This window comes from Panulirus ornatus, chromosome 53 (assembly GCF_036320965.1).
Source record: "Panulirus ornatus isolate Po-2019 chromosome 53, ASM3632096v1, whole genome shotgun sequence".
NCBI lineage: Eukaryota > Metazoa > Arthropoda > Malacostraca > Decapoda > Palinuridae > Panulirus > Panulirus ornatus.
In genome coordinates this window covers 8,007,675-8,125,088 of record NC_092276.1, presented here as the reverse complement: position 1 = coordinate 8,125,088, position 117,414 = coordinate 8,007,675, and the positions used below count along the sequence as shown (strand labels likewise).

The following is a 117,414-nucleotide window of genomic DNA, read 5'->3' as shown; positions in this document are numbered from 1 at the left end:
GACACCTTTTCGCTACTAGGATGGACACGTTTAACACTGGCCCCTTCTCGCTTGCTAGGATGGACGACACGTTTAACGCTAACCCCTTTTCGTTGCTAGGATGGACACGTTTAACACTGGCCCCTTTCGCTTGCTAGGATGGACGACACGTTTAAAACTGGCCCCTTAGGAGTTTTGACATCACCAAGTGGAGGTAACAGACAAGGATAGGGCAGCGTTTTAGTATGGCTAAAGATGACGGCGGTCCCAAAGTCATGCTGTTTGGGGCGTGCTATGCATCTGTTACCTTTTGAGCCTCTGATGAAGCCGATCCTAGAGGGGCTCCACTGGAACGGTACCCTCGACGACAGCGGGTGGAGTGGCTTGCGAAAGTCATCAGCAGGTTCTGTGAAGCTCAGCCTCAGGGTGTGCAGTCTGTTTTGCGAGGAGGGAAAGTTCCCTTAGCCAAGTTGTCGAGCGGCGTCTAATTCTTGGAAGATAAAAGCTGTCGTGCTCTGCTGACTAGCCCGTGCCAACCAGAGTTAAGGAGCTGAGCACTTTTCTGCAATAAGTGCTGCAGATTCATGAAGCAACTTGGACCAGCACTGCACTACCTGGCGCAGAAGTTCAGGCGTGTTGAGGTGCTTTCCAGCGACTGAAGAACGCGCCCTGATGCATGCCCCAGTACTAATTATATTCTTGTACCGAAGCTTAGCCAAACATCCAGGATGCAAATGACAGTGAGTCGTGCTCTCACAGAAGCAGGGTCGCCATCAGCAGGTTGTCGTCAGCTTCAGCCACAGTCTGAGCTGGGTGGAAACACAGATGGTGTTGGCCACCACTACCTCTGTGGGGTAAAGTTCACCATCTACAATAACCACATGGCACTGTGTTGGCTAAGGAGACTAGATAACCTACCATGACAGCTGGCGCTTTGGACTGACACGTCGAACCCGTATGCATATGAAGTCATGCAATACAAAGGAAGATTATATGGAAATGCAGAGCAACTATAGACTAAAAAACCCCAAACCTGATGTAGGATGGAGGAACATGCGAGTTTGTGGAGAGGTTGCAAGCGGAGGTACACCAACGAGAATTTTGAGTTTCTGTGGGAGATTATGAAGAGGTTGTACCAACTTAAATCTTCTAAAAGCATTGCTGCCATAGGATAAGGTTTGGCTCCACAGCCCTTGAAGGAAGAGTGACCTGTCAAAGAAGCAGTAAGCGAGTGGGAGGGTCTCAACCACATTTAGGAGGACCTGTCCGATGTGGTTGGTTGGTTGGGCTTCAAGCCTAACAACTGCTAGGGTATCGAAGGCCACCATCTACGTAAAACTACATTCAGCCACCGAAAAATCTTGAACTCCTTCTTCAGGTGTAGATATGAATTCTAAAACCACATAGCCTCTCATCAAAGATAGTATATGGAGACGGGCCTATGTCAATTTTTGTGAGCAAGGGCCAGATGAATTGTCATCTAGTGAGGACTTCCCCAAACCATCCTTAGCTAACTTCCTTAATCATTTCCATCAACCGCCGAATGACAAGATGGATGTTGATCACCAAGACGTCCCAAGACTAACAACTCCAGGTGACAGATATGTCATGCTCTGCACAGGTGGCCATCCACAGACCAACACACGAATTCGCACAGATTTACATGTTTAAAAAAAAAATCACTGAGATGGTACTGTTCATGCTGTCCTTCATTAAACACTTGATTCTACTCGTTAACTATGATATATCCTTTGTACATATTTGTAATAATGCCATAAAAAGTGCTAAAATTACATATACTCAATGGGGCAATTACAGATGTGATCAACTGAAAAATTTAACATCCATCACGGTCATACATATTTGTGTACACTTAACATGTCATCTTCGGTAAAAACAGTTACATATGTTCTCTTTAATGTATTTTATCAACATAAACTCACTGACACAATAATATCCTCTCTTCATACATGCCTACGTGTTTTTGAACGATTTTAAATGTCTTGTGATGGCCTATCCATTTAATTTTCCAACTGAACTTTGAAAATGAGGGAAAACGATTTCAGAAATGGTCTCAGGATGGAAATTAAACAATTTGGTAAATAAGCAGCTTAGGACAGCCTACAAATAAAAAAGTAGAAAGAAAAAAACTCATATCAACGGATCTTTGCTTACAGCAGAAGTGAATTAGTATGGCACAGTGATGTAAGGACATAAAGGAAATTGAAATAAGGCGTTAGTGGGGAGGGCTATGAAGATCTGGGAAAATGCTTGGCTAATCGTCCTAAAAGTGGAAACTACTAGAAATTAACACATCTCAAAGGAGAGAAAAAAAGGTTACTTAACTTCCTCTAGCAGCCGAGATTTATCCTATGGCATCAGCGCCATTCCTATTTATTGATCAAAATCAAAGGCTCCCAATAAGCTTATTATTAAGGTCTTTGGTGACAATCGGTCTCCCTGAAGTGGTTCGTTTGCAGAGACGCTGTAATGTCCACTCAGCGAACAAATTGATCAGCAACTGTAAAATAAATAACAGACCTACAATTTTCTTAAGTCAGTTTACATTAAAATCATGATACATTTGGGCTACTTAGGGAAACAGTGAAATTATCACAGGATATGTTCATTTCTAAAAGAGGTCACTTAAGTTACAGCATATTTTTCCTGAGCTTCATAACCTTTCCTTTTTTTTTTTTTTTTATCAAACGGTTTTAATTCTTTCAAATCTCATCAATGCCCTTCCAGAACAGCTGGACTGCCTTTATGCCACAAATTTATCTTTAGTATTATAATTGAAAGTAATTTTCAAGGGTGGCTTTGTCGTTCTATATCTATTGAATAGTCCAAATACTACATATCTTAAACCATCAACCAAACCAAACCTATGGTGTAAAAGGATGTGATATGGCTATTTTCATTTTTATCAGTTTGTGCTGCCTTTTTTTTTTCAATATTGAAAATTGGTAGTGCAAGAAAAGCTTCCAGCATGGTTCATAGATAACAGCCTTCAGGTGTCTAAATTGGGTGTTTGATAGAGACAGAACAGTTCTAAAGAGATGCAGCACCAGAGTAAAAAGAAACCATTACAAAAAGCTGGGTAAAAAGCTAGTTACATAGGATGTCAAGAAGTACATGTTTACTGTTAAGGTGGAAGATGATGGGAATAAACTAATGAAACAGTAAAGGCAGTCAGTTTGCAGAGGTTTAAAAGGCTACTAAATGGCATAAAAAGGTCAGGAGATGGTGCTCCACAAATGTAGAACTCTTTCCATGTACTGTACAAATTGGTAATGAATGTATTGGTTGACCTTTTCAGTGGTGTACTTATTGTATTTGTCATTCATGCTTCACAGTATAGTGCTGAAAGGTGATACATGAAAAGAAAACACCAGGTCACTTGATCTTTGGGAGCACCTTTAGTACCTACCTTAACTGTAACCCTTTCAGTGATATGTGCATTAGTTGACACATATGTAGTAGGGTTCTGTTTGTTTCCATCTACATAATACCCTACCAGAAGTTGAACTCCGTGCACAAGCATAGGTTCTCTTCACTAATGACCCTGCACTTCTAAAAGGTGATATATGCTTATGTGGTGAAATTAGTTGCTGGGTGGTTTTGGTTTCCTATTTTCATGTTTCTAATTTCTTGTATTTTATCAGCTTGCTAGCAGTCAAGTGTCCCCTGTGTATGGGAAAGTTTGATTCCCTGTTCTTCTGTAATCTCACAGGGCCTGTACTTTGCATGGTATGCTAGAATAGACAGACCCTTCAGCTCTTATCTAAACAGGTATTTACATGAACTATACAGCTTTTCTGTGAGTAAATTAAGGCATCAACTTGCATGCTTCTATTTCAGGGCCACCCAGCAAGCTTGGTTGATTACCTAAGTAGCATTGTGCATTAATTTCTCTCCTCCATCCAGCCATGTCAGTGACAACACATTGTCATAAGATTTCCAAGAAGAAAACCAGTAGTTTTTAACTAGATTTAGAGGACCAAACAGAAGAGGATCCTGAATTACTTAATAATAAATATCTGGTTTCGGATGTGTGAAATAGTTTTGTGGACATTAGCTCTTCTAGCACTGAATATTGACCAAGATGTGGCAGTGACAAAGTGGAAGTAATATTGGAAGTGCCCATCTGATCTTAACAGCATTATTTCTTGCTGGTTCAGCCGGTAATTTTATAAATATTTATATAGTTTTATAAATAATTTATCAAGGAATCGTTCTGATTAAAATATAAAAATATTTATTATATAAGATGGTTATATAAGATGGAACATAAAGATAATAATTTTTTTTGGTATAAGTAAAATCAACAATAAGGCATGGAAAATGGCAACTCACATGACACTAAGGTCTTACTCGCACACTTTTTAGTGAATTCTGAAACACTCAACAGAATTTCTACATGTCAGCAGAGTGAAAAAGGTGGACAAAATATACTTCTGAAGTGATTTTCTTTTTTCATTGTTATATGAATATCTTTCAAATAGTAATGTTACATACATTTTTTTTAAACGAACTTGAAATTCACAGGGTTGGAAAAAACCCAATTGAGGAAGTGCTGGGTTTAGATAAACTGGCTGCTACTGTCAGTAACATTAATGCTTCACTCTGCAAGGTTGATACTTTTTGTTTTGTACTTTACTCTTTGAAACTCAATCACACTTCCTTGACATACACTCAAATAAAATATAGACTGCTCATTGATTCACATGCCTCAGTTTGATAGTTTATGGCACAGTTCAGTGTTACTCATCCTCAGCTGATATTTTTTTGTCACCAGACCCTATCACACTTTACAAATCCACTTTCCCAAAACACCAAACTGGTGATAAGTCCCTCAGGCCTATTTGAGTGCCTCCATTCATCATCATTTGAGAGAGATTCTAGAAAACAGATTAACCATTTCTATTAAATGTATCAGTGTATCAGCAGTACTCAGTAGCTGACATGTCCTGATGGCATGCAGGTGGAAGCTGTGTACCACATGGAATCAGCATTGCTACCCCGTTTTGGTGAGGTAGCACCAGGAAAACAAGACAAAAAAGCCACATTTGTTCACACACACAATCATTAGCTGTCATGAGTAATGCACCAAAAACACAGCTCACTATCCACATCCAGATGTTTCAGTCCATTGACAGCATGTCATCCCCAGTATACCACATTGTTCCAATTCACTCTATTCCTTGTACTTCTCACCCTCCTGTATGTTTGGGCCCCTGATCGCTCAAAATCTTTTTCACCCCACCTGTCCATCTCCAATTTGGTCTCCTGCTTCTCTTTGTTCCCTCTACCTCATACATATATCCTCTTTGTCAATCTTTCCTCACTCATTTTGCTCCATTTGTCCAAACCATTTCAACACACCCTCTTCTGCTCTCAACCACACTCTTTTTATTTCCATACATCTCTCTTACCCTTTCATTACTTACTCGATCAAACCACCTCACACCACACACTGTCCTCAAACTTTTTTTTTCCAACACATACACCCTCCAACCCTATCTATAGCCCGTGCCTTGCAACCATATAATATTGGTGTAACCACTATTCCTTCAAACATACCCATTTTTGCTCTCCGAGATAATGTTCTCTCCTTCCACACATTCATCACTCCTAGAATCTTTGCTCCCTCCCCCACCCTGTGACTCACTTCTGCTTTTATAGTTCCATTCCCTATTAAGTCCACACCTAAATATCTAAAATACTTCACTTCCTCCAGTTCTTCGCCATTCAAACTTACATCCCAATTTACTTGTCCCTCAACCCTATTGAACCTATTAACCTTACTCTTATTCACATATACTCTCAACTTTATCCTTTCACACACTTTTCCAAACTCAGTCACCAACTTCTACAGTTTCTCACCTGAATCAGCCACCAGAGCTGTATCACTGGCAAACTACAGCTGACTCACTTCCCAAACCCTCTCATCCCTAACAGTCAGCATACTCACCCTTCTCTCCAAAACTCTTGCATTTATCTCCCTAACTACCCCATTCATAAGCAAATTAAACAACCATTGGGACATCACACACTCCTGCCGTAGACTGACCTTTACTGGGAACCAATCACTCTCCTCTTTTTCTACTCGTACAGAGGCCTTACATCCTTGGTAAAAACTCTTCACTGCTTCTAGCAGCTCACCTCTCACACCATATACTCTTAAGATATTCCACAAAGCATCTTTATCAATCCTATCATATGCTACCTCCCTGAAGCAGAGGGAAGCGATGCTGTTTCCTGTGGGTCGAGGTAGCGCCAGGAATGGACAAAGGCAAGCAAGTATGAATATGTACATGCGTATATATGTACATGTCTGTGTATGTATATGTATGTATATGTGCGTGTATGGGCGTTTATGTATATATATGTGTATATGAGTGGATGGGCCATTCTTTGTCCGTTTCCTGCCGCTTCCTCACTGACATGGGAAACAGCAATTAAGTATATTAAAATAATAATATATATATAATCTGAGGAGTAAAGTCAAAAGAGAAGAGAAGACAAAAGCTAAGGAGAACCCCTACTCATAAAGTTGGAGCTATACATTAAGGTTTGAAAATATTTAAAGTTTCACTATATCAAGTTTTATTTCATATCAAACACATTTCACTGACTAATTATATAATTCCAATTAAATAATCTATAATAATACAACCAAATACCACAATTAAAACAATATATCAAAATTAAAAGCTTTCGTTCCCTTTCAACAAAAGCTTGTATAATAATATCACATACCGCACAGTCTGGCTCCATAATAATGGGAAAGTTATAGGCTTATCTCAGTAATCCCTTCACAATCTGGTTTCATAATAATGAGCAAGTTACAAGTTGATCACAGTAATCTAACTGGAAAGGTTATCAAAATAAATTCTGTTATACGATAAACAATTATGTACTGGAGAGTGCTTGGCATCATAGAAAGACTAGTAAATATAATGGATCCTAAGAGACTTTAACACAATCAACCTTGCTTTCCTGAGAGTGGAGAAATGTAACAAAATATCACAAAGACTAGCTTTTTACCCTTCAAGGATATCTTACACATTGAAAATGATATGTAGTGCACAACCCTATCTTGTCTCTGCATGTCGCTGTCTCCTAAATCTGTTCAAGAGAGGACCAGAAAACAAAGTTTCTATATCCTCTAAGGATACACCTCTAGTTTCAGGCAATAGGAAGAAGAACAACAAAAAGCCCAGTCCTGCCAGGATCATGTAGAAGTAGAACACACCTGAAAAGAAAAGCACATCAGACCATGTCACAGTGTAAAACATTCATATGTTTATTTGGCTGCTGACCCAATTCACTAAATTCAATGTCTCATTTATAGTATTTTTTTCAACTAATGGTACTCTTTCAAACTTTTCTATTAAAAAAATCATATATCAAACGTTTAATCAGATTCACAAGTGACATTATACATTTTGTGAAACTCATGAATAAACCTGCTGATATGTTTTCACTTCTTACGTTCCTCCAAGTTCTAACAAGTTATCTACCTATCATACATTTTCTTTTCTTTTATTAATTCTTTTATGGATGGGGTTGTTAGGGATGTAAATGCATGAGTTTTGGAGAGAGGGGTGAGTATGCAGTCTGTTGGGGATGAGAAGGCCTGGAAAAAGAGTCGGTTGTTGTTTGCAGATGATACAGCATTGGGGACTGATTCGAGTGAGAAGCTGCTTAAGTTGGTGACTGAGTTTGGAAAAGTGTGTGAAAGGAGAAAGTTGAGAGTAAATGTGAATAAGAGCAAGGATAATAGGTTCAGAAGGGTTGAGGTACAAGTTAATTGGGATGTAAGTTTAAATGGAGAAAAACTGGAGAAAAAGAAGTGTTTTAGGTATCACTGAGTGGTCTCAGCTGTGAGTGGAACCATGGAAGCAGAAGTGAGTCACAGAGTGGGGGAGGAGGCAAAGGCTCTGGGAGTGATGAAGACTGTGTGAAAAGAGAGAACATTATCTCAGAGGGCAAAAATGGGTATGTGTGAAGGAATAGTAGTTCTAAAAATATTATATGGTTGCAAGGTATGGGCTATAGATTGGGTTGTAAGGAGGGTGGATGTGTTGGAAAAGAAATGTGTGGTGTGAGGTGGTTTGATCGAGTAAGTAATGAAAGGGTAAGAGATGTATGGTAATAAAAAGAGTAGCTGAGAGAGCAAAAAAGGGTGCTTTGAAATGGTTTGGACATGTGGAGAGAATGAGTGAGGAAAGATTGACAGAGGATTTATATGTCAGAGGAGGAGGGAATAAGGAGAAGCAAGAGACCAAATTGGAGGTGGTGGGATGGAGTGAAAAAGATTTCAAGTGATCAGGGCCTGAACATACAGGAGGGTGAGAGGTGTGCAAGGAATAGAGTGAATTGGAATGATGTGGTAAATCGGGGTCAATGTGCTGTAAGAGGACTGAACCAGGGCATATGAAAATCTGGGGTAAACCATGGAAAGGTGTTTGGGGCCTGGATATGGATAGGGGAGCTGTGGTTTTGGTGCATTACACATGACAGCTAGAGACTGAGTGTGAACAAATGTAGCCTTTTTTATCAGTTTTCCTGGCGCTTCCTTGCTGAAGCGTTTTCTTTTCTTCTTTTTAAAAGCACTGCCGTTTCCTGTTGGGTAGGGTGGTGCCAGGAATGGGTCGTTCTTCATCTTTTCCTAGCGCTACCTCGGTAATGCAGGAAACGGCGATCAAGTATAATAACAATAATTTCTTTATCTAACCGTAACTACATAATTATTTTGAAATTTGGATTTAATCTAATGGTGATTTTATCCTTCATCTACAGTACTTTAAAGAACTGACTTTTTTCTACTAAAAACATAGTTGACTTTATCCTTGCATACCCTTCCAACCTTTTTTCCCTTGCCTATAATTATTAATTCCCTATTTGCATCATATATCAACTTTACTTCCCCAGCCTTAGGGTAATTGGTCCTTCCATGTAAAGGACTTTTAAGGGTGTGTTCCTAAAGTTATATAGTCAAAAATCTTTTGATTTCAGGTCTATGAATGTTAAAATAAATATGGTGTTCTTTACCATGTTTACTGATATTTACAATGATAACCTGTATGGTAATAAAAAACTGCTGAAACAATTCTAATACTTTACCATCATCTTTGCATATAAACTGACAATAACGTAATAAACTGTAGCATATAAACACCTATTTCTAAGAACAATGCAGCAACTGTTGACCTCATAAGGTGTAAGAATCATGAAAATTATTTGCAATGAAGAACTTGGCTTATTCATTAACTGCTTGCGGTATATGTTGAGGAGGCCAAACCTTTTGTGAAGCTAAAAATAATCTTTAGAAGAGCAAAGGTAACCAACAGAGGTATTCAAGTACAGTTTAAGCTTTCGTTATAAATGCAATAGATGAGAAGTCCTTGATGTAATTACAAGATGTACTGCCATACTTACCATGTTTAAGGAAAACTTCTGCGAGGGTAAGAAAAGTGAGAGACACAAGAAGATTGGATGCCCAGTTGACAGCAGAAGTCAGACTATTGCAGGTTGATCGTGCCCACCCTGGATAGATCTCACTGTTGATAGTCCATGGCATTGGTCCCATGCCTGTTCATACGAGACCAGATGTTAAGAATGATCACATAAAGTTGTGTGTATGGAATGTTTAAAGCAAGCAAACCCAGTGGACCCTAAGAGAAGGCCTATATGGTATAGCTAAACAGATGGATGAATATAGAACCCAATGTACAAGTTTCAAAAAAAGATTGATTCTGAAGAACATTCATTTATTATTCATCATACTTTGTCGCTGTCTCCTACGTCAGCAAGGTAGCACAAGGCAACAGACGAAAGAATGGCCAAACCCACCCACATACACATGTATATACATAAACGCCCATACACGCACATATACATATCACTGCTTTTAACACTGGAATCTGATCTTTAATCCACTTCAAGCAATCATAAGTGCTCTCAACCCCTACTCCAGTGTGACTGAGGTAAATCAAAATTTGAAGTTCAAATTTTTGCAGAATAACCATAAGAAAATATAAAATACACCTTGACAGCTATGAAATAATGAAAAGCAAATAATGCACCCTAAATGCAGAAAAACTGACACAAACTCAACCCAGGTGACTGAGGTACCTGGCAGAATTGCCCATTTATAAACAAATCACTATGTCTATAGGGTCAAGGTGGCCCATACACTAATGGAAAATAAAACATACCTAAACACTGCAAAGACAAGCTAAAAACTACTTATTATGTAGCCAGTCTCAGGTGATGGTGGTGGGGGCGAGCGGGCACTTAAGAAATAAATCTCTAGACACCACCCATAAAGTTTCAAGGCCATTGTCACTCTCTCCAACACTTATTATAAGATTTGTTAATTCAAGAATGATCATCTGATACCATCTTTACACCACAAGATGTATAAAATTATAAAATTTGAGTGACAAAGCACAGGTGGTTATTTCAGCTTGCACATTATGAGTGAGTGTTATTCTTTTTATGAGTAAATGGTAACTTATGGTGACCATGGTAAACCTAATGGGACACTTAAAAGTGCAAAGTTAAACCTATGAAAATCTGGTCCCTCATCATGTCAGCAAACCCATGTAAGCCATGTCCCACATACAAAGGGTTAAAAGAGCAATGTCAAATATTTTGTAAATTATAACCCAAAGTAATAATCAAACACATAGCCATTTGTTTTTAATAACTTCATACTTTAGTCTAAAATTACAAAAAAGATGAAATTCAAGTTGAATGATGGAAAGACTATATCTGGGTACACTGATTCATTACTTTACTGACTATTCTTACCTCATGACATCTTGCAATAACAGAATCATATTCATATTCATTTACTCATTATACTTTGTCGCTGTCTCCCGCGTTTGTGAGATAGCGCAAGGAAACAGACGAAAGAATGGCCCAACCCACCCACATATACATGTATATACATACACGTCTACACACTCACATATACATACCTATACATTTCAACATATACATACATACACAGACATACACATATATACACATGTATATAATTCATAATTGCTGCCTTTTTTCATTCCCGTCGCCACCCCGCCACACATGAAATGACAACCCCCTCCCCCTGCATGCGTGCGGGGTAGCACTAGGAAAAGACAACAAAGGCCACATTCATTCACACTGCGTCTCTAGCTGTCATGTATAATGCATCGAAACCACGGCTCCCTTTCCACATTCAGGCCCCACAAAACTTTCCATGGTTTACCCCAGACACTTCACATGCCCTGGTTCAATCCAATGACAGCACGTCGACCCTGGTATATCACATCATTCCAATTTACTCTATTCCCTGCATGCCTTTCACCATGCCTTTCACCCTCTTGCATATTCAGGCCCCAATCGCTCAAAATCTTTTTCACTCCATCCCACTTCTTGTTCCCTCCACCTCAGATACATATATCCTCTTTGTCAATCTTTCCTCACTCATTCTCTCCATGTGACCAAACCATTTCAAAACACCCTCTTCTGCTCTTTCAATCACACTCTATTTATCATCACATATCTCTCTTACACTTTCATTACTTACTCGATCAAACCACCTCACACCACATATTGTCCTCAAACATCTCATTTCCAACACTTCCACCCTCTTCCGCACATCTCTATATATAGCCCACGCCTCGCAACCATATAACATTGTTGGAACCACTATTCCTTCAAACATACCCATTTATGCTTTCTGAGATAATGTTCTCACCTTCCACACATTTTTCAACGTGACTCACTTCCACTTCCAGGGTTCCATCCACTGCCAAATCCATTCCCAGATACCTAAAACACTTCACTTCCTCCAGAATCACATCGTACATATATTTTCTTTTACTTATTTCATTATACTAGAGTGTCGTTTTCACACAACAGCAAGGTAACGCCAACAAACAGTCGAAGAAAGATCGATTCACTTATATACACACATATATACATACATGCACATACACATACATATACAAACAGTTGAAGAAAGATCCATCCACTCATATACACACATATATATACAAATATATGTATATATGGTTGCGAGGCGTGGGCTATGGATAGAGTTGTGGAGAGGAGGGTGGATGTGCTGAAAATGAGATGTCTGAGGACAATATGTGGTGTGAGGTGGTTTGATCGAGTAAGTAATAACAGGGTAAGAGAGATGTGTGGTAATAAAAAAAGTGTGGTTGAGAGAGCAGAAGGTGTTTTGAAATGGTTTGGTCACATGGAGAGAGTGAGTGAGGAAAGATTGACCAAGAGGATATATGTGTCAGAGGTGGAGGGAACGAGAAGTGGGAGACCAAATTGGAGGTGGACAGATGGAGTGAAAAAGATTTTGAGTGATCGGGGCCTGAACATGCAGGAGGGTGAAAGGCGGGCAAGAAATAGAGTGAATTGGATCAATGTGGTATACCGGGGTCGACGTGCTGTCAATGGATTGAATCAGGGCATTGAGGTGTCTGGGGTAAACCACGGAAAGTTCTGTGGGGCCTGGATGTGGAAAGGGAGCTGTGGTTTTGGGCATTATTGCATGACAGCTAGAGACTGAGTGTGAACAAATGGGGCCTTTGTTGTCTTTTCCTAGTGCTACCTCGCACACATGAGGGGGGAGGGGGATGTTATTCCATGTGTGGTGAGGTGGCGATGGAAGTGAATAAAGGCAGACAGTGTGAATTGTGTGCATGTGTATATATGTATGTGTCTGTGTGTGTAAATATATGTGTACATTGAGATGTATGGGTATGTATATTTGCGTGTGGACGTGTATGTATACACATGTGTATGGGGGTGGGTTGGGCCATTTCTTACGTCTGTTTCCTTGCGCTACCTCGCAAACGCAGGAGACAGCGACAAAGCAAAATAAATAAATAAATATATATATATTGGAAAGGATCACAATTTTGCGCGTGATCAAGATATTCCTATGAGTCCACGGGGAAAATGAAACACGAAAAGTTCCCAAGTGCACTTTCATGTAATAATCACATCATCAGGGGAGACACAAGAGAGAAATATAACGGTCAGTTGATATACATCGAAGAGACGAAGCTAGGACGCCATTTGGTAAACGTGATTGTCCAAAACAATCACGTTTACCAAATGGCGTCCTAGCTTCACCCCCTCCCCCGCATGTGCGTGAGGTAGCGCTAGGAAAAGACAACAAAGGCCACATTCGTTCACACTCAGTTTCTAGCTGTCATGTATAATGCACTAAAACCACAGCTCCCTTTCCACATCTAGGCCCCATAGAACTTTTCATGGTTTACTCAAGATGCTTCACATGTCATGGTTCAATCCATTGACAGCACGTCGACCCCGGTATACCACATCGTTCCAATTCCCTCTATTCCTTGCACGCCTTTCACCCTCCTGCATGTTCAGGCCTCGATCGCTCAAAATCTTTTTCACTCCATCTTTCCACCTCCAATTTGGTCTCGCACTTCTCCTCATTCCCTCCACCTCTGACACATATATCCTCTTTGTCAACCTTTCCTCACTCATTCTCTCCATGTGACCAAACCATTTCAATACACCCTCTTCTGCTCTCTCAACCATACTCTTTTTATTACCACACATCTCTCTTACCCTTACATTACTTTCTTGATCAAACCACCTCACACCACATATTGTCCTCAGACATCTCATTTCCAGCACATCCACCCTCCTCAGCACAACTCCATCTAAAGACCATGCCTCACAAACATATAACATTGTTGGAACCAATATTCCTTCAAACATACCCATTTTTGCTTTCCAAGATAATGTTCTCGACTTCCACACATTTTCCAATGCTCCCAAAACTTTCGCCCCCTCTCCCACTCTATGATCCACTTCTGCTTCCATGGTTCCATCCACTGCCAAATCCACTCCCAGATATCTAAAACATTTCACTTCCTCCAGTTTTTCTCCATTCGATCTTACCTCCCAATTTACATGTCCCTCAACCCTACTGTACCTTATCACCTAGCTCTTATTCACATTTACTCTCAGCTTTCTTCTTTCACACACTTTACCAAACTCAGTCACCAGCTTCTGCAGTTTCACACACGAATCAGCCACCAGAGCTGTATTATCAGCGAACATCAACTGACTTACTTCCCAAGCTCTCTCATCCACAACAGACTGCATACTTGCCCCTCTTTCCAAAACTCTTGCATTCACCTCCCTTACAACCCCATCCACAAACATATTAAACAACCATGGAGACATCATGCACCCCTGTCGCAAACCAACATTCACTGAGAACAAATCACTTTCCTCTCTCCCTACACGTACACATGCCTTACATCCTCAATAAAAACTTTTCACTGCTTCTAACAACTTGCCTCCCACACCATATATTCTTAATAACTTCCACAGAGCTTCTTCAAAGTAAACACCTGATCCACACATCCTCTACCCCTTCTGGAACCACACTACTCTTCCCCAATCTGATGCTCCTTACATGCCTTCACTCTCTCAATCAATACCCTCCCATACAATTTCCCAGGAATACTAAACAAACTTATACCTCTGTAATTTGAGCATTCACTTTTATCCCCTTTGCCTTTGTACAATAGAACGAAAGAAATGGCCCAACCCACCCCCATACACATGTATATACATACGTCCACACACGCAAATATACATACCAACACAGCTTTCCATGGTTTACCCCAGACGCTTCACATGCCCTGATTCAACCCACTGACAGCACGTCAACCCCGGTATACCACTTCGATCCAAGTCACTCTATTCCTTGCCCTCCTTTCACCCTCCTGCATGTTCAGGCCACGATCACACAAAATCTTTTTCACTCATCTTTCCACCTCCAATTTGGTCTCCCACTTCTCCTCGTTCCCTCCACCTCCGACACATATATCCTCTTGGTCAATCTTTCCTCACTCATTCTCTCCATGTGTCCAAACCATTTCAAAACACCCTCTTCTGCTCTCTCAACCACGCTCTTTTTATTTCCACACATCTCTCTTACCCTTACATTACTTACTCGATCAAACCACCTCACACCACACATTGTCCTCAAACATCTCATTTACAGCACATCCATCCTCCTGCGCACAACTCTATCCATAGCCCACGCCTCGCAACAATACAACATTGTTGGAACCACTATTCCTTCAAACATACCCATTTTTGCTTTCCGAGATAATGTTCTCGACTTCCACACATTCTTCAAGGCTCCCAGAATTTTCGCCCCCTCCCCCACCCTATGATCCACTTCCGCTTCCATGGTTCCATCCGCTGCCAGATCCACTCCCAGATATCTAAAACACTACTTCCTCCAGTTTTTCTCCATTCAAACTTACCTCCCAATTGCCTTGACCCTCAACCCTACTGTACCTAATAACCTTGCTCTTATTCACATTTACTCTTAACTTTCTTCTTTCACACACTTTACCAAACTCAGTCACCAGCTTCTGCAGTTTCTCACATGAATCAGCCACCAGCGCTGTATCATCAGCGAACAACAACTGACTCACTTCCCAAGCTCTCTCATCCCCAACAGACTTCATACTTGCCCCTCTTTCCAAAACTCTTGCATTCACCTCCCTAACAACCCCATCCATAAACAAATTAAACAACCATGGAGACATCACACACCCCTGCTGCAAACCTACATTCACTGAGAACCAATCACTTTCCTCTCTTCCTACACGTACACATGCCTTTCATCCTCGATAAAAACTTTTCACTGCTTCTAACAACTTGCCTCCCACACCATATATTCTTAATACTTTCCACAGAGCATCTCTATCAACTCTATCATATGCCTTCTCCAGATCCACAAATGCTACATACAAATCCATTTGCTTTTCTAAGTATTTCTCACATACATTCTTCAAAGCAAACACCTGATCCACACATCCTCTACCACTTCTGAAACCACACTGCTCTTCCCCAATCTGATGCTCTGTACATGCCTTCACTAGGAATACTCAACAAACTTATACCTCTGTCATTTGAGCACTCACTCTTATCCCCTTTGCCTTTGTACAATGGCACTATGCATGCATTCCGCCAATCCTCAGGCACCTCACCATGAGTCATACATACATTAAATAATATATATATATATATATATATATATATATATATATATATATATATATATATTGCGAGGTAGTGCAAGGAAACAGACGAAAGAAATGGCCCAACCCACCCCCATACACATGTATATACATACACGTCCACACACGCAAATATACATACCAACACAGCTTTCAATGGTTTACCCCAGACGCTTCACATGCCCTGATTCAATCCATTGACAGCACGTCAACCCCGGTATACCACATCGATCCAATTCACTCCATTCCTTGCCCTCCTTTCACCCTCCTGCATGTTCAGGCACCGATCACACAAAATCTTTTTCACTCCATCTTTCCACCTCCAATTTGGTCTCCCACTTCTCGTTCCCTCCACCTCCGACATATATATCCTCTTGGTCAATCTTTCCTCACTCATTCATTCCATGTGCCCAAACCATTTCAAAACACCCTCTTCTGCTCTCTCAACCACACTCTTTTTATTTCCACACATCTCTCTTACCCTTACGTTACTTACTCGATCAAACCACTCACACAACACATTGTCCTCAAACATCTCATTTCCAGCACATCCACCCTCCTCTGCACAACTCTATCCATAGCCCACGCCTCGCAACCATACAACATTGTTGGAACCACTATTCCTTCAAACATACCCATTTTTGCTTTCCGAGATAATGTTCTCGACTTCCACACATTCTTCAAGGCTCCCAGAATTTTCGCCCCCTCCCCCACCCTATGATCCACTTCCGCTTCCATGGTTCCATCCGCTGCCAGATCCACTCCCAGATATCTAAAACACTACTTCCTCCAGTTTTTCTCCATTCAAACTTACCTCCCAATTGCCTTGACCCTCAACCCTACTGTACCTAATAACCTTGCTCTTATTCACATTTACTCTTAACTTTCTTCTTTCACACACTTTACCAAACTCAGTCACCAGCTTCTGCAGTTTCTCACATGAATCAGCCACCAGCGCTGTATCATCAGCGAACAACAACTGACTCACTTCCCAAGCTCTCTCATCCCAAACAGACTTCATACTTGCCCCTCTTTCCAAAACTCTTGCATTCACCTCCCTAACAACCCCATCCATAAACAAATTAAACAACCATGGAGACATCACACACCCCTGCTGCAAACCTACATTCACTGAGAACCAATCACTTTCCTCTCTTCCTACACGTACACATGCCTTTCATCCTCGATAAAAACTTTTCACTGCTTCTAACAACTTGCCTCCCACACCATATATTCTTAATACTTTCCACAGAGCATCTCTATCAACTCTATCATATGCCTTCTCCAGATCCACAAATGCTACATACAAATCCATTTGCTTTTCTAAGTATTTCTCACATACATTCTTCAAAGCAAACACCTGATCCACACATCCTCTACCACTTCTGAAACCACACTGCTCTTCCCCAATCTGATGCTCTGTACATGCCTTCACCCTCTCAATCAATACCCTCCCATATAATTTACTAGGAATACTCAACAAACTTATACCTCTGTAATTTGAGCACTCACTCTTATCCCCTTTGCCTTTGTACAATGGCACTATGCATGCATTCCGCCAATCCTCAGGCACCTCACCATGAGTCATACATACATTAAATAATATATATATATATATATATATATATATATATATATTGCGAGGTAGTGCAAGGAAACAGACGAAAGAAATGGCCCAACCCACCCCCATACACATGTATATACATACACGTCCACACACGCAAATATACATACCAACACAGCTTTCAATGGTTTACCCCAGACGCTTCACATGCCCTGATTCAATCCATTGACAGCACGTCAACCCCGGTATACCACATCGATCCAATTCACTCCATTCCTTGCCCTCCTTTCACCCTCCCGCATGTTCAGGCACCGATCACACAAAATCTTTTTCACTCCATCTTTCCACCTCCAATTTGGTCTCCCACTTCTCGTTCCCTCCACCTCCGACATATATATCCTCTTGGTCAATCTTTCCTCACTCATTCATTCCATGTGCCCAAACCATTTCAAAACACCCTCTTCTGCTCTCTCAACCACACTCTTTTTATTTCCACACATCTCTCTTACCCTTACGTTACTTACTCGATCAAACCACTCACACAACACATTGTCCTCAAACATCTCATTTCCAGCACATCCACCCTCCTCTGCACAACTCTATCCATAGCCCACGCCTCGCAACCATACAACATTGTTGGAACCACTATTCCTTCAAACATACCCATTTTTGCTTTCCGAGATAATGTTCTCGACTTCCACACATTCTTCAAGGCTCCCAGGATTTTCGCCCCCTCCCCCACCCTATGATCCACTTCCGCTTCCATGGTTCCATCCGCTGCCAGATCCACTCCCAGATATCTAAAACACTTTACTTCCTCCAGTTTTTCTCCATTCAAACTTACCTCCCAATTGACTTGACCCTCAACCCTACTGTACCTAATAACCTTGCTCTTATTCACATTTACTCTTAACTTTCTTCTTTCACACACTTTACCAAACTCAGTCACCAGCTTCTGCAGTTTCTCACATGAATCAGCCACCAGCGCTGTATCATCAGCGAACAACAACTGACTCACTTCCCAAGCTCTCTCATCCACAACATATATATATTTATTATTTTTTTATTATACTTTGTCGCTGTCTCCCGCGTTTGCGAGGTAGCGCAAGGAAACAGACGAAAGAAATGGCCCAACCCCCCCCATACACATGTATATACATACGTCCACACACGCAAATATACATACCTACACAGCTTTCCATGGTTTACCCCAGACGCTTTACATGCCTTGATTCAATCCACTGACAGCACGTCAACCCCGGTATACCACATCGCTCCAATTCACTCTATTCCTTGCCCTCCTTTCACCCTCCTGCATGTTCAGGCCCCGATCACACAAAATCTTTTTCACTCCATCTTTCCACCTCCAATTTGGTCTCCCTCTTCTCCTCGTTCTCTCCACCTCCGACACATATATCCTCTTGGTCAATCTTTCCTCACTCATTCTCTCCATGTGCCCAAACCACTTCAAAACACCCTCTTCTGCTCTCTCAACCACGCTCTTTTTATTTCCACACATATCTCTTACCCTTACATTACTCATTCGATCAAACCACCTCACACCACACATTGTCCTCAAACATCTCATTTCCAGCACATCCATCCTCCTGCGCACAACTCTATCCACAGCCCACGCCTCGCAACCATACAACATTGTTGGAACCACTATTCCTTCAAACATACCCATTTCTGCTTTCCGAGATAATGTTCTCGACTTCCACACATTCTTCAAGGCCCCCAGAATTTTCGCCCCCTCCCCCACCCTATGATCCACTTCCGCTTCCATGGTTCCATCCGCTGCCAGATCCACTCCCAGATATCTAAAACACTTCATTTCCTCCAGTTTTTCTCCATTCAAACTCACCTCCCAATTGACTTGACCCTCAACCCTACTGTACCTAATAACCTTGCTCTTATTCACATTTACTCTTAACTTTCTTCTTCCACACACTTTACCAAACTCAGTCACCAGCTTCTGCAGTTTCTCACATGAATCAGCCACCAGCGCTGTATCATATATATATATATATATATATATATATATGTAAATGGAAATGGTGAAGAGCTTGTAGATTTGTGTGCTGAAAGAGGACTGGTGATTGGAATACCTGGTTTAAGAAGACAGATATACATAAGTATACATATGTTAGTAGGAGAGATGGTCATACAGCATTACTGGATTATGTGTTAATTGATAGGCACCTGAAAGAGAGACTTTTGGATGTTAATGTGCTGAGAGGGGCAACTGGAGGGATGTCTGATCATTATCTTGTGGAGGTGAAGGTAAAGATTGGTAAAGGTTTTCAGAAAAGAAGAGAGAATGTTGGGGTGAAGAGAGTGGTGAAAGTAAGTGAGCTTGGAAAGGAGACTTGTGTGAGGAAGTACCAGGAGAGATTGAGCACAGAATGGAAAAAGGTGAGAGCAAATGATGTAAGGGGAGTGTGGGAGGAATGGGATGTATTTAGGGAAGCAGTGATGGCTTGCGCAGAAGATGCTTGTGGCATGAGAAAGGTGGGAAGTGGGCAGATTATAAAGGGTAGTGAGTGGTGAGATGAAGAAGTAAGATTGTTTGTGAAAGACAAGAGAGAGGCATTGGGACACTTTTTGCAGTGAAGTAGTGCGAATGACTGGGAAATGTATAAAAGAAAGAGGCAGGAGGTCAATATAAAGGTGCAAGAGGTGAAAAAGAGGGCAAATGAGAGTTGGGGTGAGAGAGTATCATAAAATTTTATGGAGAATAAAAAGATGTTTTGGAAGGAGGTTAATAAAAAGTGTAAGAAAAGAGAACAAATGGGATCATTAGTGAAGGGGGGTAATGGGAAGGTAATAACAAGTAATAGTGAAGTGAGGAAATGGAGTGAGTATTTTGAAGGTTTGCTGAATGTGTTTGATAGAGTGGCAGATATAGAGTGTTTTGGTTGAGTGGTGTGCAAAATGAGAGGGTCAGGGAGAATGGTTTGGTAAACAGAGAAGAGGTAGTGAAAGCTTTTCGGTAGATGAAAGCCGGCAAGGCAGCGGGTTTGGATGGCATTGCAGTGGAATTTATTGAAAAAGGGGAGTGACTGTGTTGCTGACTGGTTGGTAAGATATTCAATGTATGTATGGATCATGGTGAAGTGCCTGAGGATTGGCAGAATGCATGCATAGTGCCATTGCACAAAGGCAAAGAGGATAAAGGCAATTGCTCAAATTACAGAGGTATAAGTTTGTTGAGTATTCCTGGGAAATTATATGGGAGTGTATTGATTGAAAGGGTAAAGGCATGTATGGAGCATCAGATTGGGGAAGAGCAGTGTGGTTTCAGAAGTGGTATAGGATGTGTGGATCAGGTGCCTGCTTTGAAGAATGTATGTGAGAAATACTTAGAAAAACAAGATGGATTTGTATGTAGCATTTATAGATCTGGAGAAGGCATATGATAGAGTTGATAGAGATGCTTTATGGAAGGTATTAAGAGTATATGGTGTGGGAGGTAAGTAGCTAGAAGCAGTAAAAAGTTTTTATGAGGGATGTATGGCGTGTGTACGAGAAGGAAGAGAGGAAAGTGATTGGTTCACAGAGAATGTTGGTATATGGCAGGGGTGCATGATGTCTAATTGGTTCTTTAATTTGTTTATGGATGGGGTTGTTAGGGAGGTGAATGCAAGAGTTTTGGAGAGCGGGGCAAGTATGCAGTCTGTTGTGGATGAGAGGGCTTGGGAAGTGAGTCGGTTGTTGTTCGCTGATGATACAGTGTTGGTGGCTGATTCGGGTGAGAAACTGCAGAAGTTGGTGACTGAGTTTGGTAAAGTGTTTGAAAGAGGAAAGCTGAAAGTAAATGTGAATAAGAGCAAGGTAATTAGGTTCGGTAGTGATGAAGGACAAGTAAACTGGGAGGTAAGTTTGGATGGAGAAAAACTGGAGAAAATGGAGTGTTTTAGATATCTGGGAGAGGATTTGGCAGAAGATGGAACCATGGAAGCAGAAGTGAGTCACAGGGTGGGGGAGGGGGCAAAGGTACTGGGAGCGTTTAAGAATGTGTGGAAGGCAAGAATATTATTTCGGAGAGCAAAAATGGGTATGTTTGAAGGACTACTGATTCCAGCAATATGTAAGTTTCATAGTTGTGAGGCATGGGCTATAGATAAGGTTGCATGGAAAAGAATGGATGTGTTGGAAATGAGATGTTTTAGAATGATATGTGGTATGAGGTGGTTTGATCGAGTAAGTAATGAAAGGGTAAGGGAGATGTGTGGAAAAAAAGTGTGGTTGAGAGAGCAGAAGACGGTGTATTGAAATGGTTTGGTCACATGGAGAGAATGAGTGATGAAAGATTGACAAAGAGGATATATATATCAGAGCTAGAGGGAATGAGAAGTGGTAGACCAAATTGGAGGTGGAAAGGAGTGAAAAAGATTTTGAGCAATAGGGGCCTTAAAATACAGGAGAGTGAAAGGCGTGCAAGGAATAGAGTGAATTGGAATGATGTGGTTCAATGGATTGAACCAGGGCATGTGAAGCATCTGGGGTGAACCATGGAAAGTTTTGTGGGGCCTGGATGTGGAGAGGGAGCTGTGGTTTTGGTGCATGACAAATGACACATATATCCTTGGACACATATATCCTCTGACACATATATCCTCTTTGTCAATCTTTCCTCACTCACTCTCTCCATGTGGCCAAACCATTTCAAAACACCCTCTTCTGCTCTCTCGACCATACTCTTTTTATTACCACACATATCTCTTACCCTTTCATTACTCACTCGATCAAACCACCTCACACCACATACTGTCCTCGAACATCTCATTTCCAGCACATCCACCCTCCTCCACACAACTCTATCTATAGCCCACGCCTCACAATCATATAATATTGTTGGAACCACTATTCCTTCAAACATACCCATTTTTGCTTTCCAAGATAACATTCTCGACTTCCACACATTCTTCAACGCTCCCAAAACTTTTGCCCCCTCCCACACCCTATGATTCACTTCCGCTTCCATGGTTCCATCCGCTGCCAAATCCACTCTCAGATATCTAAAACACTTCACTTCCTCCAGTTTTTCTCCATTCAATCTTATCTCCCAATTGACTTGTCCCTCAAACCTACTGTACCTAATAACCTTGCTCTTATTCACATTTACTCTTAGCTTTCTTCTTTCATACACATTACTAAACTCAGTCACCAGCTTCTGCAGTTTCTCACCCAAATCAGCCACCAGCGCTGTATCATCAGCGAACAAAAAATGACTCATTTCCCAAGCTCTCTCATCCACAACAGACTGCATACTTGCCCCTCTTTCCAAAACTCTTGTATTTACCTCCCTAACAACCCCAACCATAAACAAATTAAACAACCATAGAGACATCACGCACCCCTGCCGCAAACCAACATTCACAGAACCAATCACTTTCCTCTCTTCCTACATGTACACATGCCTTACATCCTCGATAAAAACTTTTCACTGCTTCTAACAACTTGCCTCCCACACCATACATTCTTAATACCATCCACAGAGCATCTCCATCAGCTCTATCATATGTCTTCTCCAGATCCATAAATGCTACATACAAATCCTTTGCTTTCTAAGCATTTCTCACATACATTCTTCAAAGCAAACACCTGATCCACACATCCTCTACCACTTCTGAAACCACACTGCTCTTCCCTAATCTGATGCTCTGTACATGTCTTCACCCTCTCAATCAATACCCTCCCATACAATTTCCCAGGAATACTCAACAAATTTATACCTCCATAATTTGAGCATTCACTTTTATCCCCTTTGTCTTTGTACAATGGCGCTATGCACGCATTTTGCAAATCCTCAGGCACCTCACCACGAGTCATACATAAATCAAATAGCCTTACCAACTAGTCAACAATACAGTCACCCCCTTTTTTAATAAATTCTACTGCAATACAATCCAAAACCTGCCACCTTGCCGGTTTTCATCCTCCACAAAGCTTTTACTACCTCTTCTCTCTTTACCAAATCATTCTCCCTAATCCTCTCACTTTGCACACCACCTCGACCAAAACACCCTATATCTGCTACTCTATCATCAAACACATTCAACAAACCTTCAAAATACTCACTCCATCTTCTCACATCACCACCACTTGATATCACCTCCCCATTAGCCCCCTTCACTGATGTTTCTATTTGTTTCCTTGTCTTATGCACTTTATTTACCTCCTTCCAAAACATATTTTTATTCTCCCTAAAATTTAAAGATACTCTCTCACCCCAACTCTCATTTGCCCTCTTTTTCACCTCTTGCACTTTTCTCTTGACCTCCTGCCTCTTTCTTTTATACATCTCCCACTCATTTGCATTATTTCCCTGTAAAAATCATTCAAATGCCTCTCTCTTCTCTTTCACTAATAATCTTACTTCTTCATCCCACTACTCACTACCCTTTCTAATCTGCCCACCTCCCACGCTTCTCATGCCACAAGCACCTTTTGCGTAAGCCATCACTGCTTCCCTAAATACATCCCAATCCTCCCCCACTCCCCTTACATCATTTTTGTTCTCAACTTTTTCCATTCCGTACTCAAGTCTCTCCTGGTACTTCCTCACACAAGTCTCCTTCCCAAGCTCATTTACCCTCACCACTCTCTTTCCCCCAACATTCTCTCTTCTTTTTTGAAAACCTCTACAAATCTTCACCTTTGCCTCCACAAAATAATGATCAGACATCTCTCCAGTTGCACCTCTCAGCACATTAACATTCAAAAGCCTCTCTTTCGCGTGCCTATCAATTAACACGTAATCCAATAATGCTCTCTGGCCATCTCTCCTACATACATAAACTTACGTATAACTAAATATACATATTCATGCTTGCCTTCATCCATTCCTGGTGCTACCCAGCCCCACAGGAAACAGCATCACTACCCCTGCTTCCATGAGGAGAACAGACAAAAAAGGCCACAATCATTCATACTCAGTCTCTAGCTGTCATGTGCAATACACCGAAACCACAGCTCCCTATCCATGTCCAGGCCTCACAAACCTTTCCATGGTTTACCCTAGACATTTTATATGCCCTAGTTCAGTTAGACTTATCAAAATGCAAGACAAATAGAAACAAACTGTTACAACAATCATATGCAAAATAATGGTCTTTTAGTCTTTTCAAAATACAATACAAACAATAAGATCATTAAAATTATCATTTTATTATTATCATTATTATTACACTTAGTCGCTGTCTCCCGCGTTAGCGAGGTAGCACAAGAAAATAGACGAAAGAATGGCCAAACCCATCCACATACAAATGTTTTTTTTTTCTTTTTCTTTTTTTTTTTTTTTATACTTTGTCGCTGTCTCCCGCGTTTGCGAGGTAGCGCAAGGAAACAGACGAAAGAAATGGCCCCCCCCCCCCACACATGTACATACACACGTCCACACACGCAAATATACATACCTACACAGCTTTCCATGGTTTACCCCAGATGCTTCACATGCCTTGATTCACTCCACTGACAGCACGTCAAACCCTGTATACCACATCGCTCCAATTCACTCTATTCCTTGCCCTCCTTACACCCTCCTGCATGTTCAGGCCCCGATCACACAAAATCTTTTTCACTCCATCTTTCCACCTCCAATTTGGTCTCCCTCTTCTCCTCGTTCCCTCCACCTCCGACACATATATCCTCTTGGTCAATCTTTCCTCACTCATTCTCTCCATGTGCCCAAACCATTTCAAAACACCCTCTTCTGCTCTCTCAACCACGCTCTTTTTATTTCCACACATCTCTCTTACCCTTACGTTACTTACTCGATCAAACCACCTCACACCACACATTGTCCTCAAACATCTCATTTCCAGCACATCCATCCTCCTGCGCACAACTCCATCCACAGCCCACGCCTCGCAACCATACAACATTGTTGGAACCACTATTCCTTCAAACATACCCATTTTTGCTTTCCGAGATAATGTTCTCGACTTCCACACATTTTTCAAGGCTCCCAAAATTTTCGCCCCCTCCCCCACCCTATGATCCACTTCCGCTTCCATGGTTCCATCCGCTGACAGATCCACTCCCAGATATCTAAAACACTTCACTTCCTCCAGTTTTTCTCCATTCAAACTCACCTCCCAATTGACTTGACCCTCAACCCTACTGTACCTAATAACCTTGCTCTTATTCACATTCACTCTTAACTTTCTTCTTCCACACACCTTACCAAACTCAGTCACCAGCTTCTGCAGTTTCTCACATGAATCAGCCACCAGCGCTGTATCATCAGCGAACAACAACTGACTCACTTCCCAAGCTCTCTCATCCCCAACAGACTTCATACTTGCCCCTCTTTCCAGGACTCTTGCATTTACCTCCCTAACAACCCCATCCATAAACAAATTAAACAACCATGGAGACATCACACACCCCTGCCGCAAACCTACATTCACTGAGAACCAATCACTTTCCTCTCTTCCTACACGTACACATGCCTTACATCCTCGATAAAAACTTTTCACTGCTTCTAACAACTTGCCTCCCACACCATATATTCTTAATACCTTCCACAGAGCATCTCTATCAACTCTATCATATGCCTTCTCCAGATCCATAAATGCTACATACAAATCCATTTGCTTTTCTAAGTATTTCTCACATACATTCTTCAAAGCAAACACCTGATCCACACATCCTCTACCACTTCTGAAACCGCACTGCTCTTCCCCAATCTGATGCTCTGTACATGCCTTCACCCTCTCAATCAATACCCTCCCATATAATTTACCAGGAATACTCAACAAACTTATACCTCTGTAATTTGAGCACTCACTCTTATCCCCTTTGCCTTTGTACAATGGCACTATGCACGCATTCCGCCAATCCTCAGGCACCTCACCATGAGTCATACATACATTAAATAACCTTACCAACCAGTCAACAATACAGTCACCCCCTTTTTTAATAAATTCCACTGCAATACCATCCAAACCTGCTGCCTTGCCGGCTTTCATCTTCCGCAAAGCTTTTACTACCTCTTCTCATACAAATGTATATACATAAATGTCCACACATGCAATTAAGTATTCTTGAAAATGAAGCATCAGGGTTTAACCAAATTTTGATTTGGGAACCTTAATAAACCAAATTCCACGAGAAATAGTAACATCATTAATAGTACTAAATGTGGGAACATGGTCTTTGCTGATTTTCAAAATACAAGACAAATATTAACAGATCATTAAACTACCATATGCACTAAAATGTTCTTTAATATACAGCCGCAGGGTATAAGCAAAACATAATTTGGGAACCTTGAAAAATCAATATGGTACAGTTTAATCTACTATCAGCCTATTAAGAGCAAGTCTTCTACTAATACAAATGATGACTTACAGATGTACCAAGCAGATGAGACTTGTTCGTACAAATTGTACTGCAATATTTAACTGCATCATACTATCATTTATCATCCATTACGAACTCCACTTCAACATTTAATTCATGAGGTGAAATGTAATTGAACAAGCACAAAACCTACCAGGAGAAAAAAATAGGAGGTACAGGGAAAGTCCAAGCACAGAGACCCAGGCATACTTGTAGGGGCACCAGTCATAAGCAAAAGTCACAACCCCAGAGTCCAGCAATGTAGAGTTAGCACACAATCCTGATGTACTCATCTGTAGACAAGATTCGGTAAGACAAGAGAAAGTATAATCAAACTTAAATCATGAGATGATTGGCAATACTAATGATGAAAGTGCTAACACACCAGGTATCAGCACCATCTAAAATAATCAAAATGACTCATGCAAATACTGCAATTTCATTTTATGAGATTTCCCTTTTTAAGTAGTATAATCCTCTCCTACTTATCAGACAACAAAAATGTATTAGATGCATCACCATTTGGTGACAAAACAGCTAATCAGAAAGGGGAATGCCATCTAAGCACACTGGGTTCTGCTCTTTTAACATGTTCTGTACCATAACCAGAAGCCTAGACATTTTCACTTTCATTAATTATGGTATAAAACTATAATATATATTTAGCTTTGAGCTTAAAAAAATCATGTTTATGAGTCAGAACTATCAACTGCCCTCCTATAATGTAGTTCTTATCAGCTAACATTGTTTGCAAGGCAGGACTCACAACAAATAATGCCACATTCATGCTAAATATACATAAAAAGAGTATCTATAAGGCACCCTGGACAGCTATGAGAAAAATAAGCCTTCCATAAGCTCAAGACCATCTTTTTCAACTAACCCATCACCTGCCCTCCCATCATGTTTGAGACATAACCTTCCCTGCTATCATGTTTGAACCAACCCATCACCTGCCTTTCTATCATGTATGAAGCATACCCTTTCCTACTATCATGTTTGAGCCATCATCTTCCTTCCCATCATGTTTGAGCCATCACCTTCCTTCCTATCATGACTGAGCCATTATCTTCCCTCCTATCATGCTTGAGCCATCACATTCCCTCCCATCATATTTGAGCCATCACTTTTCCTCCTATCATGTTTGGGCCATCACCTTCCTTGCTATCATGTTTGAGCCATCATCTTCCTTCCTATCATGTTAGAGCCACCACCTTCCCTCCAATCATGTTTGAGCCCATCACCTTCCCTCCTATCATGTTTGAGGTTTGAGCCGTCACCTTCCCTCCTATCATGTTTGAGGTTTGAGCCATCACCTTCCCTCCTATCATGCTTAAGCCACCACCTTTCCTCCTATCATGTCTGAGTCATCACCTTCCTTTGTATCATATGGTTTGAGCTATCACCTTCCTTCATATCATGTCTGAGCCATCACCTTCCTTCCTATCATATTTAAGCCATCACCTGCCCTCCTATCATGTTTGAGACATCACCTACCCTCCTATCATGTTTCAGTCAACCCATCAGATAATCATAGCTTTGCTTATGAGTAGAAATTTTCACGACCTCTAGACACATTAGTTATGTTTTTTGCATGAATGTAGCAAAACTTTGGCATTACATATCATGGTTTTGTCTAACTCACCTATCAAATTCGATTGCTCAGCTAAACAACTTACTGATAAGAGGGCAGATGATGGGCTGGCCAAAAAAATTATTGTTAACTCCATTTCCATTTACATCAGGTGGATCAAATGCATAAAAACATGCACCTCCTATGGGGATTGATTCTCCATTATAATGTATATGAATATAAATTTTTTTCTAATTACACTGTACTATACTTCTTTCATACCTTATTGTATACTTCATGATTAGCAGCAAGACAGGATGAGTTGTAGACACTATTTTCATGTTCCATGAAGCAGAAACCACATGCAGATTTACTAGTGCACACCCCACAGCTGGTATATGAATACACATAACTTTAAGACACAAATATGGAATAAAATGCTATCAAAACTGTATACAAATATAGATACAAGTTTGGAATAAAAATATTCTTAAAGAAAGTACAAAATGTAACTTACGTGTCAGCTGAGCATTCTGAGGATGTACTTGGAACCAAAACTTCTGAGCTATTAATATAAGCAATGTGGAAGCTCAAACCCAACATAAGTAAAGCTAGCATTGTCCCTAGCTGTGAAACCAGGGTTAGAGGTCTTCGACCCACACGCTCAACAAGCCAAAGACCAACAAGTGTTCCCAAGAAATTTACTGATGCTGTGGCTGCAGATAACCAAATTGCAACAGTCTTGTCTGTCACGCCTGCCATTGTGATGATAGAAGCACTGTAATACCTGAAGGTTGATGAAGCACAATGTTAATTTACAATAATTCCATGTCTGTTTCCTTGCGCTACCTCGCAAACGCGGGAGACAGCGACAAAGCAAAATAAAAAAAAAATAATGAAGAACAATGTCAATTGTGGGGTTGTTAGGGAGGTAAATGCAAGAGTTTTGGAAAGAGGGGCAAGTATGAAGTCTGTTGGGGATGAGAGAGCTTGGGAAGTGAGTCAGTTGTTGTTCGCTGATGATACAGCGCTGGTGGCTGATTCATGTGAGAAACTGCAGAAGCTGGTGACTGAGTTTGGTAAAGTGTGTGGAAGAAGAAAGTTGAGAGTAAATGTGAATAAGAGCAAGGTTATTAGGTACAGTAGGGTTGAGGGTCAAGTCAATTGGGAGGTGAGTTTGAATGGAGAAAAACTGGAGGAAGTGAAGTGTTTTAGATATCTGGGAGTGGATCTGGCAGCAGATGGAACCATGGAAGCGGAAGTGGATCATAGGGTGGGGGAGGGGGCGAAAATTCTGGGGGCCTTGAAGAATGTGTGGAAGTCGAGAACATTATCTCGGAAAGCAAAAATGGGTATGTTTGAAGGAATAGTGGTTCCAACAATGTTGTATGGTTGCGAGGCGTGGGCTATGGATAGAATTGTGCGCAGGAGGATGGATGTGCTGGAAATGAGATGTTTGAGGACAATGTGTGGTGTGAGGTGGTTTGATCGAGTGAGTAACGTAAGGGTAAGAGAGATGTGTGGAAATAAAAAGAGCGTGGTTGGGAGAGCAGAAGAGGGTGTTTTGAAGTGGTTTGGGAACATGGAGAGAATGAGTGAGGAAAGATTGACCAAGAGGATATATGTGTCGGAGGTGGAGGGAACGAGGAGAAGAGGGAGACCAAATTGGAGGTGGAAAGATGGAGTGAAAAAGATTTTGTGTGATCGGGGCCTGAACATGCAGGAGGGTGAAAGGAGGGCAAGGAATAGAGTGAATTGGAGCGATGTGGTATACCGGGGTTGACGTGCTGTCAGTGGATTGAATCAAGGCATGTGAAGCGTCTGGGGTAAACCATGGAAAGCTGTGTAGGTATGTATATTTGCGTGTGTGGACGTATGTATATACATGTGTATGGGGGTGGGTTGGGCCATTTCTTTCGTCTGTTTCCTTGCGCTACCTCACAAACGCGGGAGACAGCGACAAAGTATAATAATATAAAAAAAAATAATGTCAATTTACAGTAATTCTATGCAAGTCATAAACTGAGAAAACTAAATTTTGATAAAGAGCAGGTTATTACATTATCATATGTGCTTGTACTGTCTGGAATTATAACATATCTATGATACTGTCAGGAGGTTACAACTATTGACAAAATATAGTTTTGCTGATAGAACAGGAAGAAACACATCAACAGAAACATTTTCTCAAAAACTCAGAAATTATTAATATCACACTTTTAAGACAAGTTGTTTATAATATATCAAAGTAAGGAATAAAAGGGTAAGAGAGAGGTGTGTTAATAAAAAAAAAAGGTGTGTGGTTGAGAGAGCTGAACAGGGTGTACTGAAATGGTATGGATATGAAAAGAATGAGTGATGAAAGGTTGGCAAAGAAGCTATATGTCAAAAGTGGAGGGAAAAAGGAGAATGAAGATACTCAAATGGAGTTGTAAGGATGAAGTGAAAAAGATTTTGAGTGACTGGGGCCTAAACATGCTGGAAGTCAAAGGCATACACAAGATGCAGTGCACTGGAAAGATGGTATACAGGGGTTGATGTGCTGGCAATGGACTGAACCAGAGCAAGTGAAGTGGCCAGGGGAAACCACGGAAAGGTCTAGGGGGTTTTGTTGTAGATAGGGAGCTGTGGTTTCAATGCATTACACATGGGAGCTAGAGAATGGATGTGAGTGGATTTAGCCTTTCTTAGTCTGTTCTTGCTACTACCTCGCAAATGCGGGAAACAGCAATCAAGTTTGAAAAAACACTTATGCAATCTATTGCATTTGTCTATCTACATTCAATATTCTGTCTACTAATATCCAAATGGATAAACTATGCACTCAAATCCATCCACCTCTTTCCTTACAAACCTCATATCATTCCACATAAACTACTTCCTCACCCACATGCAGTGCTTACTTACATTTTACTTTCATTTCACTCTTAATTTCCAATTCTCTTCTAATGCACTGAAACCAGAACACTATCCACAAACAAGCTCCACAGACTTTTCTGTGGTTTCTCATGATCACTTCATGTGCCTTGGTTCAGCTCACTGATAGCACAATGCCCTTTGCATACCTCATCACTCCAATTCACCCTAACTCTTGCACACTTCCCATCCTCTTGTATGTTCAGGCCCCAAACACTCAAAGCATCTTGCACGCTATCCTTCCAACTCATTCATTTCCCCCTTTTCTTTGTTTCCTTCACTTCCAACATGTATACCATCTCAGTCAACCTCTCCCCACTCATCCTCTCTGTATCCACACCATTTTACTCTTTAGCTCTCTCTCTCTCTCTCTCTGATGACGATCTCTCTCTTACCTTACCATTTCTTATTTGATTAACCCTCCTCATGCTACATATTGGCATGAAACATTTCATTTTCAACACATCCATCTAGTTCCGTACTATTTGTCTAAAGCCCATGTCTCACATCCATATAACACTCCTTAAAATACTTTACCATTGAACATGAGCATCTTTGCCCTCACCAACAATGACTTCTCTTTCCAAACACTCTTTATTATGCCCAAAATTTTAACTCCCTCAACCACCCCATGGCACACTTCATCTTTCATAGTTCCATCTGCTGCCATGTCCACTCCTAAGTATTTCAAACATTCCACTTCTTCCAGTTTCTCTCCATTCAAACATGCACTCCAACTAACCTGTCTCTTTCCTCTGCTAAACCTAAAAACCATGCTTTTGTTTACATTTACTCTCAACTTTCTCCTTTCACACACTCCTAAACTCAGACACCAGCTGCTGCAGTTTCTCAAGCAAATCTGACACCAGCACCATGTCATCAGCAAAAAACCCCACTAACTCACCTCCAATGCCCCCTATCCCTAACACACTTCAGGCCTCTCTCTAAGACCCTTGCATTCACCTCCCTCACTAGCCCATCCATAAGAAAATCAAATGCCCATGGTGATGTCACACACTCCTGCCACAAACCCACCTTCGTCTGGAACTATTCATCCTCCCTATTCCTAGTCACACATACATCTAACTGTCTTGAAAAAAAAGATTATGAATGATTGTAACTGCTTTCTTCCAAAACTATACACTTAAAACACCTTCCACAGAGCATCTGGGGTGGAGATGGAGTGAGTACTTTGATGGACTGGCAAATGTGTTTGATGACAGGGTGGCATATGTAGGGTGCTTGGACTGGGGTGGCATATGAAGTGAAGGAGTCATGGAGATTGGTCTTCTGAAGAGAGAAGAGGTGGTGAAAGCCATTTCAGATGAAATGTAGCAAGGTGGCCAGAATGGATGGTACTGCAGTTGAATGTCTTAGGAAAGGGGGTAAATGTGCAGATGATTGGTTAGTTAGGATTTTCAACTTGTGTAAGGATCATGGTGAGGTGCCTGATGATTAGCAAATTGCATGTATAGTGCCAATGTATAAATGCCAGGGGTAAAAAGGCGAGTGTACCTGATAACCTGTATGGGACATAGTGATTGAGAGGGTAAAAGCATGTAAAAAACAACAGATTATGGAGGAACAATGTTGTTTCTGATGAGTGCGAGAAATACTTAGATAAACAGTAGGATTTCTGCCTTGTTCAGCTACTACATTGGAGTCCAAGAAAAATCCAGTGCCCAGTACTTCATATATGCAACCATCAAACTCATGGTCTATATTTACACTTGTTAGAAACATAAACTAGGAAGAATTTTGTTAGCACAATTAATCAAAATCTTTTGAATACATTTTATGTAGTACATATTTATACAAGCCACACACAACACACAAATAGCATTTAAAAATCAGAAAACACCACTGAACAAAGTACCATATATAATATGAATAAAATCCAAAACCTGAACACTGACTAACTCCTATGAAATTTGGACTGGAGATCTGCTACCTGTGACTGATAGACAGTTAGATAGATAGAAATTTCACGAAAAATATAAAGTAATAATGCCTGACTATCTGAGACACATAAATCATGCTACATTTAAAAATGACATACTGAAGGAAAATAATTCTCAAATCACATTATCAAATTTCTGGGTAATAAACAAATAAACAAAAGACAGAGGAATTGAAAGCACAACTGTGAATGAAAAAATATGGATGCATGGAAAATATGAAATGAAGGGAAACAAAACAAAAGAAATTCACAACAACAGAAGGACAGCATGAGGTACAGCAGATCAACAAATGGCTTCAGTTTAAATGTGGTGAAAAGAGCAAATCATCAGTGAAAGAATGGACGATCACTTTAAATCTCACCTGACAGCATTTCCACAACTGTCACAATGATTAATATGTATAATATGTGATTTTGCATGGGCTGAATAGACAGAATGTGCAATATCTCTACTTACATAACAGTATTGATCCCAGAAATTTGTTGGAAAAGCTGAAGAAGGCAGCCGAGTAAAAGTGCACGACGTACTGGATGTGACCTCAGGACTTGTCCAATTCCTCTCTATGTAGGAAGGTCCTCAATTAAGCTAAGCAAAAGTGTCACAGTAGAATATTGCTAAAAAAAATACAATTTCACCTAAATAATGACCCTATAACATAATAACATGTAATGGCCTACTTTTGCTCACTCTATGAAACTACTGACCTCATTGGTAACATCAGAAAAAGCAGCTTTGATGGAGTCCACTTCTGCAACCAAGTCTGCACCTGCAGGTCTTATCTTCTTCAGCACAGCCACAGCCTCAGGTATCCTGTTATTTGCAACCACAAAATCTGTCATTTTTTTTTTTTTATTTTACTTTGTCGCTGTCTCCTGTGTTAGCCAGGTAGCGCAAGGAAACAGACGAAAGAATGGCCCAACCCACCCCCATACACATGTATATACATACATGTCCACACACGCAAATATACATACCCATACATCTCAATGCATACATATATATACACACACAGACACATACATATATACACATGTACATAATTCATACTGTCTGCCTTTATTCATTCCCATCGCCACCCCGCCACACATGAAATAACAACCCCCTCACCCCCTCATGTGTGCGAGGTAGTGCTAGGAAAAGACAACAAAGGCCCCATTCATTCACACTCAGTCTCTAGCTGTCATGTAATAATGCACCGAAACCACAGCTCTCTTTCCACATCCAGGCCCCACAGAACTTTCCATGGTTTATCCCAGACGCTTCACATGCCCTGGTTCAATCCATTGACAGCACGTCAACCCCGGTATACCACATCATTCCAATTCACTCTATTCCTTGCACACCTTTCACCCTCCTGCATGTTCAGGCCCAATTCACTCAAAATCTTTTTCACTCCATCTTTCCACCTCCAATTTGGTCTCTCACTTTTCCTCATTCCCTCCACCTCTGACACATATATCCTCTTGGTCAATCTTTCCTTGCTCATTCTCTCAATGTGACCAAACCATTTCAAAACACCCTCTTCTGCTCTCTCAACCACACTCTTTTTATTACCACACATCTCTCTTACCCTATCATTACTTACTCGATCAAACCACCTCACACCACTTATTGTCCTCAAACATCTCATTTCCAGCACATCCACCCTCCTCTGCACAACTCTATCCACAGCCCATGCCTCACAACCATATAACATTGTTGGAACCACTATTCCTTCAAACATACCCATCTTTGCTTTCTGAGATAATGTTCTCGACTTCCACACATTCTTCAAGGCTCCCAGAATTTTCACCCCCTCCCCCACCCTATGATTCACTTCCGCTTCCATGGTTCCATCCGCTGCCAGATCCACTCCCAGATATCTAAAACACTACTTCCTCCAGTTTTTCTCCATTCTAACTTACCTCCCAATTGCCTTGACCCTCAACCCTACTGTACCTAATAACCTTGCTCTTATTCACATTTACTCTCAACTTTCTTCTTTCACACACTTTACCAAACTCAGTCACCAGCTTCTGCAGTTTCTCACATGAATCAGCCACCAGCACTGTATCATCAGCGAACAACAAATGACTCACTTCCCAAGCTCTCTCATCCACAACAGACTGCATACTTGCCCCTCTTTCCAAAACTCTTGCATTCACCTCCCTAACAACCCCATCCATAAACATATTAAACAACCATGGAGATATCACATACCCTGCCACAAACCTACATTCACTGAGAACCAATCACTTTCCTCTCTTCCTACACGTACACATGCCTTACATCCTTGATAAAAACTTTTCACTGCTTCTAACAACTTGCCTCCCACACCATATATTCTTAATACCTTCCACAGAGCATCTCTATCAACTCTATCATATGCCTTCTCCAGATCCATAAATGCTACATACAAATACATTTGCTTTTCTAAGTATTTCTCACATACATTCTTCAAAGCAAACACCTGATCCACACATCCTCTACCACTTCTGAAACCACACTGCTCTTCCCCAATCTGATGCTCTGTACATGCATTCACCCTCTCAATCAATACCCTCCCATATAATTTCCAAGGAATACTGAATAAACTTATACCTCTGTAATTTGAGCATTCACCTTTGTCCCCTTTGCCTTTGTACAATGGCACTATGCAAGCATTCTGCCAATCCTCAGGCACCTCACCGTGAGTCATACATACATGAAATAACCTTACCAACCAGTCAACAATACAGTCACCCCCTTTTTTAATAAATTCCACTGCAATACCATCCAAACCCGCTGCCTTGCCGGCTTTCATCTTCCGCAAAGCTTTTACTACCTCTTCTCTCTTTACCAAATCATTTTCCCTAAGCCCTCTCACTTTGCACACCACCTCGACCAAAACACCCTATATCTGCCACTCTATCATAAAACACATTCAACAAACCTTCAAAATACTCACTCCATCTCCTTCTCACATCACCACTACTTGTTATCACTTCCCCATTAGCCCCCTTGATTGAAGTTCCCATTTGTTCCCTTGTCTTACAAACTTTATTTACCTCCTTCCAAAACATCTTTTTATTCTCCCTAAAATTTAATGATACTCTCTGACCCCAACTCTCATTTGCCCTCTCACCTCTTGCACCTTACTCTTGACCTCCTGCCTCTTTCTTTTATACATCTCCCACTCATTTGCATTATTTCCCTGCAAAAATCGTCCAAATGTCTCTCTCTTCTCTTTCACTAATAATCTTACTTCTTCATCCCACCACTCACTACCCTTTCTAATCTGCCCACCTCCCATGCTTCTCATGCCACAAGCATCTTTTGCGCAAGCCATCACTGCTTCCCTAAATACATCTCATTCCTCCCCCACTCCCCTTACCTCCTTTGTTCTCACCTTTTTCCATTCTGTACTCTGTCTCTCCTGGTACTTCCTCACACAAGTCTCCTTCCCAAGCTCACTTACTCTCACCACTCTCTTCACCCCAACATTCTCTCTTCTTTTCTTAAAACCTCTACAAATCTTCACCTTCACCTCCACAAGATGTTGTCATATATCTTGCTAAATATTTTGTGTACATATCTAAAAAGTGGGAGGTGGACAGACTACAAAGGGTACTGAGTGGTGGGATGAAGAACTAAAGTGCCTAGTAAAAGATGGTAAAGATGCATTTGGGCAATACTCACAGAGAAAACAGCAGGAGGTCAAAAGGAAGGGACAGGGGTTGGAAATGAGGGCAAATGAGAATTTGGGTGAGTGAGTATCAGTAAACTTAGAATAAGAAAATGTTTTGGAAGGAAATTAATAATGTGGAAAGAACAAGAGAACAAATTGGAACATTGAAGGGGAAAAAGGGAAGTGGGAACAAGTATTGATGAAGTGAGGAGATGGAGTGAGTATTTTGAAGAATTGGGACTGCCAGTGGTCTGTTAAAGGTGAGGCACTTAAGGCTAAGAAGCAGCACTATAGTTCTTTAATTATGGAAACCTTGTTGCATGGCCACCCATTTGAGGGAATTCCACCTGGAACTGGGGTCAAAAATATAGATAGATAGATAGATAGTGGCAAGCAAAGTGAGAGTCATGAAGAGTGGTCTGGTGAAGCAAGATGTGGTGAAAGCCTTACATTGGATGAAATAAACCAAGGCAGCTGGAGCGGATGGCATTGATGCTGAATCTATTAATGAAATATGCCAAGGCAGCTGGAGTGGATGGTATTGTTGCTGAATCTATTACGAAAGGGAGTGGCTATGTTGTCAATTGATTTGATTACCAGTGTATGAATGAATCATGTGAGGTGCATGAGGAATGTCACTGCATAAAGGAAAGGGGGGGGGGGATGAGTGGTCAAACTACAGAGGTAAAGTTTATAAGTTGTATGGGAGGGGTAGTAAATGAGAGTGTAGGCATGTATAAAGCATCAGACTGGGGAGAAACAGTGTGATTACAGAGGTGGTAGAGGACATGTGGATCAGGTGTTTGCTGTGAAGAATGTACATGAGAAATACTTAGAGAACTGGATGGATTTGTACGTGGCATGTATGGATCTGGAGAAAGCATATGATAGAGTTGACAGGGATGCTTTGTGGAGGGTCTTAACAATATATGGTGTTGAAGGAAAGCCGCCAGAAGCAGCATGGAGTTTTTATCAAGGGTGTAATGCATGTGTACAAGTAAGAAGAGAGGAGAGTAAATATTTACAAGAGAAGGTTGGTCTGCAGCAAGGGTGTGTGATGTCACTATGGTTGTTTAATTCATGGATGGAGTGATAAGGGAGGTAAATGCAAGACTTGGAGAGAGGGGCAAGTATGCAGTCTGTGTGGGAAGAGAGGGCTCAGAAGTGAGTCAGTTGTTGTTTGCTAATAATACAACTCTGCTGACAGATTCAAAAGTGAAACTACAGAGGTTGTTCACTAAGTATGGAAGGTTTGTGAAAGGAGGAAGTTGAGACTAAAGTAAAAGCAAGGTTATTAGGTTTACTAGGGTTGAGGTACAGGCCAGGTGGGAATTAAGTTTGAATGGAGTTAAAGTGGAGGAAGTGAAGTGTTTCAGATACGTAGAAGTACATAAGGCAGCTAATGGTACCATGGAAGTGAAAGTGAGGGAGGAACGGGAGGAGACGAAGGTTCTGATGGCGATGACAAATAAGTGAAAAGAGAGACTGTTATCTGGGAGGGCAAAAATGGGTATGTTTGAGGGTATTGCAGTCCAAACATTATTACATGAATGTGAGGCATGGGCAACAGATAAGACTGTGCAAATGAAGGTGGATTTGTTGGAAATGAAATGTTTGTGGTGTGAGGTGGTTTGATCAAATAAGCAATGAAAGGGTAAGAGTGAGGTGTGGTCATAAAAAGAGTATGGTAGAGAAAGGTGAAGAGGGTGTGCTGAAATTGTTTGGACATAAGAAGGGAGGGAGTGAGAAAAGGTTGACAAAGAGGATATTTGTGTCAGAGGAGGAGGGAACAAGGAGAATTGGGGAAATCAAACTGGAAATGGATGGATGCAGTGAAAAAGATTTTGAGTGGCTGGAGCCTGAACATGCAGAGAAGTGGAACGTATGCATGGGATTAGAGGGAATTGGAATGATGGGGTATACAGAGGTCAAAGTGCTGTAAATGGACTCAACCAGGGAATGTAACATGTCTGGGGTAAATTATGAAAAGGTCTGTGGAGCCAGGTTCTGGATTGGGAGCTGGGGTCTCTGTGCATAAAGCATGACAGATAAAGAATGGAAGCAAGCAGATGCAGTTTTCCTTCATCTGTTCCTGGCGCTACCTCACTAACCCTGGAAACAGCATTCAAGTATGAAAAAAATATAAAATATAAACTGAGAAAAAATCTGCACTTTTCCTCTGGCTACAATAAATGCATGGCAGGTGCCACTAGATTCCATAAAGAAACAAGAACATGTGAGATAAAAAAGCTGCCTTAACTACTTCACATTAAGTGGTAGTGGTACAGAAAAAGGAATACTGGAAATGGAGAGAAATAACTTGGCAGGATAGATAACATGATTACCAAATATCTTTGTGGGGGAGATAATAGGATTACCAAATATCCAATCATTTAATTATCTCATAAAATATTGTACCTTTTATGCCATTTTCTCATAAAGGTCTGATTACGGGTACAAATACATCACACATCAAAAAACCCTCAGCAGAGGTCACAATCTGAAATATATACAGCATAACAATTTTTTTTTTTTTGCCGCTGTCTCCCGCATTTGCGAGGTAGCGCAAGGAAACAGACGAAAGAAATGGCCCAACCCACACCCATACACATGTATATACATACACGTCCACACACGCAAATATACATACCCATACATCTCAATGTATACATATATATACATACACAGACACATACATATATACACATGCACACAATTCACACTGTCTGCCTTTATTCATTCCCATCGCCACCTCGCCACACATGGAATAACATCCCCCTCCCCCCTCATGTGTGTGAGGTAGTGCTAGGAAAAGACAAAAAAGGCCACATTTGTTCACACTCAGTCTCTAGCTGTCAAGCAATAATGCTCGAAACCACAGCTCCCTTTCCACATCCAGGCCCCACAGAACTTTCCATGGTTTACCCCAGACGTTTCACATGCCCCTGATTCAATCCATTGACAGCACGTCAACCCCGGTATGCCACATTGATCCAATTAACTCTATTCCTCCTTGCACACCTTTCACCCTCCTGCATGTTCAGGCCCCAATCACTCAAAATCTTTTTCACTCCATCTTTCCACCTCCAATTTGGTCTCCCACTTCTCCTCGTTCCCTCCACCTCTGACACATATATCCTCTTGGTTAATCTTTCCTCACTCATTCTCTCCATGTGCCCAAACCATTTCAAAACACCCTCTTCTGCTCTCTCAACCACGCTCTTTTTATTTCCACACATCTCTCTTACCCTTACATTACTTACTCGATCAAACCACCTCACACCACACATTGTCCTCAAACATCTCATTTCCAGCACATCCACCCTCCTCACTCAACTCTATCCATAGCCCACGCCTCGCAACCATACAACACTGTTGGAACCACTATTCCTTCAAACATACCCATTTTTGCTTTCCGAGATAATGTTCTCGACTTCCACACATTCTTCAAGGCTCCCAGGATTTTTGCCCCCTCCCCAACCCTATGATCCACTTCCGCTTCCATGGTTCCATCCACTGCCAGATCCACTCCCAGATATCTAAAACACTTTACTTCCTCCAGTTTTTCTCCATTCAAACTTACCTCCCAATTGACTTGACCCTCAACCCTACTGTACCTAATAACCTTGCTCTTATTAACATTTACTCTTAACTTTCTTCTTTCACACACTTTACCAAACTCAGTTACCAGCTTCTGCAGTTTCTCACATGTATCAGCCACCAGCACTGTATCATCAGCGAACAACAACTGACTCACTTCCTAAGCTCTCTCAAGCATAACAAATATTGCACAAATCAACCCTTTTGCTGCTTAACTTAATTCCAGGGATGCCCTGAACAATGACAATACTCCATATACAAAAAATAAATTTGATCCTTCCTACTATTTTTCTTATGTCAAAAGTAGTACATTTTCTAGATCTGGTACCCAACTTCCTTGAAATCCATAATGGATAGATTTATATTATACCATCTTTTTTATTTTGCTTGTCGCTGTCTCCCGCGTTTGCGAGGTAGCGCAAGGAAACAGATGAAAGAAATTGCCCAACCCACCCCCATACACAATGTATACACACACACGTCCACACGCGCAAATATACATACCTATACATCTCAATGTACACATATATATACATACACAGACACATACATATATACCCATTCACACAATTCACACTGTCTGCCGCCATTCACTCCCATCGCCACCTCGCCACACATGGAATACCTTCCCCCCTCCCCCCTCATGTGTGCGAAGTAGCACTAGGAAAAGACAACAAAGGCCCCATTCGTTCACACTCATTCTCTAGCTGCCACACAATAATGCCCGAAACCACAGCTCCCTTTCCACATCCAGGCCCCACACAACTTTCCATGGTTTACCCCAGACGCTTCACGTGCCCTGATTCAATCCACTGACAGCACGTCAACCCCGGTATACCACATTGATCCAATTCACTCTATTCCTTGCCCTCCTTTCACCCTCCTGCATGTTCAGGCCCCGATCACACAAAATCTTTTTCACTCCATCTTTCCACCTCCAATTTCGTCTCCCACTTCTCCTCGTTCCCTCCACCTCCGACACATATATCCTCTTGGTCAATCTTTCCTCACTCATTCTCTACATGTGCCCAAACCATTTCAAAACACCCTCTTCTGCTCTCTCAACCACGCTCTTTTTATTTCCACACATCTCTCTTACCCTTACATTACTTACTCGATCAAACCACCTCACACCACACATTGTCCTCAAACATCTCATTTCCAGCACATCCACCCTCCTGTGCACAACTCTATCCATAGCCCACGCCTCGCAACCATACAACATTGTTGGAACCACTATTCCTTCAAACATACCCATTTTTGCTTTCCGAGATAATGTTCTCGACTTCCACACATTTTTCAAGGCTCCCAGGATTTTCGCCCCTCCCCATCCTATGATTCTCTTCCGCTTCCATGGTTCCATCCACTGCCAGATCCACTCCCAGATATCTAAAACACTTTACTTCCTCCAGTTTTTCTCCATTCAAACTTACCTCCCAATTGACTTGACCCTCAACCCTACTGTACCTAATAACCTTGCTCTTATTAACATTTACTCTTAACTTTCTTCTTTCACACACTTTACCAAACTCAGTTACCAGCTTCTGCAGTTTCTCACATGTATCAGCCACCAGCACTGTATCATCAGCGAACAACAACTGACTCACTTCCTAAGCTCTCTCAAGCATAACAAATATTGCACAAATCAACCCTTTTGCTGCATAACTTAATTCCAGGGATGCCCTGAACAATGACAATACTCCATATACAAAAAATAAATTTGATCCTTCCTACTATTTTTCTTATGTCAAAAGTAGTACATTTTCTAGATCTGGTACCCAACTTCCTTGAAATCCATAATGGATAGATTTATATTATACCATCTTTTTTATTTTGCTTGTCGCTGTCTCCCGCGTTTGCGAGGTAGCGCAAGGAAACAGACGAAAGAAATTGCCCAACCCACCCCCATACACAATGTATACACACACACGTCCACACGCGCAAATATACATACCTATACATCTCAATGTACACATATATATACATACACAGACACATACATATATACCCATTCACACAATTCACACTGTCTGCCGCCATTCACTCCCATCGCCACCTCGCCACACATGGAATACCTTCCCCCCTCCCCCCTCATGTGTGCGAAGTAGCACTAGGAAAAGACAACAAAGGCCCCATTCGTTCACACTCATTCTCTAGCTGCCACACAATAATGCCCGAAACCACAGCTCCCTTTCCACATCCAGGCCCCACACAACTTTCCATGGTTTACCCCAGACGCTTCACGTGCCCTGATTCAATCCACTGACAGCACGTCAACCCCGGTATACCACATTGATCCAATTCACTCTATTCCTTGCCCTCCTTTCACCCTCCTGCATGTTCAGGCCCCGATCACACAAAATCTTTTTCACTCCATCTTTCCACCTCCAATTTCGTCTCCCACTTCTCCTCGTTCCCTCCACCTCCGACACATATATCCTCTTGGTCAATCTTTCCTCACTCATTCTCTACATGTGCCCAAACCATTTCAAAACACCCTCTTCTGCTCTCTCAACCACGCTCTTTTTATTTCCACACATCTCTCTTACCCTTACATTACTTACTCGATCAAACCACCTCACACCAAACATTGTCCTCAAACATCTCATTTCCAGCACATCCACCCTCCTGTGCACAACTCTATCCATAGCCCACGCCTCGCAACCATACAACATTGTTGGAACCACTATTCCTTCAAACATACCCATTTTTGCTTTCCGAGATAATGTTCTCGACTTCCACACATTTTTCAAGGCTCCCAGGATTTTCGCCCCTCCCCCATCCTATGATTCTCTTCCGCTTCCATGGTTCCATCCGCTGCCAGATCCGCTCCCAGATATCTAAAACACTTTACTTCCTCCAGTTTTTCTCCATTCAAACTTACCTCCCAATTGACTGGACCCTCAACCCTACTGTACCTAATAACCTTGCTCTTATTCACATTTACTCTTAACTTTCTTCTTTCACACACTCTACCAAACTCAGTCCCCAGCTTCTGCAGTTTCTCACATAAATCAGCCACCAGCGCTGTATCATCAGCGAACAACAAATGACTCACTTCCCAAGCTCTCTCATCCACAACAGACTGCATACTTGCCCCTCTTTCCAAAACTCTTGCATTCACCTCCCTAACAACCCCATCCATAAACAAATTAAACAACCATGGAGACATCACACACCCCTGCCGCAAACCTACATTCACTGAGAACCAATCACTTTCCTCTCTTCCTACACCTACACATGCCTTACATCCTCGATAAAAACTTTTCACTGCTTCTAACAACTTGCCTCCCACACCATATATTCTTAATACCTTCCACAGAGCATCTCTACCAACTCTTCTCCAGATCCATAAATGCTACATACAAATACATTTGCTTTTCTAAGTATTTCTCACATACATTCTTCAAAGCAAACACCTGATCCACACATCCTCTACCACTTCTGAAACCACACTGCTCTTCCCCAATCTGATGCTCTGTACATGCCTTCACCCTCTCAATCAATACCCTCCCATATAATTTACCAGGAATACTCAACAAACTTATACCTCTGTAATTTGAGCACTCACTCTTATCCCCTTTACCTTTGTACAATGGCACTATGTACGCATTCCGCCAATCCTCAGGCACCTCACCATGAGTCATACATACATTAAATAAGCTTACCAACCAGTCAACAATACAGTCACCCCCTTTTTTAATAAATTCCACTGCAATACCATCCAAACCTGCTGCCTTGCCGGCTTTCATCTTCCGCAAAGCTTTTACTACCTCTTCTCTGTTTACCAAATCATTTTCCCTAACCCTCTCACTTTGCACACCACCTCGACCAAAACACCCTATATCTGCCACTCTATCATCAAACACATTCAACAAACCTTCAAAATACTCACTCCATCTCCTTCTCACATCACCACTACTTGTTATCACCTCCCCATTTGCCCCCTTCACTGAAGTTCCCATTTGCTCCCTTGTCTTACGCACTTTTTTACCTCCTTCCAGAACATCTTTTTATTCTCCCTAAAATTTAATGATACTCTCTCACCCCAACTCTCATTTGCCCTCTTTTTCACCTCTTGCACCTTTCTCTTGACCTCCTGTCTCTTTCTTTTATACATCTCCCACTCAATTGCATTTTTTCCCTGCAAAAATCGTCCAAATGCCTCTCTCTTCTCTTTCACTAATAATCTTACTTCATCCCACCACTCACTACCCTTTCTAATCAACCCACCTCCCACTCTTCTCATGCCACAAGCATCTTTTGTGCAATCCATCACTGATTCCCTAAATACATCCCATTCCTCCCCCACTCCCCTTACTTCCATTGTTCTCACCTTTTTCCATTCTGTACTCAGTCTCTCCTGGTACTTCCTCACACAAGTCTCCTTCCCAAGCTCACTTACTCTCACCACTCTCTTCACCCCAACATTCACTCTTCTTTTCTGAAAACCCATACAAATCTTCACCTTAGCCTCCACAAGATAATGATCAGACATCCCTCCAGTTGCACCTCTCAGCACATTAACATCTAGAAGTCTCTCTTTCGCACGCCTGTCAATTAACACGAATCCAATAACGCTCTCTGGCCATCTCTCCTACTTACATACGTATACTTATGTATATCTCGCTTTTTAAACCAGGTATTCCTAATCACCAGTCCTTTTTCACCACATAAATCTACAAGCTCTTCACCATTTCCATTTACAACACTGAACACCCCATGTATACCAATTATTCCCTCAACTGCCACATTACTCACCTTTGCATTCAAATCACCTATCACTATAACCCGGTCTCATGCATTAAAACCACTAACACACTCATTCAGCTGCTCCCAAAACACTTGCCTCTCATGATTTTTCTTCTCATGCCCAGGTGCATATGCACCAATAATCACCCATCTCTCTCCATCAACTTTCAGTTTTACCCATATCAATCAAGAATTTACTTTAATGGATAGATAAAAATGATAATTATGTCAAAAAATGAAAAAATGTGAAAAATTTTCTTTGACAAATAATACATAAATTTACTCAGTTAAGTCAATAAACTGTTAAACATATTATCTATCACAAAGAAATAGATTTGAAAAAGTTATACATTATATAATCGTTATGATATCTATGGATACATGAGAGAATGAGTGAGGAAAGATTGACAAAGAGGATATATGTGTCAGAGGTGGAGGGAACAAGGAGATAGATAAAAATGATAATTATGTCAAATTGGAAGTGGAAAGATGGAGTGAAAAAGATTCTGAGCGATCAGGGCCAGAACATACAGGAGGGTGAATGGTGCACAAGGAATTGAGTGAACTGGAACGATGTGGTATACCAGGGTCAACATGCTGTCAACGGACTGAATCAGGGCATGTGAAACATCTGAGGTAACCATGGATAGGTCTGTGGGGCCTGGATGTGGAAAGGGAGCTGTGGTTTCAATGCATTACACACGACAGCTGGAGACTGAGTGTGAACGAATGTGGCCATTGTGGTCTCTTCCTGGCGCTATCTTTCTTAAACAGGAGTGGGGGATGGTACTTCCTGCGTGGCAGGGTAGCAATGGGAATGGATGGAGGCAGCAAGTATGAATATGCACATGTTTATATATGTATATGTCTGTGTTTGTATATGTATGTATACGTTGATATGAATATGTACGTAAATGTGCATGTAAGGGCGTTCATTTATATATATGTGTATATGAGTGGTTGGGCCATTCTTCATCTGTTTCCTTGTGCTACCTCACTGACATGGGAACAGCGATTAAGTATAATAATAAAAAAAAAATGTAAGGAAGTGAGTGTTTGAGGGAATGGTGGTCCTACCCATATCATATGGATGCAAGGCATGGATCATAGATAAGGTTGAGTGGAGGAGGGTGGATGTGTTGAAAATGAAATGTTTGAGGACAATATGTCAATATGAGTTGTGAAGCAGTTTGATCAAGTAAGTAATGACGGAGTAAGAGAGATGCGTGGAAATAAAAAGACTGTGGTTGAGAGCAGAAGAAAGTGTGCTGAAATGGTTTGGACATATAGAAATAATCAGTTAGGATAAGTTGACAAACAGGATATATGTATCAGAAGTGGAGGGAACAAGGAGAGCAGGGAAGACCAAATTGAAAATGGAAGGATGGGGTGAAAAAGATTTTGAGTGATCGGAGCCTGAATACGCAGGGGGCTGAAAGGCATACACAGGATAGAGTGAACTGGGTGGTATACCGGGGCCAACATGCTGTCAGTGGACTGAACCAGGGTATGTGAAGCATTTGGTGTAAACTATGAAAAGGTCAGTGAGGCCTGAATATGGAAAGAGAGCTGTGGTTTCCATGCATTTCACATGATATCTCAAAAATGGATGTGAGTAGATGCGGCCTTTTCTTGTCCGTTCCTAGCATTACCTTACTAATGCTGGAAATAATGATCAAGTATGAAAAAAAAGGAAGTGAATTATCTTCATGGAAAAGTGACAAGTATATGGTGAAAATTGTTTTAACTTCTGCCACTGCTTTAAACTTCAATTCTAACTCCAGCATAAATCACGCTAATGGCAGCACAAAATAGTGTTGTGTGAAGTATGAATGATTCACTTCTAAATTCTATGAAAAATATGTCTAGAATCACAGATCTAAAATCCAATAGTTGTTTTTAAAGATTCAAAATGCAGTCAAAATCTGGGAGATTTGTCCTTAAAGATTCTTAACCTTACATTGTATGAGTACAGGAATCAGTGTAGATGAGCTGGTTGATGGAAGTAGGATAGGTGATTCATTTCCCTGTAATCCAAATGTTACCTCTAAGGCATCAGCATTTATCAATGTCCTTAAACCTACTCATCTCAGACACTGCCATAATAGCTTCAACTTCTGAATCAGTTAGAGCTCTCTTATTCTTGCTACTCATGACTGTTATGGGAAAAATGAAACATAATGGACATCATAGCTATGAACATAAAGACACTGTTTAGCAGCTTAACATAATACCTCTGACCTATATCTATATAAAAGAGGAAAATAAAGCATAAATCTTCACTACAGTTAAAAGGTAAGAGGAGAGACTGAGTTTAGAATGATAAAACCTTAAGGAGTGGGTTAGAAATGGAGCTATCTAAGGAAGCACTGCTGGCATGTGCGGAAGAGGTGTGTGGTATGCAGAACATAGGAAATGGGCTAGGAGAAAGGGTAGTTAGAGGAGGAATGTCAAAGTAAAGTCCCTAGTGAGAGAAAAGAGAGTTGCATGGCTGGTACAGGAAAAGACTTCATATGATTGAGAGATGTACAAGAGAAAGCAGCAGAAGGTCAAGAGGAAGGTGCAGGGGTTGAAAAAGAGGTAAATGAGAGTTGTGATGAGCAAGTATTAGTAAACTTCATGGAGAATAAGATGATTTGTAAGGTTAATAGTGAGAGAAAAACATGAACACATGGAAACATCCCCGAAGATGACAATTGGGAAAGTGTTAACAGGCAGTGATGCAGGAGAGCAAAAGGCATGCATGGGATAGGGTGAATTGGAGCGACGCGGTATACAGGGGGGTGACATGTTGTCAATGGAGTGAACCAGGGTGTATGGAGCAGGAATAAAAACAACAGGTCAGTAGGGTAGCCAGGAAGTCACGAGAAAGGTGCATGTGTTAAAAAAGAAGGTAAACAAGAGTTGAGGTGAGTGGGTTTCAACAAATTTCATAGAGAATAAGATGTTTTAGAAGGTTAAAAGAAAGGAAAAACAAGAAAAGTGTATAATAGTACAATTAAAAGGGATGGGTGAGAGGGGACATATGGAAATAAAGTGGAATAAAGTGGAAGAGCACTTGGGAGAGAAATGGTGGAAGAATGCTTAATATTTTCAAGGCAAAAAAACAAATTACCTGCCCTTAGAAACCAACCAACGTGGACTTTCAGGCAAGAAAGCAAAGCCAGCTAGTTGTACTATAGCTGGTACTCCTCCCAGACCCAGCATGTACCTGGTGAAGAAGATGAGTTTAGAATCTTTACCAGAAAACTGTATCTTGTGTTTCTCCCAAAATCCTTTCCAGCATAAAATGTCATTCAATACACTCATTCCAATGTCATTCAAAGTCTACTATAACACTAATCTTTCTTCATTATTATCCTTTTCTCTAACCATCTGCAAGTTTTTATTCCATATATATTCACCATTTCCCGTGTCAGCAAGGTACCATTAAAAACAAAGGAGAGACCCAAAGAGAGAAAATCCTCACTTGGCCCCCTTCTCTGTTCCTTCTTTTGGAAAAGTAAAAACTGAAGGGGAGGATTTCCAGCCCCCCACTCCCTCCCTTTTTAGATGTCTTTTACAACATGCAGGGAATATGTGGGAAGTATTCTTTCTTCCTTATTCCCAGAACATGTAATAATCTTCATTTGAAATAAATGCAATTTCACATTTCCAAACTATGATAATCCTTAACTTTTATGATAAGCGACAGTCCTTTTCTTTATCAATTATGCTTTTCTCACTTGCAGAATTTTACCCAAACATTTAAGATGAATAAGTCTTCACACCATCTAATTTCAAAGCCACAAAACAGCAACATTCAAAATATTTGCTGTGGACTTGATCTCATTTATGCATACATGAAGTAACTGCCACTTGATTGCATTAATCAATATCATATACATCTAATTCCTTTCTTGTTTACAAAGGGTGGGCTAGGTGAATATACAAAAGATTTAAAGGTCATTAATTACACATCCATAAAAAAGGCATTACAAGTGAAGAGAAAAATTACTACAGTATTCCGCTATAATGGAATATATTTTTCCACTGTCTGCTAACTCCCAAAATCTGCAATGACCTTTTTACCTTGGTTTGGAAACAGTTTGAAAACTGCAGTGCTAGAAAGCACCATTTACCTCCATCCTTCTGAAACATTGGAAAATGCACCACATATTATGGCTGAGACTGTCTGGCCACCAGTGACAAAAAGTATGTTGGTGACAGTGAGCTGCCCACGCAGCTCTAATGGTGATGCCTCACTCAGATACACAGGGACAGACATTGAAGCAAAGCCTACAAAAGTTAAAAGAGGTTAGCATTGTACAGTACAATATATTCATATCTATTATTCATTTATCATACATAATCGCTGTTTCTCGTGTCAATGAGGTAGCGCCAGGAAACAGATGAAGAATGGCCCATCCACTCATATACACATATATATACATAAGCACCCATATAATCACATAAACATACATATATGTATCAAAATTTACATTTTTTTTTTTTTTTTTATACTTTGTCGCTGTCTCCCGCGTTTGCGAGGTAGCGCAAGGAAACAGACGAAAGAAATGGCCCAACCCCCCCCATACACATGTATATACATACGTCCACACACGCAAATATACATACCTACACAACTTTCCATGGTTTACCCCAGACGCTTCACATGCCTTGATTCAATCCACTGAGAAGCACGTCAACCCCGGTATACCACATCGCTCCAATTCACTCTATTCCTTGCCCTCCTTTCACCCTCCTGCATGTTCAGGCCCCGATCACACAAAATCTTTTTCACTCCATCTTTCCACCTCCAATTTCGTCTCCCTCTTCTCCTCGTTCCCTCCACCTCCGACACATATATCCTCTTGGTCAATCTTTCCTCACTCAATCTCTCCATGTGCCCAAACCACTTCAAAACACCCTCTTCTGCTCTCTCAACCACGCTCTTTTTATTTCCACACATCTCTCTTACCCTTACGTTACTCACTCGATCAAACCACCTCACACCACACATTGTCCTCAAACATCTCATTTCCAGCATATCCATCCTCCTGCGCACAACTCTATCCATAGCCCACGCCTCGCAACCATACAACATTGTTGGAACCACTATTCCTTCAAACATACCCATTTTTGCTTTCCGAGATAATGTTCTCGACTTCCACACATTCTTCAAGGCCCCCAGAATTTTTGCCCCCTCCCCCACCCTATGATCCACTTCCGCTTCCATGGTTCCATCCGCTGCCAGATCCACTCCCAGATATCTAAAACACTTCACTTCCTCCAGTTTTTCTCCATTCAAACTCACCTCCCAATTGACTTGACCCTCAACCCTACTGTACCTAATAACCTTGCTCTTATTCACATTTACTCTTAACTTTCTTCTACCACACACTTTACCAAACTCATATATATATATATATATATACATATATACATATATGTATGAAAGCATTACATACACACACATGTAGATATTCATACTTGCTTGCCTTCATCCATTCCTGTCGCTACCACACCCCACAGGAAAACAGCATCACTATCCCCTGCTTCAGTGAGGTAGCGCCAGGAATACAGACAAAAAAGGCCGCATTTGTTCAAACTCAGTCTCTAGCTTTCATGTGTAATGCACCAAAACCACAGCTTCCTATTCATATCCAGGCCTGACAGACCTTTCCATGGTTTACCCCAGATGCTTCACATGCCCTGGATCAGTCCAATGACAACATGTCAACCCCAGTATACCACATCGTTCCAATTCACTCTATCCCTTGCATGCCTCTCACCCTCCTGTATGTTCAGGCCCTCATTGCTCAAAGTCTTTTTCACTCCATCTTTCCACTCCCAATTTGGTCTCCTGCTTCTCCTTGTTCCCTCCACCTCTGACGCATACATCCTCTTTATCAATCTTTCCTCACTCATTCTCTCCATATGTACAAACCATTTCAACATACCCTCTTCTGCTCTCTCAACTTTACACTTTATTTCCACACATCTCCCTTATCCTTACATTACTTACTCAATCAAACCATCTCACATCACATATTGTCCTCAAACATTTTATTTCCAACACATCCACCCTCCTTCGTACAACCTTATCTATAGCCCATGCCTCGCAACCATATAATATTGTTGGAACCACTATTCCTTCAAATATACCCATTTTTGCTCTCTGAGATAACGTTCTCTCCTTCCACATATTCTTCATTGCTCCCAGAACCTTCGGACATTCCCCCACCCTGTGACTCACCTCTGCTTCCATGGTTCCATCTGCTGCTAAGTGCACTCCCAGATATCTAAAGCACTTCAATTCCGCTAATTTTTCTCCATTCAAACTTACATCTCAATTAACTTGTCCCTTAACCCTACTGAACCTAATAACCTTGCTCTTACTCACATTTACTCTCATCTTCCTCCTTTCACACATTTTTCCAAACTCAGTCACCAACCTCTGCAGTTTCTCACACGAATCAGCCACTAGAGAGCTCTATTATCGGCAAACAACAACTAACTCAATTCCCAGGCCCTCTCATCCACAACAGACTGCATACTTGCCCCTATCTTCAAAACTCATGCATTTACCTCCCTAACAACCCCATCCATAAACAAATTAAATAACCATGAGGATATCACACATCCCTGCTGCAGACCAACATTCACTGGGATCCAATCACTCTCCTCTCTTCCTACTCGTATACATGCCTTACATCCTTGGTAAAAACTTTTCAATGCTTCTAACAACTTACCTCCCACACCATATACTCTTAATACCTTCCACAAAGCATCTTTATCAACCTTATCATATGCCTTCTCCATATCCATAAATGCCACATACAAATTCATTTGTTTTTTCTAAATATTTCTCATATACATTCTTCAAAGCAAACACCTAATCCACACATCCTCTAACACTTCAGAAACCACACTGCTCTTCCCCAAGCTGATGCTCTGTACATGCCTTCACCCTCTTAATCAATGCCCTCCCATATAATTTCCCAGTAATACTCAACCAACATACGCCTTTGCAGTTTGAACACTCACCATTATCCCCTTTGTCTTTGTACAATGACACTATGCATGCATTCCGCTAACCCTCAGGCATTTCACCATGGTCCATTCATGCCCTGAATATCCTTACCAACCCTCTTTTTTTTAATAAATTCCACTGCAATAACATCCAAACCTGCCGCCTTGCCAGATTTAATCTTCCACAAAGCTTTCTCTACCTCCTCTCCACCAAATCATTCTCCCTGACCCTCTCACTTCATACACAACCTCAGCCAGAACACCCTATATCTGCAACTCTATCATCAAACACATTCAACAAACCTTAAAAATACACCATCTTCTCACTTCATCACTACCTGTTATCACTTCCCCCTTGCCCCTTTCAACAATGTTCCCATTATCATTATTATATTTGATCATTATTATACTTGATCATTATTATACTTGATCACCATTTCCTGTATCAGATTCTGAGCAACCAGGGGCCAGAACATGTGGAAGGTGAAAGTATGCACAGGATAGAGTGAATTTGAACGATGTGTTATACAGGGGTTGACATGCTGTCAATCAGCTGAACCAGGGCATGTGAAGCATCAAAGGTAAACCATGGAAAGGTCTGTGGGGCCTGGTTGTGGATAGGGGGCTATGATTTTGGTGCAATATACTTGACAGTAAGAAAATGGACATAAGCAGATGCAGCCTTTCTTGCAAATTACATGAGAAATAATGAAGATGAAAGAAAAAGTTTTCAAGGTAAACACCATGCAATGAAGACATACCAATCGCAATGCCAGCAGCAAAGCGACCAATCAGGAGTGTAATCTTCTCTGGAGCAACACCCATGATTACTGCTCCTACAACAAAAATAACGCTAGCAGACAGGATTATAGGACGGCGGCCATAATGATCTGCAGCAGTAGAAGGAACATCCTAAGTAGGATAGCTTGCACAACATATTCATAGGTTGATTATCATCATGTATTGACCAATTAACTACCTAAATATCAAATATGTTATCAGTAAAATATGATAGAACATGTTTCTGTTAAAATAAAAAAATTTCCTACTAACTAACTACCTGTAGCAGGCCCAGCAACTAGAGCTGAGAACCAGGCTGCAGCAATGGTAATGGACACAATCACCTCATGCCATATTGCATTCAGATGAAACTGCTCCCTGTTAGAGATAGAATCTTCAATCAGGTTTTGGCAACCTCTATTTGCTCACTGATAAGCAAAAAATCTGCTTCTTGCAATTATCACTTTTGGACCAAAATTTCTAGTGGCTTACCTTTACAAATGAACAAGAGGTCAAAGGAATCAAAAATGGATACAGATGACTCCTACCTTTCATGATCAGGTACTTGTTATGATTCTTAACTCTTAAATGCAGGGCAAGATCAAGAAATTCCATCCTAGAGTTTTCAAAAATAAAAAAGAATAAAAAGAATTGCCATTCTGGAATGATAAATCAACATTCATAATCAACAGAAAAATCACATTAAATATATCATTAGTTATGCAAAGGCATGGACCTGTGCTAAGTGAATGCCTTGAGTTTATTCTTACTGTGCTCTCATTTCATACTGAATCACATGTCTAAGGCAAATACCATAAATGCATTTAAATATATTCCAAAATTCGCACCAAAATTCACAGAGGTGGACTAGCTGCCAAGAGTGGGGAGGTTTTGGAAGGATTTGTTTCTTTATACTGGATATTGTACTCTTATTTCATGTATACTCCTATTTGGTACTCAAGTACAGCATTATAGTTATACGTATACAGAGGTACTACAATTTACAATCTGTATAAAACTGTGGGGAGGTCAAGTAGCTGGCATCTATTGCAAGAATACTGAAGATGTTGTTTCTTTGGAAATATTCCTAGATAGTGACTTTTCTTTCCACATAGCCCTCAATGTACCAAAGGCCTCCCACTCATCCATCCAGTAACATACTTCAGCTCCAACAGTTCCACATGCTGCCATGTCCACTCTTGGTTATCTAAAACACTTCACTTCCTCCTAGTCTTCTGTCAAACTCACACCCAAACCAATCTGCCTCTCTCCTCTACTAAACCTAATAATCTTGCTTTTATTCACATTTTCTCTCAACTTTCTCTTTCACACACTCTCCAAAACTCAAAAACAAATTTCCACAGTTTCGAACTCGAATCTGCCACCAGCACTGTGACATCAGCAAACAAGAACTACCTCACCTCCTAAGCACCTTGCCCACTGCCAGACTGAAGACCTTCCCTTTATGCCAAAACCCTTGCACCATCTCATCCACAAACAGACTGAATAGCTATGGTGACATTATACATACCTGTTGGAAACCCACTTTCATCTGGAACCACTCACCCTCCTCTCTACCTACTCACACATATGCTTTACACTCTTAATAAAAGCTCCACACCAAATCTACTAGCTTTCCTCCCACAATATATATTTGTAACATTTTCCACTCAGCATCTATACCAACCTTATCGTATGCTTTCTCCAAATCCGTAAATGCCAAATAAAAATCTTTCTGTTTCTGTGAGTATTTCTCAAACATATTCTTCAAAACACACACCTGATCCACACATCCTAAACTGCTTTTGAAACCACATTATTCTTTTCCAATCTGATGCTCTGTACAAGCCACCACCCACTCAACTATCATAATTTAAAATTTGATGGCATCAGCTGAGCTTGTGCTAATTATACCATATCATGGTTTCTTTCCGTCCCTAGTTGATTTCAATTAACACACTTGGTATCACATAAACAAGAACTCTCCAACATGCTTTGTATCATCAAATGTCTATAGAAAATGCTGCCTAGTTCTGATGATAATCATGCATGAAGACTGCTTATACTCATGCCCTAACTGTAATAAGCCAGCTACAGTTAAGGATATTCTACAGCAGATCCTTTAAAATCCAGTTTTGAACATTCCACACTAAACAGTGATAAAAGATATTTCACACTTTTAGGGCAAACTTATAATATCAGCACACCATTATGAGTTATTATTCCCTTAAATGAGAAACTTTACCATACCTGGGCAAAAACAATAAGGTACCCTACTCTCTCTCTCTCTCTCTCAGGTAGTAGTTGGCAAGCTGCACAAATCAGGGAAGTTTTACAAGAAGATTAGTGGTGGCTGTACATTAACAGGTGAGAGGATTTCAGGTATCACTCCTTTGGTCTGGGTTACTTTTTTTTTTTCATCTCAACCACACATTGGCTGCTGACATCCAATCCATTTACATACAATATCTTCATCTCGCATATGACACTAGACAACATATAATAAAAGACTCATTTTTCATAACTTGATTTATCTGTAGTCAGCACTAAATATTAGCCATACCTTTCAGCAAAGTCTCGTCGCAAGTACTTTCTCACTCTCTCTCGTGTGTAACAACTTTCAAACAGTTTTTCAGTTGACATTCATCATCATTCTTAAGAGAGACATTCACCATCATTCTTAAGAGCGAATACATCAAAATAATACTTACCTAACAAGAATCATAGCACCTGATACAACACCTGTGTCATAGCCAAACAGGAATCCACCTAAGGCACTATAAAATGCCAACAGGTAAATTGCAGATGGTGTACCCATGTCTGCATTTGTTTCTGGGCCATAACCCATGACACTTTCTGCAATAAAAGCATGACAAACTTTACAATAGAAATACTTAAGGAAAACTATAAATCAAAAGTAAACTCCTATATCAATCTACTATCTCTACATGATGCATTAAGTGTACAAATGCTAAGCAACATCAACACCCTATTATAAATCTACCTATAGCAGGAGTGCTTTTCTTCACTTATAACTCATCTACAAAATCTAGGAATCTAGATGTATCAGGCCCACCCAATTCTAAATGTTCAGTGATCCAAATGATGAAACTACAATGACAACAAAAGATACCAGAAATGAAAAGGTGAAACAAGTGATCATATTAGAGTCTTTATGAAAGAAAACCTTCTTAAGTTTAACTTCCATTAGAGTCACTTAATAACTCATGATAATATGATGTAATCAATACTCTGGAAGTTTTTCTATATAGCAACTCATTCATTTAAGTTTAACTTCCATTAGAGTCACTTAATGACTCATGATAATATGATGTAATCAATACTCTGGAAGTTTTTCTATAAAGCAACTCATTCATGATGAGGCCTTAACTCACAACAGGGAAACATTCCTCGACACTTGTCACAACTTAAATCCACTGTGAGTTGAACAATTGAAACGTGTTATAAGGAGGGGATAAAATTCCTGACCAAATTTTTCCCATTTCAACTCTTAAGGATACTGATATACCGTACTGAAACAATTCAGCTAACTACACTCTGTCATTATGTAATCTAGATGATACTTGATAAAAACTCACAGACAAAGGTGCCATGCCAAAACATGGTGTGTAAGGCTTTCTGTGTTGCTGGAGTGGGATGGGGTGGAATGAAGGATACTGGAGAAATAAGAAAGGGGCACTAGGGTCATCTAGATCACTTTTATTATTCTATTTAATAAATGTTGCCATATCACAGGTAATGCAGATGATATAAATAGACTAACATCAGAAATAAATACATAATAGAGTGAGAGAGACCCATAGACTTGGCTATAACCATGAGTTTGGGACCACAGTCAAACCTTTGGACACCTCTAATCTTACCTTAAAAGTGATAGCCTTACATCTTATACTCCCCTGATTATCTCTTAACATTCCCTCAACATCCTGAAAAGCCTACAGTTACTACTATACTCCTATCTAACATTCCCTCAACATCCTGAAAAGCCTACAGTTACTACAGATGCAAAATGTAGAGGAAGTTTAAAAAACAAACATATTTTCCAAGCTAGTGGGACACGTATCAAATGTTTTTTTATGTGAATAATTAAAATATGCATGATAAGTACAAATATTTCCCTATCTTTCCTCCCTGGGGATAGGGGAGAAAGAATACTTCCCACGTATTCCCTGCGTGTCGTAGAAGGCGACTAAAAGGGAAGGGAGCGGGGGGGGGGCTGGAAATCCTCCCCTCTCATTTTTTTTTTTCCATAAGAAGGAACAGAGAAGGGGGCCAGGTGAGGATATTCCCTCAAAGGCCAGTCCTCTGTTCGTAACGCTACCTCGCTAATGTGGGAAATGGCGAATAGTATGAAAGAAAGAAAGAAGTACAAATATACCCCAAATCATGGTGATATACTTTATCATGAAGGAAGATTTTCTTTTAGACCTTAAAAATACATACAAAAGAAAAATGATCTTCTTTGCAATGAATCAAACCTTTAAAAAACATACAAAAGAAATATTATCTTCTTTTAAATGTCACAAGTTACAATGTACTTTACTTATAAAAAGTCACAAGTTTAAGCTGTCACAACTTGAGGTGTCATAACTTAAGGTCCGGCAGGTTACTTTGTAACCTGAGAAATGATGATGAAATTCATACATTTATCTTGTGTAATCAACTCTAAAATAGATATGAATAAGCCTCATCTTTGAAGCTATACCTAGGAACAATAAATATCATTCTCATGAAGTCTGACCTAATCCAACAGAGTACAACAAAATTGGTGATAAGAAACTTATGTTAAATTTCCAACACTCCACTTGGATCAATACTGGGTTTTACTTTTCAGAAGATATATGTTTAATTCCTTCAGCTTTTCTTCAGTGAGTTCATCTGTCCGGTTAAAAGTTCTGTTGCCCTTTTATGAATGCTCCCTAGTCTTCCCTAGCTTTAGTCTGTGAACTATATCAATATTAAAAGGTTTTGAGGTTGAAATAGTACAATGTAATGCAATGATATTACTTCAGGTATCTGCAAAAAAAAACTGAAAAATAAAATCTTGCATGCTACTGGCTTTTTTTAATACTACCTATGCTCTAATTAGCAAATCTAAGACCTCTATACAAAGGGCCAGTATGAGAAAAATTCTGATTTTCCTGGTTTCTGGTATCCTTTCACAAAATTCCCATGGGAATGCTGAATCACCACACAACACTCACTAAGAGGAATCATAAATCTTCCATGGCCCTTTTGGGAAATCTGGAGTTCCCCTGATTCACAATACTAAAGCAGTGGTCTAATATTCAGAGATGGGTAACATCCAAAGATGTTACAGTGCCTTATGATCTCAGCACTGGGAAAGAGTGGGGAGAATTGTTTACATATGAAATTATCTTTGGTTGGGTTAGGTGTGCTTAACTTAGATTTTAATTTTTCAGACACTGTAAAGGGGAGACTGGTTTATAAATGAAAATATCTCTGGTTAGATAGGGTTGGGTTAGCTTGGGCTGGATGAATTAAAATTTTTTTAGATACATCATTTTCATGCTAAAAAGTGTTATAAGCATTATGTATTACATCCAGCATATTACCAGTTCCACAAAGTCAATCACATCAATCAAGCTAGGTTTTGGGGTTTGGGTGGCTAGGCTGAATTAAGTTTGATTGGTTTCTATACTGTGTTTGGTTATGGAAGGTATGCTTGTTATGTTGTGTTTGGTTATGGAAGGTATGCTTGTTATGTTGTGTTTGATCAAGTTTGGTTGGATTAGGTTTTCATAGGCTATTCCAAAATCCCTTAGTTATTAGAGAAAGCTAAAGTTCTATCTTGGTAAGGGATGTTAAAACTTTTGGGTTGTTTGAGGGTGCTAAAATTCCTGGGTTAAAAAAGCCCCACACACCCTGAAGTGACAATACCATAGAAACATTTGATGATCTAGAAAACCAACTGCATCACCAGTGGAAAGTAAATGAGTTAAGTACATATAGTCATACAAAATGAATATCCAAAGAGATATTTGGAAGCTGCATTAAGTCAACAAGATTTTCTGGGCCCTAGTTGAGGCAAACTCTGGAATACGAGTGGACAGCAGTACAACTTCTAAGATGTACTACACATAGAAAATCAATAAGAAATTGAATCAGAAAATGTTTAAACAATGAGAATTTTGTTAAGGTAAACACTTGAAGGAATTCCAAGAATTCTCATTTCTAAGTGGCAAGAGTGCCAAATAGTTCAATCTTTCTTGTGGCATGCCTGGAGAGAACCAAAGGATTGTGTGCAGTCTAGTAGTTCAACAATAAAACAATTGTCTGACAACTCTGTAGCAAGGATAAATTGTTGGAAGATGATATACTATTCAATTTTTGGGTCTTGATTATGTAGCATGGGAATGGATGAAGGCAAACAAGTATGAATATGTATGTACTTGTATATGTGTATATGTTGATATGTACATGTATATATATGTAAATGGGCATGTATGTGTATCTATGTATATATATATGTGTGTGCATGAGGGGATGAGCCATTCCTCATCTGTTCCCTGGCGCTACCTTGCTGACTCAGGAAACGGCGATCAAGTATTAAGTCAATAAGATTTTCTTGGCTCTAGTTGAGGCAAGTATGCAGGTATGCAAGTATGCAGTCTGTTGTGGATGAGAGAGCTTGGGAAGTGAGTCAGTTGTTGTTCGCTGATGATACAGCGCTGGTTGCTGATTCAGGTGAGAAACTGCAGAGGATGGTGACTGAGTTTGGTAAAGTGTGTGAAAGAAGAAAGCTGAGAGTAAATGTGAATAAGAGCAAGGTGATTAGGTACAGTAGGGTTGAGGGACAAGTCAATTGGGAGGTAAGTTTGAAGGGAGAAAAACTGGAGGAAGTGAAGTGTTTTAGATATCTGGGAGTGGATTTGGCAGTGGATGGAACCATGGAAGTGGAAGTGAATCATAGGGTGGGGGAGGGGGCGAAAGTTCTGGGAGCGTTGAAGAATGTGTGGAACTCGAGAAATTTATCTCAGAAAGCAAAAATGGGTATGTTTGAAGGAATAGTGGTTCCAACAATGTTATATGGTTGCGAGGCATGGGCTATAGATAGAGTTGTGCGGAGGAGGGTGGACGTGCTGTAAATGAGATGTCTGAGGACAATAAGTGGTGTGAGGTGGTTTGATTGAGTAAGAAATGAAAGAATAAGAGAGATGTGTAGTAATAAAAAGAGTGTGGTTGAGAGAGCAGAAGAGGGTGTTTTGGTAACATGGAGAGAATGAGTGAGGAAAGATTGGCCAAGAGGATATATGTGTCAGAGGTGGAGGGAACGAGGATAAATGGGAGACCAAATTGGAGGTGGAAAGATGAAGTGAAAAAGATTTTGAGTGATCGGGGCCTGAACAAGCAGGAGGGTGAAAGGCGGGCAAGGAATAGAGTGAATTGGATCGATGTGGTATACCGGGGTTGACATGCTGTCAGTGGATTGAATCAGGGCATGTGAAGCGTCTGGGGTAAACCATGGAAAGCTGTGTAGGTATGTATATTTGCATGTGTGGACGTAGGTACATGTGTATGGGGGGGGTTGGGCCATTTCTTTCGTCTGTTTCCTTGCGCTACCTCGCAAACGCGGGAGACAGCGACAAAGTATAAAAAAGAAAAAAAAAAAAAAAAAAAAAAAATATATATATATATATATATATATATATATATATATATATATATATATATATATATTTTTTCATACTATTCGCCATTTCCCGCAATAGCGAGGTAGCGTTAAGAACAGAGGACTGGGCCTTTGAGGGAATACCCTCACCTGGCCCCCTTCTCTGTTCCTTCTTATGGAAAAAAAAAAAAAAGAAAGAAAAAAAAAAAAAAAAAAAAACGAGAGGGGAGGATTTCCAGCCCCCCGCTCCCTTCCCTTTTAGTCGCCTTCTACGACACGCAGGGAATACGTGGGAAGTATTCTTTCTCCCCTATCCCCAGGGATAATATATATTTTTTTTTTCTTTTTTTTTTTTTTTTTGCTTTGACGCTGTCTCCCGCGTTTGCGAGGTAGCGCAAGGAAACAGACGACAGAAATGGCCCAACCCACCCCCATACACATGTATATACATACGTCCACACACGCAAATATACATACCTACACAGCTTTCCATGGTTTACCCCAGACGCTTCACATGCCCCGATTCAATCCACTGACAGCACGTCAACCCCGGTATACCACATCGCTCCAATTCACTCTATTCCTTGCCCTCCTTTCACCCTCCTGCATGTTCAGGCCCCAATCACACAAAATCTTTTTCACTCCATCTTTCCACCTCCAATTTGGTCTCCCTCTTCTCCTCGTTCCCTCCACCTCCGACACATATATCCTCTTGGTCAATCTTTCCTCACTCATTCTCTCCATGTGCCCAAACCATTTCAAAACACCCTCTTCTGCTCTCTCAACCACGCTCTTTTTATTTCCACACATCTCTCTTACCCTTACGTTACTTACTCGATCAAACCACCTCACACCACACATTGTCCTCAAACATCTCATTTCCAGCACATCCATCCTCCTGCGCACAACTCTATCCATAGCCCAAGCCTCGCAACCATACAACATTGTTGGAACCACTATTCCTTCAAACATACCCATTTTTGCTTTCCGAGATAATGTTCTCGACTTCCACACATTCTTCAAGGCTCCCAGAATTTTTGCCCCCTCCCCCACCCTATGATCCACTTCCGCTTCCATGGTTCCATCCGCTGCCAGATCCACTCCCAGATATCTAAAACACTTCACTTCCTCCAGTTTTTCTCCATTCAAACTCACCTCCCAATTGACTTATATATATATATATATATATATATATATATATATATATATATATATATATATGTTTTCTAAAAGAATCATAAAACTATAATAAGAGAACAATCTAAAATTCATAATTGAACTTGAAAAATATTCTTATACATTTACATGTTTTGGAATGATTATTCATTTTCATTTTGCTTTGTTGCTGTCTCCCGCATTAGCGAGGTAGCGCAAGGAAACAGACGAAAGAATGGCCCAACCCACCCACATACACATGTATATACATACACGTCCGCACACAGCAAATATACATACCTATACATCTCAATGTACACATATATATACACACACAGACATATACATATATACATATGTACATAATTTATACTGTCTGCCTTTATTTATTCCCATCGCCACATGATACACATAGATATAACATAATACTACCAGATTCTTAGTAATACATAAAGGGGCATCAATGACTTTTGTACATTCGATGAAAGGCATAAAAACCTTAAAGGCAGCATCGCATGTTCTGAAATAATATATGACTTTATACCACCAAGAGTTGTTGCTGATGATTATGCTGCTACAGTACAGAAAACAACTGGAGAGAACACATCATTTTCTGTTGAGGTCCATTAAAGTCAAATACAAATGATTTTATCTGCAAATATCTATATTCCTCTTACCTATCAATACTTAAAAAACAAGTAGGTTTACTTGTAAACATCAACACAAGTGTGTGCAATGAAATGCTTCTCCTCATGTACACAAAGTTTAATTACCAAAATAAATACAAATGCAATTTCACCTGTGAACTACATTAAGAGCTAATAACAGGGCAAAAAATATTGTTATTAACATACACATGACGTGCAAAATCTGCAAAAAATGTGATGTGATGATATATGACATCTGTTACATTCAACACCAGATAAGTACATTCATCACCAAGATAACCTAAGTTGAGTTTCAACTCAATTTTCTGAGGCCTTTTAATTTTCTGAGATGTTTAAGCCACATGAAGTGTAATATACATTTTTCAATAAACTTTATCAGCATACTAAGTCTTCAAGTCTTGGCTTAGTCTTGACTAGAATACAGTTATGCCATCTGAGGGTGGTTCATGTGTTTTATTCTTAAGAGTGTGATTCCAAATACACTTGCGTTAAGTGAAAAGAATTGGTTCACAATCTGGCATGAATGAATTTGATTGCCTTTTGCTGAACCACTTTGAGCTACATATAAGATGCCATTATTAGTGAATGTCAGAAACCAGGAAGGACAGTACGTTACAAAAGAGAATGCTTTGAAGATGTAATTCGATGCAGGATACAAAAAGTGGAAACAAGACAAATGACAACTTGTAATGAGAAAAGACTAGCCCTGAATTGGTCTTCACACAAAATAAGGGACAACTATCAAATAATATGTAGACTTAAAAACTAATTATGACTATTAGCTCTGTGTACTAACACATTTTGCATTCTTTACTACATGCATCCAAAATATTTTGAGAATTTAGGTACAAAGGTATCAAGTCTGCCAACTTCCATTATCATCTTCAGTTACTTCAATGCCACTCCTAACATGACATTCCTTTTTTCGCTTGCTACAAGCAAAGACCTTTTAGGGTCTTTGGCTACAGCCACATGCCACACTCTGAGTCCCTGGCTTCCCCATAGTTATTAACGTTTTGCACTACACTTTTCCTTGATTCCTACAGTTTACCAAGAGCTGCTGCGGTGGTCCCTCCACTACTATTGATAAATTAAATGCTCAATCTTTTTTTTGCCAACTTTTGTTCAATTATTCACCATTACTTTCGACAGAATAAGAGTCAAGGAGAACGACTTCACAAACAGGTGTGTGAATATAATACAGCAGTTACAAACCATATACCAGTACTGTATTCATATGTCACTGCATTTATCATTTCCCTTGACCCATATAATTTGTAAAAGTATAAGTCAAGGGTGCAGTTATACAATTCTATTTACTAAAAATACTACCAAGCTATTTTTTCTCATCTAGAACATTTCTTTACAATTGGAGTCTTCTTCCAATAGGGTTAGGGAGGTTGTTGATGATACAGGGATATTTAACTCTTATCAAATGTACAATGAAAACCATGATTAGCATAAACTAGTAAGCTATCACAAGTTCTGCTCAATTTCTATTCATAAGTGCTAGTATATCACAAGTTCTGTTCATTTTTCATTCATAAGTTGTTCATTTTTTATTATAATGAATAAGTTAGCTAGGATATCATATATTTTTCATTAATAAGTTCAGTTCATTTTTCATTACAATAAAAAGTTAGCTAGGATATCATCAGTTCTGTCCATTTTTCATCTTAAGTTCTTTTCATTTCTTATCATAATAAATAAGTTAGCTAGAATAAGTTTTGTTAATTTTTCTTCATATTTTAGAGAGGCTATTACAAGTTCTGTTCCTATTCTATTTATAAGATCTGTTCATATTTCTATCATAAGTTAGCTATACATTTTGTTCTTAAATAAGTTATCATAATATGTTAGCTAGAATATCAAAAGTATTAATTCTTTCTTGTAAGTTCTGTTCATATTATCATAAAACTAGAAATGTTATATTTATTTATTCATTTATTTATTTTGCTTTGTCGCTGTCTCCCGCGTTAGCGAGGTAGCGCAAGGAAACAGATGAAAGAATGGCCCAACCCACCCACATGCACATGTATATACATACACGTTCACACACGCAAATATACATACCTATACATCTCAATGTACACATATAAATACACACACAGACATATACATATATACATATGTACATAATTCACACTGTCTGCCTTTATTCATTCCCATCGCCACCTCACCACACATGGAATAACAACCCCCTCCCACCTCATGTGTGCGAGGTAGCGCTAGGAAAAGACAACAAAGGCCCCATTCGTTCACACTCAGTCTCTAGCTGTCATGTGATAATGCACCAAAACCACAGCTCCCTTTCCACATCCAGGCCCCACAGAACTTTCCATGGTTTACCCCAGATACTTCACATGCCCTGGTTCAATCCATTGACAGCACGTCGACCCCGGTATACCACATCGTTCCAATTCACTCTATTCCTTGCACGCCTTTCACCCTCCTGCATGTTCAGGCCCCAATCACTCAAAATCTTTTTCACTCCATCTTTCCACCTCCAATTTGGTCTCCCACTTCTCGTTCCCTCCACCTCTGACACATACATCCTCTTGGTCAATCTTTCCTCACTCATTCTCTCCATGTGACCAAACCATTTCAAAACACCCTCTTCTGCTCTCTCATCCACACTCTTTTTATTCCACACATCTCTCTTACCTTTACATTACTTACTCGATCAAACCACCTCGCACCACAAATTGTTCTCAAACATCTCATTTCCAGCACATCCACCTTCCTGCGCACAACTCTATCCATAGCCCACGCCTCGCAACCATACAACATTGTTGGAACCACTATTCCTTCAAACATACCCATTTTTGCTTTCCGAGATAATGTTCTCAACTTCCAAACATTCTTCAAGGCTCCCAGAACTTTCACCCCCTCCCCCACCCTATGACTCACTTCTGCTTCCATGGTTCCATCCGCTGCCAGATCCACTCCCAGATATCTAAAACACTTTGCTTCCTCCAGTTTTTCTCCATTCAAACTTACCTCCCAGTTGACTTGACCCTCAACCCTACTGTACCTAATAACCTTGCTCTTATTCACATTTACTCTTAACTTTCTTCTTTCACACACTTTACCAAACTCAGTCACCAGCTTCTGCAGTTTCTTACATGAATCAGCCACCAGTGCTGTATCATCAGCGAACAACTGACTCACTTCCCAAGCTCTCTCATCCACAACAGACTGCATACTTGCCCCTCTTTCCAAAACTCTTGTATTCACCTCCCTAACAACCCCATCCATAAACAAATTAAACAACCATGGAGACATCACACAACCCTGCCGCAAACCTACATTCACTGAAAACCAATCACTTTCCTCTCTTCCTACACGTACACATGCCTTACATCCTCGATAAAAACTTTTCACTGCTTCTAACAACTTGCCTCCCACACCATATATTCTTAATACCTTTATATATATATATATATATATATATATATATATATATATATATATATATATATGTATATATATATATATATATATATATATATATATATATATATATATATATATATATATGCAGGAGGGTGAAAAGCGTGCAAGGAATAGAGTGGATTGGAACGATGTGGTCTACCGGGGTCGACGTGCTTTCAGTGGATTGAACCAGGGCATGTGAAGCGTCTGAGGTAAACCAAGGAAAGTTTTATGGGCCCTGGATGTGGAAAGAGAGCTGTGGTTTCGGTGCATTATACATGACATTATACATGTCTTTTCCTAGCGCTACCTCGCACACATGCGGCGGGAGGGGGTGTCATTTCATATGTGGCGGGGTGGCGACGAGAATGAATAAGGCAGCAAGTATGAATTATGTACACGTGTATATATGTATATGTCTGTGTATGTTTATATTTGTATACGTTGATATGTATAGGTATGTATAAGAGCGTGTGTGGACGTGTATGAATATACATATGTATGTGGGTGGGTTGAGCCATTCTTTCGTCTGTTTCCTTGCGCTACCTCGCTAACGCAGGAGACAGCGACGATAATAATAATGATAATAATAATAATAATAATAATAATAATAATAATAATATATATATACATATATATATATATATATATATATATATATATATATATATATATATATATATAATTTTCAGCCAGCAATTATGCATTTTTAGTGTCATCCAGCATCGCCAGGTAAAGGCTGGTCAAAGTGTGAATTGCCAAACGGTGACGTGGAGCGCCATATTCAAATTGTGGAGCTCAATGGCCAGTTATAGGACAAACAAGCAAGTACTCGGAGGGTTATTTTCGTGCCCCTAACGCATGTGGGAGAATGGTCATTAGCTACCCCTCCCACTCCTTAGCTTCTGATGGCACCTAAATTATCAACAGTGGCTGGTAAGCTGTTCCCAAGGGAATTCTTTTTTTTTTTTAGCGTAACGGGTGTCACGGGACGGATAACCCGTGACAAGTGTTGACGTCTTGTGATGGGGGCTGCCACTCCCACGGTCATTTGCCTACCCTATAGTATATATATATATATATATATATATATATATATATATATATATATATATATATATAGTGACAGCTCTTGCGTTAGGGGTATAAAATAACCCTCTGAATACTAGCTTGTTTCTCCCATTACTGGCCCAGTGAGCACTACTTGAAAACGCTGCCCTCCACACCACATCGTTTGACAATTCGCACGTTGACCTGACCATAGCGAAAACATGGGGCACTAGAATTGCGTAATTGCTGGCTGGAAATATTCTGGGAGGTTCTAGTGTTTCATTTCGTCCAGGTGGCTACGAAAATCAGAAACACAGTAGCTTACGTAGAGTTTCTTCTTCTTCCACCATGAGTGCGAATCTGTAGGGTACTCATTTAAGTATAGACATAACATAAGATAATATTTCAAACATTTGACACGAAAGTCGTTGAAAATGCTACCGTGACATTATTAAACTTGTGATATTATTGTCACAGTCAAGAATCTTTATATCATTTGAAAATAGTAATCTTGCAAAAGGTTGTTTACCCTTATGTATTGCAACTATTCACAGGAAGAACACGGAATGTTTTATTTACATTGGAAACGTTAAAAGATTTGTCGTTACTCCTACGGAAAAACGTTTATGTTTCTTTACTCATTAATAATTATTATGTTAACTCACACGTGCATTCATCTTTAGTTAACCAGGTTAAAGTAAAATATTCCAGGTTCGGTTAGAATTACTGACAAACCTTATCATTCTACCAATGTTAATTTGTCATGGTGGAAAAAATATTTTCTTCACTCCATAATCGTAAACTATTTTCAACACATATATTTATATATATTCCTATGAGTCCACGGGGAAAATGAAATATATATATATATATATATATATATATATATATATATATATATATATATATATATATATATATATATATTGGAGGAAGTGAGGAAGATGTTTATAAGTTACTTGCAGCTTGATGTAAACTCGTTGGAAATAATAAAGACAATTATATGATTGCCATATCCGAATCTTAGGTTAGATTTCAGCAATAAATATTTCCTCTCCGAATACTCAATATCAGGATACACTACTTAATAAGGAAAGGGGAAATATAGTAAGCGGAGGATCTGCTTTTGGTTAAGGTTCACTTAAATCCCGTAGTAAAAACTTGCAACCAATGAGAATGTCGACTTCATCTTTGTTATAAAGTAAGAAAAGTTAAGTAATTAGGAATAATGTTAAATTACTTTCTCGCATAATATGTATGATCGAAGACAACCCATGTCCCGAATCCAGTTTCATTGATAAGAGAGATGAATTCTCTTCAGTAATTAACATACGAGCCAAAAAGACACACTTTTAGCAATAAAAACATGAAACTTAATTAAAATGGTAGGCCCTGATGAAATTTTACCTGAGAACAATGAAAGAAGAGAAAAATGAGGTGGTTAAACCCTTTGACTGTACTTTTCAATAAGTCACTTGCTACGGGAAAAAGGTAAGTTTACCAGTGTTAACACCGATATTCAAAATGGTAATATTTCACAGCCCGGACATTATCGTTCCTCTTAGCTTAACGTCCATAATTAGAACAAGTGGAAACCATCATTCGACAGAATTTGTAGTAAACTATTCAAAGGACCACCACTTGTTAAGCTAGTCACCGTGGGTTTTCAAAGGAAATAGCTCATTCTTATCAAATATGCTTAATTTCTGTTGTGATACAATCATGTACGATGACAGTAAAGTACTTGATGTTATCTATCTAGATTTTTCAAAAAATCTTCCGATAAGATCAGCATCAAAGATTACTTGCGATAATTGAAGTCTCTTAGCATTAATGGGGTCGTACTTCAGTGGATAGGAAATTGGATGGACCGGCCGTAATTAAAGACTTGACTGGCCGTAAATAAAGAGTTGTGATTAATGGTCAAGCCTCAGAATGGTTAGACTTGACCGGCCGTAAATAAAGAGATGTGATAAATGGTCAAGTCTTAGAATGGTTAGACTTGACTGGCCGTAAAGAAAGAGTTGTGATTAATGGTCGTCTCAGAATGGTTAGACTAGACTGGCCGTAAATAAAGAGATAATGATAAATGGTCAAGTCTCAGAATGGTTAGACTTGCCCCAAGGATCAGTCTGGGGAGCGGTTCACTTTCTCATATATACCAATATTATTGGTAAAGGGATATATTGTATGATATCAAAATTCGCTGATGATACAAAGCTGGGAAATAAATGTATAAATGAACTTAAAACGTCTACAGCTTCGAACTGATATAATGGATGTTATAATAGACTCCTAAGTGGTAAATGAATTTTAATATCGGTTAATGCAATTAGGTTCATAATAGGGCTCCTATGTGGTAAATCAGATTTTATATCGATAAATACGATTAAGCTCATAAGTGATAAATCATCTTTGATATCGATACATGCGATTAGATAGATTCGTACATGACAAATGAATTGTAATACCGATAAATGCAGAGTTTTACATAACGGTAGTAAAAAACGAAAATGCAAACTACTGTATACATTACGCTGAACTGTAAAGGGTAAAAGGGGGAAAAATATATGTTCTTAATAATCCCTGGGTCCTACAACCAAGGTAACAGTGAAAAGAGCGAATACAATACTTGGTTTTCATTGGTTAGGCCAGCAATTTTAAGCCTAGGGAACACAATACTTGGTTTCATTGGTTAGGCCTTCAATTTTAAGCCTAGGGAAATGGCGTTACCTCTACAATTCACTGGTTCGTCCACATCTTGAATATTGTATTCAGTTTTGGTACGTACGTATGAACAATTATAATAGCATCTCAGCTGACTTCGAAACTGTGGTTGTACATATTTAATTGGTTTTACGATATTATCAACCAGCTAATCGCTACATGGAAGAAAAGAATGAGTAACTTTATCAGAGAACGACCTTGATGTGGACTTTTGACCGTGACTGAAGCCTTCAACATAAAAAAAAAAAGAGGTGGCCATTGTTAACTCTCAGTGCCAGGCACTGGTAACCCTAGATTTTATCTTTGATTATGAGGAATATTCCGAAATCGTGCGAGACTTCAGTGAAGTGCATTTTGTAAGCCTTTTGAAAAGCTTCCTTTCGTTGCCTACAAACGACCGTCAGGGTCCACATTCTGAAGTACAAATCAGGCAAACTCACAAAGTCTTGGGAATATTGTATAGATCGTTGCTTAAAACCTTACCCTAGATTCTGAAATACATCCACTCAGAATATGAGGAAGTCTCTTGGTGATCCGGTTCGGCAATGTAATACGTTCAGCCGTGAGACAGTAAGACATAAATGCACAAACACTTGAAAATATCATATAAATAAACTAAGTCGATTCCCTCAACACTCGACTGTTGGTCATTCACGTCCACTCTAGCAGCAGATAAACCCCAGATAAACCTGTGACTAGTCATTTTCCTGCACATGGTCAAATACCGTGAGTACATGTTGCGAGTCGAGGACTTACGTTTCAGTAGCGAGAAGTGAAAACAACGAGGAACTTGGTTATATAAAGTTGTAAGGAGGAGGAGGAAGGGGCAGGCAGATGCTTGTACTATTCAGCGGCGTTAATGGTTTCCCTTCACGTAACCAGACCGACTCCAATCCATTTTCACTGACTCAGTGATGGATTTGTAGTGTGGAAAGCTAGACAACCAGAGATGCGATCATGCCGGTGACCCAACACTCGAACACTGTGATAAGGATAAGAGACGAGATAGGTATAATGATGGAGGTGTACTTACAGCTAGAACAGCGTTTCCTGTGTACAGAACTGTACGTCTCTGTAACTGCTGAGGTTTATAAGAGGCAAATCATCATCGTAAGAAGAAAACACTTGAAATTTTGCATACGCATTCTTGCAGAAGGATTGGTTCATTTGACTGCATTGGTCACCCTCCGTTCAGAGAGATTGGTTGCTTACTCAGACTTTTTTCGAATGAAAAAAACACGAAAATAATGCGTGGAAAGACGAATGCATTGATAAATGTTTCATGTTTGAACCACTCTCCATGACTTTTTGCAGACCATCCTGACCCAAATACCCAACATCTGTCACCTTATCATCAAACACTTTTAAACAGCCCCTCAAAGTATTCACTCCATCCTCTTCTCAATTCATCACTGTTTTCTACCACTTCCTCATTTACTCCCTTCACTGATGTTCCTATTTGTTCTTTTTGTTGCACACTATTAACTTTCTTCCAAAACATTTTCTGATAGGGAATCCCCTGAGGTTTATCAAAACTCCTCACCCTAACACTCGTTTGCCCTTATTTTCAACTAATGCACTTTCCTCTTGACCTTCAGCAGATTTCTTTTGTACATCTCCCAGTTCTTTACACTCCTTCCATGTATTATTATTATCCTTATTATCATTGCTGCTTCATAGTTAATATTATTTCTTATTTTTTTTTTTTTTTTTTGCTTTGTCGCTGTCTCCCGCGTTTGCGAGGTAGCGCAAGGAAACAGACGAAAGAAATGGCCCAACCCACCCCCATACACATGTATATACATACGTCCACACACGCAAATATACATACCTACACAGCTTTCCATGGTTTACCCCAGACGCTTCACATGCCTTGATTCAATCCACTGACAGCACGTCAACCCCGGTATACCACATCGCTCCAATTCACTCTCTTCCTTGCCCTCCTTTCACCCTCCTGCATGCTCAGGCCCCGATCACACAAAATCTTTTTCACTCCATCTTTCCACCTCCAATTTGGTCTCCCTCTTCTCCTCATTCCCTCCACCTCCGACACATATATTCTCTTGGTCAATCTTTCCTCACTCATTCTCTCCATGTGCCCGAACCATTTCAAAACACCCTCTTCTGCTCTCTCAACCACGCTCTTTTTATTTCCACACATCTCTCTTACCCTTACGTTACTCACTCGATCAAACCACCTCACACCACACATTGTCCTCAAACATCTCATTTCCAGCACATCCATCCTCCTGCGCACAACTCTATCCATAGCCCCACGCCTCGCAACCATACAACATTGTTGGAACCACTATTCCTTCAAACATACCCATTTTTGCTTTCCGAGATAATGTTCTCGACTTCCACACATTCTTCAAGGCTCCCAGAATTTTCGCCCCCTCCCCCACCCTATGATCCACTTCCGCTTCCATGGTTCCATCCGCTGCCAGATCCACTCCCAGATATCTAAAACACTTCACTTCCTCCAGTTTTTCTCCATTCAAACTCACCTCCCAATTGACTTGACCCTCAACCCTACTGTACCTAATAACCTTGCTCTTATTCACATTTACTCTTAACTTTCTTCTTTCACACACTTTACCAAACTCAGTCACCAGCTTCTGCAGTTTCTCACATGAATCAGCCACCAGCGCTGTATCATCAGCGAACAACAACTGACTCACTTCCCAAGCTCTCTCATCCCCAACAGACTTCATACTTGCCCCTCTTTCAAAACTCTTGCATTCACCTCCCTAACAACCCCATCCATAAACAAATTAAACAACCATGGAGACATCACACACCCCTGCCGCAAACCTACATTCACTGAGAACCAATCACTTTCCTCTCTTCCTACACGTACACATGCCTTACATCCTCGATAAAAACTTTTCACTGCTTCTAACAACTTGCCTCTCACACCATATATTCTTACTACCTTCCACAGAGCATCTCTATCAACTCTATCATATGCCTTCTCCAGATCCATAAATGCTACATACAAATCCATTATTATTATGAATATTATTATTATTGTTTTTTATTATACTTAAGTACTGTTTCCCATGTCAGAGAGGTAGTGCCAGGACACAGACAAAGAATAGCCCATCCACTTCGTAAATGCTCATACATGCACATATACATACATGTACATATACATATCTACACATCCATATACATACACATACACAAATATGTACACATGTACATATTCATGCTTGCTTTCATCCATCCTGGTGCCACCCCACCCACAAGGAAAGCATTGCTACAAAGGAATTCCGACAACCACAGACCATTGGGTCCCTTCAAGGCTGCTTATGAGTTCCCCAACCTCATCCTGCACATTTTCCCATTACCAATAGCAAACCACCCCATGAAGGTCCTTTGATATTCTTATAACCCCACAATCACATCACAACACCCTTACACTACAATAGCTTTAATGATATGTTGCAGTGCATTACACATCTGGAATAATAATTCACCTGCAACAGAATGTCTGCATCTCCATAGAAGTCTTCAAGCACTCATTTAATCCATGCAGACACAAAGTAGGGTATGTGGAGCAACAGAGGTGAACCTTGGAATGGTTTGCAGGCCTTTGTTGTGGATAGAGAGCTGTGTTTCCGTGCATAACATTTGACAGCTAGAGAATGGATGAGAGGAAATATGGCTTTCTTCGTCTGTTCCAGTCACAACTCACTAATGCAGGAAATGGTAATCTGGTATGAAAAAAAAAAAATCCAGCTCACATCCTCCTGTTCCCTCAAAAACAAAACACCAGTCTACCTTAACAGTATAATAATTCTTGTTTAGTACCTTGATTTCCTTTAAGAAACCAAACAGACTAGATAGGTCACATCACGTAAAATATATGTTTGTTCTAAATTCCTTTCCTATACTTTTACATTTTATGGAATTTTATCCTACAAGTCCCATGCTTAGTAGAGATAAAGGACAATAATAAAGCTGGAAAAGCTTTCAGGATCATATTAGTAATATCTCTTGATACATACATTCAGTCTAGAACAAGTCTAGGTGCAGTTGAAGAAATAAAAACATATTACAGTATACAGAACCACAGAAAAACATATACATCAAAGAAAAAACAAAGTTGAGGAAGAACATAAAAAGTGATAATTTTCAGAAGCCTAAGCACGTGTAAACCCCAGTCTATTGAATATCCAAGAGAGGTATCACTGTAGTATATTTGATAACTGTAGTTGGACTTGAGACTGATTTTCCTAACCCTGTGAAAACTGTGGACATTTCAGCAAAGTTAATCAGTTCAAATCATGATACATGTATGATACAGTTTAATTGATTTTGTTTAGCAATGGAGGATGTGAAAATTCAAAAAGTGCAACCTATTGTTCTTAGTAAGGCTTATGGCTTGATATTTTACACAACGAAATACCATTCTTATGACTTATCATCACAAACTTTTGATCAACACATTTTATATACGTGTTATAATTACAAATTTTTTCTTTTATGCATGCTCACCAACTCCCGCATGAGTGAGGTAGCACATATCAAAACATTATCATAAATATAGTGCAACCTTTCCTAGCTAGTGCAGAGCAGTGTTTGCAGTCTTCCTCAAGCATCTCAGTCAGTAGGGCCCTTAACAGGTTTTCCAAGTGTGACATCCAACAGTAATAGTCAAAACAATGGCTAAACAATTTTGGATATTTAGTTTAATCAAGAGTTTGGAAGTTTTTACCAACATTACTTCAAACAAAATTACTAATTGGTACTGCAGTAAAGATAATCCCTACTGGTAAATCATACCTCTGTGCATGAAGAGAGAGAGTAAGGCATTTTATGAGATATGTGAGAAATAGCCATGATTGTTACTGTATTGTGAGGTTAAGAACTGTAAAAGTTGTTGCAGGCTGTAGTAAATTTGAGGCTCAAACAAGTAAACCATACATGACTGAATCATCAGGTGAGGGAAACTTTTTCAAAATCCCTGCATCATGGCATTGAAGGGTAACAACCTTAAGTCTTAAGTCAATGTCTGTTTCCAAGAGTACTGTCCTTTACACCCTCACAGGTTGAATATTCCATTGTACTAATTCTTTGAGTGAGCCTGTACATTATATAATAGCACTTATATAGATGACATCCTCCTGACCATCCTACTGACTGTATTGCCAATGAGAGCACTTCTGTGGGTTACCTCATCTTGATAATCCTATGGATAACATCCTTGGTAAAATCCTGCAGATTGTAGAGCATGTGACAGTACTTCTACAAGCAGCCCTTAACCTATGCCATGGTATTCCTCTGACATAATCTTTATAACATGAAAGGCCGAGTGTCCCATGACAGTGGTTCTGTTTTTTCATTTTGTATTTCATGGTAGTGGTTACATATGTGACACAGGTTCTCTCCTCTTAACAAGGTTATACATGCCCTGTGGCACAGATCTTGTAAAATAGAAAATTTAAAAACTTTAATATTACTGTTGCAAAAAATTGCACGATTGACAGCTACTGCTGTACAACAATTAAAATCCATGCCAAAAATGTCCTAAATTTGATGAAATTAAGAAATCTGGACAGAGCTGCATTAAAGATTAGTCTTGTAAGCCTTGAGAGGAAATCCAGTTTGCCAATTGAGTTACTTCATCAATAAATAGACAATATGTTCCCATGCAATCTTAATGAATTATATATTTGAATGTCATTAACAATTTGGTGAGCTTATGTTTGTACATCTTGTTAAATTTCAGTGTTAATAAATTATTTTGTTTTATTGAAAAAAAGTGGCACATCATATTAAGTCTGACACATCCTTGGTTAAAGCACATCATCAACATCAATAGTAGGATTCAAGACTGTAGTAAACATGCAAAACAGGGGATTGTGAATTTCTTTTCACAATGGTGATGTAGTTTACAAAAACATAAAATGATGGACGCATCCCTTACAGTCCTGTTTGAGCAATACATCTTTACAGTCTACCTAAAGAGGATTGCTTGTTTAAAGCATGACTTACAGCACAGTAAATCTTATACAGTATGTGATCATCATCCTACTAAATGGATCATACTCAACAACATTTGACTTTATAAATAGATGTGTAAAGAGGTAAGTGGATCCTTTCCCCCTCAAAAAAAAGAAAAAAAAATTTACCCAATATGTGCCATTTCATAGGTAGTCAAACTTATACAGTAAGTTCTTTGCAGCATCCTCTAGTGTTTAAAAATTCTTAAATTCTTTACTATATACAACAATCTTGTTAGGACATTGACAAGAAACTAATTTAATTCTTATAAGTTGTTATTCTACATGGGAATCAACATGTGCTTGGCTTTAAACTTTAAATGTAACAAAGCATATGTCTCTTAAGTTTATTCTATTTTCCCCCTATATGTGTGTCACATTAAGTAGACTTTGTAAGCACATGTTACTGAATCCTTATGTCTTAAAATTCCACTAATATTCCCAATGAAAAATTCCCACTTCATGAATTTGTAATTTTACCATGAATGGTTTTAGGTACACTCAGTGACATAGCCTGATCACTCTGCTCATATTTTGAGTTTTTCTGTAACCTTTATCATGGCAAACAAGGCCAGTAACACTCTTTTCCCTTGAGAGTGCATTCCAAGAACCCCTTTCTCTTGGTTTGGGCTTTTTGTATTATAGGATGGAGCCAGGAAATGGGTTCTGAACAATGAGAGCTTTTCCAAAAAAGTTTTGCCATTGAATAAAAATTACAGCACATTTTGCTGGGGTATGTTAATATTTCAGAAAGTTACATATGGAGATTGAATTCAGTGTTAATATTTACCAACGGTATTGTACTAGTAGGACAGAGACAGAGACGTTCCTGTGCTATGAAAGCACAGAGTAACAGCATAGTTTAATGCTTTATACTGCTTACTATAGTTTTAATTCAGAATACAAAGCAGTGGCTGGAGGTAGGAGAATTTGCAAAACCTTTAATGGATGGAAAAAAAAAAGTGCTTACATTGTAACCATCAGTGTGACATTTGAGTACATATCAAAATAGATTTACCTTTATATGCTCTGCTTCAAAAGCTTACTTAAGGGAGGCTATCTCTAGTAACTGTGTCCTTAAATAGGTGTTCAAAGTAGCAATTCAGAAAAAAAGTGTTCCACTGAATATGTTTGCCATCTGATAAGGAGATAACACTTATGGTGAGTACAAAGCTGGGCCAGCCGGGTTGTTATAGGTTGGCCCATCTCGAGTATGACTAACTTTCAGCCCTAGGAATATCAATTCATGTTCAAGAGAATGTCCTTGCACCAAAGAGTACAATGTAGGTATTTGTGCAAAGTGGTGAACTACAATAGTCAACTTTAACTATAGTGTATGAAATAGGCAAAACTTTCATCAAACTGTAAGCCTGAAAGATTAAAGCTCTGCCAACATCTTAATTGGGATGTCAAAAAAGTCAATTCACAGGCAGAAGCCACTATTTACCTTCAGTGTAACAAATATTTAAATAGCATACCATGAATTCACACATACCCATGAAGTAAGTAGTGATTTCTGCATGGGAGTCTGGACCTCAGAGGCACCCAGTATATTGGACAAAGTGTCCGCAAGGTTAACCTGGTTGTGCCAACTGGAAAATTTAACATGCTGGAATACTGTACGTTTATACTAATTGCCATAAGGCTCTGAGCCATCACTTGTCTTTACAAACAACAGATGGAAATCAATCTCTTGAGCCTTCAGTGGTATGTTAAATTTAAAGTTATTGCCTAACTCCTACAGTAACAAAAATATCTTTTTTTTCTAATTTACCCATATGATTCACACAGGTCAGTATTTGATGGTATACGCTGGAACTCCTGCAAAAATATAAAAATCGCATCGCTATCAGAAATAGGGCATGAACCTGCTCTAACTTAATAAGTCTGGGTGGTAAAAGGGTATACAGGTGATTTTTTCAGAGCAGCTTCACATTCATATGGAACAGCACAAATACTGAACCTGATATGACTGACACAGCATCTGCACCATCAAAATTACCAGAATGATCACTGTAACAGAGTAAATGGAAAATTTTACATTCATTTTGCCCTTCTATTACAGTATTTGCAACAGGAACTTTTAATATCTGATGAACATCATCAAACTCATAACCATTTTGGGATTAGAGTTATGCTGTGACAAAATGCATTATGAAAATGCATATTAAAAATAACATATTCAAAATATAGCAATTCTTTTACACACTCTATGTGAATAATATAATTTATCAAGTTAAGAAAATATAGAAAAATATGTGCAACAGTGCATCACTAAAATACTAATTTCATCATTCTACTACATTACATATAGTGCACTATATCCTGAGACAATACAACAACCACATCAAGATAAAAAACCTCATTAATCTGCACTATTTCCCATGCTCAATCTTTGTAGCAGTCTGTTCCACATGATTACACAAACAGCCAAGAGTCAATCATAGTATCAGTCTTTGAGACATGTTTCTGACCTCTTTAAGTGATAAGTAAGAGGAACCTTAAGAAATGGAAAAAAAAAAAAAAAAAAGAACCATTTCGCAAGGTGGTTATCTACTCCTCATATGACTATCTCTGGCCAGGGCACTTGTCATTCACAAGCTGAGTCAAAAAATCTAAACTGGGAACAAATACGGAACTGGCCAACTGGAGTATTTAACCCCACCTCCTGCAGTATGTTAATTAAACCTAGTTTGAGGTAATATACTAGCTGGCTCTTCAGACATGCTTACTTAGAAGTAAACAAACTAACAACAAAGGTAGGTAGTTGTAGAGGAAGCTTCTTAAAAGACTGCAACAGTAAAATGGTCTCGTCTTTAAAAAGAATTGTAAATGAGAATCTGTTTCTTGCAGAATACTATAAGAACAGCAGTCATACATACATTAAGAATAAATTTCAAAGGTACACATGTAACTTTTTACTTTGATAATGTTCTTACTTTCTCTTAGACTTTATTCTAAAAAAAATTGGATATTACAGACTGCAGGCAGTGGTATTTGGAAATCTGAATCTAAAATGACCAAAGTACCCCATGGTTATTTAGGTCTTTTATCATACGTAATGAGACTATAGGTATTCACTGGAATATCTCTAGACCAGTTAAGCCTCAACGAAACCCAATTAAGAAGCTTGCTCTGAGGATGGGAACAAAAAATCCTTCATACTCTTACTAAATGATTTAGGATTTTCAGACTGAAGAACTTTTCAGCATTGTCTTATCTGCAATTACACACGCTAATGGACTCTAGAAACTGACAAGCAGTGAGCTTTGAGGCCTTCTTGCTTCTCCAACACACAAATCTGGATGTAATTATTGCAAAATGCATAAATCACCAATATTCAGTGATATGACATTAATCAGAGACAAGAGGCAAAGCATGCAATCCAACTGCTCATCTATCTAGAAACTGGCAAACCATAGTAAGGGATGGAATGCAAGCAAATGAGTTTCAACTCTGTGATATATGTTCAATTTGCAACAATTAGTTTATAAAGATGTTTGATTTTTCCAAAATTTGAGCTCTGTTACCAAATATTTTTCCCTCCATAAATGGTCATCTGACAACATACTGCTTAGTGCAGTACTACTTATTCACATAAATTTCATTCAGGAACAGTAGTTCAGATTGATGAGGTTTTGTAAGTCTCTATTTATATACTTTGCTAAAATCAAAGGGTGTGCTTGTTCCCATTGTGCATAAACACAGCTAGATTAAGTCAGTATCAACACCTGGTAACAGTAAAACAATAATTATCCAATAGATATCTACAGGATTTTAAACAGATATTAACTAATTTGTGTAGAATATGAAGACTATCAAAAGCTCTTAAAAAAATGAGTTCAGAACTTGTGAAAATCTACTTCCTACAGACTGATTGATGAGTTCTGAACTTGTGAAAATCTATTTCTTCCTTCAGACTGATTGATTATAGAAAATTACATGCCACATCAACAACAATGGCCATGAGTTGTCTCTCTAGAAACAAGGCCAGTGACTAGGGAAATGGGAGAGCTTCAGTCACTTTGGGAATGATTCTGTAATGTCTCAATAATGACCTGTAGGAAAACTCCACCTTGTGTCCCTTAAAGTGGGATTATCTTGTGTGAGCCACTGCCACCCATTTACACTACAGAAGAAGGCTGATATCACAAGTCTCAAGTTGGAATATATATGAATGTACACAGCAGTGTATTCGTGCAAAACACTGAACTACACTACATGAAGGGGAGTGAACCCCATTGGATTGAGATGATTATGGGAAAAATAGGCTGTTAGAAGCTGGATTCAGTTAGGTCTATGTATTTCCCCACTGGGACACTAGTATTTCACTACTTAATCTGTGTGCTGTACTCTTGACCTTGGTCCTTCAGGGGCTGGAGGTGTTCAGGTAGTAGCAAAGGCTACTCTAAGTAAGAAGGAAATAGTTCCAAAGGTGGACCTGAAGTCACCTAAATTGTCACACATAGTGGAGCTCCCTCAGCATAGTGTTACAGGCACCACTTAAGCACAATGCTTTCAAGTTCCAGTTGCATAATCTTCCCCATACATCTTCTAGAAGTGGAAGGGCCACTGTCTTGCACAGTAGCATATTTCTTTTTGTATTGTTTTTTTTTTTTTTCATACTATCCGCCATTTCCCGCGACAGCGAGGTAGCGTTAAGAACAGAGGACTGGGCCTTTGAGGAAATATCCTCACCTGGCCCTCTTCTCTGTTCCTTCTTTTGGAAAATTAAAAAAAATAATATGAAATATGCTCTTAATGAGCTCATAGTCCTGCATGAAGCAGGAGCTACTCTCCCAATGCTCATAGCATCAAATGTTTTCAGCTGTGCTTTGATGTTTCTTATTCCTCTTTGTACATGCATCACGTGACAATTTTATTTACCTTGATGTACTCAAAAAGGTGGGCCTCTTTACCTCAAAAACACTGCAATTGTGTGAGAACAATGGCATTGAGTATGTTTAAGTTTTGACTGAGCACTTGCTTATCTCAGACTGGTGGGCAGTGGTCAGACTAAATCTGACAGGGTCCATCAGAAGCCAAATTTCAATGCACTGAAGGCCAAAAGAATGGGGTTTTACAGTATGAGAGAATAAAGAAAGGAAGGAGGAGAGAGGATGGAAAAAGGAGTATTGCCCACTAGCCTCCACTGAAAAATAACTATTTGAGTCAATTTATTCAGACAAGGAATCAGCCAGTGAGCAAGGTAAGAGAGAGCAGAGAAGGTTGGCAGCTGGGTGAAACTCCTAAATTAAACACCTGAGGAAAGAGGTGAGCATTGGGTTAGGGGAAGGTACTTGGTAGACCCACAAGTGCCAAGAATGTGAGAGTCCTTCAAATCCAGACATAATTAGTGTAAAGAGTAAAAACAAGTTTTCAAACGTTTGGCTGTAGACAGCAGCTACCCAAGGAAGTACCATGTCGTAATCTTCAAATGCCGAACTGATGTCACGAACCATATGCTTTCTGTACTGGAACTGCTGGTTTTGTCACATAAAATACTAAGCTACATGGCTAGTTTTGACATCTCTCTTCACACTCCTTAATACCATCCTTTTTCTTTCATTATGTTTTTCTTAGCTATGTTTTGCTGCTTTTTAACAATTAAGTCTTGAAGCTTGTTCAAGAACACTATGGAGGTGAAACTTTTGGAAGAGAATTTACTCTATCAATGGGCAGGGTGACTTGACAGTGGGATGTGTACTAGAAGAGGCACAGCCACTTAACTGTGTATAGGCATAAGAAATTACTTGCTCACCAGATAAATCCAATACTTATGATATCAAGCCTTCCTGAAAGGACAAAAGGATGATGTGATTTTTATTACTCAACTATGAAATAATGCAATAAAGTTTAGCTAAAAGGCATGTCTGTGAACTGCTAAGTTTTCTTCCTTTTCACCTTGAAACCTCGGTACTTTCTGAGCCTACAGGAGATGGGATATACCAAGATGCTTCCTGGAAGTTGAAGCCTACGATCCAGGAATGTACTAGAGGGAATTAACTGAATAATAGTTATCCTGAACTGCCTTTAAATAAATACTGAACTGAAAATTTACAGATTAAGGATTTTTCTTGGATGAGTTTCAATGATACAGGGAAAAAATCTAATTCAAAGTAACGTTCCTACTGCCTGAACAATGATTCCTCCACTTGCCATACTGTTGGAAATGGTCTGAACAATGATTCCTCCACTTGTCATACTGTTGGAAATAGTCTGAACAATGATTCCTCCACTTGTCATACTGTTGGAAATGGTAAGTTATTTCTCAAGGTTACCAGAGTTGAGCTCTTTATGCTTAGCCCAGGACTGACCTTAAAACAAAAAGACACAGAAAAGGAGAGGGGGACCAAGTGATTCAATTTTGCAGTCCTAGTTGAGTGCAGGCCTAGCCACAGCACCTCTTAAGAGGGATCCTACAATGATGGCAAACACATCCAAGACAGTAGACTGGGTTTTTCATATAGGATGGAGATGATTTCATCCTCTGGGAGATCTACAGTGGGCATGGCTTCAGCAAAAGAAGGGATATAAATTTTGCAAATCTCACAAGATGAGCTGGATATCAGCATTTCTGTTGCTCAGTAAGGCAAAGACTGTACAAAGGTGAAGATTAAACTTCTCTGTTGCCTACTTATGAACAAGAGGAGCAGAGCCTTCTAAAAAGTCCCTAAACTCTGGCATCTGAAAACAAATGACTCTCTCTTCTCATTCACTAACAACTTTACTTCTTCATCCCACCACTCGCTACCCTTTGTGATCTCCCCAACTCCCACCTTTCTCATGCCACATGCATCTTTTGCACAGCCATCACTCCTTTCCTAAATATATCCCATTCCTCACCCACTCTCTGTAAAGAGGTTGGGACTTGCCTGTACACAAAAGTTATCCTCTGAGTTAAAAAGTTTTCACAGAAAGAACTTCTTAACTCCTATGTTAATCTATGATGGGATTTGGGTTAGACAATGTATAGCCTCCTAACGGAGTGGACCTTAGACTTCGTTGTCTCTGGTTCCTCTTGTTCATAATGTTTGATAATCTCCATGTGTTTAATGCTACATCTAAATGTAAAAACTGAATGTCTGCAAGAAGGTTGAATATGGTGGCCTGTCTCACCTTGAAAACCTAAATCAGACCTCTTCCTCTAGATGTTGCTATGGTTGCATCCAGCAATAGCCAACAGATTATAAAAGGCTGAAAAAAAAAATAGTAAAAAAAAAAAAAAATACATCCTTGACATGACTGACAGGGATAAAACACACAAGAATAAATTCACATGATAAATGCTGAAAGACACAGAGAAGAAAGGAAAATGAGATAGAGAGGCTCTGTGCATGTAGAAAAACCTAGATCACATGGTCTTCTCACACAATATAATCCTTGACAGAAGATAATGATCTAATTATTTCTTCCCCATCAAAACAGTAAGCAATGGCAAAAGGCTACATGGCATGTTACCAAGTCTGACAAAAGTTAGAAATGAAGAAAAAAGGTGCATAAAACTAAGACAGAGGCCAAAAGCAGTTACTGAAACGAGCACAGGCGAGGAATGATTTGGATACACAAGTGTGTATAATATTCTGGCCTTGGACTTAAGTCACAACAGCACTTTCTTTTGTACAGTACAGGAAGCCATGGTAAGAAGTGGTTTATGCAAGGTGATTCTGACCTTAGGAACAAATGGTGGGTATTATTGGAATATTACATCATTCTGTAAGACAGGAAGGCTCTTTGATTCCCTTGCTCACTGACAAGATTCTGTTAATAAGAAAGGGCTATGACAAGAATCTTACTGCTCCACTGAGACTAGCAATAAGCTGTCAGATTGATACCTTTGTGTTCTCAAGTGCACACTGGATATTGATCATATTTAACAGATAAAAAGTCCATTAAAAACTGTGACAGGACTCAGGCTGCACCAATCACCATAAAGAAAAAACCCTAAGAGATCATCTCACATGGTTACATCCCTTCATGGGGGATTCCTGCAAACTAAAGAAACAGGATCAGGTGAAAGTAAGACAACACATTTTGATAATGCACAATTCATCATAGCAGAGGATTTAGCCCTTCCCTATCTTTCTGATATCTATCAAATGTATAACTGATATCTTCTGACTGATATAAATTCATGGAACAATGGAACTTTCATTCACATAATGTCAATAAAATAACCCTTCGTTATGAAGTACTGAATCAACCATTCATAAAATCATAATCAAAGCCCCAAAACCACAGCTCCCTTTCCACATCTAGGCCCCACAAAACTTTCCATGGTTTACCCCAGACGCTTCACATGCCCTGGTTCAATCCACTGCCAGCACGTCAACCCCTTACACCACATCGTTCCAGTTCACTCTATTCCTTCCATGCCTTTCACCCTCCTGTATGTTCAGGCCCTGATCGCTCAAAATCTTGTTCACTTCATTCTTCCACCTCCAATTTGGTCTCCCGCTTCTCCTTCTTCCCTCCACCTCTGAGAGATATATCCTCTTTGTCAATCTTTCCTCACTCATTCTCTCCATGTGTTGTCCCAACCATTTCAACACACTTTCTTCTGCTCTCTCAACCACACTTTTTATTACCACACATCTCTCTTACCCTTTCATTACTTACTCAATCAAACCACCTCACACACATATTGTCCTCAAACATTTCATTTCCAACACATTCACATTCCTCTGCACAACCCTTATCTATAGCCCATGCCTTGCAACCATATAACATTATTGGAACCACTATTCCTTCAAATATACCCATTTTTGCTCTCTGAGATAACGTTCTTGCCTTCCTCACATTCTTCAATGCTCCCAGAACCTTCACCCCCTCCCCCACCCTGTGACTCACTTCCGCTTCCATGGTTGCATCCGTTGCTATGTTCACTCCCAGATATCTAAAACATTTCACTTCCTCTAGTTTTCTCCATTCAAACTTACCTCCCAATTAACTTGTCCCTCAACCCTTGTGAATCTAATAACCTTGCTCTTATTCACATTTACTCTCAACTCTCTTCTTCACACACTTACCAAACTCAGTCACTCACCTGAATCAGCCACATATTCCATGCATGTCGTAGAAGGTGACTAAAAGGGGAGGGAGTGGGGGGCTGGAAATCCTCCCCTCTCATTTCTAATTTTCCAAAAAGAGAAACAGAGAAGGGGCAAGTGAGGATATTCCCTCTAAGGCTCAGTCCTCTGTTCTTAACGCTACCTTGCTAACACGGGAAATAGCGAATAATATATAAATTAATTAGCGAATAATATATAAATTAATTTTCCAAAAGAAGGAACAGAGAATTGGGCCAGGTGAGGGTATTCCCTCAAAGGCCCAGTCCTCTGTTCTTAACGCTACCTCGCTAATGCGGGAAATGGCGAATAGTTTGAAAGATATATATATATATATATATATATATATATATATATATATATATATATATATATATATATATATATACACACACACATGAATGTAAGCTTCCAGTCATTCAGCAATCTTGAGCTGTAAAACTTGCAAAAAAAAAAAATAAAAATCTACTATGCAAATCTAGTTATAAGCCCCAAAATCTAATAGTTAGTCACCTTCACAGGGCTAACCATGGTGTAAATATTAGGTTTTCTATCATATTTTATTATCATATTATGTAAAAAAAAAAAAAAAAGCATCTATAGGTAGAAAGACAGATGTAGGGATAATAACAAAATGTCCAGCATACTCTTTTGTAGTCACAAAACTCAAAAGAGATGAACAGGAAGCATACATTTTCATTATCTCTTCATGCTGGAAGCTCCAGTCTTGGATAAAAGTCAACAAGAAGTCTAAGCCTTAATTAAAATGAGAGGAAGAGGGAAAAAATTATGAATTTTGGCAAAAGTGGAAACCCTGCCCTTTAAAAAGTCCAAGGTCATAAATGTTACGATAGACATTAGGAGGTAGAAGGTTCCAAAGCTTTTTTAAGATGCTAAAAAAGAAACAGATATCAAAACAGCCCACCCTTAATTGCCAACAGCCATAATCACATGACACAGTAGCCTGTTGTGTATTACAAGGTTCAGTTATTGACAGGGGCACTAGCAGTCAGCTCTTGGGAGCAAAGTTCAAAGTAATACCATACATTACATTATGGCTAATGATGTCAAAGGAGCCTAACCTGCTGTCTTGGTGAAATTAAGCCTTTAACACTATCCATGAAATCTTTAATGGTGCAAAAGGGCAAAGAAAACTTTTCTGCTTGTTAACTACCTTAAATTGCATACAGCAGTCAAAACATCACTTTCAGTCATGCCGTCAGTCTTGATGCGACTCAACTTTCTTTGCCCAAACAGCCAAATTCCTCTGGCATCATAATGTTTCAGTCACCATAAAAGACCTAAAACATCATTCACAATGACTAGCAAGCCAATTAGCTTTCTTCTTGGCCAACTGAGACCAACCACAATTCAAAACTGCTGGCAAGTCTTTATATGGGCATCACTAACTTAACTAAGCAAATACTTCTCTTAGTTGACAATTTTACATCTTTCAGCATGTGAACAGACCAGGAGGCATTATAATGCATTACATGCGTAATACAAAAGTTATGAGTATCACTGAGAGCTTATATATTATAATTTTTGGAATGAAAAACATAAAAAAAAAAGAAAAAAAAAAAGCTTAACACAGCTGACCTAACATTTTCTTATCAACTACAACCAGAACTCAAGTAAAATGAAGGGCTATTTTCTTAAAAGTTGTGAGGGTGATGCAAGCATCATGGGTTGTTGCATGATGAGTGGTGCAGCTTGAACCCTGTTACCAGATATGAATAAAGCCCAGTGCAACCTCCACTACATATATAGATATCAGTGTGACAGCTCAATGACATCCAATGAAGAGAACACTTATTATCACTTTAGATTCAGGAACTGTTAGTAATTTCACTACAATTATGGCCATGCGGAAAAAAAACAAAATAATACACACAGTGTGCAACGTAAAACCACTGAAATAGTACATTCATGTAACACCTAAAATATCTGTATTCATTAAGCCAACAATTCACTTTTCATATACTTCACACTTTTAGATTCATATTAAATTAAACAGTTCATACTCTAAGTCTCTAAAGTTGAAGGATGTTTCAAAATCATGTTTGAAAATTGCCCTAAACCAACATTTTAGTTTTTATTTTATCATAGACACATCTTAGTAATTCTAACCATAATTATCTTACGTCTTTATTTTCAATACTTCCATAACTGCAGATATCAAACATTATGGTGCATTAGTAAGGCAATTAAACTTTCATACCAGTCATATTTCTTTAAGCAATACAGATTCACAATGATCAGGATTCTTGTTTCCCAAATCATCCAGCACTCCTCCAATGGATCTCTGATATGTGCGTGTGATGGTTATGTCTTGATAAAAGTAGTTCAGGCTGGATAAAAAAGCACCATAAATACCATAAGATAAATGGCAGGAATATGTATATCCATAAAACAGCATTCAGAAATTACAGTCATCAAATATGAAATATTATAATTCTACTATGATATTCTGAGCTTAAAAAGAGGCACATCCATAGAACATATTAACCCCCACCAGCAAAGATTTGAAACTATATTCTCTTGCCAAGGAAATATATTTCTATCTGTTTATCATACTTTGTCGCTGTCTCCCGTGTTAGCAAGGTAGCGCAAGGAAACAGACGAAAGAATGGCCCAACCCACCCACATAAACATGTATATACATGCATGTCCACACACACACACATATATACATACCTATACATTTCAATGTATACATACATATACATACACAGACATCCCTGGGGATAGGGGTTTAAGAATACTTCCCACGTATTCCCTGCGTGTCGTAGAAGGCGACTAAAAGGGGAGGGAGCGGGGGGCTGGAATTCCTCCCCTCTCGTTTTTTTTTTAAATTTTCCAAAAGAAGGAACAGAGGGGGGCCAGGTGAGGATATTCCAAAAAAGGCCCAGTCCTCTGTTCTTAGCGCTACCTCGCTAATGCGGGAAATGGCGAATAGTTTAAAAAAAAAAAAAAAAAAAAACATACACAGACATATACATATATACACATGTACATAATTCATACTTGCTGCCTTTATTCATTTCCGTTGCCACCCGCCACACATGAAATGACAACCCCCTCACCCCCCATGCACGCAAGGTAGCGCTAGGAAAAGACAACAGCCACATTCGTTCACACTCAGTCTTTAGCTGTCATGTATAATGCACCGAAACCACAGCTCCCTTTCCACATCCAGGCCCCACAAAACTTTCCATGGTTTACCCCACACACTTCACATGCCCTGGTTCAATCCATTGACAGCACATCGGCCCCGGTATACCACATTGTTCCAATTCACTCTATTTCTTGCACGCCTTTCACCCTCCTGCATGTTCAAGCCCCGATCACTCAAAATCTTTTTCACTCCATCTTTCCACCTCCAATTTGGCCTCCCACTTCTCCTTGTTCCCTCCACCTCTGACACATATATCCTCTTTCTCAATCTTTCCTCACTCATATATATATATATATATATATATATATATATATATATATATATATATATATATATATATATATATATATATTAAGAGTAAATGTGAATAAGAGCAAGGTTATTAGGTACAGTAGGGTTGAGGGTCAAGTCAATTGGGAGGTGAGTTTGAATGGAGAAAAACTGGAGGAAGTGAAGTGTTTTAGATATCTGGGAGTGGATCTGTCAGCGGATGGAACCATGGAAGCGGAAGTGGATCATAGGGTGGGGGAGGGGGCGAAAATTTTGGGAGCCTTGAAAAATGTGTGGAAGTCGAGAACATTATCTCGGAAAGCAAAAATGGGTATGTTTGAAGGAATAGTGGTTCCAACAATGTTGTATGGTTGCGAGGCGTGGGCTATGGATAGAGTTGTGCGCAGGAGGATGGATGTGCTGGAAATGAGATGTTTGAGGACAATGTGTGGTGTGAGGTGGTTTGATCGAGTAAGTAACGTAAGGGTAAGAGAGATGTGTGGAAATAAAAAGAGCGTGGTTGAGAGAGCAGAAGAGGGTGTTTTGAAATGGTTTGGGCACATGGAGAGAATGAGTGAGGAAAGATTGACCAAGAGGATATATGTGTCGGAGGTGGAGGGAACGAGGAGAAGAGGGAGACCAAATTGGAGGTGGAAAGATGGAGTGAAAAAGATTTTGTGTGATCGGGGCCTGAACATGCAGGAGGGTGAAAGGAGGGCAAGGAATAGAGTGAATTGGAGCGATGTGGTATACAGGGGTTGACGTGCTGTCAGTGGATTGAATCAAGGCATGTGAAGCGTCTGGGGTAAACCATGGAAAGCTGTGTAGGTATGTATATTTGCGTGTGTGGACGTGTGTATGTACGTGTGTATGGGGGTTGGGCCATTTCTTTCGTCTGTTTCCTCGCGCTACCTCGCAAACGCGGGAGACAGCGACAAAGTATAAAAAAAAAAAAAAAAAAAAAAAAAAAAATATATATTATCCCTGGGGATAGGGGATTAAGAATACTTCCCACGTATTCCCTGCGTGTCGTAGAAGGCGACTAAAAGGGGAGGGAGCGGGGGGCTGGAAATACTCCCCTCTCGTTTTTTTTTTTAATTTCCAAAAGAAGGAACAGAGAATTGGGCCAGGTGAGGGTATTCCCTCAAAGGCCCAGTCCTCTGTTCTTAATGCTACCTCGCTAATGCGGGAAATGGCGAATAGTTTAAAAGAAGAAAAGAAAGATATATATATATATATATATGGTTTGGATGGTATTGCAGTGGAATTTATTAAAAAAGGGGGTGACTGTATTGTTGACTGGTTGGTAAGGTTATTTAATGTATGTATGACACATGGTGAGGTGCCTGAGGATTGGCGGAATGTGTGCATAGTGCCATTGTACAAAGGCAAAGGGGATAAGAGTGCGTGCTCAAATTACAGAGGTATAAGTTTGTTGAGTATTCCTGGTAAATTATATGGGAGGGTATTGATTGAGAGGGTGAAGGCATGTACAGAGCATCAGATTAGGGAAGAGCAGTGTGGTTTCAGAAGTGGTAGAGGATGTATGGATCAGGTGTTTGCTTTGAAGAATGTATGTGAGAAATACTTAGAAAAGCAAATGGATTTGTATGTAGCATTTATGGATCTGGAGAAGGCATATGATAGAGTTGATAGAGATGCTCTGTGGAAGGTATTAAGAATATATGGTGTGGGAGGAAAGTTGTTAGAAGCAGTGAAAAGTTTTTATCGAGGATGTAAGGCATGTGTACGTGTAGGAAGAGAGGAAAGTGATTGGTTCTCAGTGAATGTAGGTTTGCGGCAGGGGTGTGTGATGTCTCCATGGTTGTTTAATTTGTTTATGGATGGGGTTGTTAGGGAGGTGAATGCAAGAGTTTTGGAAAGAGGGGCAAGTATGAGGTCTGTTGGGGATGAGAGAGCTTGGGAAGTGAGTCAGTTGTTGTTCGCTGATGATACAGCACTGGTGGCTGATTCATGTGAGAAACTGCAGAAGCTGGTGACTGAATTTGGTAAAGTGTGTGAAAGAAGAAAGTTAAGAGTAAATGTGAATAAGAGCAAGGTTATTAGGTACAGTAGGGTTGAGGGTCAATTCAATTGGGAGGTGAGTTTGAATGGAGAAAAACTGGAGGAAGTGAAGTGTTTTAGATATCTGGGAGTGGATCAGGCAGCGGATGGAACCATGGAAGCGGAAGTGGATCATAGGGTGGGGGAGGGGGCGAAAATTCTGGGAGCCTTGAAGAATGTGTGGAAGTCGAGAACATTATCTCGGAAAGCAAAAATGGGTATGTTTGAAGGAATAGTGGTTCCAACAATGTTGTATGGTTGCGAGGCGTGGACTATGGATAGAGTTGTGCGCAGGAGGATGGATGTGCTGGAAATGAGATGTTTGAGGACAATGTGTGGTGTGAGGTGGTTTGATCGAGTAAGTAACGTAAGGGTAAGAGAGATGTGTGGAAATAAAAAGAGCGTGGTTGAGAGAGCAGAAGAGGGTGTTTTGAAATGGTTTGGTCACATGGAGAGAATGAGTGAGGAAAGATTGACCAAGAGGATGTATGTGTCGGAGGTGGAGGGAACGAGGAGAAGAGGGAGACCAAATTGGAGGTGGAAAGATGGAGTGAAAAAGATTTTGTGTGATCGGGGCCTAAACATGCAGGAGGGTGAAAGGAGGGCAAAGAATAGAGTGAATTGGAGCGATGTGGTATACCGGGGTTGACGTGCTGTCAGTGGATTGAATCAAGGCATGTGTATGGGGGTGGGTTGGGCCATTTCTTTTGTCTGTTTCCTTGCGCTACCTCACAAATGCGGGAGACAGCGGCAAAAAAAAAAGAAAAAAAAAAAAAAAAAAATATATATATATATATGAATTATTTGGTAAACAGAGAAGAGGTAGTGAAAGCTTTGCGAAAGATGAAAGCCGGCAAGGCAGCAGGTTTGGATGGTATTGCAGTGGAATTTATTAAAAAAGGGGGTGACTGTATTGTTGACTGGTTGGTAAGGTTATTTAATGTATGTATGACTCATGGTGAGGTGCCTGAGGATTGGCGGAATGCGTGCATAGTGCCATTGCACAAAGGCAAAGGGGATAAGAGTGAGTGCTCAAATTACAGAGGTATAAGTTTGTTGAGTATTCCTGGTAAATTATATGGGAGGGTATTGATTGAGAGGGTGAAGGCATGTACAGAGCATCAGATTGGGGAAGAGCAGTGTGGTTTCAGAAGTCGTAGAGGATGTGTGGATCAGGTGTTTGCTTTGAAGAATGTATGTGAGAAATACTTAGAAAAGCAAATGGATTTGTATGTAGCATTTATGGATCTGGAGAAGGCATATGATAGAGTTGATAGAGATGCTCTGTGGAAGGTATTAAGAATATATGGTGTGGGAGGCAAGTTGTTAGAAGCAGTGAAAAGTTTTTATCGAGGATGTAAGGCATGTGTACGTGTAGGAAGAGAGGAAAGTGATTGGTTCTCAGTGAATGTAGGTTTGCGGCAGGGGTGTGTGATGTCTCCATGGTTGTTTAATTTGTTTATGGATGGGGTTGTTAGGGAGGTAAATGCAAGAGTTTTGGAAAGAGGGGCAAGTATGAAGTCTGTTGGGGATGAGAGAGCTTGGGAAGTGAGTCAGTTGTTGTTCGCTGATGATACAGCGCTGGTGGCTGATTCATGTGAGAAACTGCAGAAGCTGGTGACTGAGTTTGGTAAAGTGTGTGGAAGAAGAAAGTTAAGAGTAAATGTGAATAAGAGCAAGGCTATTAGGTACAGTAGGGTTGAGGGTCAAGTCAATTGGGAGGTGAGTTTGAATGGAGAAAAACTGGAGGAAGTGAAGTGTTTTAGATATCTGGGAGTGGATCTGGCAGCGGATGGAACCATGGAAGCGGAAGTGGATCATAGGGTGGGGGAGGGGGCGAACATTCTGGGGGCCCTGAAGAATGTGTGGAAGTCGAGAACATTATCTCGGAAAGCAAAAATGGGTATGTTTGAAGGAATAGTGGTTCCAACAATGTTGTATGGTTGCGAGGCGTGGGCTATGGATAGAGTTGTGCGCAGGAGGATGGATGTGCTGGAAATGAGATGTTTGAGGACAATGTGTGGTGTGAGGTGGTTTGATCGAGTGAGTAACGTAAGGGTAAGAGAGATGTGTGGAAATAAAAAGAGCGTGGTTGAGAGAGCAGAAGAGGGTGTTTTGAAGTGGTTTGGGCACATGGAGAGAATGAGTGAGGAAAGATTGACCAAGAGGACATATGTGTCGGAGGTGGAGGGAACGAGGAGAAGAGGGAGACCAAATTGGAGGTGGAAAGATGGAGTGAAAATGATTTTGTGTGATCGGGGCCTGAACATGCAGGAGGGTGAAAGGAGGGCAAGGAATAGAGTGAATTGGAGCGATGTGGTATACCGGGGTTGACGTGCTGTCAGTGGATTGAATCAAGGCATGTGAAGCGTCTGGGGTAAACCGTGGAAAGCTGTGTAGGTATGTATATTTGCGTGTGTGGATGTATGTATATACATGTGTATTGGGGGGGGGTTGGGCCATTTCTTTCGTCTGTTTCCTTGCGCTACCTCGCAAACGCGGGAGACAGCGACAAAGTATAAAAAAAAAAAAAAAAAAAAATATATATATATATATATATATATATATATATATATATATATATATATATATATATATATATATATGTGTGTGTGGAAAAAGAAAGTTAAGAGTAAATGTGAATAAGAGCAAGGTTATTAGGTACAGTAGGGTTGAGGGTCAAGTCAATTGGGAGGTGAGTTTGAATGGAGAAAAACTGGAGGAAGTGAAGTGTTTTAGATATCTGGGAGTGGATCTGGCAGCGGATGGAACCATGGAAGCGGAAGTGGATCATAGGGTGGGGGAGGGGGCGAACATTCTGGGGGCCCTGAAGAATGTGTGGAAGTCGAGAACATTATCTCGGAAAGCAAAAATGGGTATGTTTGAAGGAATAGTGGTTCCAACGATGTTGTATGGTTGCGAGGCGTGGGCTATGGATAGAGATGTGCGCAGGAGGATGGATGTGCTGGAAATGAGATGTTTGAGGAAAATGTGTGGTGTGAGGTGGTTTGATCGAGTAAGTAACATAAGGGTAAGAGAGATGTGTGGAAATAAAAAGAGCGTGGTTGAGAGAGCAGAAGAGGGTGTTTTGAAATGGTTTGGGCACATGGAGAGAATGAGTGAGGAAAGATTGACCAAGAGGATATATGTGTCGGAGGTGGAGGGAACGAGGAGAGGGAGACCAAATTGGAGGTGGAAAGATGGAGTGAAAAAGATTTTGTGTGATCGGGGCCTGAACATGCAGGAGGGTGAAAGGAGGGCAAGGAATAGAGTGAATTGGAGCGATGTGGTATACCGGGGTTGACGTGCTGTCAGTGGATTGAATCAAGGCATGTGAAGCGTCTGGGGTAAACCATGGAAAGCTGTGTAGGTATGTATATTTGCGTGTGTGGACGTGTGTATGTCCATGTGTATGGGGGGGGGGGTTGGGCCATTTCTTTCGTCTGTTTCCTTGCGCTACCTCGCAAACGCGGGAGACAGCGACAAAGTATAAAAAAAAAAAAAAAAAAAATATATATATATATATATATATATATATGTATTAGTGAAAGAGAAGAGAGAGGCATTTGGACAATTTTTGCAGGGAAAGAATGCAATTGAGTGGGAGTTGTATAAAAGAAAGAGACAGGAGGTCAAGAGAAAGGTGCAAGAGGTGAAAAAAAGGGCAAATGAGAGTTGGGGTGAGAGAGTATCATTAAATTTTAGGGAGAATAAAAAGATGTTCTGGAAAGAGGTAAATAAAGTGCGTAAGACAAGGGAGCAAATGGGAACTTCAGTGAAGGGCGCAAATGGGGAGGTGAAAACAAGTAGTGGTGATGTGAGAAGGAGATGGAGTGAGTATTTTGAAGGTTTGTTGAATGTGTTTGATGATAGAGTGGCAGATATAGGGTGTTTTGGTCGAGGTGGTGTGCAAAGTGAGAGGGTTAGGGAAAATGATTTGGTAAACAGAGAAGAGGTAGTAAAAGCTTTGCGGAAGATGAAAGCCGGCAAGGCATCAGGTTTGGATGGTATTGCAGTGGAATTTATTAAAAAAGGGGGTGACTGTATTGTTGACAGGTTGGTAAGGTTATTTAATGTATGTATGACTCATGGTGAGGTGCCTGAGGATTGGCGGAATGCGTGCATAGTGCCATTGTACAAAGGCAAAGGGGATAAGAGTGAGTGCTCAAATTACAGAGGTATAAGTTTGTTGAGTATTCCTGGTAAATTATATGGGAGGGTATTGATTGAGAGGGTGAAGGCATGTACAGAGCATCAGATTGGGGAAGAGCAGTGTGGTTTCAGAAGTGGTAGAGGATGTGTGGATCAGGTGTTTGCTTTGAAGAATGTATGTGAGAAATACTTAGAAAAGCAAATGGATTTGTATGTAGCATTTATGGATCTGGAGAAGGCATATGATAGAGTTGATAGAGATGCTCTGTGGAAGGTATTAAGAATATATGGTGTGGGAGGAAAGTTGTTAGAAGCAGTGAAAAGTTTTTATCGAGGATGTAAGGCATGTGTACGTGTAGGAAGAGAGGAAAGTGATTGGTTCTCAGTGAATGTAGGTTTGCGGCAGGGGTGTGTGATGTCTCAATGGTTGTTTAATTTGTTTATGGATGGGGTTGTTAGGGAGGTAAATGCAAGAGTTTTGGAAAGAGGGGCAAGTATGAAGTCTGTTGGGGATGAGAGAGCTTGGGAAGTGAGTCAGTTGTTGTTCGCTGATGATACAGCGCTGGTGGCTGATTCATGTGAGAAACTGCAGAAGCTGGTGACTGAGTTTGGTAAAGTGTGTGGAAGAAGAAAGTTAAGAGTAAATGTGATTAAGAGCAAGGTTATTAGGTACAGTAGGGTTGAGGGTCAAGTCAATTGGGAGGTGAGTTTGAATGGAGAAAAACTGGAGGAAGTGAAGTGTTTTAGATATCTGGGAGTGGATCTGGCAGCAGATGGAACCATGGAAGCGGAAGTGGATCATAGGGTGGGGGAGGGGGCGAAAATTCTGGGGGCCTTGAAGAATGTGTGGAAGTCGAGAACATTATCTCGGAAAGCAAAAATGGGTATGTTTGAAGGAATAGTGGTTCCAACAATGTTGTATGGTTGCGAGGCGTGGGCTATGGATAGAGTTGTGCGCAGGAGGATGGATGTGCTGGAAATGAGATGTTTGAGGACAATGTGTGGTGTGAGGTGGTTTGATTGAGTGAGTAACGCAAGGGTAAGAGAGATGTGTGGAAATAAAAAGAGCGTGGTTGAGAGAGCAGAAGAGGGTGTTTTGAAGTGGTTTGGGCACATGGAGAGGATGAGTGAGGAAAGATTGACCAAGAGGATATATGTGTCGGAGGTGGAGGGAGCAAGGAGAAGAGGGAGACCAAATTGGAGGTGGAAAGATGGAGTGAAAAAGATTTTGTGTGATCGGGGCCTGAACATGCAGGAGGGTGAAAGGAGGGAAAGGAATAGAGTGAATTGGAGCGATGTGGTATACCGGGGTTGACGTGCTGTCAGTGGATTGAATCAAGGCATGTGAAGCGTCTGGGGTAAACCATGGAAAGCTGTGTAGGTATGTATATTTGCGTGTGTGGACGTATGTATATACATGTGTATGGGGGGGGGGTTGGGCCATTTCTTTCGTCTGTTTCCTTGCGCTACCTCGCAAACGCGGGAGACAGCGACAAAGTATAAAAAAAAAAAAATATATATATATATATATATATGTGTGTGTGTGTGTGTGTGTGTGTGTGTGTGTGTGTGTGTGTTGTGTGCTGTCAATAGACTGAATCAAGGCATGTGAAATGTCTGGGGTAAACCTTGGAAAGGTCTGTGAAGCCTGGATGTGGATAGGGAACTGTGACTTCAGTGCATTACACATGACAGGTAGATGCTGAGTGTAAATGGATGTGGCCTTTTTTGTCTGTTTTCCTGGAGCTACCATGCTGGTGCAGGGGGTGGTGATGCTGTTTCCTGTTGGGTAGAGTGGCTCTGGGAATGGATGAAGGCAAGCAAGTATGAATACATACATGTGTATATCTGTATACATCTGTGTATTTGTATCATAAGTCTGTAGTACCAGTTCATCAACTTGGGAAAATCTATCCACTATTAGATACTTCTAAGGAATTCTTCAAATATGTTAAGTCATAAAACGAACACATAAGATACAACAAGACCACTAGTATTCTTGAAAACACATTTTACTCATATCATAATCAACAGTCAAGTTCATGGAAACAAAAGCAGTGCATAAGTTCATCTGTCCTAATTACTCTGTCTTCCATTTCAAGTAAGATACCACCAATGTCTACAATGCTACACAGGTGATATGATAATAGTGTATTCAACACTTGATTTACAAAACTGTGTCCAACAAACAACATATTCACAAAGGCAACAGGAACAAGGAAAATCAATCATTTCAATTTTCTTTTGGTCTACTGCAATAATCTAAGCAAAGTATTGCATCTCTTAAAAATAAAATCTACATGTTTAGTGATATGGCTCTCATATATGAAAAGTAAACTGGCTAATCAACTAAAACTGAGACCATCATATGAAATCTCTGCTTTTTCAGGATCTTTAACTGCTTAAGAAAATAATTTAATGAAGACAAAATGTTACATACAAAATAGGATAGGCCTCGTCTGGGTGATCACTGTCTGTCATGGCAAAGATGGATATGTATGAAAGTAAAATAGTCCCAACCGCATTGCATGGTAGTCTTAAGCTAGAAGCACAAGAACAAAAGAAGATGAATGTGTTGAAAATTAAATGTCTGAGAATATGTGATGTGAGGAGGGCTGATCTTATAAGGTGTGGTCTTTTATTTCTACTTTGGGTGTGGGTTAGTTATGGAGAGCTTTAGATGGGAAGAGTCTAATGCTGTTGTAAGTGCCAAGCATACTGAGTTGGGACTGTATATGGAGGATCTTTGTTTCATTGAAGTTGTTGAGTGTTTGCAGTTGCTAAGCAGCCAGTGATTGTTCTGAGTGCTCTGTTTTGTATGGTTTGCAGCTTTCTTATACTTGCTGAATTCCACCTGCAAGTGAAAAGGAGTACAATCTCATGATGGAACTTATTACTCCAAAGGAGACTATCATTTCCCTATTCCTGAATGGAATACAGCCTTAAAGCTGCAGAAGTCCCATATAAGGGATTCTGGGGTTGTATAATAAAAGTTATGGACAAAATTAGAATATATTTAGAAGCACACATCTGTGACACAAACACTCACAAAAAGAAATCATTAAACTAACTTTAAGATCTCAAAAAACGCTTGATATGAAAATTCTGATAAATATATTGCCTTTTCATATGGAACCCTGAGAATATGGCTGTGGGCTTTCAACAATTACAGGAGAAACTAACAAGAACATACACTTTAACTTCATCATAAAAAAATCCACCAAAATTTTTGCTGAAAAAATAAATGGAAAGTACATTTTTCCAATAGGCTAAAAATATAAAATAAAATTAGGTTGGAATTAGTACAAGTATGAGGTAAAACTGATTTCAAAGTAAACCTTAACTAAGCCTTTGTAATCCTCTGTAAACAAATGACTAAAATGAAACTAAAATACATGTCTTTGAGAACTATCAAGTTTTAGAATATTTAGCAGGTATAAATCATCAACAAGTAAGAAGCTGAGACATTAAGAAGAGGAAAAAAAAAAAAGAAATTGTATGCAACCTTTGGGAAATACCAGTAAAATGAGAGAAAAATATTCACAGATTATATACTGCAAATGAAATAAAAGACTAGCAAATATCTATTGTTGTATATAACAAAATTCCCAAAAATAATTGGTTGGAACCTCAAGCATGATGAAAGAAACTGACAAATGTAAGCCTTAATAAATTCTATGAAAAAGAGAAAATGATTATGTCTCTGACATATAAGCAATCTTAGAAAAAGAGTTTAGGATTTACAGGCCAGTGTAACAAAGCTAGACAACAAAACTTATACAAACATATAAAAACACAGAGTACCACTGCTATAATTTGGTGCATAAACCCCTGACAAATAATAATCCCCACCCTTTTCTGAAACTTAATGACCATAAACAGCGAATGCAACAGATGTGACATGGACAAGAATCCAAAGCTTTAACCACTGTGTGGGGAAATTGAAAATACTAAAAGAAGAGAAGTCTAAAAGGAGCATTATAGATAAAAAAAAAAGGAGGAAAAGGAGGCATCTTTCATACAAGAAATTCCAAAAATGATGGTTTGAATTTGCTGATCCATGAAGAATAATGATTATCAAATATACAACTTAAAATAATTTGTAAGAACTAATATAAGAGATGTAGGAATATTTATAAACACTATTCCTTCACTGTAACCACTCCTGGGGCATGGCATTAAGTTGGGAAAGAATGAACATTTGGAATGCTTAGAAATAATATGGTCCCCTTACATGTCAAGTAAAATCTGTGAATCCAGTAAACAATATTAAAGCATACACAAAAAAAGCATTTATCATATACTTTATAAAGACTCTTATATGTCATTTCCCAAGTCTTTTTGTACCTTCCTATATATTATTGTGCAAACACAGATTCATCTACAGTACTTATGGCACTTCCAACATACAAAGAAAATCAAGTGAAAATTAAGCAAGCAAAGCTATGATTATTGAACAGCATATGTAATCAAAGCATAACCATCCTAAAAATAATTTTGAATAATGTGCAATCTATTTTTAATGAATGACCCCTACACTTACATTTTGTCTAATTAACAATTAAAGAACCTCAGAGCTATGTGTTAGTACCATAAAGGTTTTGCTGCATGAAGTTTCTTCAAAAGCTCAGACTCAATAAAAATAACTATTTCTGACTCATATGTTGTATCTTATCATGTGAAACAATAATTTTCATAATGAAGTTACTGCAGTTGTTTTATCATTGATGTTATTGTGCATATACACTTCCAAAGATTTCTTTACTTCCAGACTTTGTTGAAGAGTTCCATAAAGCTGTCATATATCATGAAGGTAATGGCCACATCTAAACAGACACGACTAAGGCGTGGCACTGTACCCTTGTAAAACCTGCAAAGGAAATGTGAATTGTCTGATTCCTTGATATTAACCACAACACAATAAATAACCAAATATTTGTACATGCCTTTAACTGTTAACGTAACTTCAATAAACCCCAACCACGTGACCTCCCCCTTAATCACTCTGCCTTTTAATGGGTACTACCAGACAAAGCAGACAGTGGTTGGTCTGTACTGATTGGTGATGGACGGCAGTACTTAAATGTGATGTTGGGATCTAAATAAATTTGTTAGGTATTGGCACAAAATGAGGTGGATTGTCTCCATGAACCATGTTGTGCTACATGTAGAGAAAAATTACATGAAATAAAACTGTATGAACTCCTACTGGTGCGATTTCACCTTCATATACATAAATCTATTTCTATTATACTTGATCGCCATTTCCCGCATCAGTGAGGTGGTGCCAGGGAACAAAGAATGGCCCATCCACTCATATACACATATCTATTTATTCATTTAGTATACTTTGTCGCTGTCTCCCGCATTAGCAAGGTGTAGAAGGTGAGAACATTATCTCAGAAAGCAAAAATGGGTATGTTTGAAGGAATAGTGGTTGCAACAATGTTATATGCTATAGATGGGGTTGTGCAGAGGAGGGTGGATGTGTTGGAAATGAGATGTTTGAAGATAATACGTGATGTGAGGCAGTTTGATTGGGTAAGTAATGAAAGGGTGAGAAAGATGTGTGGTAATAAAAAAAGTGTGGTTGAGAGAGCAGAAGAGGGTGTATTGAAATGGTTTGGTCACATGGAGAGAATGAGTGAGGAAAGATTGACAAAGACAATATATGTGTCAGAGGTGGAGGGAACGAGGAGAAGTGGGAGACCAAATTGGAGGTGGAAAGATGGAGTGAAAAAGATTTTGAGTGATCGGGGCCTGTACATCCAGGAGGGTGAAAGGTGTGCAAGGAATAGAGTGAATTAGAACGATGTGGTGTAGTGGGGTCGACATGCTGTCAATGGATTGAACCAGGGCTTGTGAAGTGTCTGGGGTAAACCATGGAAAGTTCTGTGGGGCCTGGATGTGGAAAGGGAGCTGTGGTTTCGGTGCATTATACATGACAGCTAGAGACCGAGTGGGAACGAATGTGGCCTTTGTTGTCTTTTCCTAGAGCTACCTTGCAGGCATGCAGGGGGAGGAGGGGGTGTCATTTCATTGGTGGCGGGGTTGCGACAAGAATGAATAAAGGCAGCAAGTATGAACTATGTACATGTGTATATATGTATATGTCTACGTATGTATATATATATATATATATATATATATATATATATATATATATATATATATATATATATATATATATATACGTTGAAATGTATAGGTATGTATATGTGCGTGTGTGGACATGTATGTATATACACGTGCATGTGGGTGGGTTCCACACATTCTTCAGCGCTCCCAGAACCTTTGCCCCCTCCCCCACCTTGTAACTCACTTCTGCTTCCATGGTTCCATTCGCTACTAATCCACTCCCAGATATCTAAAACACTTCACTTCCTCCAGTTTTTCTCCATTTAAACTTACCTCCCAATTTAATTGCCCCTAACCCTACTGAACCTAATAACCTTGCTCTTATTCACATTTACTCTCAGCTTTCTTCTTTCACACACTCTACCACACTCAGTCACCAGCTTCTGCAGTTTCTCACCCGAATCAGCCACCAGTGCCGTATCATCAGTGGACAACAATGACTCACTTCCCAAGCCCTCTCATCCACAACAGACTGCATACTTAGCCCTCTCTCCAAAACTCTTGCATTCACCTCCCTAACAAACCCATCCATAAACAAATTAAACAACCATGGAGACATCACACACCTCTGTCGCAAACCAACATTCACTGGGAACCAATCATTTTCCTCTCTTCCTACTCATACACATGCCTTATGTCCTCGATACAAACTTTTCACTGCTTCTAGCAACTCACCTACCACACCATATACTCTGGGGGAATGGTTTGGTAAACAGAGAAGAGGGAGTGAAAAGCTTTGCGGAAGATGAAAGCTGGCAAGGTGGCGGGTTTGGATGGTACTGCAGTGGAATCTACTGAAAAAGTGGGCGACTCTGTTGCTGACTGGTTCGTGAGGATATTCAATGTATGTATAGTTCATGATGAATTGCCTGAGGATTGGGGCCTAAACATACAGGAGGGTGAGAGGTGTGCAAGGAATAGAGTATTTTGGAAGAATGTGGTATACCAGGGTTGACATGCTGTCAATGGGCTGAACCAGGGCATGTGAAATGTCTGGGGTAAACCATGGAAAGGTCTGTGGGACCTGGTTATGGACAGGGAACTGTGGTTTCAGTGCATTAGACATGAAATGGAGAGACTGACTGTGAACAAATGTGGCCTTTTTGTCTGTTTTCCTGGCACTACCTCACTAAAGCAGGGGGTAGTGATGCTGTTTCCTGTGGGACGGGCGGTGCCTGGAATGGATTGGAGGCAAGTAAGTATGAATATGTACATACATATATATGTATATGTCTGTGTATGTATATGTATGTATATGTGTGTATGTTACGTATGTGTATGTATATGTTTGTGTATGGGCTGTTATGTATATATATGTGTATATGGGGAGTTCAGTGTTGTAAATGGAAATGGTGAAGAGCTTGTAGATTTGTGTGCTGAAAAAGGACTGGTGATTGGGAATACCTGGTTTAAAAAGAGAGATATAAATAAGTATTCATATGTAAGTAGGAGAGATGGCCAGAGAGCGTTATTGGATTACGTTTTAATTGATAGGCACGTGAAAGAGAGACTTTTAGATGTTAATGTGCTGAAAGGGGCAACTGGAGGGATGTCTGATCATTATCTTGAGGAGGTGAAGGTGAAGATTTGTAGAGGTTTTTAGAAAAGAAAAAATGTGGGGGTGAAGAGATTGGTGAGAGGAAGTGAGCTTGGGAAGGAGACTTGTGTGAGGAAGTACCAAGAGAGACTGAGTGCAGACCGGAAAAAGGTGAGAGGAAAGAACGTAAGGGGAGTGGGGGAGGAATGGGACGTATTTAGGGAAGCAGTGATGGCTTGCACAAAAGATGCTTGTGGCATGAGAAGCGTGGAGGTGGGCAGATTAGAAAGGGTAGTGAGTGGTGGGGTGAAGAAGTAAGATTATTAGTGAAAGAGAAGAGAGAGGTATTTGGACGATTTTTGCAGGGAAATAATGCAAATGGAGTAGGAGATGTATAAAAGAAAGAGGCAGGAGGTCAAGAGAAAGATGCAAGAGGTGAAAAGAGGGGCAAATGAGAGTTGGGGGTGAGAGAGTATCTTTAAATTTTAGGGAGAATAGAAAAGATGTTTTGGAAGGAGGTAAATAAAGTGCGTAAGACAAGGGAACAAATGGGAACCTCAGTGAAGGGTGCTAATGGGGAGGTGATAACAAGTAGTGGTGATGTGAGAAGGAGATGGAGTGAGTATTTTAAAGGTTTGTTGAATATGTTTGATGATAGAGTGGCAGATATAGGGTGTTTTGGTCGAGGTGGTGTGCAAAGTGAGAGGGTTAGGGAAAATGATTTGGTAAATATAGGAGGTAGTAAAAGCATTGCGGAAGATGAAAGCCGGCAAGGCAGCAGGTTTGGATGGTATTGCAGTGGAATTTATTAAAAAAGGGGGTGAATGTAATGTTGACTGGTTGGTAAGGTTATCTAATGTATGTATAAATTCATGGTGAGGTGCCTGAGGATTGGCGGAATGCTTGCATAGTGCCACTGTACAAAGGCAAAGGGGAAAAGAGTGAGTGCTCAAATTACAGAGGTATAAGTTTGTTGAGTATTCCTGGTAAATTATATGGGAGAGTATTGATTGAGAGGGTGCAGGCATGTACAGAGCATCAGATTGGGGAAGAGTAGTGTGGTTTCAGAAGTGGTAGAGGATGTGTGGATCAGGTGTTTGCCTTAGAGAATGTGTGTGAAAAATACTTAGAAAAGCAAATGGATTTGTATGTAGCATTTATGGATCTGGAGAGGGCATATGATACAGTTGATAGAGATACTCTGTGGAAGGTATTAAGAATATATGGTGTGGGAGGCAAGTTGTTAGAAGCAGTGAAAAGTTTTTATCGAGGATGTAAGGCACGTGTACGCGTAGGAAGAGAGGAAAGTGATTGGTTCTCAGTGAATGTAGGTTTGCGGCAGGGGTGTGTGATGTCTCCATGGTTGTTTAATTTGTTTATGGATGGGGTTGTTAGGGAGGTGAATGCAAGAGTTTTAGAAAGAGGGGCAAGTATGCAATCTGTTGTGGATGAGAGAGCTTGGGAAGTGAGTCAGTTGTTGTTCGCTGATGATACAGCGCTGGTGGCTGCTTCATGTGAGAAACTGCAGAAGCTGGTGACTGAGTTTGGTAAAGTGTGTGAAAGAAGAAAGTTGAGAGTAAATGTGAATAAGAGCAAGGTTATTAGGTACAGTAGGATTGAGGGTCAAGTCAATTGGGAGGTAAGTTTGAATGGAGAAAAACTGGAGGAAGTGAAGTGTTTTAGATATCTGGGAGTGGATTTGGCAGCGGATGGAACCATGGAGCGAAGTAAACATAGGGTGGGGGAGGGGGCAAAAATTCTGGGAGCCTTGAAGAATGTGTGGAAGTCGAGAACATTATCTCGGAAAGCAAAAATGGGTATGTTTGAAGGAATAGTGGTTCCAACAATGTTGTATGGTTGCGAGGTGTGGGCTATGGATAGAGTTGTGTGCAGGAGGGTGGATGTCCTGGAAATGAGATGTTTGAAGATAATACGTGATGTGAGGCAGTTTGATTGGGTAAGTAATGAAAGGGTGAGAAAGATGTGTGGTAATAAAAAAAGTGTGGTTGAGAGCAGAAGAGGGTGTATTGAAATGGTTTGGTCACATGGAGAGAATGAGTGAGGAAAGATTGACAAAGACAATATATGTGTCAGAGGTGGAGGGAACGAGGAGAAGTGGGAGACCAAATTGGAGGTGGAAAGATGGAGTGAAAAAGATTTTGAGTGATCGGGGCCTGTACATCCAGGAGGGTGAAAGGTGTGCAAGGAATAGAGTGAATTAGAACGATGTGGTGTAGTGGGGTCGACATGCTGTCAATGGATTGAACCAGGGCTTGTGAAGTGTCTGGGGTAAACCATGGAAAGTTCTGTGGGGCCTGGATGTGGAAAGGGAGCTGTGGTTTCGGTGCATTATACATGACAGCTAGAGACCGAGTGGGAACGAATGTGGCCTTTGTTGTCTTTTCCTAGAGCTACCTTGCAGGCATGCAGGGGGAGGAGGGGGTGTCATTTCATTGGTGGCGGGGTTGCGACAAGAATGAATAAAGGCAGCAAGTATGAACTATGTACATGTGTATATATGTATATGTCTACGTATGTATATATATATATATATATATATATATATATATATATATATATATATATATATATATATATACGTTGAAATGTATAGGTATGTATATGTGCGTGTGTGGACATGTATGTATATACACGTGCATGTGGGTGGGTTCCACACATTCTTCAGCGCTCCCAGAACCTTTGCCCCCTCCCCCACCTTGTAACTCACTTCTGCTTCCATGGTTCCATTCGCTACTAAATCCACTCCCAGATATCTAAAACACTTCACTTCCTCCAGTTTTTCTCCATTTAAACTTACCTCCCAATTTAATTGCCCTTAACCCTACTGAACCTAATAACCTTGCTCTTATTCACATTTACTCTCAGCTTTCTTCTTTCACACACTTTACCACACTCAGTCACCAGCTTCTGCAGTTTCTCACCCGAATCAGCCACCAGTGCTGTATCATCAGTGGACAACAATGACTCACTTCCCAAGCCCTCTCATCCACAACAGACTGCATACTTAGCCCTCTCTCCAAAACTCTTGCATTCACCTCCCTAACAAACCCATCCATAAACAAATTAAACAACCATGGAGACATCACACACCTCTGTCGCAAACCAACATTCACTGGGAACCAATCATTTTCCTCTCTTCCTACTCATACACATGCCTTATGTCCTCGATACAAACTTTTCACTGCTTCTAGCAACTCACCTACCACACCATATACTCTGGGGGAATGGTTTGGTAAACAGAGAAGAGGGAGTGAAAGCTTTGCGGAAGATGAAAGCTGGCAAGGTGGCGGGTTTGGATGGTACTGCAGTGGAATCTACTGAAAAAGTGGGCGACTCTGTTGCTGACTGGTTCGTGAGGATATTCAATGTATGTATAGTTCATGATGAATTGCCTGAGGATTGGGGCCTAAACATACAGGAGGGTGAGAGGTGTGCAAGGAATAGAGTATTTTGGAAGAATGTGGTATACCAGGGTTGACATGCTGTCAATGGGCTGAACCAGGGCATGTGAAATGTCTGGGGTAAACCATGGAAAGGTCTGTGGGACCTGGTTATGGACAGGGAACTGTGGTTTCAGTGCATTAGACATGAAATGGAGAGACTGACTGTGAACAAATGTGGCCTTTTTGTCTGTTTTCCTGGCACTACCTCACTAAAGCAGGGGGTAGTGATGCTGTTTCCTGTGGGACGGGCGGTGCCTGGAATGGATTGGAGGCAAGTAAGTATGAATATGTACATACATATATATGTATATGTCTGTGTATGTATATGTATGTATATGTGTGTATGTTACGTATGTGTATGTATATGTTTGTGTATGGGCTGTTATGTATATATATGTGTATATGGGGAGTTCAGTGTTGTAAATGGAAATGGTGAAGAGCTTGTAGATTTGTGTGCTGAAAAAGGACTGGTGATTGGGAATACCTGGTTTAAAAAGAGAGATATAAATAAGTATTCATATGTAAGTAGGAGAGATGGCCAGAGAGCGTTATTGGATTACGTTTTAATTGATAGGCACGTGAAAGAGAGACTTTTAGATGTTAATGTGCTGAAAGGGGCAACTGGAGGGATGTCTGATCATTATCTTGAGGAGGTGAAGGTGAAGATTTGTAGAGGTTTTTAGAAAAGAAAAAATGTGGGGGTGAAGAGATTGGTGAGAGGAAGTGAGCTTGGGAAGGAGACTTGTGTGAGGAAGTACCAAGAGAGACTGAGTGCAGACCGGAAAAAGGTGAGAGGAAAGAACGTAAGGGGAGTGGGGGAGGAATGGGACGTATTTAGGGAAGCAGTGATGGCTTGCACAAAAGATGCTTGTGGCATGAGAAGCGTGGGAGGTGGGCAGATTAGAAAGGGTAGTGAGTGGTGGGGTGAAGAAGTAAGATTATTAGTGAAAGAGAAGAGAGAGGTATTTGGACGATTTTTGCAGGGAAATAATGCAAATGAGTAGGAGATGTATAAAAGAAAGAGGCAGGAGGTCAAGAGAAAGATGCAAGAGGTGAAAAAGAGGGCAAATGAGAGATGGGGTGAGAGAGTATCTTTAAATTTTAGGGAGAATAGAAAAGATGTTTTGGAAGGAGGTAAATAAAGTGCGTAAGACAAGGGAACAAATGGGAACCTCAGTGAAGGGTGCTAATGGGGAGGTGATAACAAGTAGTGGTGATGTGAGAAGGAGATGGAGTGAGTATTTTGAAGGTTTGTTGAATATGTTTGATGATAGAGTGGCAGATATAGGGTGTTTTGGTCGAGGTGGTGTGCAAAGTGAGAGGGTTAGGGAAAATGATTTGGTAAATATAGGAGGTAGTAAAAGCATTGCGGAAGATGAAAGCCGGCAAGGCAGCAGGTTTGGATGGTATTGCAGTGGAATTTATTAAAAAAGGGGGTGAATGTAATGTTGACTGGTTGGTAAGGTTATCTAATGTATGTATAATTCATGGTGAGGTGCCTGAGGATTGGCGGAATGCTTGCATAGTGCCACTGTACAAAGGCAAAGGGGAAAAGAGTGAGTGCTCAAATTACAGAGGTATAAGTTTGTTGAGTATTCCTGGTAAATTATATGGGAGAGTATTGATTGAGAGGGTGCAGGCATGTACAGAGCATCAGATTGGGGAAGAGTAGTGTGGTTTCAGAAGTGGTAGAGGATGTGTGGATCAGGTGTTTGCCTTAGAGAATGTGTGTGAAAAATACTTAGAAAAGCAAATGGATTTGTATGTAGCATTTATGGATCTGGAGAGGGCATATGATACAGTTGATAGAGATACTCTGTGGAAGGTATTAAGAATATATGGTGTGGGAGGCAAGTTGTTAGAAGCATTGAAAAGTTTTTATCGAGGATGTAAGGCACGTGTACGTGTAGGAAGAGAGGAAAGTGATTGGTTCTCAGTGAATGTAGGTTTGCGGCAGGGGTGTGTGATGTCTCCATGGTTGTTTAATTTGTTTATGGATGGGGTTGTTAGGGAGGTGAATGCAAGAGTTTTAGAAAGAGGGGCAAGTATGCAATCTGTTGTGGATGAGAGAGCTTGGGAAGTGAGTCAGTTGTTGTTCGCTGATGATACAGCGCTGGTGGCTGCTTCATGTGAGAAACTGCAGAAGCTGGTGACTGAGTCTGGTAAAGTGTGTGAAAGAAGAAAGTTGAGAGTAAATGTGAATAAGAGCAAGGTTATTAGGTACAGTAGGATTGAGGGTCAAGTCAATTGGGAGGTAAGTTTGAATGGAGAAAAACTGGAGGAAGTGAAGTGTTTTAGATATCTGGGAGTGGATTTGGCAGCGGATGGAACCATGGAAGCAGAAGTAAATCATAGGGTGGGGGAGGGGGCAAAAATTCTGGGAGCCTTGAAGAATGTGTGGAAGTCGAGAACATTATCTCGGAAAGCAAAAATGGGTATGTTTGAAGGAATAGTGGTTCCAACAATGTTGTATGGTTGCGAGGTGTGGGCTATGGATAGAGTTGTGTGCAGGAGGGTGGATGTCCTGGAAATGAAATGTTTGAGGACAATATGTGGTGTGAGGTGGTTTGATTGAGTAAGTAATAATAGGGTAAGAGAGGTGTGTGGCAATAAAAAGAGTGTTGTTGAGAGAGCAGAAGAGGGTGTTTTGAAATGGTTTGGTCACATGGAGAGAATGAGTGAGGAAAGATTGACCAAGAGGATATATGTGTCAGAGGTGGAGGGAACGAGGAGAAGTGGGAGACCAAATTGGAGGTGGAAAGATGGAGTGAAAAAGATTTTGAGTGATCGGGGCCTGAACATGCAGGAGAGTGAAAGGCGTGCAAGGAATAGAGTGAATTGGAACAATGTGGTATATTGGGGTCGACGTGCTGTCAATGGATTGAACCAGGGCATGTGAAGCATCTGGGGTAAACCATGGAAAGTTCTGTGGGGCCTGGATGTGGAAAGGGAGCTGTGGTTTCGGTGCATTATTACATGACAGCTAGAGACCGAGTGTGAACGAATGGGGCCTTTGTTGTCTTTTCCTAGCGCTACCTCGCACACATGAGGGGGGAGGGGGTTGTTATTCCATGTGTGGCGAGGTGGCGATGGGAATGAATAAAGGCAGACAGTATGAATTATCTTTTTTTTTTTTTTTTTTTTTTTTCCCAAAAGAAGGAACAGAGGGGGCCAGGTGAGGATATTCCCTCTAAGGCCCAGTCCTCTGTTCTTAACGCTACCTCGCTAATGCGGGAAATGGCGAATAGTTTAAAAGAAAGAAAGAAGAAAGTATGAATTATGTACATGTGTATAAATGTATATATCTGTATGTATATATATGTATACATTGAGATGTATGGGTATGTATATTTGCGTGTGTGGACATGTATGTATATACATGTGTATGTGGGCGGGTTGGGCCATTCTTTCGTCTGTTTCCTTGCGCTACCTCACTAACACGGGAGATGGCGACAAAGCAAAATAAAATAAAATATAATAAAAAGATGTTTTGGAAGGAGGTAAATGAAGTGTGTAAGACAAGAGAACAAATGGGAACATTGGTGAAGGGGCTAATGGGGAGGTGATGTGAGAAGGCGATGGAATGAATATTTTGAAGGTTTGTTGAATGTGTTAGATGATAGAGTGGCAGATATAGGGTATTTTGGTCAAGGTGGTGTGCAAAGTGAGAGGGTCAGGGAGAACAGTTTGGTAAACAGAGAAGAGGTAGTGAAAGCTTTGCGGAAGATGAAAGCCGGCATGGCGGTGGGTTCGAATGATATTGCAGTGGAATTTATCAAAAAGGGGGGTGACTGTGTTGTTGACTGGTTAGTGATGATGTTCAATGTATGTATGGCTCATGGTGAAGTGCCTGAGGATTGGCGGAATGCATGCATAGTGCCATTGTACAAAGACAATGGGGATAAAGGTGAGTCTTCAAATTACAGAGGTATAAGTTTGCTGAGTATTTTTAGGAAATTATATGGGAAGGTATTGATTGAGAGGGTGAAGGCATGTACAGAGCATCAGATTGGGGAAGAGCAGTGTGGTTTAGAAGTGGTAGAAGGATGTGTGGATCAGGTGTTTGCTTTGAAGAATGTATGCGAGAAATACTTAGAAAAACAAATGGATTTGTATGTAGCATTTATGGATCTGGAGAAGGCATATGATAGATTTGATAGAGATGCTCTCTGGAAGGTATTAAGAATATATGGTGTGGGAGGCAAGTTGCTAGAAGCAGTGAAAAGTTTTTATCGAGGATGTAAGGCATGTGTACGAGTAGGAAGAGAAGGAAGCGATTGGTTCCCAGTGAATGTCGGTTTGCGGCAGGGGTGCGTGATGTCTCCATGATTGTTCAATTTGTTTATGTATGGGGTTGTTAGGGAGGTGAATGCAAGAGTTTTGGAGAGAGGGGCAAGTATGCAGTCTGTTGTGGATGAGAGGGCTTGGGAAGTGAGTCAGTTATTTGCTGATGATACAGTCCTGGTGGTTGATTTGGGTGAGAAACTGCAGAAGCTGGTGACTGAGTTTGGTAAAGTGTGTAAGAGAAGAGAGCTGAGAGTAAATATGAATAAGAGAAAGGTTATTAGGTACAGCAGGGTTGAGGGACAAGTCAATTGGGAGGTAAGTTTGAATGGAGAAAAACTGGAGGAAGTGAAGCGTTTCAGATATCTGGGAGTGGATTTGACAGCGGATGGAACCATGGAAGCGGAAGTGCATCACAGGGTGGGGGTTGGGGTGAAGATTCTGGGAGCATTGAAGAATGTGTGGAAGACCAGAATGTTAACTCGGAGAGCAAAATTGGGTATGTTTGAAGGAATAGTGGTTCCAACAATGTTATATGGTTGCGAGGCGTGGGCTATTGATAGAGTTTGTGTGGAGGAGGGTGGATTTGTTGGAAATGAGATGTTTGAGAACAATTTGTGGTGTGAGGTGGTTTGATTGAATAACTAATGAGTAACTAATGAAAGGGTAAGAGAGATGTGTGGTAATAAAAAGAGTGTGGTTGAAAGAGCAGAAGAGGGTGTATTGAAATGGTTTGGTCACATGGAGAGAATCAGTGAGGAAAGACTGACAAAGAGGATATGTGTGGCTGAGGTGGAAGGAACAAGGAGAAGTGTGAGACCAAATTGGAGGTGGAAGGACGGAGTGAAAAAGATTTTGAGCGATCGGGGCCTGAACATACAGGAAAGTGAAAGGCATGCAAGGAATAGAGTGAATTGGAATGATGTGGTATACCGGGGTCAATGTGCTGTCAATGGATTAAAACAGGGCATGTGAAGCGTCTGGGGTAAACCATGGAAAGTTTTCTGAGGCCTAGATGTGGAAAGGGAGCTGTGGTTTTGGTGCATTACACATGACAGATAAAAACTGAGTGTGAACGAATGTGGCCTTTGTTGTCTTTTCCTAGCGCTACCTCGCGTGCATGTGGTGGGAGGGGGTGCCATTTCATGTGTGGCGGGGTGGCGATGGGTATGGAAGAAGGCAGCAAGTATGAAACATATAAGTGTATATATGTATATGTCTGTGTATTTATATGTTTGTATGCGTTGTAATGTATAGGTATGTATATGTGCGTGTGTGGGCATTTATGTAAATGCATGTGTATTTGGGTGGATTGGGCCATTCTTTTGTCCATTTCCTTGTGCTACCTCGCTAACGTGGGAGGCAGCGACAAAGCATAATAATAAAAGTGAATAATAATGAAATATATATATAAACAAAGTGTGTGTGTGAAAGAAGAAAGCTGAAAGTAAATGTAAATAAAAGCAAGGTTATTAGGTACAGTAGGGTAAGTTTGAATGGAGAAAAACTGGAGGAAGTGAAGTGCTTTAGATATCTGGGAGTGAATTTGGCAGCGGATGGAACCATGGAAGTGGAAGTGAATCATAGGGTGTGGGAGGGGGCAAAAGTTCTGGGAGCGTTGAAAAATGTGTGGAAGTTGAGAACATTATCTTGGAAAGCAAAAATGGGTATGTTTGAAGGAATAGTGGTTCCAACAATGTTATATGGTTGTGAGGCGTGGGCTATGGATAGATTGGAGGATGGATGTGCTGGAAATGAGATGTTTGAGGACAATGTGTGGTGTGAGGTGGTTTGATCGAGTAAGTAATGTAAGGGTAAGAGAGATGTGTGGAAATACAAAGAGCGTGGTTGAGAGAGCAGAAGAGGGTGTTTTGAAATGGTTTGGGCACATGGAGAGAATGAGTGAGGAAAGATTGACCAAGAGGATATATGTGTCGGAGGTGGAGGGAACGAGGAGAAGAGGGAGACCAAATTGGAGGTGGAAAGATGGAGTGAAAAAGATTTTGTGTGATCGGGGCCTGAACATGCAGGAGGGTGAAAGGAGGGCAAGGAATAGAGTGAATTGGATCGATGTGGTATACCGGGGTTGACGTGCTGTCAGTGGATTGAATCAGGGCATGTGAAGCATCTGGGGTAAACCATGGAAAGCTGTGTAGGTGTGTATATTTGCGTGTGTGGACGTATGTATATACATGTGTATGGGGGTGGGTTGGGCCATTTCTTTCGTCTGTTTCCTTGCGCTACCTCGCAAACGTGGGAGACAGCGACAAAGCAAAGAAAAAAAAAAAAATACTCATGTAGATACATGTGTATGTGGGTGGGTTGCGCCATTCTTTCATCTGTTTCCCTGCGCCATCTCGCTAACGTGGGAGACAGCGACAAAGCAAAATAAATAAATAAAAATGATAACAAGTAGTGGTGATGTGAGAAGGAGATGGAGTGAGTATTTTGAAGGTTTGTTGAATGAGTTTGATGATAGAGTGGCAGATATAGGGTGTTTTGGTCGAGGTGGTGTGCAAAGTGAGAGGGTTAGGGAAAATGATTTGGTAAACAGAGAAGAGGTAGTAAAAGCTTTGCGGAAGATGAAAGCCGGCAAGGCAGCAGGTTTGGATGGTATTGCAGTGGAATTTATTAAAAAAGGGGGTGACTGTATTATTGACTGGTTGGTAAGGTTATTTAATGTATGTATGACTCATGGTGAGATGCCTGAGGATTGGCGGAATGCGTGTATAGTGCCATTGTACAAAGGCAAAGGGGATAAGAGTGAGTGCTCAAATTACAGAGGTATAAGTTTGTTGAGTATTCCTGGTAAATTATATGGGAGGGTATTGATTGAGAGGGTGAAGGCATGTACAGAGCATCAGATTGGGGAAGAGCAGTGTGGTTTCAGAAGTGGTAGAGGATGTGTGGATCAGGTGTTTGCTTTGAAGAATGTATGTGAGAAATACTTAGAAAAGCAAATGGATTTGTATGTAGCATTTATGGATCTGGAGAAGGCATATGATAGAGTTGATAGAGATGCTCTGTGGAAGGTATTAAGAATATATGGTGTGGGAGGCAAGTTGTTAGAAGCAATGAAAAGTTTTTATCGAGGATGTAAGGCATGTGTACGTGTAGGAAGAGAGGAAAGTGATTGGTTCTCAGTGAATGTAGGTTTGCGGCAGGGGTGTGTGATGCCTCCATGGTTGTTTAATTTGTTTATGGATGGGGTTGTTAGGGAGGTGAATGCAAGAGTTTTGGAAAGAGGGGCAAGTATGAAGTCTGTTGGGGATGAGAGGGCTTGGGAAGTGAGTCAGTTGTTGTTCGCTGATGATACAGTGCTGGTGGCTGATTCGTGTGAGAAACTGCAGAAGCTGGTGACTGAGTTTGGTAAAGTGTGTGAAAGAAGAAAGTTGAGAGTAAATGTGAATAAGAGCAAGGTTATTAGGTACAGTAGGGTTGAGGGTCAAGTCAATTGGGAGGTAAGTTTGAATGGAGAAAAACTGGAGGAAGTAAAGTGCTTTAGATATCTGGGAGTGGATCTGGCAGTGGATGGAACCATGGAAGCGGAAGTGGATCATAGGGTGGGGGAGGGGGCGAAAATTCTGGGAGCCTTGAAGAATGTATGGAAGTCGAGAACATTATCTCGGAAAGCAAAAATGGGTATGTTTGAAGGAATAGTGGTTCCAACAATGTTGTATGGTTGCGAGGCATGGGCTATGGATAGGGTTGTGCGCAGGAGGATGGATGTGCTGGAAATGAGATGTTTGAGGACAATGTGTGGTGTGAGGTGGTTTGATCGAGTAAGTAACGTAAGGGTAAGAGAGATGTGTGGAAATAAAAAGAGCGTGGTTGAGAGAGCAGAAGAGGGTGTTTTGAAATGGTTTGGGCACATGGAGAGAATGAGTGAGGAAAGATTGACCAAGAGGATATATGTGTTGGAGGTGGGGGGAACGAGGAGAAGAGGGAGACCAAATTGGAGGTGGAAAGATGGAGTGAAAAAGATTTTGTGTGATCGGGGCCTGAACATGCAGGAGGGTGAAAGGAGGGCAAGGAATAGAGTGAATTGGATCGATGTGGTATACCGGGGTTGACGTGCTGTCAGTGGATTGAATCAGGGCATGTGAAGCGTCTGGGGTAAACCATGGAAAGCTGTGTAGGTATGTATATTTGCGTGTGTGGACGTATGTATATACATGTGTATGGGGGTGGGTTGGGCCATTTCTTTCGTCTGTTTCCTTGCGCTACCTTGCAAATGCGGGAGACAGCGACAAAGCAAAAAAGAAAAAAAAATATATACATTATGGGAAGGTAAGACTTCCATCTATTTCACCTATTACAGTTCATGTATTAAGTATGAAATGACTGAAGAGAAGTGTAGGAAATATACAACAATTGCAATTTCATTGTGTCATTCACCAATTATAAATTAAATGTTTTGAACTTAAGTTGATCAAAGTATTTGTGATGCTCAGAAATCTAACTCTAGAAACAAATGTTTCCCCTATTTTTCAAAATATACAAAAAGGCAAGTTTTCCCTCGAGTATGTATGTCATATATATGTTTAAGATTCCTCTGCAATTCAATTTCTTGGAATTTTAGATTTTATGGGCAGTATATGGTGTGTTATAAGGGCCTCCAGTCCCTAACCCTGTATTTACAATGAAAATTGATGAACTGAACTTTGCATAAATGAGATCACATGATTGCTCAAAATATCTTGACAGGTTTGTATTGTATGTGACTGCAACCAAAGACAGAATGAATATCAAGACACAGATACAATAACACTAGGTGTTCAACAAGTGGTCTTTACTCAAATGGATCATAAAATGTAAATGAAAGGACTTACGCTTTAGGGCCTTCATTTTTCCAGATCTTTAGGAAACAGTCAAAGGTGTTCTTGTACTTGCTGGCTTCAAGTCCCTGCATTCTGGTTTTGACAACATCAATTGGAGTATTACCAAATACAGACACTGCACCAGCTAAACCACCAAACAAACCTAAAAGAAAGGGTCATTCCTGCTGTGACTACTTTATCATTATCAACATTTTATTTTTTCTATTTATTTATTTTGCTTTGTCGCTGTCTCCCGCGTTAGAGAGGTAGCGCAAGGAAACAGACGAAAGAATGGCCCAACCCGCCCACATACACATGTATATACATACATGTCCACACACACACAATATACATACCTATACATCTCAATGTATACATATATATACACACACAGACATATACATATATACACATGTACATAATTCACACTGTCTGCCTTTATTTGTTCCCATCGCCACCTTGCCACACTTGGAATAACATCCCCCTCCCCCTTCATGTGTGCGAGGTAGCGCCAGGAAAAACACCAAAGGCCCCATTCGTTCACACTCAGTCTCTAGCTGTCATGTAATAATGCACCGAAACCACATCTAGCTTTCCACATCCAGGCCCCACACGCTTTGCATGGTTTACCCCAGACGCTTCACATGCCCTGGTTCAATCCATTGACAGCACGTCGACCCCGGTATACCACATCGTTCCAATTCACTCTATTCCTTGCACGCCTTTCACCCTCCTGCATGTTCAGGCCCCGATCACACAAAATCTTTTTCACTCCATCTTTCCACCTCCAATTTGGTCTCCCACTTCTCCTTGTTCCCCCCACCTCTGACACATATATCCTCTTGGTCAATCTTTCCCCACTCATTCTCTCTATGTGATCAAACCATTTCAAAACACCCTCTTCTGCTCTCTCAACCACACTCTTTTTATTTCCACACATCTCTCTCACCCTTACATTACTTACTCGATCAAACCACCTCACACCACATATTGTCCTCAAACATCTCATTTCCAGCACATCCACCCTCCTGCGCACAACTCTATCCATAGCCCACGCCTCGCAACCATACAACATTGTTGGAACCACTATTCCTTCAAACATACCCATTTTTGCTTTCCGAGATAATGTTCTCGACTTCCACACATTCTTCAAGGCTCCCAGAATTTTCGCCCTCTCCCCCATCCTATGATTCACTTCCGCTTCCATGGTTCCATCCGCTGCCAGATCCACTCCCAGATATCTAAAACACTTCACTTCCTCCAGCTTTTCTCCATTCAAACTTACCTCCCAACTGACTTGACCCTCAACCCTACTGTACCTAATAACCTTGCTCTTATTCACATTTACTCTTAACTTTCTTCTTTCACACACTTTACCAAACTCAGTCACCAGCTTCTGCAGTTTCTTACATGAATCAGCCACCACCGCTGTATCATCAGCGAACAACAACTGATTCACTTCCCAAGCTCTCTCATCCACAACAGACTGCATACTTGCCCCTCTTTCCAAAACTCTTGCATTCACCTCCCTAACAACCCCATCCATAAACAAATTAAACAACCATGGAGGCATCACACACCCCTGCCGCAAACCTACATTCACTGAGAACCAATCACTTTCCTCTCTTCCTACATGTACACATGCCTTACATCCTCGATAAAAACTTTTCCCTGCTTCTAACAATTTATATATTCTTAATACCTTTCACAGAGCATCTCTATCAACTCTATCATAAGCCTTCTCCAGATCCATAAATGTTACATACAAATCCATTTGTTTTTCTAAGTATTTCTCGCATACATTCTTCAAAGCAAACACCTGATCCACACATCCTCTACCACTTCTGAAACCACACTGCTCCTCCCCAATCTGATGCTCTGTACATGCCTTCACCCTCTCAATCAATACCCTCCCATATAATTTACCAGGAATACTCAACAAACTTATACCTCTGTAATTTGAGCACTCACTCTTATCCCCTTCGCCTTTGTACAATGGCACTATGCAAGCATTCCGCCAATCCTCAGGCACCTCACCATGAATCATACATACGTTAAATAACCTTACCAACCAGTCAACAATACAGTCACCCCCTTTTTTAATAAATTCCACTGCAATGCCATCCAAACCTGCTGCTTTGCTGGCTTTCATCTTCCGTAAAGCTTTTACTACCTCTTCTCTCTTTACCAAATCATTTTCCCTAACCCTCTCACTTTGCACACCACCTCGACCAAGACACCCCACATCTGCCACTCTATCATCAAACACATTCAACAAACCTTCAAAATACTCACTCCATCTCCTTCTCACATCACCACTACTTGTTATCACCTCCCCATTAGCCCCCTTCACTGAAGTTCCCATTTGCTTCCTTGTCTTATGCACTTTATTTACCTCCTTCCAGAACATCTTTTTATTCTCCCTGAAATTTAATGATACTCTCTCACCCCAACTCTCATTCGCCCTCTTTTTCACCCCTTGCACCTTTCTCTTGAC

At 40.2% G+C, this 117,414-nt stretch overlaps 2 protein-coding genes across 5 annotated transcripts in view; both read right to left on the bottom strand.

Moving 5' to 3' along the window:
• Positions 1–6,571: 6,571 nt before the first annotated feature.
• LOC139765216 (proton myo-inositol cotransporter-like) lies at positions 6,572–70,838 on the bottom strand. 4 transcript variants are annotated; one of them, XM_071692528.1, is made up of 13 exons: positions 70,685–70,838; positions 55,951–56,095; positions 53,520–53,617; positions 53,221–53,349; positions 49,567–49,723; positions 48,561–48,656; positions 34,152–34,257; positions 33,904–34,007; positions 29,088–29,357; positions 28,853–28,961; positions 27,152–27,290; positions 9,427–9,579; positions 6,572–7,237 (listed from the first exon to the last, which is right to left on the bottom strand). In XM_071692528.1, exons 2-13 carry the CDS (start codon positions 56,085–56,087, stop codon positions 7,077–7,079), a joined length of 1,659 nt encoding a protein of 552 aa, XP_071548629.1. In that variant the 5' UTR covers positions 56,088–56,095; positions 70,685–70,838; the 3' UTR covers positions 6,572–7,076. The 4 variants fall into 4 exon arrangements, with proteins under 4 accessions (XP_071548629.1, XP_071548630.1, XP_071548628.1 ...); XM_071692529.1 differs by lacking the exon at positions 70,685–70,838 and adding an exon at positions 70,412–70,430; XM_071692527.1 differs by lacking the exon at positions 70,685–70,838 and adding an exon at positions 67,527–67,564.
• Positions 70,839–97,465: 26,627 nt separating this feature from the next.
• Positions 97,466–117,414, bottom strand: part of sea (mitochondrial citrate transporter scheggia) — a 103,569-nt gene continuing 83,620 nt past the window's right edge. Inside the window, exons 5-6 of the mRNA XM_071692526.1 lie at positions 114,930–115,080; positions 97,466–99,544 (exon numbers count right to left, since the gene is read on the bottom strand). Coding sequence (XP_071548627.1) covers positions 99,436–99,544; positions 114,930–115,080 — 260 coding nt within the window. The 3' untranslated portion in view covers positions 97,466–99,435. The remainder of the gene's footprint in view (positions 99,545–114,929; positions 115,081–117,414) is intronic.

Coding starts and splice junctions, on each gene's coding strand:
- LOC139765216 (XM_071692527.1), bottom strand. CDS start 67,551: ATGGTGGAAGAAGAAGAAACTCTAC. Junction 53,618..55,950: donor GGTGCTATGATTCTTGTTAG/GTAAGTATTATT, acceptor TATCTCTAACAG/GGAGCAGTTTCATCTGAATG. Junction 49,724..53,220: donor TGCTGCTGGCATTGCGATTG/GTATGTCTTCAT, acceptor TAACTTTTGTAG/GCTTTGCTTCAATGTCTGTC.